General features: G+C 40.3%; 9 protein-coding genes across 13 annotated transcripts; 5 read left to right on the top strand and 4 right to left on the bottom strand.

Moving 5' to 3' along the window:
- Positions 1–2,441: 2,441 nt before the first annotated feature.
- Positions 2,442–21,936, bottom strand: abhd17b (abhydrolase domain containing 17B, depalmitoylase). Of its 3 annotated transcripts, none has more exons than XM_044026934.1 (4): positions 21,871–21,936; positions 17,172–17,648; positions 4,076–4,255; positions 2,442–2,927 (listed from the first exon to the last, which is right to left on the bottom strand). In XM_044026934.1, the coding sequence occupies exons 2-4, from the start codon at positions 17,636–17,638 to the stop codon at positions 2,708–2,710; spliced, it is 867 nt and encodes a 288-aa protein (XP_043882869.1). In that variant the 5' UTR covers positions 17,639–17,648; positions 21,871–21,936; the 3' UTR covers positions 2,442–2,707. The 3 variants fall into 3 exon arrangements, with proteins under 3 accessions (XP_043882869.1, XP_043882867.1, XP_043882868.1); XM_044026932.1 differs by lacking the exon at positions 21,871–21,936 and adding an exon at positions 20,412–20,901; XM_044026933.1 differs by lacking the exon at positions 21,871–21,936 and adding an exon at positions 20,407–20,901.
- Positions 21,937–26,270: 4,334 nt separating this feature from the next.
- Positions 26,271–30,198, bottom strand: LOC122769996. Its single transcript, XM_044026935.1, has 6 exons — positions 29,844–30,198; positions 28,870–29,012; positions 28,691–28,758; positions 27,644–27,772; positions 27,414–27,509; positions 26,271–26,569 (listed from the first exon to the last, which is right to left on the bottom strand). The coding sequence occupies exons 1-6, from the start codon at positions 29,955–29,957 to the stop codon at positions 26,481–26,483; spliced, it is 639 nt and encodes a 212-aa protein (XP_043882870.1). The 5' UTR covers positions 29,958–30,198; the 3' UTR covers positions 26,271–26,480.
- Positions 30,199–31,550: 1,352 nt separating this feature from the next.
- Positions 31,551–34,405, bottom strand: LOC122769997. Its single transcript, XM_044026937.1, has 6 exons — positions 32,571–34,405; positions 32,347–32,486; positions 32,197–32,261; positions 31,990–32,124; positions 31,810–31,908; positions 31,551–31,723 (listed from the first exon to the last, which is right to left on the bottom strand). Exons 1-6 carry the CDS (start codon positions 32,676–32,678, stop codon positions 31,665–31,667), a joined length of 606 nt encoding a protein of 201 aa, XP_043882872.1. The 5' UTR covers positions 32,679–34,405; the 3' UTR covers positions 31,551–31,664.
- Positions 34,406–34,614: 209 nt separating this feature from the next.
- LOC122769993 (single-stranded DNA-binding protein 2) lies at positions 34,615–102,481 on the bottom strand. 2 transcript variants are annotated; one of them, XM_044026931.1, is made up of 18 exons: positions 102,443–102,481; positions 100,827–100,993; positions 67,807–67,879; positions 64,400–64,461; positions 64,018–64,102; positions 42,480–42,569; positions 40,447–40,506; positions 40,294–40,360; positions 39,404–39,474; positions 39,236–39,303; positions 38,469–38,517; positions 38,353–38,388; positions 38,212–38,266; positions 38,039–38,109; positions 36,929–37,007; positions 36,774–36,802; positions 36,572–36,670; positions 34,615–35,642 (listed from the first exon to the last, which is right to left on the bottom strand). In XM_044026931.1, coding segments are annotated over exons 2-18 (1,026 nt in total). In that variant the 5' UTR covers positions 100,829–100,993; positions 102,443–102,481; the 3' UTR covers positions 34,615–35,612. The 2 variants fall into 2 exon arrangements, with proteins under 2 accessions (XP_043882866.1, XP_043882865.1); XM_044026930.1 differs by lacking the exons at positions 100,827–100,993; positions 102,443–102,481 and adding an exon at positions 96,872–96,993.
- Positions 102,482–110,584: 8,103 nt separating this feature from the next.
- LOC122769335 (arrestin domain-containing protein 3-like) lies at positions 110,585–117,069 on the top strand. 2 transcript variants are annotated; one of them, XR_006360422.1, is made up of 7 exons: positions 110,585–110,951; positions 111,037–111,106; positions 111,864–112,011; positions 112,594–112,696; positions 113,253–113,518; positions 114,505–115,519; positions 115,555–117,069. XR_006360422.1 is itself a non-coding variant. In XM_044025793.1 (6 exons), exons 1-6 carry the CDS (start codon positions 110,681–110,683, stop codon positions 114,604–114,606), a joined length of 960 nt encoding a protein of 319 aa, XP_043881728.1. In that variant the 5' UTR covers positions 110,585–110,680; the 3' UTR covers positions 114,607–117,069. The 2 variants fall into 2 exon arrangements, 1 of the variants encoding a protein (XP_043881728.1); XM_044025793.1 differs by having other exon boundaries at positions 114,505–117,069.
- Positions 117,070–118,160: 1,091 nt separating this feature from the next.
- On the top strand, positions 118,161–124,194 carry LOC122769334 (arrestin domain-containing protein 3-like). The gene is made up of 6 exons (XM_044025792.1): positions 118,161–118,680; positions 119,587–119,647; positions 120,037–120,187; positions 120,290–120,386; positions 122,046–122,302; positions 122,403–124,194. The coding sequence occupies exons 1-6, from the start codon at positions 118,425–118,427 to the stop codon at positions 122,658–122,660; spliced, it is 1,080 nt and encodes a 359-aa protein (XP_043881727.1). The 5' UTR covers positions 118,161–118,424; the 3' UTR covers positions 122,661–124,194.
- A 1,092-nt stretch (positions 124,195–125,286) lies between these two features.
- Positions 125,287–132,655, top strand: LOC122769333 (arrestin domain-containing protein 3-like). The gene is made up of 7 exons (XM_044025790.1): positions 125,287–125,641; positions 126,940–126,987; positions 127,818–127,878; positions 128,415–128,565; positions 128,994–129,090; positions 130,105–130,361; positions 131,522–132,655. The coding sequence occupies exons 1-7, from the start codon at positions 125,287–125,289 to the stop codon at positions 131,810–131,812; spliced, it is 1,260 nt and encodes a 419-aa protein (XP_043881725.1). The 3' UTR covers positions 131,813–132,655.
- Positions 132,656–133,552: 897 nt separating this feature from the next.
- On the top strand, positions 133,553–137,622 carry LOC122769071 (arrestin domain-containing protein 3-like). Its single transcript, XM_044025346.1, has 6 exons — positions 133,553–134,270; positions 134,351–134,411; positions 134,510–134,657; positions 134,785–134,878; positions 135,433–135,689; positions 136,871–137,622. The coding sequence occupies exons 1-6, from the start codon at positions 134,012–134,014 to the stop codon at positions 137,219–137,221; spliced, it is 1,170 nt and encodes a 389-aa protein (XP_043881281.1). The 5' UTR covers positions 133,553–134,011; the 3' UTR covers positions 137,222–137,622.
- A 104-nt stretch (positions 137,623–137,726) lies between these two features.
- LOC122769072 (arrestin domain-containing protein 3-like) lies at positions 137,727–141,043 on the top strand. Its single transcript, XM_044025348.1, has 6 exons — positions 137,727–138,669; positions 138,758–138,818; positions 138,888–139,059; positions 139,133–139,220; positions 139,307–139,563; positions 140,837–141,043. The coding sequence occupies exons 1-6, from the start codon at positions 138,300–138,302 to the stop codon at positions 140,954–140,956; spliced, it is 1,068 nt and encodes a 355-aa protein (XP_043881283.1). The 5' UTR covers positions 137,727–138,299; the 3' UTR covers positions 140,957–141,043.
- Positions 141,044–143,830: the final 2,787 nt, after the last annotated feature.

Consider the following 143,830-nt stretch of genomic DNA (forward strand, 5'->3'; position numbering starts at 1 on the left):
CGAGGGTTGTTTATTCAAAGAGACTGAACACACTGCAGGCAAAAAAATGCTATTCAATTATTTGATTGATTCGATTTTTGTCCAATATTTGAATATTCTTAACTCCTGAGAGCATGAGATCTAGTTACATGAATACAGGGTTCAGAAGATGCATTTAAAGACTGTGGGGAAATGTAATCACTTCTGAAGTAATCTACAGCGTGTTGAGCTCAGCGGAGCAGCTTCAAGATACTTTCAAGAAACCTCGTAAACACAATAAAGTCCAGGAAAGAAATCCATGCTGTTGCTGCCACCTTGTGATAATAAATGCTCCACAAATTAGAAAAGTCATTGAAGTGAAAAGATTTGTTTTTATAAAAGTAATCATTAAACATTTGTTTTGTATATTTTTAATATACTACAAATAGTGAAGGTAATTGCTCCGACTTTTTTTTGTTTTCGCCATTACTACATACTACCCATCCATTTAAGTGTATTAAAATTTTAAAATAAAAACATGTCTTTTTTGTGGCCTTGGAATACATCGTCTATATGTACTTTAGACGAGGGTTGTGCTTTACTAATGCGGCCGTCTTGTGCTGTCGTGTTTCTACAGCAGCCCAAACCCCACAAGTGGGAGAGCAAAGAGTGGAGCGCGACCGTAGTTTCCCAACACACTTAGGAAAGGATGGGGTTAAATCAGGGGTCCCATAAATGGAAAAAAAGTTGAACATTATACATAATATATATAGCAATAATGATATTTGTGGTGATATTTCATAGATTTTCAAAATAAAAGTGTTTGTTTAGCTATGGATCGATAAATTGTCTTCAATAAAAAATTTATTGATGATGCAAAATGAATCTCTACATTCAAAAAAATGGACAGAAACAAAATAACAATTATGTTAAGTGGAAGGCCGAACAAATGTGTTTGGGAACCAGCTTGAGTGTTGCACTGAATAACACCACGCCTGTAAGAAGAATCCAAGAAGAATACTGGCCGTGGAGATGCGTCTTTAAAAGTAGATCTGATAAGACCAGACATACAAACAGAGGGTTCTGGACTCTTGGAGACTCTTAACTGACTATATGTACAGTCACTTTCAAGTTTTCAATAAGCCAGACCGCCTATTTCCAGTAAGTTGTCAGCCAAAGATGTTTTACAGTCTGTGTCTGCAGAAGTTTCCAAGAGTGTTTAGCTATGAATTATCGAATTTTAGCGGCGGCTCTGCCGTCGTCCCTTGTCCCACAACAGGATGTGCTAACGACAACAACTAATAGACAGACGTAAACAAAGTTTCCCCTTAGCGATGACTGACCAGGCATTAAGGAGCTGTCTTATATTTTGGCAGAAGTTACACATAATCTGTGTCAAACACTGTTGAGACACAAGAGACACTGATCGTCACACGTCTCTTTTACCGCTTTAATGTAGCTTATTATTTATGTTTGAGGTGAAAATGAGAGAATAAAAGGTGGTTTCATTGTATCTGATCTACTGTATTCACTATATGGCAGAGTGTTGTGTCGTTGACTAGAGGTAGACTGATATTTGCCTTTTATTTAGTTTTTGTAAATCACTAAAACTTTATTTTGTCATCCACAGGTTTATTTTTGTTTTTTTTGATGATCTGTTTCATATACTGTACTTAATGTTTAGGTATACTGTACATGTAAAATGTAGATTGGAGAGACTGGTTACAAAAGTTAAGCAATTATTGGTATTATTTTCAGCTATGTTTTCATCAAATGGAAGAAAAAGGGACAAAAAAAATAAACAAAAATCAGGCCATATCGAATAACCCATAACTGTCATCATAGACTTCCTATGGTTTGAAGAGTATTGACGCACGTTTGCCTGTAGGGGGCAGGGCGGTCCGAGTATAAACAAGGCTGTAACTAGCTAACAAAAGGATCAGAGGCTGAAAAACAGCTGACAGAAGCTTTCGCAGGTGTTTTCGGGACATTAATTATACAACATACACTTCTGTGTGTCTATAAGTCACTTTATCAGACTAAACAATTTGGCAACACTGGCACAGCTAGGTAATAATATGTCTTGTACAGTTCTTCAGTGACAGCTGATACGTGCAAAAATCATGTATGCTATATAAAAAACAAAAAAAACAAAAACACCTCCCCCCGCCTTCAAAAAAAAAAAAGAAAAAAAAAGAGAGTGGTGACTGCACTGTCTAGAACCAGACCTGACCTCGATATTTCAGATGAGTTCACCTGGATTAGTAAGAGTGAGGTCCACCTCTGGTCACTGTTTCTCAAAATATGATCCGAGGTCTTCAGTAAAAACTGTGGACCTCAAAAAGGCAGCAAGAATATGACACACACACACACACACACAGTGCACGTACACATGGTGTATGTTGTCTGTGCACATGACTATTTCCTCTTCCACTCATGATGTGCAATTTTTTCAAACATGATAAGGAGAAATCTCTAAAAGCACAAAAAAAAACAGTCATGGGTAGTTGTGAGTTCACAGCTGCAGCTGGAGGAGTGGACGGTACCATCAGGACCTTGGGCCGGCCCAGCTGGAGCCTCCAGGAGGAGAAGTGTTTGACAAAGAGACGCTAGCCACCGTAAAAAAAAGTCAGTAATACACACACACAGACAACACCTCTACCTGCATCACTTCACGACAAAAAGACCACCCCTGAAACCAACATCCTTCTCTCCTTCTCCTTCCTCGTCTCCGTGTCTCGCTCCCCCTCTACAAGTTGACGAGCTCATGTGCAACAAACTGTTTGAGTCTCTCCAGGTACTGTCCGTAGAGCTCGACGTCGTTGTGTCCGGCCCCCTCCACCCAGAGCGGCTCCACCGGGCGCTGGCAGCGTTCGTACAGCGCCAGGCCGTGAGAGAAGTCGATGACCTCGTCCTCCGTACCGTGGATTACCAGCACAGGTGACGTCACCTTGGAAATCTTGTCGATGCTTTGAGGAGGAGAGAATTTAGAGAAGAAAGAGGGGGAAGTTAGGACTCTGCATTGACTTCCATTCATTTGGACAGCCGAAACAAACCAATTGTAACCATAACCAGGTAATGTCTAACTCTAACCTTAACCTTAACCTAGCCACAATTTAAATCTTAGCCCTTAATTAACCAGTTCCTCAAAAATGAAGTTCTGCCTAATTTGGATCCGGTTTGGGTCTCCATGAGGACTACTGGTCCTGACAAAGTCAGCGTTTGCGCCAGAAAAGCTCCTAAAAAAGGTAACAAATACAAACACAGAAAAAGTGAGACCTGTGTCAAGCCGTTATAACAATAACCACTTTATTCCTGTTTAAAACCCACAATAAATGATATTGACCCCCAGAGGGAGCAATTGAGACACATTTCTAACTCATTTAAATGCACAAAGTATAAAGGGAATTCAAAGATATTGATGACGACATGTGAAAAGACTTAACTATTTAATGCCAAATTGTGGAGTTTGACTGAAGAAATGTCCTAACTAATACTAATAATTGACATCATAAAGACAGGTGATTATGGGGTGGTTTAGGAGGCCTGTGTGACCAGATCTAATACAATGACAGGACCAGTTATGTCTGGACGACTATGTCAAAACTGAATTCTTTGATGTCAAGCGTACTTAACATCATGAGCTTAGGTTATCCTTCTTCATCTTTAGTTTAGATTTGTACATGAAAGTTTTTATGTTTAAACTAATATTTCACTGCCACTGGTCATTTTCGCCTAGATTTCAATGTTTCTTTTTGATCAGTGGGAATGAGTTTAATCAGCATTCTGTACACGTGGGGGGTTTTATTGGCTTCAACTGTGATTGACACCGATGGGAACACAAGACCGGGGGGTGAACACGCTACTAATTCCTGCGTCCTTTTGCAGAACAATGCAGTGACTGCATATGCTGTGTGTGTGAGTGCACAAAAGTGAAGATCCTGTGAAACAAAAGTACGATAAAAAGCTACAGTGAAAATCACACAATCCATTTGTTTGTTTTGTTGACAGCCCTTAATCATATACAGTGTGTGTTCGAGTACTGGCAAACATTGGCGGCAAATGGAGGATGTGTACTTTCCAGTGGACATCAACTGTAAATAAGAGTGTTACTCACTTTGGGAAGGCGTCAAAGCAGTAGGTCTTCTTGGTGTCGGGGAAGGCGACTCTCATGCCTGAGGTGAGTGGGGAGTGGAGGACGACGGCGGCGCTCTCGTAGCGAGACGCCAGGTCCACAGACGGCACGGTGCCAATGCTCTGGCCGTACACGATCACGCTCTCCGGCCGGATGCCGTATCTGTGGGGAGGACACACAGGTTTATTTATTTAGTGTACCGTTCCGGGAGCTGGAAAAATAGATCGACTGACAAAAAACAGAAATCTGCATTTGTCTGGTATTAAACATTCATTAAAAAGTTGGTGAATTGGTGAATTTGCATGCTGCAACTTAATATCCATCATCCCTCACTTCACAAGTGGGTTGTTGAACCTATGTAGCCTTCATTTAGCATCAAAACTTAAAAAAGATGTTTATTTGGTCCATTGTGGGCTACATGGTGGTCCAAAATAGCTCATCCAGCTCCTGATATAAACATAAAACTTCATTCTGGAGTAATGGAAAAACAAAAATTCATCATGTATACACCATTAATTTATCTCCAATTTCTGCCGCATGAAAGTAATGTCACTGACATTTTTACACACTGGACTACACATGGGCAACATAAGGCCCTGGGGCCACATGTGGCCCGTGAAGCAATTTTATCCGGGCCGCGACTTCCTCACATGTTTCCTCAAGTTGACGCTTGCCGATTTGATTTTGGTTCAAAATGTGATATAGTATGAAGTACATATGAAGATGTGTCAGTTAGCAAGTATTTATTTTTACAGCATTTTTTTTACATTTAAAATGTAAATGTTACACATGTCGTAGATAAATATGCATTTAATGATTATTATTTCTTTAGTTGTGGCCCCTTGCTTGCTTTATTTATGTCAGCGTGGCCATCAGGTAAATTCTGTATTTGTACATCAAACATAAAAGTACTCACACTGACTACTGTACTCGTCATCGTCTGTATTTGCTGCACACGCTGGTCCATGTGCAAACACGCACCTGTGTGCTAACGGAGAATGACTCACGCTCATCAGCTGAGACGTCACGCGGCAGTGACGACTCAGTCATTATGGACTCCTTCTGAAACAAGCACGCTAATGTGTGATACAGTGACTTTCTGCTGTTCTTTCACAAGCACAGACGAGCGCCACTGAGGTCTCGTGATTCAGAAGAGAGGAGGAAGAGAAGGAGGAAGGGAATTAAAGGAAAACCAGCTGAAATGGAGCAAAAAGAGATATAGGATTGAGGCCGAGGGAGAAGCGGAAAGAGAGCGAAAGAGGAGCAGGAAAAAAAATGGAAGAGAAGACATTCCACAGATGATTATAGAGAATGTGACGCACTACAGTGAACGAGTGAGCAGTCAGCTGACGAGCTGAAGCCTGGTCTGAACACACTGCATCACTGTCTCGGCCTGCCTGTGTGTGTGTGTGTGTGTGTGCACTGGTGGAGAGAGTAGTAGTAGCATAGTAAACAGCAACAACTGGCACGACAACGTCCCTGCTCTACTCTATTATTACAATGAAGACACCGAACATTACCGGCTTAACATTACAGCCTCTGCCACTGCGTGCCGAAAATACACGCTGATAAACAACACGTGAATATCAAAGTGTGGCACCGCCCAGCCCCGCAGTAACGGATTATTATGATTAGGAGCAGAAACGTGGACTGTGTTCACATTACCTGCTGCTTTGTTCAAGTCCAACTGGATTCTGATTTGATTAAGGCTACAATTAACCATTATTTTATGGGGACGCACAATATTATGGGTATATATTAGTCAATATTGGCTGTAAAGGTCCAGTGTGTAAAGCTTAGGCAATTTAAGTGTACAATCACCTGGTTATTAACCCATAATGAGCCCTTTATATTCATATCAGGAGCCAAGTGAAGTCTATGGAGGTGTCTATTTTGGACCACCATGATTTTACTAGGGACTAGGGCCAAGATATCACTAATGACTCAAAACAGTGGGCAGAAAAGGCTGCTAACGCCTTGATTTCTATGCTGGCACCCCCTATAGCTATTATTTATTATTGCCTACAATTAATTAAATGCATATCTAAATCTGCTGCGACATGAGTATGAAAACTATCATGTTAATTTCACTACAGAAGAGACTAAATGATCTAATCTACAGTTGGGCGTGGGTAAAAACGTAAATACAGTATATTGGCATACCGACAAAAGGTCCAATATTAAGGGTTGGGAATCGTCAGAGACACCACAAAACAATATTATCACGATACAATATCATGATATTGCGATATACTCCACGAAAAATATCGTAATTTTTTTCCCCCCACTCCTATTCAATATCATGCATCCCTATATTTATTTTCATCACTGACTCATCTGTTGATTGTTTTCTCAATAACTCAATTAGTTGTTTGATTTGACATAAAATGTTAAAAAAAAAATGTCAACCTTGAAATGATGATGTTCTCAAATGTCTTGTTTGATTAATTGATTGTGAAAATAATCATTAGTCGCAGCCCTACAGGAGCCCTACTGCCCTACTGGCTGCAGGAGTGTAGGCCAACTACAACAAAGGTTACGATACTTGAGTGCATCTTAAGTGCAGGCAAGTCCACTTCAGACAGGATGTGTACAAATAGACACAGTCTACATTGTAAACAGTCCTCAGGAGAAGACAGAATCTGGTAGCTGTTGTGTGTCATCTGGCCATAACGGAGTATAAATAGGGGTGATAATGCTACTAGTATGGCACGGGGGAAAAGTGTTTGCAGACTGTGCTGTTAATGGCATCATTAACTCCACAGGCTGGCTAACATTACAATAATGTAGCAAGTTTATGAGCTGCAAGGGTTTATCTATGGTACGACGTAACATAGCAGTCATGAGAGCAATCAAGGACAACAAAACGATACTCATGTTTTGTTTTGGGCGTTTTTTTCCTCTAAAATGGACTGTATTCAAAAAAGTCATTTACTTTTGTGAAGAAGAGGTTTATTGGGAACCAACACCTTCCAAACATCTGCAGACCTTTTGTGATTTCTTTGTCATATAGAGCAAAAACACCAGAAAATATTCACAGTTAAAATGCTGTAAAATCTAGTAAAAGTTTGTTTTACGAAGACAAAAAACCCCCGCTCAAAACGATGAATCTATAATTAAAATAGTTGATGATTAATTTAGAAATAGATTAATAATCGACAATACAATTTATTCAGCGTAATCTTCCTGATATTAAAATACAATAAACATTTAATCGCTGATAATGTAGACTCCAATTTAGTTTGTGGAACAGGACGGTAAGTATTAAATGAATGAACGCATTCATTTTTGTCTTTTAGTTTTTGAAAAAGTAGTCTAACATTGCTCAAAAAAGGAATAGTCTGAAGTTCAAGGTTTATTTTGGCATAATTCATCAAATAACCCAGAATATTAGCAACGATACCATTCATTTCCTTCTCTATGGAGAAAAAAGGGTGGATTGCTGTATGCACTTTGCACCCAAAACAGTGTACACACCTGAAAGAAGGGAAATAAATAAGTGTCAACTCTTTCTTTTTTCTGCACACTAATGTTTAATAAGGTGAAGTCAGGGATAAAGTGCTTGGTATACGGAGACTATTTGCATATTGAACTTAACTCCTGTTGCACTCCACCTGATCATTAGTCATAACTTCACCTTCTTCCTGAACAACACGGCTACATGCACTTTACGTTTTCATTTGATAACTGTCTTTTCACTTCACAGGTATCTGTGTTGATGCAAGCATTTCAGCTCCACATGAGCTGTAATCTGCGTCCAAACTAAAACCATCAGTGTAAACAGGAAGTTGATTTTCCTCTCTTCTGGAGTTTAGTTTCAGTAAGCAGTACAGTACTAACGAGAAACAACAATGGTGTGAAACAAAGTAAGAGCAAGAATTTCTGTGAAGAGTATGACAACAATTAGATGTGAAACTGAAAATGTGTGTTGATGGCACCTCATTCTCTTTCACGGATGATTGTCAAACTGTGGCGGATAGGAACCAATGCAGGTATTTGTGTCATTGTTTTCAAAGGTTTCTGTTCACAAACACAAGGGTAGTGTGGACAGCAGGAATTATGCGGTGTAAAGTAAAAAGAAGTGGTGTGGATTAGGAATAGACATTTCTAGCAAACAAGCTATTAGAATATTTGATGGTATTATTCATTGAATATTAGAATATTCTAAACAAGTTGAAGTAATGCAGGGTTCACAACATGAACGGGAGCAGCTAACAAGATGCATTCAAAGACCCTGGTAAATTTCACCACAGATGTCCAGCGTGTTGTAGAGAAAACTAGATGCACCATAACTTTGGTAGTCATGGGAGTAGAAAGAATTGTTGTGAATAATCTCATCCCTCGTGTGGATATAGTCTGAGGTGGAGTCATGAAGGTCAGGGTTGTCGGCTGTGTCGTTTCAACACACTTTGTTTACAGATACATTTTATCTTGTGTCGTCCTCAGTGCGGTTTGGTTTTATTACCGCTTGTTGCTGTTGTTAGCAATTATCTAAATGTGTCGATGCTTATCAAGTCTACGTCATTCACTACATCAGGCCACTTCGCCAATCCTTTGACACACACACACACACACCGACACACACACACACACACACAAACTGGCCACATGGATGTTACAGAGCTGTAAATCTTGAGTAACAGTCAGCTGAAACTATCTTGACAGATTAGTCATCAGGTAAAACAACATTGTGTGACAAACACAGCAAAGGCTGCACCAAGAGAACAACTTTACATGTGAATGTAATAAGTAGGGCTGGGTGATACAGGCTATAAATCATATCTCTAGTATATTTTTGGCTGACAATTTTTATATACCAGTATTTATCATGGCTTTCCTCTGTGTTCAAGTTGCTTGGCAATAGCCAATTAGCCACCTATTCTGTCTTTATCCGCACAAGAGGTTGCAGAGGTTTGCAGGAGTCGTCTGTTGACTTGCTAATTGTCGTTTATGTATTTCCTATAGAACGTGTATGTCTTGTGGGGGACACAGTCGGGGAAGGCTGTGCTACGGAGGACAATCACAGCGCAGATATCTGCAGCTGCGCGGTTGTTAAAAACAACACTGTGACGGGCTTTGACCCTGATACAACAGCCAACAATTTGCTCCATTGCATTTCAGCCTGAATGGACCTCAACGAGCCAAAGCCGCCATGCACCATGGTTACACCCCTCCCCCAAGCCTTCATCAATTTCGACTCCTGACACAAATCCAATCCATTATGCATCACATCCTCCCTCTTTCTCCCCATTCCGTCTCCCTCTTGGCTGTCCACCTCTTAACTCCCTGAAGACCAAAATGATTCTCATCCCGTACGTGAAGCAGGGACTAATAGATATTTTAAGTTATCCTAAACATATGGGCAGGCATGTTTTGACAGATCTGACTGCCATCTGTGATGCAGCAGGAGGATCCTCTACTGAAACGCTTCAGTGCACCTTTAATTCTCTTCTACCTCTGCCAAGGACAGAGGTTAAGTGTTTGGCCGTGTTTGTTTTTCTAATTTAGAGCAGCATATATATCATGAAATGTAATGGATGGATTTGGATGGAATTTTGTGGAGGTGTAGTTTATGGCCCAAGGACGACATTTTGGTATCTATTGATCTTATACATAATAAAATCCAGATCCTTAATCTGTATCAACTCAGTGCAAAGGTGTCTTTGACCTCTGATACACTAGGTGGCCAAATGCCCCCTTTCAGCTCGTCAGTGTTGGCCATTGGTGCCATTTCATGTCTTTCTACCATTAATTAACTTCAACACGTTTCATTTTTCAATCTGACAGAGCACACATTTGGTCTTCTCATCTGTTCAAAAACACACTGGTCTGGATTTCACTGTTTTTCTTGTTGGTGGTGTTTTTCTTCTTCTTTTGTGTATTAGATTCTTCTTTTATTTGTGGATCAAACCTCAGGGGTGGGAACTGTGCAGCGCACCCAGGCCAGTTTGAGTCCATGTCAAAGTATACAGTATATGCAATGGTAATGTGACTCCCAACAGCATAACTATAAATGGGTGTGTAAGTCATTGAGAGATTCGATTTACAATTTCAGTCAGACTAACATGTTTACATGCACTTTAAAAGTCTGGTTTTAGTTGGACTAACACAATAATTCAATTTTTTTTTCCTACCATCATGTAAACATACTGACCGTGGGAAACTCTGAGTGCCGTCTCTGGTTTTACTGAGAATTTACCTCGTCATTTACGTAGTCTTGATATGTACAGGTGTACAGGTATGTCCCTGATGGTCTGTGCTAAGCAGTCGTCAGGTGAGTGATCGCACTCCACCCATCTCATTTAAAACACACAGACACAGCAGCCTTTGTGTACCCACTACATCAGACCAATACCCTCTGACATTTTTAACTGAGGGAAAATAAACAGACACACACTGTACATGGCGAGTTGCCTCCCTCTGTGTACAGACTTCTACTCAAAATAAAGACAAAGACAAACTGTTATTTGGTTTGGACCAATCAGAGGACTAACCAGGAAGTGACAGTTTTTCCCTTTTCGTTTTTATTGGCAGCCGTGTGGGGAGGACCTTGCTCTCAAAGCTTATTGGAAAATTGGTTGCTAGGCTACAGCTCAATATTAGAGTGAGAGTAGCAGGATTGACTGTTGGCCTGCCTTCATTTCTGAGGGAAATAAAGAGAGGGAGGAGGCGGGCTAACTGCTTTCCTCAGTCACTCAAAATCAGGGAACTGTACCTTTTTCTCCTCCTTTTCTCCTCAGGTGAGTTGAGTAGAGAAATTCTCCTCCGAGTAATGCTTTGAACAATAATAGAGGCTGTGTGTGACGGCGTACACCTGCTGTCAAATAAATCAGCTGAATCATCTGACCCACTCCCTGCTCAGGTGAAGGAGTGTCTCCTTCAAGGCAGAACAAAGGAACCCGGGAAGGTGCATGTGTGGGTGGGTGTGTGTCTGCTGTTAACAAAGTGATTGGCAGACATGGTTGAGTTTTCTCATACGACAGTGGAGCAAAATGAAAGCAGCTGTCCGTCACAAGAGTGGCAACACTCGGGAGACGGTGAATATGCTGACTGCTGAACCATGAAAAAGAAACCGAATGATACAGAAAACCAAAAAATGAAGGAAGAAAGGATGCGTTCAAAATGTCAACTAACCAGAATGAAAGACACAGTACAACAGTGGGAGAGAAAGACAGCGATGTCCCATTCCCCACTGGTCAAAAAAACAGGTAACCCTAGATCAGTGTTACTGATGGGAGAATTAATTAGGTTAAGCATTTGTTTTACCACCAAGTGAAATATGCTAAAAATCGTGTCCAATTCGGTTCCAATTCACAAGGTCCCAATTGGATTCCATTTCCGATTCAAGTTCATTCTAAAGTTCATATCTAAAGATTAACTGGTGCATGAGTTAAAACACAAACCAACTACAGTGTGGCCTTACAGGTGATAACTCAAACCCTAAAAACCCAGTGGAGTTCAAATTATACAACCTTGAAGCCCACCAGACAGTTTAGAGTAATCACCAAGTCCAGCAGAGGTCACTGTGAGCTTAACAACGTTGGCGAGTTGTTTAGCGGTGACAATGAAGAACACAAACAAGGCCCAACCATTTAATCGTTCTTCCTCTACACATGACCACAATTTTCACAGGAGATTTGAGCGGAGGATACAGGAAATGGCATATATTAAAAAATTGACCCAAGGATTTTATAAATCGATATCGGAGCTTTTAAGTGAGGATCAATATGAGAAAATCTATTTTCTGAACCCGGCCAAAACACACAGGGCAGAAGAACAACTGGTGATGGGAATGGCATTAAATCCTATTTTTAGTGGTTGTACTCAGAGAGTGAGAGAGTGAGAGTGAGAGAGAGAGAGAGACCTTTTGATGTGATAAACACAGTCTAGTTGATTCATGTTCATGCTGGGTCAAACGGCTGGGTTGTCTTTCATAGGAGGCAGTCAATTATGAATCTGACACAAATGTTAAAACAGCACACAGCGGAGTCAAAAAGGCAGAAACTCTATGATATACACTAGGGCTGTTAGGAAAACAGGCAATAAGGCTGTCAAAGCAGTCAAATTAGATAACGTAGCTGAACGGTGAAATTTCTTAAGCTCCAAATGTATTGAGTTCTCAACACAAATGCTTTTATTTTGAAATTCTGTGAAATATCATCAGAACATAATTGTCATTGCTTTATGAGAAAATAATTTTAAGCTCATATTGCTTAAACAGATGCTAAACAGATGCCTTTTCCCCAAAAAACGTGGCACACAGGCCATTTGAGTTTGAGAAGCTTTGTTTATCTTTCAAATACAAAAGGAAATCACACAAATTCCAGTCAATATTTTGCATTTCTTCTCTTTTAAAAACACACACTGTCCTTTGTGACACAAAAACCGACTTCAGTGAGACAAATTAACACAGAGTGGCCCGTACTTTACTGAGATCTAACACCTTATTCCACACGGTCTGCATCTGTGCACACAGACAGCATAATTACTACTTTAAAGATGCATAACAAAGTGCAGCTGATTCAAAAAAACTAAACAAAAAAACCAAAGCCCAAGCTCAGCATTTACTGTATATGTGTTTAACTTGTCTTGACTGAGAGCCAGGGGGAAGTCAGTCAGGCTGTGTGACTGTTAACCACTGGACTACATCTTGAATATCTAGATTTCCTTGTTCCTGTTAACTTACAGGAACAAATGTACGTCCGATCGGATTTAATCGGGGGAACTTTCTTCCCCTGATTAACATGCGGTCATATGATATGGAGGGCCATGTGACGCAAGTGTTTGTAACTGGCTTTTTAAATGAAAACAACTCCAGTCTTCACACGTTGTGTAATAGGAAGACCGGTCGTACCAGGCAAATTCTCCTCCAACACTACACAAATGAGCTTCCATTGTAAGATTAACTTTTGCATTCATGTCAGAGAATTGACAGCCACATTCTGCTCCACACACAAATCACCAAATGTAATTATATAATGGGTTGTGTTTTTGCTCTGTTCATAATAGAATAGAATAGAATAGCTGTTCATGACTACATGTGGGAACAGTAGAGTCCATGGTGTATCAAGACAAACAAGTTAGCTGGAAAACAGGAATAAAGCTGTTAAGTTTGGTGCTACTGTATGTATAGTATAATAGTGTATAAGAGTATAATATTAAAGAGCTGACCAGAAAGCCTTTCTTATGCTCATGTTCTATTTCATATTCCCCTCACATTTAACATTTGTGCAACAGTCCTGTTATTAATGAAACACAACAAATTGAAAACACCAGTGTTTAGAGGGGTTTCAACATTAAAGTGAATTACTCCATTTGATTATTCCACGTTCACACATGCGTGTGTGCACACAGAGACAGACTGGCCACCAGAAAGGCTTGCTCTTCGTCACGGCATTGGCCAATTTCCTGTGTATAGAACCTTTAAATCAAAGGTTTCCTGTTTTACTTGCCAGCTTCCTTATTTCAAGGTCATTGGAAACAGAAAGCCAACTCTTTTGAATTCTGCTAAGTGGTGGATACTGTTGAATGTAAAAGAAAAACCAATAGTAAGTAGCTACAGTATTAAACCATAGTCAATACAAGACTAGTACTTGAATTTGGCAGCCGTAGCCAATGGTAATTAATGTAATTTAAGGCCTATGTACATAAACAGTGAATTATTCAGAGGCATATTTCGATGCACCTTCTCTATTCACCGTGATTAAAGGAATAAATTATACAGACAAGGAAAAACACACACAGAACAGAGGGAGCTTAAATGGTTCTTTCTTATTTTGAAATTGTAATCAGCTTTTGGTTGGGTTCTGTTATTTTTTTTTTAGCCATCTGTATATTATTAGTCATTTAAACTGAACGTCTGTAATCAAAACTGCAGAATATTGTGTGAAGAAAACCTCTTTATTTCTCACAGATCTGCAAAAAGATCATCATTTTAAACATGTTATCCCTACATATCGCATGATTCACTATGCACAGACTATAAAGATGTAGATCAAAATCTGCAACAGCATCTTAGCTGAGTCATGTTGTAGTCTGTTTGTTACTTCTTTAAGGGAGAAGAGTATTTGAAACTAGCACTCAGTAGATACTCGAGTTTGTGACATCCGTATCAGAAAAAGTGGTCATATCCCTAGTCCTATTCAGTAACAAATGCTAGTTACCAGTTAACCATCAGTACTTTGAAATGTCTGCATTGACCACAGAAGGAACAAACACCCATAGGAGCACACGAGAAGCTTAGTTTTGTCACGTTATGTTTGAGCTACTTTGCATTCTCTCTCTTTTCTACTACGCCTTTTTTTTTTTCTTTCTGGTCAGCCATTCTTCCTGTCCTCCCTTAGTCATCTGTTTGTCTTCCAGCAGGAAGTACACACAAGCAACCCACTGCCCTACTGAATTAACCTTTATTCCTCTCTCTCTTTCTCTCATCCACATAGGACAGATACACACTATACTCCGACTTTTCCTCCACATCCTGATCTTGATCAGCGCAGGTGTGTGTGTGTGTGTGTGTGTGTGTGTGTGTGTGTCAAAAGCACCTGCATGGAGTGCATGCTTATGGGGCTGCAAAGTGAATGTCACGTCTGCAGTTTTACTTAAGGACAAAAGAAGGAGATGACGAGAGGGTGGAAGACAATAAGCAGAGGTTCTTCAACCAGGAAGTGAGGGACACTGGGGTCACACAGCTGAACACTGACAACACTGAGGAAAGCCTTATCTGGAGGAAGAGACTTGGGATGAGAAATTGTGTTTACAAACGGTTTCCACCATAGTCTTAAATGTAAATTTATTTTTTATAACTAATGCACTATCGTGAAGTAAATAGCAGCCAATTTCTCTTAGCCAGCAGTTTGTAAGATAACTTTTAGGTCGCAAAATAATTCCGCTCAATATTTTCACTTGAGCTTTATTAAATCTTGATGACTTCATAATCTTGACATGAAAAAAATAAAAAAAGATTTCTTGAAAATGGCTAGTTTATCAATACAAAACAACAGCACGGTTATTTTCTCAATTAATTAATTAGTTGGTTTGGTCCATAAAATGTCAGAAATTTGAGGTGTGTTCACCCAAACCTCGAAACAATGATGTTCTAGTGTCTTATTTGGTCAATAAAACAAAATGATTAATTGTTGAATGATTTATTTGCTACATGGAGCAAAGAAACCATCAACATATTTAGATTAAAGAAGCTGAAGAATCTAAATGTTTGTTTTAATTATGAGAAAAAAACACTCAGAACTATTAATCGATTGATAAAATAGTTGGTGACTAATTTATAAATTCAGTGATTATCAATTAATCGTTACAGAATAATGGCAGTAAAAATAGTCATATTTTGGGCTTAGTCATGATGGTTTGTCACCTTTAAAAAGTGGTTCTCCGTCCAAAAAGTATGAGAAACATTGACTCTTGGCCATAGATACTAAAAAATATTGAGGATTTTGTATGAAATAGAATAATGCAGATACAGAACAAGCACGTTTAAGCAGATACTGATCAAAACACATTACAGACTGTGCCAATCAACAGACGCTCAATCAAGGCAGATCATCAGTGAATTGATAATCTGTGTATAAATAGACATGCAGCACAGCTCCCACTCACACCCACAAAGAAGTTAAATCATAGAAACCACACTCCCTATTATCGCCTACAAGAATATCATATCATGTCTCCACTCATGAGCTCCTGCTCCACTGTTCAGGAGACACTGTGACAAACATACCACGGATGCTTTTGTTTTAAGGAGATTAAGTCTGTTTCAGTTTCTCATTCCAGGTTCTGATCTTTGTATCTGTTCCCGTTTTGGCCGTGCCCTCTCTCTTGACAAAGTTTCTTCAGTTATTCCTCAGTGAGTTGGGCTGCGTGTTCTGCTGTCCACCATGTCTGAGTAAGACTGACTCAAGGCTGGCCCTCCTGCCCACAGAGTCCACCTACTGTACAGCCTCATGCACGAGGAGAGTGACAGCCAATCGATGACGACTCCCTTTTTAATTTTAAACAGCAAAAAATCTGCCTTGCTGTTGACACTGATTCAACATTTTGAAGTTGCAAAAACTGAGAAGATTAAAAACACTGCTGGCTCTGTTTTCATTTGAAATCTCGGGGACTACATTTCTGTAGAGACGAGCATGCACGAAACAACGATGCATGCTGCTACCTAATCTGTACCAGAAACACGATTTGTTCTACACATGTGCATACTTGTATATACTACCGATGACAGTTGAGGAATGGAAAATAAATAATATACAAATATGTATTATTTTAATAAGTAATTCATCTGTTGATTATTTTCTCGATTAATCCAATCATTGTTTGGTCTGTAAATGTCAGAAAATGTTGATGTTGGATAACCAAACCTGGAAATCATGATGTTCTCAAATGTCTTGCTTTGTCTGCTAACCATAATTATTCAGTTATTTAAGGAGCTGATTAATTAGTTAGAATAACAAATGAAGATAAAAACATGTATCCAGTTTATAAGAATAACTACTAAAACCAATATAACATTATTCAATTCAAAAACCACAGAAACTGCCATAAACTGTGTTCAGAGGAAGCAGAAAATGTTGGGTTTCTAGATCAGATCAGGTGATGACCACACACTGATCCACTTTCTCTTTCTGATTCGTTCTTACAAAGCTCCAAACAAAACACACAATTTTCAACTTTATTGTATTTTCTTAGTAATACTCTCTGAAACTAAGCAAACAAATGCTGAGGAGAGAATCAGCCTTAAATGCTCATGCCCAATAGCTACAATTACACACGGCACCTTTACCATCCAAGCACTGACACATTTTTTGCACTCAAGTTAAAACCATGCAGTGGTTTCAGCATCATCTACTTTATCACATGAGTTTATTTTAGTTCCAGGAATAAATGCGGTCAGTGCTCTGGTGCAGCGAAACCACATTTGTGAGGCTTATGTATTCACTCCTGTCCTGTTTAAAATAGCACACAGTGTCTGTGTGCTATTCAGCATTTATCACAACTTCCAGTCTTGTATACGTCCCCCCCCCCACAAATCTGTTCTTCATCCATCATCATCATCATCATCTCTCCTTACCTTGACCGAAGGGCCTGCCAGGCTGCGTCGACATCAGCGTATAGGTTCTTCTCCGAGGGTTTCCCGGAACTGGCGCCATAGCCCGAGTAGTCGTACGAGAAGACGTTGCAGTTGATCCGTGACCCCAGGCCAATGTAGAAGCTGCTCATCTGACCCAAGTCCACTGCGTTTCCGTGGGAGAACAGTAACGTGTAACGGGCACTGGGTGAGCAGCGGACAAACATGCAGGCAATGCGGTTCCCTCTTGAAGTGCGCGTCATAAAACACTCGATGGCCTCCTTCTCCCGGGCCGAGTACTGCCAGTCGGCTCGCTCCGAGAGGTGCAGCGTCCACCGGCTGCCGCTGTCATCGCACATGAGGCTGTAGGTGGGCTCTGGGGGCAGGAAGGCCAGCTTGGAGGCAATCTTACTCGGACATGGTGGACAGCAGAACAGGCAGCATAGCTCACTGAGCGATAAGTGATTCATCCTCAAAAAACTGCAACAGGAAAGGGAGAGTGGTTAAAACGGAAACAACATGAACAGAGCTAAGAATGAGAAACTAAAGAGTGGAACGGTTAAGTTTAGAACAGTCCAGTACGTATTTTTTGGCATTTCCATTAGGAAGACTACTAAAATAACTGGCCCCAACCGTTCCATTGTTTGGTACCCTTCCCTTCGGGTACCAGAGTTAAATGGTATGGTATGATCAGGGTACTGTCACCCATGAGTCAGATGATTGGGCAACAGAAAAACGTCACTCCATTGTGATTGGTGTAAATATTCCATGGAAGTCAAGGAAACACCCGCAGAGATTGATGTCTTGTTGAGATAAACAGCCATAAACCAAGCAGGAAAAAAGAGCTGCTGGATGTCCTCCAATTTTTCTGTTGAGTTGTTGTCTGTTGTGTCGCAAACGATACAACGTCACGCTATGTGGTCACCCCTCCCCACCCAAGGTAGTGTTCTCAATCGAAACACAACCTTGACCCAAGGCTTTACCATTTCGAACTGCACCAAACTGAACTGTACTCTGACGGAAACGCAACCAAAAACTGATTCAAAAAAAAAAGCATCTGTAGTGTCTTAAATGACTGAGAGACTAATTTGTCACTGCATCCCCTGCAGACTGATCACAAGGAAACCACAAGAACAAATTAGTGACAAACTGCTAATAAATGATGTTATCTGCAAGAATATTAACATTTGTCTTTGTTACATGGACAAATAAGGGGGGGTTCCAGAACTGGAAGCTAAAGACAGATTGATATTTTTCAATGCATGGCTCACCTCAGCGAGGTGTATATATAAAAAAGATATAGACCTCCTGACCCCAGGTTTGACTGTTTCTTGTCTGTCTCCTGGCTGCACAACCTCTCAGACAGGGTTGTTGACTTAAAAGGCTGTTTCACCCTGCAACTGGATGCCATCTATGGCAACCTCATAACCATTAACACCGCCTCAAGGGTCGGCAGGTGGTCAATTGATGACTGTCTATAGCCCTCGTCGGGCATGTGTACAGCAGTTGGAGTTGTTTTGTGGTGTTTAGTGTGTATGGAGACATTTCTTGAAATGATGCCACATTTACTGAAAACATCCAAGAACAAAAAATAAAAAGATTGTACAGGAAAAGTTCTGTTCTCGTCAGGTTTTGTATATCCCAGGGGTTTTTGAATTGCAGTCAGATGCTGTGGATGCTTTGTAGTTGGACTCCATTTTGGATCGAGAGAAACGGATCATAATGTCAGGTTGTGACCATTTACAGAGATCTATATTGCCAATGAAGGCGCCATGAAAAAGACATTAGCACCTTCCTGTTACGACTTTGCATGTATGCAAATATGAATATATCCTCAAATAAGTATGCATTGTTTTCTCCACTCTGACTGACTGACTAAACTTATGATTCTCAATGTCAAGTTTCATTCAGGTATTTAAACATGTTTTCAATTCATCTACCATCTTTGTGATGTAGTTAAATAAGGAAACTTGTTTGGCAGCAGTCAGACTTATAGTTTAATTAAAGTCACAAATCACACCTGGCACCTTGATGACTTTAATTCAACTTCACTACCTGTGTGATTCAAATAAACAACAAGCTGCACCAGAGACTATCGCGGGGGAAAACTGTGTAATATTATAATTCTGAGGATGCTGTGACCTCCCAAAAGGATCAGGCAGAACCAAAACTCACACTGGAGGCTCTTTGCTTCCTATATCCCCCAAAATAGTCCATAATCCCCCAGCAGGGCAGCCACTATGGAGCCCTGCAGCGATTTATTATAAAATGGTGGTGGAGGCAGCAGTTGTGTTTCCAATGATCCTAGTTAAGCTGTGTGAATGTGTGTTGCATTTATTTCCAGAGGTGCTGTAGACACATATCTGTGTGTAAAAAAAAGGGGATGTGCCAATTAACCTGTGTCACTATTAAGTGTGGAGGTGTGGCAGTGTTGCAACAAGTTATTATTTTTAGTATTGTTTTTTCAGCTTGTCCCTCTCTAGGGGTCGCCACAGCGGATGATCTGCATAATTGATTTGGCGGAGGTTTTTTAAGTCAGAAGCCTGATTGAATCTTCCCATTTATCTGGGCTTGGGGCTGGCACTCAAGAGTATACTGGATGTGGCCCTCCTGGCTCGGGGTCAATTAAGTGTGTCCAATTAACAATGAGGACTGGGTACCTTGCTCAAGGGTACTCAAACCGACAACCCTTTGGTCGCAAGTCAAGTTCTCTTCCCACTGCCTTGAATTACGTTCAGCATTAATTATTCAATTAGTTATTTGAGTCAGAAAATGTCACAAAATGTAAAAAAAATAAATGTCACTCAACAATTCCCAAAACTCAAACATGTCCTAAAATGTCTTGTTTTCTCTACAGGGCAAACATTTTACATCGTTTTTTCTTCTTCAAACAGACACCTTTGTGTCTATAATTTAAAAATATATCAGTCAATTTGAATAATCAATTAGTTGATTCTATGAAATGGCGAGGGATAAAGAGGGGTAAAAATATTCCTTTAAATTTCTAAAATGTCATATATCCCTCAAACAAAATACTTGTTTCTGCTTTAAAAAAAAATCAGACAAGCAAATGAACTAGTAACTGTTCACATTTAAGAAGCTGAAAACTAGAACAAAAAACAAAACTCAAACTGGTTAACTTACTATTAAAATATTTGGCGATTAATTTAGTCGACAATTAAAATTCGATTAATCGTCACAGCTATGTATAGTACTCTAATAATAAAATAATACTGACATTACCTGGACGGCGACTGGACGCTTGTTTTATGTTTATTCCTCTTGTTTTTACAGTGACAACGTCGACGTGGTCCAATAACAGGTTCCGGATTTTGCACCGACAACTAACTTGTGTTCTTCTCGACGCCAACAAAGACGGTCAAGTAGATCCTCAGTCAAATTTTCCCCCGATTGTTCGGTGTCTGTCTCGTTTCTTAGCGATGCTAGTGTGAGTGTTGATTTCCCTCTCGACACCGCAGCTGTGACTTAGCTGCTGTCGCTGCTGCTGCTGCTGCTCGTCCTCGGGTCCAGAACCTCAGCCTCCTCAACTGTCGTACCTGAATGTTTCCCGAATGAACGAGGACCGACTCAGTCAAAGTCTACACACCGTCGACAAGGGTGTTTTTTTTACTCAATACAAAGCCCCAAGTCCTGTCACTCGTTCGCGGTTGTTTCACCTACGAAACATCACCGCCTCAGTTTAGAAAATCACTCTTTCCTGCTGCTTGATGTCTCGGCTCGCACTGAGGGCGGGGCTTATCCTGTCCTTTCCTTTAGGGGTTGTGAGCAATAGTTGGCTGCCATCTTCTGGTGACAGTTTATTACTACAACTACAATATGTTCAAGCTCCAGGTTTTTTTTTAATGTTCAAATAAATAAAGGGTTCCCACGGTCATGACATTCTTGGAAAAGTTTTGAAATTAGGGATTGCCCTATCCGATATCAAACATATTTTCTTTTTAACAAAACTTAACTACGATAATTAATTTCAAGGAATATCTAAAAAACAATAAATGTTGGTTAGGGGTTAAATTCCTACGGTAGCCCCTTGAAAAATAAAAATATATATCAGTAAGTCATTATTATGAGAAAGAAGGTCATAAGTATGAGACAGTATTGAATAGATGATGAGATATTTTATCATAATTCTAACTTACTATCTGATAATTATCAGATGCTGTGTCATAATAATGATATCTTATTTCAAATTAATTATGACTTAGCATCTCATAATTGTGACAATATCATACAGGTGACATAATACCTCATAATTATGATATTGCTCAGTCATCATTTTTAAATAGCATGTCGTTATTATAACATAGCATCTCACAATTATGTGATACTATTTCATGCTAATGACTTAGCATCTCTACTATGACTTAGAATCATTGATTTAGAATCTCATAATTATGAGATGCTATTCAAAAATTATGACTTAGCATCTCATACAATTGACTTAGCATCTAGTAATTATGACGTAGAATCTTATGAAAATGACTTAGTGTCTCATAAAAATGACTTCAGCATCTAATAATTACAGTATGACTACGGTGCAGGGGGCGGGGCTATAGCTCCTGTCACACACACACACACACAGCAGGAGCATCATGCAGTCACAGTGGAGGAAGTTCAACTTTCAAAAGTCTGGTTTTGTTTCACCAAAAGTGACGGTGTTTTTGTTTGTGTTAGCTGTTGTTACCTGTTCCGCTTACAGACCGTGGTCGGGAATCACGGGGGAGAGACTTTTTCTTCCACGACAGAACCTGTAGTTGCTGCTTCGGGCTGAGTCTCTAACTTTTACAAAACGGGTGAAGAACATACGAACACTCGGCGTGTTCAGCGGGAGACTGCAGGGCATTTATTTCTTCCAACAGATAGAAAATAATTTCACATTAGCGCTGTATTTGTCTCGGCTAATGCTAAAACCTGCCCAGTCATCGCCTGCCGTTGCGAAAGTAACGCTCGCGCCATCTACGTTTAAAAAACAAGTGCGCGTCTACTCCACTTATTTTGGTATACGTCATCCTGGTGCGTTCAGGAGCTTAAGGAACATACAAATGACTAGCTGAGTTTGAGAACCATGGTGTTAAACAATAAGATAATAACTTCACATCCAGCAAAGCAAAACATATTCAATGTGTAATATAGATTTTTTTTTGGGAATTTTAATGTGTCAAATATTACATTTGATACATAAAAAAGCTGTTTAATAGGTTTTTGTTAGTTGTGTAAAATGTGTAAATCTAGCAAAAATGTAATATAAGATTCGGTCAAAATGTTACATGATACATGATGTTGATTAATACAAAGATCTCTTGTCTTGTTTTTGCCGCTCACTCAGTTTTCTCTCTGTCGTCCGGACACAGCTCTGAAACATAAGGAAACACAGAAAACCATCAAACAAGAAGAGAATGAAAGTGAACGTGAATGGAAATCTAGGCCCTATTCTATTTATTATAGGGATAGATACAATAACATGGACACTGCTAATAGTTGTCAGGTAGCAAAATTCCAAGATTTTTGCTCCTTTTACAAAAAAAGCCAACTGTCTGAGCTATTTATTACTTTTCTTAGTGGTAAATTAGGTAGTTAATAGATTAGTTTATTTATTATAGTTTTTTTGTTTGCATTACAGTTATGTTTTTGATAAAATTGCTTTCCTTAAAAGGTTTACTTTTTCATGAGTTTATTAGCAGTAGAGACAATGGATTTGTTTGTTTGCTTTATTGGATTAAACAAACCATCAAAAACCTCAATAACTCCAGCATAGACAATCAGCTTTCTCTTGCCTGAGTACACTCTACCTGCCTGGGGTGCAATAGTAGCTGTTTGATGTAGTTACTGTAAGTTTATTAAGATTCAATCTGTAAACTGTGACTCAAAATGAGGGCATTTAAAATAAAAAAATGCATATACATGCAAGTAATAGTGAAAATCTTGTATTTAGTTAGTTATGTGACAATGGTGGTACCTTATTTGTTTTCTAGCCAAGATTTTTAAGGCATGATTGTCAAATATCAAGCAGTTATTTGTGCATTATCCATTATGGAATTGCTCCAAACCAAATAGTTAAACTATAACTAATCAGCTAAGTACCAAGGTTATTGCAAAATACTACATATTTTTAAAGAAACACTAAAACTAATAAAAACTAACTAATTTTTAACAAAAATCCCAAACTATTATGACCTTATTGTGTACAACAACTCCACCCTGTGGGGGTTTGTGTAAGATACAGACTTCAGTGTTGTTAAGTGTTGAAGAAAACAGTTTTTAATAATGAGACCCTGACCTGTTTCACCGTCATAGCTGTGGAAACTCTCTGGGAAGTTCAGACATTCCAGTTGCTTCTTAAACATCTCCACATTTTGGGGATCTGTCTTTCCTGTCCTCGCTGTAGGAAGAAGAAGAAGAAGAAGAAGATGGGAGAATTGAACCTGGGGTATTTCTTCTAACAAACCTAGTGTGAATGTGTTGATGAGGATGAGATGAAACGTACTGAACTGCAGGATGTATCTGCCGGTGACGTCCCTGTTTTTAAAGGTGTCCGTCCACAGCAGACAGTCAGAGCACGTCTCCAGCATGTGTCCTTTGTGCTCTGACAGATTCTCTGTAAGACAACGGTGGCTTGTTGTTAAATGCTTTCTTTTTAGAATTTAGACTATCTCTGTAAGTGTTCTTCCTGCCTGTGGTTCACTTACTGCGAAATGTGGTAGCGAGTCCTGAAACTGTGCCATTGACCTCGTCCACGATGCACCGGTTACTGAAAAACAAAGACGGGGGAAAAACACTGTAGTTCAAAGTTGTTCTTAATGAAATAATAAGCCATTTTCATAAGGCCTGATATGATATTGTAAACACACGTCCATATTCATGTCAATAAAAGCATCATTAACACGTTTATTATGAATATTAATAGTGTTTTTGGTGGGTTTATGAAATGTTTTCAAGTCTAGTTCTATTATAAGTTGGGATGGGATGATACCACTTTTTTGTGTCAGATACCGATATCGATATTCCGATATCCAATCCAGTGATTTGCCTATAGAGGGGACCGATACCGATACTGACCGATACTGATTCCCATCCCTAATTATAAGCAATACAAATTAAATAGTTTATAAGGCTTTGTGTGTGGCTTATTAATTTACAGTTCATGACAAGGAGATGGTTTGTGATAGATATGTTTTTTTTCTCAATTATTTTTGTTTTGGTTTTTGGAGACTCACAAGCAGAAATCTCCCCATCGTAACGTCACAGTCTGACTGTCAGACGTAGGAGACACGTGGATCCAGGAGCTTCTCAGAGACTGCAGGGCTGTGTGGTACTGCTGCGGGTCACCAGCTCCCATCACGTACACCCATTTCCCAAACACCTAAACATTCAGAATGGATGTAAATCACAAATATCTTACAAATCAAAGCCTCAAGAAAGAATACGTCAGTAACAACGATGGCAAGTCGTGTGATCATTCTTCTCACGTTGAGATGGTATCTTCGAGTCATGAGGACATCATTTTACAGCAATAACATGTGATTTCCAACGTAATATCCAGGTAATGAGAATTATTCTTGGATTCCATCGCTGTAATACCATGGTTCTCAAACTGTGGCGCGTGTAGCAGCAGTGGTACGCAAGCTTCCTCTGCTGGTACTTGGAGGAAAATCAGAAATACTGTTCTACTAGAGCAAATGATCTTCGCAGCCCATGGCCCAAGTGGAAAGGGAAATTGTATTGTAATGTAACCGGAGGGTTGCCAGTTTGAGTCCCCACCAGGTCAAAAAAAGGGCTGGGTACCCCTGAGCAAGGCACCCAATCCCCATTGCTCCACAGGCTGCTTGCTGCTTCTAATTCTAGGAAGGTTTCTAGTAGAGGATGGGTTAAAAGCAGAGAAGGAATTTCCCTAAGAGGATTTATAAAGTACAAGATTATCTTATTGGGAATAAATCTGCATCCTGTGAAGATTCCGTGGCTGACTGTTGTTCGGTCTTTTTATTTACACCACTGTATTTTAAAGAGTTCAATATTTTCTCAGGTGGTATAAAAAAAGTTTGAGAACCTCTGCCTTAGGAAATGTCTGCTCTAGCTCTCATAGTCGTGGCCTAAGGTCAGAACCACGGCATTGGGTCGGTCAGAATTCACAATTCAAGTCACGAGACAAGTGGAATTCCATCCCACCCTCACAAACCTTTAAATTAGGTTTAGCTGCATTTAAAACATGAAAACTGTGGTTAAAATCAGGACAAAAATGTCCACATTGCACCTGGTGTTGTACAAAGTAAATTACAATTGATATTCTGCAAATAAAGAATGTCCACTTTAACCTCTGCTATTTTACTAATTTTACTTAGCTCCTAAACTTGTTATTGTATTTGTCCCCTACAAATGAAATAACCTTGCAAAGAACGTTAATGTTCTCTATGTTTTTCTCATGACACAAAAAACAAAAGACTCACCAGTGTGGGGTCGTCTGGTATGAAGGGTTTGATGAGGTCCTTGCAGTCGGGTGCAGATGCAGCGCTGAGGGACACGAGAGTCAACAGGAACACGGCGACATGAGCAGACATGGTTGGACGGACGGATGAGGACTGAGAGACAGCAGCAGCAGCAAACCTCTAACACTGATTCATCTTCCCTGTGGAGCTTGAGGTAAAAAAAAATGCATATATGCCCAAGATATGGAAGGAGGAGTGATGTTTCCACATGCACCGGTGAAGGTTTCTCTAATGACTATGCAGAGCCACACAGATTCCTTTTGTCCAGCCCTGAATGCTCCACTCCACAGTTCAGCTGCTGCTGCCCTGAATTAACCCGAGCGACGTGCCATGACTTCTCCTCCTGAACCCGAAGCAGCTTTTCATTAGTGGAACGAAGGTTGTTGCTCAGCGGGGTTTAAAAAAAAGAAAAAAAAGAAAAAAAAAGTTTGACATCTTCTTTCCCCTCCTCCTCCTAACACTGCTGTTACCTAGCAACGGCCTTTGTGGAAGGAAGGTGGACGTTTCTGGGAAACAGAGATGTAGTGTCTTAAAACTCAGTCGGATAAAGAAATGTTGGTGAAAAGCTGCCAGATCGTTGCAAATGATTCAGAGGGAAACTTTCTTCTTCTTTCTTTCTTTCTTTATTTACCACAGTGCAGGAAAACAGTGGAGGCATTAACGACAGGTCTATTACAAAAATATCACTCTATCAGACTCAACTAGAGCAACTCTAACCAAAACATGGACCTATAGCACATGAGGGCACAACAGGTGAAATCACACTATCTAGCACATGTTAAGCTTAAGAGCTTCTCTTGACTCTGTCTGTGCTTCACTTTGCAGCCGGCGGAGCGTCACTGTCGTCGTCCTCTGTTTTCTCCACGGGAGGCGAAGCGGTTTCCCTGTCGTCTGGACACAAATCTGAAATAATAATAATAAAAAACACCATATCTGCTATGATACAGATAATTATACTGTACATACTGTAAAATAGATGGAGCATTGAGGATGATAAACAATGTGGGATGCAAGAAATGTGTTATATTCAGACATAGAATGACCAAAATACTTAGCTTGGGTTAAAACAAGTTTTTTTGTAGATATATTTGAATTTCGTTTTGTTGTTGTTGTTGAATAACCCAGAAAAACAATGACCACAAAAAAAACTGATTTAAAATGTGAAAAAGCAACAACACACAACACTTAATTCACATTCTCTGAATTTAAATGATAACTTTACAAGGTTGTAATCAAAAATAAATAAATTATAATTCCCTTCTGCTTCATTTTAATTCATTTTGTATGGAAGAGGATTAAGGCCATGTATGAATTACTATTGTTTTTTATTTTTAAACAAAATAACAGCAGAATTCTGAGATAAAAGTCAATTTTCTCTTTTAAAAATTCTGAGAATTCAGGTTGTTTTATTCAGTAAATAAAATAAGTTGTGTACTTTTACTGCACTACATTTCCTCTAACTATCTTTGTTACGCGTTACTACCAAATAAAAGAGTTGGTATTATGGTCTGTATTTATATAGAGCTTCTCTAGTCTGGGGGAGCTGCTTTACACTACAGTTTTCACCCATTCACACGCTGCAACGTGGGGCTAAGTGTCTTTGCTCAAGGTCACATATAACAGGGATTTTATATCAGAAAATGACTTTTGATACTTAAGTACAGTAAAGGTCATAGACTTTAAGACTTTTACTTAAGTAATATTCTGGTAAAGATACTTGTACTTTTACTCCCTGGCGTTGACTGACCTGTGCCTAAAAAGCGATATTCAGGCAGGAAGTTCAGACACTCCGCCTGCTTCTTGAACGTCTCTAACTCAGATGGCTCCAGAGCGCCGGTCCGTGCTGCAAAAGAGGGAAAAAGAAATATAAAACAGGAAGAGTGAGATGGTGACGGGAAGGAACGGAGAGAAACAGTGTGTTTTATGTTTTATATTTGATGGAAATGAATGAATTATGAAAGTTAAAACGAGGCTTACTGAAGAGGAAGAAATACCGTCCCTTTGACTTGCCGTCCGGCAGCAGGGTGGTGTCTTCGGACAGGAGGCAGTCGGCGCACGTCTCGTAGTATTTCCCATCATGGTATGAAGTGTGACCATTGATGTTTACTGAGGAGAAAACAATCAATCAAAACAATCAATTAGTCTTTGGGGGCTATAGTGTGAATATTAACACTTTAACAGTTGGACACTTAGAGATTGGTAATAATTTCACATCAGGAAAGTAATATTACATTAACCCTTAAACACACCTGGACACATTTTTGTGTAAATTCTAGAATATTTTATTTTTTTCATGCATATTGTTTTTGATTTTTCTTAATATTTGTCTATACAACAATTAAATTAAAAAAATACTCACACTAACACACTTTACGTACAAAAATGTGCTCATTAAAACCCATTCAAATCACCCTTTATCAATGCATTGTGACAAACTTTTCAAAAATGCATTAATGATTGATATGTATGATGATGACTGATATAAAATAAATAATACTAACTTTGGTATTTGACAAAATATGACATTGCCAAAGATTTAATAAAATAATGCATATAAACAAATGTTTCTGCTAATCTTTCACATATACCAAGCTGCAATAATCAAACTACAAATAGTCAATAAATAATATTGCATATGGAAAATAATTTTTTTGTGTGTGTTTTTTTAGAGCATGAAATAAAGGTGCATTATGACAAAAACTTGACAATTTCAGGTAAAAAAAAAAAAATGTCATTAATATTTGATATGTATGGAAAGGACTGATTTAGATTTAAAACATAAAAAAAATTATAAAATTTTTATAAGCGGCAGAAGATGCAGCTCTTCTCATCGGCTTTTCACATCCGCGACAAAGAATCGGCTCTTAGAGCCAGCTCGTTCGTGACTGACACACCACTAGAGCCAAGTAGTGGAAAAAACGCAATTGTTCTCCTGTTGTTGTTTTGATTGAGAGACCTCTGGTGGCAGAAATGACATACTGCATGTTTAGCAGAAAAAAACACTGATGACTTCCAGATTCATACCAGTGGTGTGGCTGGTCATCCCAGTGATGGTGGCATTAGCTGAGCCCTGAAGACACTTATCAGTATCTCTGTAACGGGCAGATAGAAGGAAAAGTGTAAAATAAATAAATAAATAAATGCTGAATTACAATTGCACAATACACAGTGGTCACATGATCATCAATGCAGTGTGCTCTTACAGGCGGTCGGCCCAGTACATGCTAATGACTCCAGTGTCTGAGGACGCTGACAGTTCCACCCACGAGCTGTTCACTGATATTAAATCATTCTTCAGGCCGAGCTGGTCCCACGCACCGACGTGGAGCACCCACTTCCCGTAGATCTGCCACACACACACACAGACACACACACAGACATTTTACATTCATTTCATTACATTACATGTCGTTTAGCAGATGCTTTCATCCAAAGCGACTTATAATAAGTGCATTTAAACATTTCAAAAGGCAATCAAAGTAAACATTGGTGCATAAAGGCCTAAAGTGTGAAATCCGCCACTGAAAATGTGTGAACATCAAGCCCTAAGAAGCCAATACATGAGAAAACATCATAGGTCATATACTGTATAGTCCCGTGGATGCTGGAAAACGTTGGAAAACCATGTCACATATATCATATTATATTATATTATAGTATATCATATATTACATTATTTTATATTATATTATAGAAGAGTCATTTTATACACAAATCAGGAAAAAATTATTAAAAAAGGTTGTAAAAGATTCAAAATGGGTCCAATTATTTTACTCAAAATGGCAAACAGTCATTTAATGAATTGAAGATTTAAGAAAATTGGCAAGATTTAAGAATTTGAACACCTGATACTGATCGCTTTATTAGAACACTGTTCAACTTATCAGGAACACTGAAGTTACTCACTTTATTAGGAACACCACACTGACAAATAAACTGCAACCAGTTAAAAGTCCTCCAACTGAAAATAATGTTTTTTTTATATATTATTTTAATGTACATCGATTGGATGTGGTGTTTTATTTCTTTAACAAGTCATGATTGTCATTTTGCTGTATTGCTGTGCTGGAGAACAAGAGATTTTAAGCACAAACACCAAAGCAAACATTCAGCCCCACATCCACAGCGCACTGACACGTATGACAAACTCATCACAAACGATCCCGCCGATACTCACAGGGCTGTGACTGTCCAGCACCAGAGGCTTGACCAGCTCTTTACAGTCCGTGGATTCAGACGCGGCACAGAGGGAGGCGAGAGCCAGCAGAGCCGCGACCAGCTGTGCAGCCATTTCTGTCCAGACAGCAGCAGGAGAGACAGAGAGTAACACCAACGTCAGGGGTCCTGCCAAATAGAGGCTCCACAGAGTGAACCAGGGGAAGAAGAGTGGGCTGACACACACACACACACACACACACACACACAATTCAATTCTCACATCTTTCAGTCAGGTCTTGACTCTTGTGTTCCATTTATCCCTTTACGTAAGAGCCATCTGGCAGCGCGTGAAAAGCAGGACCTCTCCACCATTACATAATGTCCTCTCTGTCTCTCTGTCTCACACACACACACACACACATGCAGCTCCTTTGGACAGCCGAAACAATGTTACTTTAACTAAACTTTAACCACAACTAGTTCAAGTCAAACCCTAACCTTACCCTATAACCCGCGATTCAAATCTGTGGCCAAAACTTAACCAGTTCCTCTAAAATGTGGTTCTTCCTCATTAGGACCAGGTTTTTGGTCTCCATGAGGGCAGAAAAAGAACACATACACAGATACAAATACTTACTTACTATATTTAAGTACAAAATCCACGTATCTGTAGTTCACTTTGTTATTTATAATTGGTATACTTGGTATTATGGTCTGTATTTATATAGAGCTTTTCTAGTCTTGATGAGCTGCTTTACACTACAGTTTTCACATATTCACATGCTGCAACATGGGATTAGGTGTCTTTGCTCAAGGATTAGTAGACTAGCAGAGAAAAACGACGAAAAACGACGTTTGATACTTAAGTACAGTAAATGTCTTATAATCTAAGACTTTTACTTTACTTAAAAAAAAATGACTTCAAGTTCTACCAAAGTCACTTTCTGGTAAGATACTTGTACTTTCTTGTACTTTTGTAGAACATTTTCATTATCAGCATTTACAAAGTGTGTTTTTTTTTGTGTCGTCATGTGCTGTTGAGTCAAAGTTAGGATTCATGTTGTATCGCAATTGTGCAGAAGTCACAAAATTAGATCGTTTTTCTTCTACTTTTTTCATAAAAACGACCCAAGCGAACTCTGAATTATGACGTATTTCCAAATTTCACAAATTCAATCCGATTTAAAAAAGAAAATAGCCTCTGTATATACACCAGTTTTCACCTTTAACCAGTCTTGCATGAAATACTTAAAAGGGATACTTGAGTAAAAGTACAGGCGTGTTATACATTATACAATACTGGTCTACGACCCCCCCATGGTTCTCAAACTGTGGTTCGTGTATTACGTGATAACACAAACACATGGTTCGTGCGGTTCCTCTAAAGGGATTTTGGAGCTTTTTAATTCATATTGAGCAACAGAGACATACAGTACTATAATAATATATAATAGCATAATAATAAATCATGATGTTATTTTCTAAGCAAATGGGATTTTGGCTAAATGTGGAGTTTATGCACGAGGTCTCGTTTCAGGAAAATCACTACGGTGCAAAAAGGTTTGGAAAAGACTGTCGTTCACACACAAGAGACTCAATTTCATCGTCCATTTTCTTACTTTCTTTTGTCTGTTGTAGGCCAGTGTGTCTGTGTCAAGGTACATGACATTTACTGCAGGACGCAGATACAGAAACTTCATTTACACAGAATAAAAACACAAACGAATGAGACAGTATGAAACATGTCTATTCATTTCTATACATCATACAACATTCATTTTCATCAAATTCAGCCCGCCTACTGCAGCTTTAAAGTTGAGCGTTCACGTAACGGCAACTTCTACTGCTCTTGTGTCGTTTCTTTTGAGGCAGCCGCCTCCTTCTCATCGGGACACAGGTCTGAAACAGAGACGTGAGGCCACATTATTCTTTTATTACCAGTCAGTAGTGGTGACACGTGTGTTTATACAGCGCAGGAATCTCACCTTTGGTCTCTGCAAAGTAGAAATCCGGCAGGAGGTTGAGGCACGCCGCCTGTCTCTTGAAAAAAGCCAGATCGGATTCGGCCAAATCGCCACTCTTTGCTGCAGGGGGACAAGTTAATGTTGTCTCAGTTATTATTACTTTTATTATTATAATTTACACGGATACAAATGTGGACTCACTGAACAGGTAGAGGTGTCTGCCCTTTTTAATCTCCCCATTCTCCTTGGACTCTGTGTTCTCAATCCACAGCAGGCAGTCGGCACACGACTCCAGGAGCATCCCAACGTGGTCATGTGACGTGGAGTTGAAGTGAACTGCAGATCCAAGCGGAGGTTTCGTAAGACTGTTACAGCTCATACAGTATATCTATAATAATGTGTACTCACATGTCACTTTGGTGTTGTTTCCCTCATAAGAGAAATTTGCATGTCCATAAAGGCATTTCTCCTCACTTGCAAAAACACACATGGGAAATGGCGTAAAAATGACGTTATCCATGAATGCAGTGATAATGAAAAGTAAAAGTCAACATTTACTGTCTGTCTCCGAAGCGCATGGTCATATTAACGCTAGGCACGGTTGGGAAATCGATCCAGGAGCAGTGGAAAGATTTTAGATTCTTCAAATATTCCTCGGTGTCTGCTCCACCAACGTTGAAAATCCATTTGCCAGAGATCTGCATGTGCGAAATATTAAAAACCAAGGGAAACACAAGCAAAGGACTTTTAACGCTTTGTAACCATGCAAGTAAACAAAATACCTTGCTTCTGTCTTCCAAAGGTTTGACGAGCTCCTCGCAGCCTGGATCGGACGCAGCAGCCAGAGACGAGAGAGCAAGCAGAGCTAAACACAACCGCGGAGACATCATTTCACAATCGACGACAAAAACCACAGGACAAATGAAGAGCTGCCGGAATTCTGCTGTGAACACCTGCGGAGGGGTACGTATGATACGTTATAAAATGGTTTATGGGGGACTTTATGGACACTGGAAGGTGGGCAGGCTGGATTATTATTGGACACCTTTGTTTAAAGTGGCGTTGTGTGTTTAGCAGAGTCTGAGTGCATGTCTGCAGCGAGGACCGAGAGCAAATTACACAACAGGCGACCTTTAGCTCTACAATTACACGGTTTCAAACATGCCAGTTGTGTTGGGAAATTGCTCCCTGACACTAACATGCAAGACCGTAAGAGGAATGACTCAATGTGCGGTCTCAACGCATGTTTACGTTTCGTCACTGATCTACAGTTCGACATTGTTCGCTTTGATTCTTGCGTCGAACGGCGCGACACGTGCAGCATCGCTAACGTTGGGTAGGCTACGTTTCGCTGACGCTAACTTGGTGAAAAACAACAAATACTTACACGTTATTACTTCGCAGCCCTTTCTGGGCGTTCAGTCATTGCTGCACCTGTCTCGTTGGAGTTAACGAGCTAGCATTAGCTCTGGGGGGCAGATGGCACTTTGATTGAGGGAAGAGGATTTTAAGCGATACAGTATAAAAATGATGTCCCACCGTACCTTTAAATACATTTGTCATCTCATGTCCACAAAGCAAATATGAAGCTATAGCTAGAACCCTCTTAATACAGGCGTAATCACAGATAAGCCCTTAGACTCCCTGCACTTATACAATAGGTCCCTAAAAACACAAAGTTTAGAGACGTCTGCGCATCATGTGACCACTTCATGTCCACAGATACACAGTCATCACAAATGAGAGGCGGACACGCTGACTAAGGGAAGAGAAGCTTTATACCAGCATATTCAAAAACCATGAAATACTTCTCTGTATTTACAAAAACACAATAATAAAGAATTAAAAAAGAGGGAAATTAACACATCACAAATGGAGTTCCCATTATACTGCCACAAAATGGAAAACATGATCCAATTTACAAATGCATCTTCTGGTGTATGGCTTCAATCTAACAGGAAAATAGAAAAAAATAAAAAAAAATAAAATAAATCTCAGCTCAGTTGTGATGGTGCGTCATCGGTCCACCGCTTTTCTTATTTAAATAATAACAATAATATCAAATACACATACAAGACAGGGGAGCTACATTTGTGAGCTGTACACTTTGCAGTAAAGGACAGGGAAAAGGGGGAATATGGACCTTTGATACATGATGATGATCATGATGATGATGATGATGATGATAATACGTCCTGGGCAGTTTAAAAACAAACAAACGATTAAAAACAAGCTTATATTCAGCTTTCTGTACCAACCATTCTCTTGTAGATCACAGTTTATTCGGATGACGGTAACATTATTGGTGACCAAAGTGACTTGATAAGCTTGTGTCATGTAATAAATCTTTGATTTATTTATTTAGTTATGGATCCACGGGTGAAAGAAGCCGCAGCAAACAAAAGCAGCCCGTCTTAAACACTTATTCTTTTGCGCTCCATCCATTTTTGCTATGTCATTACAGTCTAAATTGCAAAAATGTGAAGCCATATAGGTTTTAAAAAGAAGAAAAAAGTTTGTTCTCTTTGCATAAAGGCAGATCTGATCTTCTTTAAAGGGAGGCTATGTAACTTTATTTTTTATCACGTGTTCTTAAAATCCCAGGGTTCCCACACCTTGTTTGACATCAAATTCAAGGACTTTCCAGGACCAATTCCCTCAAATTCAAGGACCGAATGTGCTCACACAGTTTAAGACAGGAGGGCGACTTGTAAGAGCGTCTTCTGGACAAAGTGATTTTTGGCCTAGTCTACGTACATAAAGCAATGCAGGGCGCACGGAACAGTAGGTGGCGTCGTAACCTAAATATCAACACATTTCAAGCTCTTTCAATGACCCATGTGTCTATTTATTTTTTAAACACTTTCACGGATTTAACGAGTGCGTCTACTCCGTGTCACTCAAGTCATCCTGAAAATCATCTTTATCATTATGCAACACAGCAGTAAGAGAAACTTATAACCTGACTCCACTTTGATCCACGAGGACAAATCACTCCGAAGGTGTTTTTTATGTTTTCAGCATCGTCATGGCGCCATATTCAAAAATATGTCGACACACTTACCATCATGTGTCCTATTATTGTTACTTGGGTCACAGATGTTCAAAAAAAGTCACATAGTCTCACTTTAAACGTGGAGCGCTGATTTTTACCTCAGTGAGCGAAGCCTTCCTGTCATCGTGTGATCATGTCGCGTGATCAATCACGTGTTTGTGATTGAGTTTCTGATGGAAAAGACTCATGAAATAAAAGAGATTTAGACCGCCACAAAAGATGACTTTTACAAACATCTGCACGAACATCAGTTAAATCAATCAAAAAGTGTCTTTATCTCTTTAAAGTCCTTTAAACTCGAGGATAAATAAGATACTGGCCTTCTGTTGTGGTGGGCGGGCGTCATGTGACAGAAACACTCGCCTGTGACTGGAGTGTGCGCTCTGTCACACACTCTATGCAAATATACAAAGAGTTCTCCTCCGGGGGTTTTTTGTTGTTTTTTTTTAAATTTGGTTCCTTTGTACAGTCTCATCGATGCAGAGGAAGAACTGACGGATTAAGCAAAGTCACCACTCAGGTCAGAGGAGCGAAGGGGTGAACGGGGGTGAACGTGAAAGGGTGGGCGAGGACACGTTGGTGGAGTTGTGGGGGCAGTAGAAGGACAGAGTGTGTGTGGGGTAACTGTCCTGACAGGTTAGGTGAGGTGGTGGTGGGGGAGGAAGAGTCACTGGCCTGGAGGACATCACCTCCCGTCTCTCTCTCTCTCCCTCTCTGCTTTTTATTGATCCACATCAGCTCGAGTGGGCGAGTGAGGCGCGTCCAGCCTTCACACACTCATCGTCATGTTTGGAGAATACTGCAGAGAACAGGGAGAAACAAGCGCTGTTGTATTTAAAACAGAGAGAGAGAGTGAGAGACACTAAAATCATTGATCAGGTCATTTCCACTAGAAACCCTCACATAGAGGATTATAATTGGACACTCTGAACTGACTGTTGGTGTAAATGGCAGGTGTAGCACACCTTTCACACATGTGGAGGATAAAGCGGTTAACAATGAAGCTCATGGTATACTTCCGCACACGCGTCACAGTACTTCCCGTAGCAAAATCCTCCTCAGATTACCCAGCAAAGGCGTCACCTGTGCTCCATGCATTTCCTTAGAAACACAAACATCTCACAGAGGCCTCGTATTCTACAATACTAAAATATTAGTATTGCTGTGACTGATACACTAGAACATACTAAACACTATAATTCTATAGGAAATGTCTGGTGTCATTCCTAAAGAGATGAAAATTATGTTGATTATTTTTTTTGCTTTTTCTTGGAATTCTGACTTTGAGCTGACTTTTTTAAGAAAAGTCAGAATTCTGAGAAAAAAGTCAGAATTACGAGGAAAAAAGTCACAATTGTGACTTTAATCTCAGAATTCAGAGATTAAAATCACGATTCTGAGAAAAAAGTCAGATTAAAGTCATAATTCCAAGAAAAAAGTCATAACTCTAAATTTAATCTCAGAATTCCGGGGGAAAAAGTCATAATTCCAAGAAAATAGTCATAATTCTAACTTTAATCTCAGAATCCCGAGGGACAAAGTCATAATTCCAAGAAAAAAAGTCATAATCTTGAGAAATGAATATGTAATATTATATGTCTAACGTTCATATTATTGCAACAGACAACCTTGTTACCTTGTACTTATAATCTGCAGTGTTTTAAATACATTTTCAACTTGAATTTTCACCACCACCTAAAACTTTCTCTCTAATAATTCCATACTTACACTTTCATTCTGAAACGGGTTCAGGAAGTTTCCTCCCATCTCTCCGTCCTCCCTGGGGGTTCCCGGCTGGTTACTCATACTTAGGTTTCCAGGAGAGTTCTTTACAAAAATAATTCAAAAGCAAGTATAGAAGTTTTTTTTATACTTAAACTAAAACAAAATATGTTAAAATATTCATTAATTAAAAGAGTTTCTCTGTTACCTTTGGGAGACTGTCCATATCACCTGACCCTGCGAGAGAAAAACCCAAATATGAAAACAACGAAAAATGATCCTGATCACATTTTAGGGAAGGCTACTTTTATTTTAGGAGAAAATAATAAAATCTGTGAGTCTGATTGAAAATGTTTCCTGTACCTAATGATCCATTCATGTGATGTGGCTCCATTCCAGCCATTCCACCTAACGGACCATCGCCACCTGCACCCATAGGGAACTAAAGCAATCATACGCAAAAAAAGAAAGGAGATATACTTTATCATCCAAACACCACAACAGTGAAAACAGTACTTTAAAGGTCCAGTGTGTAACATTCAGGCCGGAGTATCAAAATAAAAGCTTGTTTAGTTTTCAAGGGCCATGCTGTGCTGAGGCTGCCATCTTCATCCAGAGATACAAGAGATAAGCTTACTACAGTGGTCAGCAATTGGTGGCCCGTGGGCCAAAACTGGCCCTCCAGCCTCAGTATCATCAGCAGATGATTTAATGAATCTAATCTTAAAAATATGAATTTATTTAAATGGATTCTGTCGCTAGAATTGAGACAGTTAACCTAAACTAAATGTTTGGTTTGAAAGAAATAAAAATAAAAACACTGCTGTTGTCATGGAGACGCCGTAATACTTGTTAATAAAAACAATAGATATGAACAGTAAGAATACATGTCTTTTAGACTTATTTTAACCATAAAAGGACCAGAAAATGTCCTGTGAGTTAAGTGCTTTTGCCCATTTTTCCAGAAAAACTTTCAATATCTGGCAGTTATTTACAATTTACTGCCTGTTAAAATGCCACTTTAACAATTTAAGGTTTTAGTTGCAGGTATTACATGAACACCAGACTTTGACAAAGGCGCTGATTCTCTGGTTTCTCTCAGCTTTCAGAAACTGCTGGAATTTTTCTGGGAGCACAAACCACAAATGGTGTAATTACGGTAATGTAAAATGCGCTTGTGCAAACGTGTCGTCTGCGTTACGCTCGATGTTAAAGGGCTTTAAGGCCTTTTTGCCCGATGAAGACACAACGTTTTGGCCCAAATATTCAATGGCTTACAAATAAATTGGCCCTGCCCACATTTACTTGCTGATCCCTGGCTTACGACAAGGCCACCATAGTTTCCTGATGTGCTTGGGAAAGGGAAGGAACATTACTTATTGTTACACACTGGCCCTTTAAGAGCTAATTCCCCGCCCACATACTCATAATAACCACTGTGCGGATGTTCATACAGAGTGAAAAATGTCTCACATTTGGTCGGTTTCCATTGGGAGGGACTGTGTTTATCATAGTGTACATGTTGTCGCCGGAGTTGGTTGAATCTGACATGACAAAATGTAGGAGAAAAAAAATGGATGAAAAAGCAAAAACAATGAATATTAACACAACACACACACACACACACACACACACAGAGAACCTACCTGCTGGACTTGGCATTATTGGGGTCCCAGGTGGCCCTCCGCCTCCTGGAGGACCCTGGAATTACAATTTTTTTATTCGTAAACTAAAGAAGAACAGCTCGTGGAGTTTAAACAGTTTTAAGTCAGACACGCTGTACGTACCACATAACTTCCCGGAGATGCAGACGAGTAAGGGGTCTGAGAAAATACACAGATAGAGATCATTAAAGAAATTAAATTACGACTTTCTGTTCCGTGTCTTTCGTTCGAGCACTTACTGAATTGGAGTTTGGAGGATTCGGCCAAGGTCTGCCCCCACCAGGCCCCCTGTAAGCACAAAAATATACACACACACACACACACTTGAGTTTTGTGCTTTTGGCACACTACTTTGTTTCTCATTCATCTGCACAGAACTGGCAACAACAAAGTCTCCCGCTGCCAGAGAAAGTGCAATGGGAACAACAACAATGACAAAGCAGACACGAATAAAGACGACAAACGGAGGAAACTCAGTCCGAGCGCCATGTCCAAACTTTCACCGACCAACAACATGAAATGGACTCAGTATTTCTTTAGATTTCTTTCTTTCTTTCTCTTCCTTTTCCTTAAAACCCTTTAACACCGAGCGTATCGCAGACGACACGTTTGCCGAAGCGCACTCTGCGTTACCGCAATTACGCTGTGGTTTGTTATTACGGTATTTTCACCTGCGCTATCTTGGGAAGCCAGAGAATCAGCATGATTCAAATTTCAAATTGAACACACAAAATCTGGTTTTCATGTTCAACTGCAGTGTTTTTTCACAATAAAGCTTTTGTTTCTCCTTATTTTAAATTGTTAATACACTAAATTAACATGCAGTAAATTGAAAATAACTGCCTTACATTTCTGGCACTTTTATGGTTAAAATAAGCAAAGAAGTCCAGATGGACATTTGTGTATAGACATATACATATATATATGTACATACATATATATACATGCAAACAATATCTACACATATTGTTTGCATGTTCAAAAATCAACTACTACTACTACTCACATGTTCATGCCGGGCATCCCTGGACCAACCAAGGCGTTAAGTGGTGGTCTCATTCCACTTCCATAATTCTAAAACAAAACAAAAAAAAATAAAACAAAACACACCCTTAATTACATCGATAACATAATTTTTTTTGTTAACGTTCCCACAAATCATCTGGTTCCTCACCTGGGGCCCCAACGGTACCATGCCTCTGGGTGGAGTCATGCGCTGCATGGGTCCTCCCATGTTTGGATGTCCTGAAACAGTCAACATTAGACATTTAACAATAACAATAATAATAACACTAATAATAATAATAATAATAATAATGCATTGTACTTATATAGCGCTTTTAATGTCTAATGTTCACTATATTTATTATTTTCTCTCTTTACTGACAATTAGTCACCAACTGTAATGATAAAAGTCGAGGTGATCATCACCTTCATTGAAAAAAAGAAGCAAATCAGTAAATAAATAAAACAATGAAGGGAATATGCACAATATAAAGTAAAGTAAGGGGTACAAACAGGTACTTAAAATCTATTCCTATACAAAAGAAATAAATCAGAGTGAAGTGAATAAATATTTATTACAATTCTAAAATATTCAATATATTCAAGAATTTGGGCATATTTCACATTCAAAGAAAAATCACTGTTGATAAACTTAAACATAGAAAAGATTGTTGGGCGTACGTACTACATTAAAATGTACTTCCTTAAGTTAGTAATTATAAGTCTTTACCCAATTTATATTCTTCATTTTTTAACAAATAAAAATGTATAAATTGCCATTCAGTGCAAACACTGAAATGTTGGAAACACTGGATACACAATATTGCTATAACCTGCTCTACTAGGTCAGAAAAAAATAAAAACAACACATAATTTAAATGCCATTGGCTTTTGTTTTATTCCTTATAACTATAACTAGCAAGTTAAAACTTAATTATTTCAATTCTATGGCAAAACCTCTATCGGGACGTGGCACCACAGGGGTTCAAATGAAATAAACAGAAAGTCTTAATGTGCTGAAATATAATTTATGTCTTGTTTGTGTATACCAGTGTGTACCTTGCTGTCTTGACGGATCCATTCCACTGGGTAACATAGGCTGACCACCTGGGACTCCTCCAAGTCCCTACACAGGAATACAGCATCAACACACCTGCACCAATCTATCTGCAGTTCTTTTTTCATACCTGCAGGTGTCAGTGTGGCTCTTACCTGATTTGGTAATCGAAGTGGTGGTCTGGGTCCTCCAGGGTATCGAGGTGACATAAATGGCTGGAGTAAAAAAAGAACAACAACAAAAACAATAAAGATATGAATCTAGGGTTATAAATACTTTGCCACACAACATAAACAAAGTTCTTCATGTAAAGAGCAACACATTAACAATATATTCCATATATTATTTTTCTCTCCTTTAAAATTTAACATTTACTATATGGTGATAAGATTGGAGAGATAACACAGCCTGGAATAAGTAAATAAGAAAAATAAAAAAAAACAATAATTATCAGTAGTTTCAGTATAGACTCTTACTACTGGCCACTCAAAATACAACACTGCCACCTGTAGGCTTACCAAGAATAGTACATCTATGCCAAACAGAAGATATAATCTTGAAATGAATTATGTTTCACTGTGCAGAGGTCAATTAAATGGTCAGTACAAATTGGTTTATAATGGGTTTCAATTATGACACTTTTTGTACATAAGGTGGAGAATGTAACTATTTGTTTTAAACAGTGCAGTGTACATGTCAGAGGAAGACTAATATTTTAAAAATCACAAAAAAATACAAACCTTTGACAAATTCTATACCATACGCATGAACACAGACACAAATTAAATTGGAATTAATTGTATTGTCCTGCCACAACGAACACTTAAACTACATAATAAAACAACTTAAGTTGTTTATTCACTCATCCAAACAGGAAACCAGCCAGAACTTTGTGTCCTCTGCTGGGTTTTTGGACTCATTTTCTCCTTAAAAACAATCCCCACGATGGCAGTGACGTGACAACAACAACTAAAAACATGAACTGTGGGGAAATAGAAGCAGGGAATTGGAGAATGTTGCTCGTTAATAAGGACACTAGTTTGTTTGTTAATTGTGTAGAAATCAGTGTGTGTTAGTGTGTGTGCGAGAAGCTCTTTAGCAGCTGTGAGAGTGTGTGTTTTCCTTGTCCTTGTCACCAACAGCAGCAATGCTGTTGCTATGTTTGATGAAGAGAGTAGCGGTAAGTCTGCAGTTATAGCAAAGGCAATATTTCACTTCTGCCACTAGAGAGCAATGGTTTGCTTGTTTTCTTTAATAAAACCCCCTCGTCTGTTCTCCCAGCTGCACTGAAGAGCCATTAGAGGAACACAGATTTAGTATTTTAGGTCTACAACACAATGGTTGTAACATTATTATTATTGTTATTATTATTGATAATGATAAAAATAATAATAATTATTATCATTATCATTAATAATAATGGATAATCAGAACTCGGTATCACCCAAATTAAAACCCATAAATTTGTCCACCTTTAAATGTATTAAGCCATGTATGACCAACACCTCTGTGACCTCTGAACTTCTGTGTCTGAGAAACGTAAAAAAGTACCAAAGACTCACCGGTATCAAAGAAGAAAACAAAGCAATATCTCAAGAGTTACCTTAATTTGGATTTTATGGAAATTTTAATCAATTTACACTGTGAGAATAGGAAAAAAAAACAACAACTGCTGTTCATTTTTGCATATAAAACGTTTGTAATTAGACAGTGTGTGTGTGTGTGTGTGGACAGGGGTTTGGGTTGGGGGTTGGTTGGTTTCAAGGTCTGGACAAAGCCTTGTTTTTGTCTGATTTGCAGGATGGAGACAGAAAACGCTGCTTAGAGCCACTGTCTTTTTCTGAAAGTGGAGCTTAGAAAAAAACAAATGCTTATGAAGGTTATTGATCTGCATGTCAGACGAGAGCATCTGAGATTCACTAATAATGACAGTCGATCAATGGTACACCTGGCAGAGTCCTTCTGATGGAGAACAGAGATGTTCTGGGACAAAGCTGCACGCGCGTCCGTGTCTGTGGGAGATTTATTGCCTCCGTCAGAGTCTCTTCTGTCTGTTTTGATAAACACACAGTGGTGCACGTACACACGCGCCGATACACGCAGGATGTAAAGATACTACACAGTGACATGCACAGTTACACCTGAGTGAGGATGTATGGAACAGTCTGATGATTCGCTTTCTATATACCTGAAAGAATCCTGGAGGAACTGGACCCACTGGCATGCCTTCACCTGGAGGAAGGTTCCCAAGAACAGGACTGGGAGCTGCTGCAGCACTCTGAAGGAGGCAAACACACAAATACATCATACTCATAATTCAAACTGCTCAGTAAAACTTACTGTAATAAAGCACGTTTTTGTTGACTAGTTGCAAAAACAAACCAAAGACAATTACTGTGGATTGTTTTCCCGATGAGTCGTTTAGTCTCATAAAATGTCAGACAATGTTGAAAAATGTTGACCAGTGTTTTTCAAACCTCAAAATGATGACGATGTTTTTTCAAACGTCTTGTATTGTCCACAAGTAAAACTTAATCAGTCCTCATGCATTCTTTGTTTACATGAAGCAAAGAAACCAGGAAATATTCACTCTCAAGAAGAACTTAATTCATACCTTTTCATCGATTATAAATTAGTTGCTGATTAATTACATAATCTATCGATAAATTGTACACTTGTGTGTGACAGCTTTAGAATAAAAATCCTTTAGTGTTTGAATTAGTAAAGTTTAGGGTCCAAATAAATGGAAGTCAATGCAGTGTCCTCGAAAGAATAGATGGGAAAACGTGTGTGTGTGTGTACTCGCCACCCCTTCCAAGAGTAGACCTTGGTGTCGTTACACATTCACCAACAGGGGACCTTCATGCTAACGAGGGACATTTCTCAGGTCCGCTGTTGGTCTTACTTTAAATCATGGTAAAATGATGTCTGTTGAATTTGTTTTAAACTTTTGCCAAGAACATGGCCTGCATGTGTGTGTGACTGGTAAAGACCCCCGTCAGCAGTGCCCCTGCTGGCTGGAGCTGGGACTTCAATGCCCCGTTTCCCACGAGTATGTTTGCACTTGTGTATAACAGCTTTAGAATAAAAATCCTTTAGTCACGAACGGCTCTGTACACACAAATCTGATGCATAAACCAGAAGAAGGGGGACCTTTCATGCAGGAGCATTTTAAGTGTTTTCTTTAACAATGCAACGCTTTTTACTTCATTTAAAGATCTGTATACTTCCGTTACCACTAATGCACTAACAAAAACCTCTAATGAACTTGCCACCAATGAAACAACACAATAAAAAACAAACCATCCAAAAGTAATCCAAACTTTTCCCCCCATCTCTCTCTCTTTCAGTTTGTCCCTCAGTTGGATGTTTCCTGTCTGCAGATGCCCTGCCATGCTGGCACAGGTTTATTTTTGTACCTTGTGCTTCTTGTTGTGCTTGTCCCAGACGGGCGGCACTGGCACATTTCAACAGCACTGCCTCCGTCTGCTTCCTGTGCCATTGTACTCCTGAATAACCCAGAGTCTCCACCACCACCCGGCATCAGCCTCTTCCTCATTAAGAGTAAGAATAAGAAGAAAACATGCAGTGTGGGAGAGTGCATATCTATATGTATGATAATGTGTGAATAGTCTGTCTGCCTGTGTCTGTGAGCGTTTGTTTGTTTGTTTATTTATTTATTTATTTGTTGTTTCTCTGATCTCTCCTTGTGCTTTCTCTCCCACTCTGTAGGCATTGTGGGTGAAATGTGGGTGAAATTCACCCACAGTCTCTGAAGTTTCCGCCAGCTGACTTTTTAGGTCAGAAAGGAAACAAGGCTTAATCAGAGCCGAGATAGAAGCGTGCTGACACTCGTATGTCCTCCTCTGTTCCAGCCCAACACCCTCGCTATTATTGCCTTATCCTCCATTGTTTTCTTTTGTAATTTGGCATCACAGGGAACAGGATGCTTTTGCAGATTTTTGATTCCATACTCTGCTGCAAACAGAGTGTGTATTTGTCTCAGCAGATGAATGTGCAGATGGACACAGATGGATATTGTATCTCCATGGTTTAGTGGTGAGAGACGTGTTTGTGTGTGTGTGTGTGTGTGTTCACTTGTATTAGTTACCTCATCACTCATTACCAGTAGTCCTTGTGGCGACCAAGACCTGGTTCTAATGAGGCAAAATCAAATTTCTGAGGAAATAATTAAATTTAGGACTAGAATTGAAAGTGTGGTTAGTGTTAGGCAATGACTGGTTATGGTTAATGTTAGAGATAATACTTTGTGTAGACTGTCCAGATCAATGCAATGTCCCAAGAGGAATAGATGGGCAAAGCTGTGTGTGTGCGCGTGTGTTTTGTGGAAAGTATATCATAAAATATGATATTGTGACTTTATTTGATATAAATTTATAAAAGTGAAGCTTCCTGTGTTATTTTAAATCAGTAATTATTGTATACTGTATTACAAAATGTGAAAATATAAACATGTATGAGTTACATTTAAATACAACAGTGAAAAGCAGATACATTAAAATGCAGTCTTTGCTATGTGGTAACTTTATTGTTTCAAACTGTGATTTCTATTAGGAAAGGATAAGTTGTTCAGCCCTATCGTGTTTATATATTATATAGCGCTTTTTCTAGTCTTGATGACAACACAAAGCTGCTTCACACTACAGTTTTGCCATTGAGCCAAAGCATTTTCTAGCACACATCTTTCATACCCATTCACACAGCCATTTTGTTGACATATTTGACTAATTTCCAGAGATAAGTGTGTTATTTGATCATCAGGCAGCGGCTCTGAGATACATGTCTCATTCCCACAACAACAGAGGAAGTTGGGATTGAAGAAAATACATAAAACTGACAATAACAGTTGACGTCTAAATGACTGCCTTCAATGAAAATAAAAGCCCTACACTGTTTTTCACTGTGTTTCTGTCAATTTTAACACGTTTTATGAGTAAAAGATCTGAAAATATTACATAAAATTGAAAACTTACAACAGTTAATTGTTGTAAGTTTACTCTTTGACCAAGTGGAAAAAAATTGGGTGAAACAGCCCTTTAAGTGTTTTGCCCAAAGACATGTCGGCATGTAGACTAGTGGGGCCGGGAATGAAACCCACAACCTTCAAAGCTGTATGTACAACTTCATGCACAAATAAAGCGCGTTGTTTTTTCTTTTTTCTTTATCCTCCTTTCATTCTCTCAGAGAGAGAGAGAGAGGGAGAGGGAGGATGGTGAAAATAGGACAAAGCTGAGATAATGAGTGTGTGTGTGTGTGTGCAAGCCTGCATGGCAGTGAGTGTATGAGAAACTGAGAGAAGGGGAAAAAAAAAAATCCACCTGACATGCTGACGAAGCAGCATTTCCCAAACACAGCAACAACAGAATAAATAAATAAATAAATGAATGAATGAATAAAGTGCACAGAAAACCAGCACCATCCCTAAAATCTATGGTAAAACAAAAACACCACTTGGCAACAACACTGACTCCTCTGGTCCTCTCGCCGGTCCATCTCAATTATGATGAATCAGACGACACTAAATCACAATGAATCACATTGAGGTTTCACAAAAAAAACAAAAATCAGTCTTTTCTCTAGTTTGTTTTCAGCTGCAATCACATGATCCACTTGTATAACCTCCTTGTATAACTTATCTTAGACCTGATTAGTCATTATGTCAGTTATTTTGCTTGTCTAATGCTTTTTCTGAGGCCAGAGTGAGAATTTAAAGCCCCCTTGAGTCAAATTTGTGATTTGAAGTTTGAATTGACCTCATTTGGTTAATCTGTGAAAAGCATCTATACAAATCCGCCTAATTAGACAGAAATCATCTAAATTCAAGGAGTTGTTAGCACACAACTGAGAAAGACGAAAGACTTAAATACACATAAATTGCGGTATTTCTACAGATTAGAGAAGTTGGTGGTAAAACTATTTAATTGACATTTAATGTGAATTCCATTGATAAGCACTTAAGATAACCATCAATAGTGGTACATGAATCACACTGAAGTGCTTAAGACCTTTACTGTATCTTCCCTATTCAAACTTGGCCGCTGATAACGGTGTTTATACAGCAACACTGTTGAGCCTCATCTCAAACTTTTTATATAGCAAGTACCACCTGAGTAAATATAGAGCTCTCAAAGCAAAGGCCACAGGAGGCAGATTTATTCCAAATAAGATCATCTTTCTCGCATCTTCCTCCTTTTCCTCACGTCATGTTTACTTCACACACTGGTTTAGTGAAACGACAACCAGAGGAAGATCGGGTACCACTGGAGGTACACGTACCACTCCAGTGTTTACACTTCTCTAACAAGGCTGAGACCCACTGGTGACATTGCACATTAGCACACCGCTTCATAGAACGACTTGACAGTGACATTATTAACTGTTTACACAGTGTGGCGGCACAGCTAATATTCACTGTGCTTGACTAGACGTTCACTTTGAAAACAAACTGTAAAACAACACAGATTGTTTGTAATTTCCCAGCTGGTAAATAAAAGATGACTTGCTGTTGTTGTTGCTGTTATGCTGCATTACTTTTAATAAAAAAATACATAATTTAGAGCAGGAAATTAAACCATTTCCCAAGACTTCCACCCAGTCCGCTCCAAAATGACACGCTCTCTCATTATGAACCAGCTGTGTGTCTGATTCAGAGTTGTGCTCACTCTCAGTCGCTGCCGTCTTCACCAAAATCCCACAAACACTCAATTCCATCTTAACCCTCAGTGCTCACACGGCACGGATTTGTGCCGCAGGTGCACCCGTGGTCATTTGCCATCAAAGTTATGATTAATTTTATATCGCATTTTTAGTAGGGCTATAAAGTAACAATAACTGTGCAGAAGTCACAGAATAAAAACCATTTTTCTGAGCCAAGCGAACTTTGAACTGTGATGTATTTCCAAATTGCACAAATTAAATCCGATTTTCAACATTTTGAGTACTTTTTGCTCAGGTGTGTTTATATAATTGGTGAAAATTAATAAATTTTTTAGTATGTTTAAACACAGTAATGGAAAATCAGCCGGAATGCTGTGTTCTAAGGGGTAACTTTTAAACACTCTGAATCATTTGTAACTCAATAAAATGCCAGCACTTGTCGATGTAACGCCACTGATCACTGACCCTGTAAATATGTCACAATAAAAAGAGGAAAAAAACCCATAATATTGGAAACAGAACAGAAAAGCAAGTGATTTTTACTTTGAAATGGGTACAGGACATGCATAACCCTAAGAGTAGGGATGCAACGATTACGATTATTCAATTACTAAATTAATAGTCAACAATTTTGATAATCCATAAATTGGTTGAAGTGTTTTTTACATTATTAAAACTTTGTTTAGCTCATTGTTGTATGGCCTATGGAAGTAAAAAAGAAAAACAAGCTGATCAGTCCCATAATCGGGAAGAGAGAGAAAAAGATAGAGACCCCAAGGGGCAGCAATTACATACTGTGCATTTAAAGGCATCGTTGGATTGTTTGAAGGATTTGCTCTTTGTGGCTTGATGTAAACCATCATACCTCATCATAAACAGTAGCTGCCTGTGGTGTTGTAACCAAAACCCGAGGCAGTCGAAGAGCCAAGCGTGTCCTCAGATGAACACCTGCACATCTGCTGGCAAATTCACTGGCCACATAAATAATTCAAAGCAACTCTCCCCAGGAGAACGCTACAGTACACCAGATATACACAACAAGACATACAGTACAACACGCCTTAACATCACCGACACTGTGCATCCAAGTGCACGTCTGCTCTCCATGAAGACAGAACAGCGGGAAATGAGATCATCAACTCAAATTAACAGCATGCATTATTACAATTTTTTTATCTACTCGGGTTACATAATAAGGAATCCCGTTTACGCCGCTTGCAAAGTGAAAATATTTAATAGTTACTTACTAATGTTTACTTTTCAAGTGGCATAAATGGGCTTACATGGGCTAACAAGCTAATTCTGCAGATTAATTCTCAGATAACAAAAAAAAAACCTCTAAGCGGGAACATCATTTACAAAAACAACATCATTTGCTACCGAAGAAGAGCTGAAACTAGCGGCTGAGACCAACATTTGGGCTCATTTCCCTGTAGACCACCATTAAAACAGACATCTTGTCTCTAGTGGCTATTCAATATATTATTTTTTTACCCTGGTTGGTTTCAGGAGAAACCTGGAAAACTATGTACATATTTTGTATATGGACTATGGTCTATTATATGGTCTATGGTTAAAAACTCTTTTGAAGGCGGGAACCGAATAAGTTTGACCATTATTTGTCCATCATGCTGGGGAAAAAAAACTAAAGACAAACAATAGCAAAAAAGGTCTCTTAGGGTAACGTTTAATTCAATTGTGTGTATATATAGATGTGGTATGTACAGTGGTATAAACAGATTATAAATATAGTTATATGTACGTATTAACAGCACCTATTTAAGGTTGACTTTGCTCCTGAGTTAAAGTCAAAGAAACTAGTTAATTGTGGGGTTTTTTTTATGTGAAGAAAACGACAAACACTGGTTGAACACACAAGCATTCCAAAGAGCGCATGCACAATTTATCGATACATATTAAAACCTGTGAGCGTTGAAAAGCGTCGTCTCATTAGAGAAAACACTTTCATGTAAAGTGTTTAAAAAATGCTGTAGGGAGCACAGAAACTGCTGAAGCGGCAGTGGACTTTTTTTTTCCTTTCTGAAATGTTGTGCAATTTCACCGCTGTTTACTACTTTGCATCCTAATCAGACTTTCTACACGTTGCATTCTCACTACACTAATCCCATCAGACTAAAGGGCTCAGTAATACTTAATGAGATAAGTCACTAACTCTCTTATCCCTATATGTTTGCTGATTGTGTTCTTCACTAATGCGTGTGCCTAATGCATGCAGATGTACACTGTGTGCATGTAGAGAGAGGGAGAGAGAGATAGAGGGATAGATAGCGATAGATAGATAGAAATAAAGAGGGAGAGAGATAGAGAGAAGGTGGGGAGTAATTTTCATTCAATACTTCAGAGACTGAGACATTCAGAGATGCGTGAGTGGAATCTCAAAAGGCTGTCTGTGTCCATCTCCTCCCTCTCTCAGTCCGTCTCTCCCTCTCTTTCTCTCCATCTCTCTCAACCTCGGTTTCCACCACCTCCTCCTCCTCCTTCACTTCACTTCTCACACAAATCAACTTTGTCTTGTTTTTCAGTGAACTGATCTCACTTTTTGTCAGACTTTTTATCCTTAAATAAACACCTTGAATAAAAACACCTGCTTTACTTTACAGCACTCTCATAAGTTTGCACAAGCACTTTAATTTGGTTTGAGTGTTTTATTTAATAATTAAAAAAAAGCTTTCTGGTTTTTCAGCTTATTAATTGTGAAGATGTTATAACAAAGAAATCCTGAAAACTGATTCATTCTGGTTTGTGGACAAAACAATTTCATAATTTTCAGGATTTCTTACATTTTATGGACCAAACGAGGACTCGACAAAGTAATCGTCAGATTGACCCACGATGAGAATAATCCTTAATTTCAGCCCTACTCTCAACAATTCATGTATTTCATTGTTATCTCTATGAGCCAGGTTTTTTTTTTTTTTTCAAGTTGAACTTGAATTTGAACAAAAGCATGGCCAATACTGTCAGTTATTTCCCATGAATCCAACATGAACAACATCCTGCTGCAGTAAAAGAAAAAAAAACCTCACTTTCAAACCAAAATACAAAGCACTGCTTTTTAAAAGATTCTTCTTTGGTAAAGTATGAGTGGGCTTGGCATTGAGTTCCAATGTTCAGAAAATGCTCTTTTGGTTCCTTCCTAGTCATTAATGGAACGTACAAAGACCCATGTAGAATAACACCAGAACTTATTTAATAGAACTAAGAAGCTTACCATTATTTTTGTTTCCAACTAAGGTGGAACTATGACCACTGACTGGTTTTAACATATTTTCTTTGGGGGGGGGGAAAAGGCAACGAACGCTGTAGAGCGGAAAGAAAAGAATTACAGCTTGAGCTGCAAGTTTGAAAACCTGTCATTTCAACACTGAGTCTGAGGGTCACATGCTGAACAACAGGATCTACAAATGACACACCACACAGGAAGGAACCTCCTCCTCCTCCTCCTCCCTCTCCCTCTGTCTTTCCAACTCCCTCCATCCTCTCTCAAATGCCATTAGTCCACTTCCTGAACAATGAGTGCACTCACTGACATAATGCATCTCTCCGGCACCTTGGCCTCTAACTGTGGCATCACAACCACAGACACGATATATACACACACACAAGACCCTAAAACAAAACCCAAATGTCAGACAATGAGGACTAAAACAAACAAAACATGAGCATTAAAAGTATGAATGTGGAAAACACAAGAAGGGAATTGATTTCTGCATCCACGTCTGTCTGTGCACGGGTTTTGTAGTTTGTCAGTAACTCCCAAAAGAGTCGTCTCCATCTGTACACGAACTCGGAAGTGGTGTTTAGAAGTAAACAGTAAGAAGTAAGAAAGAAAGAAAGAAAGAAAACAGACAGGGGGAAGCATGTTTGAGCAGCACAGAGATGACCATTTATTATTCACAGTCTCCCGTGGTGAGCAGAGCGAGAGAGAGAGAGAGAGAGAGAGAGAGATCAACATGCACCACTGTCCAATCCCGGGCCAAAACTCACTTTTCAATTTCAAGGCAGACAGGACTTTAAAATCTCCCATCTTCACCAAAACACACGCTGCAGCAAAACACAGCGAGGAGTGTGAGGAAAAAACGTTCTCTGTGTGTGTTTCACTCCGTCCACACACTCCACATCTCTGCTGTCGAGCAACAAAACACGTCATTATCAGTAGAACCGTGTGTTTATCTGTTAACTGTGGCAAATACAGTGTGGTGTGTCTTTTATCTGAGAGTATAGCAGCTAATATAGATATATGTATATATATATATACATATATATATATATATATATGCCAAACCTTTCAAATGCAACATGAAGTCCAGCTGTAATAACCATGTGCATTATGTTTAAAGTAGAGCTGCAGCTAACGATTATATTCATATATATTCATTCATTCATTATTCGAGCAATCGTTTGGTCTGAAAAATACTGATCAGTGTTTGTCAAACCTGGACATGATGATGTCCTCAAATGTCTTGTTTTGTCCACAAATGAAAAAGATTCGGTTTTTAATGATTTCTATATTGTATGAAGCAAAGAAAACAGAAACTATTCACATTTGAGAAGCAAAAACGATCAGAAATCTGGTTTTAATCATGAAAATCCCCCCAAAATAGTTGGCAATTCATTTAGTAATCGATTGATAATAATAATCGATTATTCCAGTAGTTGTTTCAGCCCTCGTTGAAAGATCTGCAAGTTCAGAAAATGAGAATTATTGATCTTAGTCTTGTGTGTTCACGTGGACCTCAAAGGATTTTCTGATTTCAAAGTTAAAGTATGCAAAGACTTCTTATTTTGTGGTGTTTTATGGCAGCGGACTCTTCGTTGACTGAAGAGCTACAAAGATGGAGAAACTACGGATGTTTCCACAAAACACGGGCCACAAACTTCTCGTGCCGAGAGGTGGCAGGAATTTAAGATCAATTCTGTGTGCTATAAATGATCATGTGCCAACACTTCAGTAGCCAATCAATTCAATAAATACTAATGCTCGTTTCAAGTTAGTGCGTTTGGCGCACACGGGAGGGGAGAGAGAGAAGAGAGTGATAAATCAGAGAAAAGTACTTCTTTATGCTAAAACATAATACATTAATTAAAAGTAATTGTAGCCTAAGATGTTCATTTTAAATGTGCGTGTAAAGTGCTCTATTTTATGTTACAATATACTTATTGATAAAACACGGAGGCTTAAATATAACCACACTGACTGAGACATTATGACGTTATTTCTCTGCCTATTATTGAACACTGCTTTCCTACAGTCCAAATAATAATAATAATTCTTCCGTCTCGACTGGAGTTCATTGTCCACCGCCCAAGGATTTCCACATAATTCACACAAGGACACAAACTGTGCAACAACGTCCTCTATAATTACACTTTCACAGTGCGAGGGTCAAATATTGTTTGTTCCCCCAACATCAAGCAGCGTCTGACCAACGGCCTTGACGTTAACTACAGTTATGAACATGTACAATATGTAAAAGAATAAGAGGAACGAATGGATTAACTGTGAATCTTTCCCGTCTTCATCGCTATGAGCATCCACACTACAGCGTTCCTTATTCCACCTGTAATCACCAGCAGGTAAAGTGGCAGCATCACACTAATCTTCTCGGCCTCACTGCGTGATTACAGGTGGGGGTGAAATCAGCCGCACGGGAGGTGACGCTGGGCGGCGGCCGTGGCAGCTGTGTTTCCTTTATCACCGATGTCATTATCGACCCTTGTAGGAGCCGTGTGACATGTGAGGCGGAGCCGCGAGCTGATGCTCCGTCAGATACACACACACACACACACACGCACAGCTGAACATGATAGAGCAACACTTTTCCCGCCACTATCTCACATGGTGCAATGACGCTGGGAGAGATAAGTGAGATGGACTGAACACGGAGCAGAGGAACGGGGGAGGGAGGGGAGGGAAAGACACAGAGCATGATTGCGACCCGGTCCCACATTTTTAAACCCGCCCAGAAGTGAGTTGCTAGGGGTAGCGGTTAAAGTCTACCTCTGTGGAATGGAACGTCCCTTCAGGAATGTGCGTGTCATCACAAAAAGCCTGCTCCACACTAGAGATTTTAAATACCTGGGACCCCACAGACGCCACAGGCGTTTTAATCAGACCACTTCAGGGAGGGGATTCCAAGGGATTTGGATCTCACAGAAACATGCAGGGATTTAACGTGGCTACAGCGGAATGTCACATCATCAGTTAGATCTCGGGGCGGGCTTCACTTTCTCAAATCAGAAGGCCTCCAAGATTGTGGGAAGGGCCAGATCGGAACCGAAATCTGGCCAATTAGCGTAGCTTTATAGCTATAGCAACATTAGTTTACATCCATACTCAAAAAATCTGCTCTGGATACACCTGTTGTTCATCTTTTCCCAGCCTTTTGGAACTCTAAAAACAGTTGCAGCTGACTTCAGTTCCATTTAAAAACTCTGGTCCATGGGTGAGAAGCTTCATAGTGACGAGTTGAGTACAGGGAAGTATTTGGTGCGTACAAACGTATATTTGTACGATTCTCAAAGGCAGAACTCTACGTTTAACGATAACAGAAGCTCCAGATGCCAGATGCCACACACTGCAACCCAGTGGAAGTTGTAGGGGCAAGAGACTGAGCATAAAAAACACAGATAGAAATGAAGGCAATAATATCTGATGGTACTTCTGATCTTGCAGAGTATATTTTAAAACACACACACACAGACATAACTCATCAATCCAATCCAAGCCGACACGAGGAGCTCGTGAGAAGTCGCTCTCATCTGTCTCGTCTCGAGTGCAGACACAAGAGACAGTAAGAGATAAGAGCTGTGGGCGTCTACAACAGCAAAAGACATACAGAGAGAGGTTAGTTGGGGTCAAAGAGATAACGTGCAAGTGTGATTGTGTCAGCATTCTCACCACGTTGCCCTCCCGCTCCCCCCCATCCCCTCCCTCCCTCCACTTCTACAGTCAATCTCTGGATCATTCGCTGTAATCCCTTTCACACATGACCTGTGGGGTTGCTGCTGTGTAAACGCACAACAGCAGTTCCACAATTGTCCTCCCGGCTGAGTCAGGAGAGAGAGGACATTCAGGTACACACTTTAACCGGGAGAGAGAGGAAATAGGAAATGAAAGGAGGCAGCGTTAATCAAAATCTACTCCAGCTGCTAAAAGAAATGGAAAAAATATGCTGGACTCATTGTCGTGGAGTGTCCCAGATGCCACATCTCTGTTCTTCAGTTGTGTTACACGACATGTCCGCTCATCGTTCCCAACATTTGGAATCGGTCACGACTAAATCGGCTGAATTTGTGTCGTCTGATGCGCGGCTTTAACGTCCTCTCTTTTCCTGACAGACCACAATACATGGGTCAGAACTTTGCCAATCTATCGTCGTCTCCTTCCTCAGTCAGGATTGATGATAATCCCAGGGTTTATTTGTTTTTATTTATCCTTTATTTAGCCAGGAAGCTCCCATTTAAATACAATATCTCTTCTTCCAGGGAGTCCCCGGGTCAAGATAGCAGCACAAATAGTACAAATAGTTACAGTGGATGACAAAACAAATACAGAAACACAACTCACAACGGAATATAAAAGCTAAAGGGAAGTAGTTAAAGAGAGACATAATAAAATAAAGAGCAGTATACAGGCCATACCAACAAGATCCTTAAACCGAGCCCCTCAAAAAAGGCTCCGTTTCTTTCGTGACGCTCCATAAAAAGCCTTAGAAGGTGTTTAAAGAAGGCAGTTTCTCGAGTGAAAGTATGTTTTGAAGCTCATTTTTCAGTTCATATGATAAGAGGCTAGATATATACATGCGTAAACTACCTAACAAGGCCTTGATTGTAAAGAGCAGCATATACGTTTTCCCTCCTCTGGTTGAGGTTGCAATGTCGCCAGTTGCAGTTGCCTCACCCCCGAAACACACTGGCTGCGGAATGGTTGCGTTGCGCTCCGATCCGCACAGCGTCGCTAAAGTGTCTCACGTCCGCCTGCTCCCGCATGCCTGGACAGCTGGAATTGCAGGACTAGTTTTTGCAGGACACTTTTCTCTGGGGTTCTCCAGTGTCCTCCCATAGTCCAAAGACATACAAATATGGGGATTAGGCAAATCTGGACACTCTAAACCCTGTCTAGGGTTGGACGATGTCCCCTAAATTGGCAGTCGATGTTTACATCGTGATGGATGATGATTTCGTTGTTGGGGAGAATTCACCATCTACCAACCAAGCTGGCAGACCCCTAACCCTAATAAGAAGACCTCCGATGACCGCTAGCTCCTTTAGCTCGGAAAAGCTCGTTGCTGCACTTTATTCACAGTACTGCAGAGTGATACACGGCCTCTCTTATCATTGTGCGGCTCTCACAACAAGAGGAATAACTCGAAATATGCAGGGTGACAAGAGATATACACCTGCGGCTCGCTAATATAAACGGCACACATCGCTTCATGCTCCACCTTCGCACCTCTCTGACGTCAACGCTCGGCTCTACTCGCCTCAGCCTCCCATCCCTGCCGCTCTCCGCTGTAGATCAGTTAAAAAGACTGAACAATCCTAAAAAAACGTGGGTTCATCGCCAACAATTACCAGGAAAATGTCTGAAATCTCAATAGATTAGGATTAGACCTTCTGCAACTGCTTAAATCATCTTCCCGATGCCTCGATCGGCTGAATAAATCTTCGCATGAACAAGCAGCCGCACATGTGTCACTAATAAAGTGGCACAGTTATTGTTTTCATAATCACGACAAAAGACATCAAGTCTCCTCTGGTCCTGCGTCTCTGTCAGAGCGTGTTCTCACTCTCACATCCTCTTATCTTCCCTCTGCCCTTGGTTAACCTTTCCCTTCAACACCCTTGTCTTTGCATGCCCGCTGCGTAACGAGAAGGCGTGCGTACATATGTTAACAGCACATGAACACATGGCCTCGGCATGTCCAGACATGCTTGCGACATGACTCAGCACAACAGGCCCGCTGGAACATCGATTCCTCAGGGAGCAGACGGCTAAGTGCAACAGGCCGGCGGATAATGAAGGAAAACAATAAGAGGCATGAAGAGGAATGCGAAGGGGACAAAAAAAAAAAACAGGAGGAATTGTGGGATGGTGATGAAGCAGAGGAAAGAAACAGGACTGTAGTGTTGAGTCCGACTTTTGTGCCCAACGCTGACACGACAACCACCTTCATCTCTACTAAACTGTTCTTTTTCTCCCTTCAGTCCACCTTCAGTCAGCTGGCAATTCATCGCCATGGCAATGATGTTACAGTGAGTCACCTCCACATCTCCCTCCTCCTCCTCCTCAACACGGCTGGGAAGGAACATGGAATAGTTTGTGTGCGCGTGTGTGTGTGTGAGTGTGAGAGAGAGAGAGAGAGAGAGAGAGAGAGACATTGCCAGGGAAGAAGAAGACAGAGAAAAGAGAGCTCTCTGTTTCCCTGGAAACAGACTGGGGGTCTCCCCAACCCCCATTGGTTCTCTACTGGTTGGAATCAGCTTGTTACCCACAACGCTTGTAGCCAGCAGAGTCTCTGTTTCTAGGTTGTCTCTGTCCTATGTGCTCTGTCTCTTTATGCTGCACACACACACACACACACACAGTTACAGGTTCATATTTCACGGTTGATGATTATCCACTATCAAATTTTCCCAAACATTGTAAAATATATACCATTTTATATATATATATATATATATATATATATATATATATATATATATATATATAAATATAAATATATATATATATATATACATATACATATATATATATATATATATATATATATATAAATATATATATACATATGTATATATATATATATACAATGTATATAATCAATACAGATTGCTTTCCAAATAGATTGAAGTCATTTATTTATTGACAGCTATGTTTCAGGCACGGATCGTTCATTTCAAATAACTTTGCTTTTCTATTAGAGAAACTATGTGTCATGAGTTCACATTAAGTCAACTCATGACACACGTTTGCACAAGCCAAACTTTACATCACCGCAATGACGCGACGGTTTCTGAAAGCTGAGAAGTTGCACGTCAAAGAACCAACATGTGGTTATTACGGTAATTTCAATAGCGGCTGTTGCAGGACGACGGCGAATTAGAGTTAAAAAATATTGAGATAAAAACGCAACCAAATGTTATTTTAAATATGTCTTACACTGCTCAAATTTCAAATTTAATACGCAAAAACTACAGTGTTTTTTTAGTTTTTCTATTTTGAACCGTTAATACACCACTTTAACATGCAGTAAATTGTGAATACCTTCCAGATATTGAAGTTATTCTGGAAAAATGAGCCAAAGCACTTAACTCACAGGACATTTGCTGGGTCAAAGTTGGTTAAAGTAAGAGGTGACGTTACCTTTCAAAGGTTCAGTGCTGCTAATTGTTTGCACTGCATTTTTCTCACCACAGAAGTGACAGAATTTCTTACTTAACATTATTCTTCAACACATTTATCTAACTTTTAAAGTAGATTGTGTGCGATGAGATTTATTTGTGATTTCGGGTACAATTTGGAAAAAAAGGTTTCAGTGACATTAAGGTTTTTCTTCTGTTTAACGCTGTAGTTTATTATAGACAATTATTGTATTCTGATCCTTCAACTTGGGGAAATAAAACCACGTTTAGTTGCAGCTGTACGGTCGCAGTAGAAGACTACGACTGGAAACTCAAAGTGGCTTGTTTGCCTGTACGTTGTGATCATTTTGTGTACAAAGTGGCCTCAAAACAGAAAAAGCAAATTGCGAAAGAGTCCAGGGAGCATTAACGCCATCAGCGAATTTCACGCTAATCTGCCTTTTATATTTGCCGAGTACAAGAAGAAAGCTAAGTGAGAAAAGGCCGAGCCATCATTGCCGTCATTGGCACTGGTGCAAGGAAATTAAAGTGGAATAATTAAAAATTGAAAGATTACAGTATTTTCTTTCCATGCAGCACTTGAACAACAAGTAACCCTGGCTCACCCTAACCATAACCTAGAAAACAGAACGGTTGGGGCTGGTTATTTAGGTACTACTCCTAAAGTCACATGTTTCTGACGTCAGCTTCTCAGTATTGTAATCCCGAAACTGATGTTGAATAACTGCCACATATTGAAGGGGAACGTTATCTTGGGAAAAAGGAGCAGAAGCACTCACTTAAAATCCAGGTTCCCTGATTGTCATGATGGTCACGAGAGGGTCAAAGACAGGATGAGACAGTGTCAACAGGATGACTAAATCAGTTTTACTTATTTACAAATGTGTGTGTTTGTGTGCTTTTGGCCGTACAAAGGGAAGAGAATGGGCTGTTTGTTTTTTGTCGTTAAACAGAGTCAATGCCAGAGAGTGCATGTAAGATCTGATCTGGCAGCTTGAAAATGGCATTGTTTTTTTGTTTTTTTTGCTCCTGGCGCTGCCTCTTCATCCCCTCTTCATCCCTCTAACTGCCGCGTGCCTGCTGTCTCCCACAGAGAGGACACACAACGACACCAGGTTCCCCGTGTTTTCATTCCTGCTGCTGTTCTGTCGCGTGTTTCATGTTTGCTGCTCAGCCTCCAGTTCACCCATCTGTCCCAACCTCTCTCTTTTCTGCCGGTTTGAACTAAATCAGCTTTTTGTGAAACAGCTGGTTTCACAGGGGTTTTGGTATCCGTGGTAACCAAACTCAAGAGGGTGAGATACATTATTATGGATGTGACAGAGTGACAGAGAAATAATACACATGAGCCCACTTTTCCACTGCAGGAACTTTTCTCAGAACCTTGAAATTACTGGGGAAAAACTTTCTCTCAACCCCAAACTTTCACCCAAAAAAGTAACTTCTCACAACGAGGGACTTTTCAGATTACCAGGAACTCTAGAAGGGCGGGGCTTAAACTTGACCTTTAAAAGACGATATCAGTCATTTCAAAAATATGGAGCAAAAGGAAATTACTGGGAATTATTGGAAATGTTGGTGTAAAAAGGGGCTAGTGTATTATTACTGCAAAACAACACAACTTTGTACATGTGTCCCTCTTTTTAAAAAGTTTTTTTTATGAAAGAGTCGTCCATACTTTTTTAAAAAAGGGCAATATCACATTTGTTTTTGTTTTTATTTCCATTTTCTTCACCTTTTCCCCTCTTTCTATAGGATTCCCTTCGTTATATACAGTCCTGTGGTGATGTGGATTACCTACATTTTAAACTAAACTAAACTTTGTCCACACTAAATGAGTAGTTGATTAAAACAATTTGCAGATTTTAGTTCCGTCATAGCAAAGTTAACATTTAAAAACGTGTTTATCCTCTTCTTCTTCTTAAATATCTTAAATATAACTTCTCACGTTTTTGTACTTTTTATGAAATAATCATGACATTAATAGATGAATCATATTTCATTCTACGTTTTCAACACAAGGTGAACTTATGAACATTAATATTAATATTATGAGAACTTTTCTGTCTCCTCAGTATGAGTGTGTATCAACAACAGTTGCTCTAACATCTCTGAGACGCCATGAACGTGTCACGGTGAGACAACGGTAACTGTACATGTTCAGGCAAGATGACTGAGTCACAACAGTCTTTTTGAGTTTTTTGACCAACAGTTGAAAAGCACGTTCTTATCTCGAGGCTGCACAGCACAACCACGACTGTTGCACGCTGATGATCTCCTGCTCTCAGGAGTCAGGTGTTAGTTCTCAAACAAAACCGTCTCTACCAGAACTTTTATAAAGAATTCACTGAGACAGAAACACACACAATCGGGCGCCAATGAACTCCACACAGTTTATGCGGAGGAGACGTTAGTATTTCAATTAAATGGAGCGGTTTTCAGTACAGCAAACACTTTTTTCAAGGGTCTAAATGTCACGGTGCAGTCGAGTAAATGCTGCTAATGTTGTTTCCACGCGTCACGAGCACTTTCATGCCGTCTTGGTTTCTCTGTTGCTCTGCTTTAATTTGCTCGTGTTTGTGAAAGATCGCAGGAATTAACGAGGGCAAAAATAAGTACGCAGTTTCAAAAATCAACCACAGTGTAGTCAGTATTACGGAAGATTATTAGGGCCATGCATGAAAGAAAAAAACATTGAAAGAAAGAAAAAAAATAATAAAACAGCATGAATTCTGAGTCAGAATTATGAGGAAAAAAGTCTGAATTATGAGATTAAAGTCAGAATTATGGAGAAAAATGTCACAATTATGAGGAAAAAAGTCAGAATTATGAGGAAAAATGTCACAATTATGAGGAAAAAAGTCAGAATTATGAGGAAAAAAGTCGGAAATTAAGAGGAAAAAGTCATAATTATGAGAAAAAGGACTTTAATCTCAGAATTATGAGAAAAAGAGAAAGAGAAAAAAGTCATAATTATGAGAAAAAGTCATAATTGTGAGATTAAAGTCATAATTATGAGGAAAAAGTCAGAATTATGAGATTCAAGTCAGAATGATTAGAAAAAAGTCGAATTATGATCTTAAAGCCAAAAATGACTTTAATATCAAAATTATGAGACAAATCAGAATTCTGAGGAAAAAAAGTAAGAATTTTGAGATTATAGTCAGAAATTACTTTAATCTCATCTTTTTTTCTTTTTTTTTTTTTACATGTGGCCCTAATTACTAAAGGAAAAGAACAATATGTGAGGGACAGATTCAGATGGATGTCTGAAGAACTTAGAAAGTTTCAAACCAAAGTCGCTGTCAGCAAACATCTGGCACGTCTCGCCTGGTCTGATATCTACGTACTTTAAAGACGGCAAAGCAACAGCAACTTCTGACTTCTGTCTCCAAACAGAGGCCATTTCCAGGTCAAGCACGAGCGTTTAAAAATAACTTGATTTTACGACTTCATGGCCTCTCGCAAATGGAGGCTGCTCGTTCGGTATCGAGAACGCAATTTACAAAGCACTTAACAGAACTGTAAACGGTCTTTCTGATGCCTGAAAAGCTTTGTCTGACGACGGAAATCAATAGCACTGCATCCCACTTTGTTCATCAGTCGTTTCTTCCCTTTCCACTTTAACATTAGATTACTGTAATAATGTCCTTGAAGACCACCCTCACACGCTACACTGTAAAAAAAAGTCTCTTTAAATCAGAAACTATCTACTGGAGATAAGTCACATGATCCCATCAATGGAAAAGGAGGGGTAAACAAAGTTGACGTGAGTGAGCTTCTACTTATCCCCTATGTTAATTAGGACATCAGTGATTCATTAGCTCTCTGGATATAATAATAATAAGCATTAAAATCTCTGATTAAAATCTCCGTCAAATCTCAAAGTCATGAGGCTCAAAGTGAGACACCAGCCTCAAACCAGGTCCACCACAGTTGCCCCCTCGTTTGGTTTTTAATTGAGTGGCAGACATGTGGGTACTATAGAACCTCTGATTGGATCCTGAGACGCAGCACAGCGTTGCAACAGCTGATTGAAAATGACCTTGTTCTAATTACAATTGGTCTAATTAGAATTCTCTGATTACATCCCCGCAGTAGATGCAAGAATACGATGTTGAGGATATTATACTCCCAGCGATGTCTCAGGTTGATTTGACTCGGATCCGATGAGAGGAAACAAGGTAGCTGCTGTCGTCATCTAAAAAAAATGGACAAAGTCTTCCGGGTTTAAAAAAGTGAAGCCCAGGACGTAGGATGGAAGTAGCAGTGGGCCATTATGGGGGGACATGAAATGTGATTGACATGAAGTCTACGGGAAAAATGAGCCGACTTCTCTTTTCCTGAGGAGTTAATGGTCTCAATGATGAGTTTGTCATCTTCAAAAGAACATGATGTCAATTTTGTTAATTAAGTTCCCATTTACAGAAGTCTACCTCTTTTAAATACTGTTACTTCTAAAACTTTAATTTTAATATCAGATACTTAAGTACAGTAAATGTTATATACTTTAAGACTTTTACGTAATATTTCTAAGTAATATTGTAAAAAAAAATAGTGACTTCAACTTCTACCAAAGTCATTTTCGGGTGAGATTCTTTTACTTTTACTCAAGTATTCCTTTTAGGTACTTCATACAAGACTGGGTAAATGGCAAAAAGAATCATTTAATCTGATTGCCTATAGATTGTAATGAAAAAAAAAGGATGTAAAACACTCGATAACGCACATTGTTATCGCCTCTGTACATATGGTTAAGATGTGCTTCAGACTAATAATGAGAGAAAAGTGTTGAGCTGTTTGTCTTTCTCTTTTGAGTCGTCCTTCCGTCCATCCATCTCCAAGCTCTCCTTGTTTTTTTTCCTCCCTCTTTCTACTCTTTCTGCGTGTGTGTGTGTGTGTGTGTCTCTCTCTCTCTCGTCTGAGGTCGTGCTGCCCTCCAGCTCCCGTCCTCAGAGTCGGGGATGACATCATCCCATAACTGCCTCACTCTCAGAGCGCCCATTCATCACCGCCATCATCATCATCATCATCATAGACGGCATCAGCAGCATCACCTGCGTACGCACACCCAGACGGACACACACACACACACACACACACACCTACTGCAAAAACATAAAAGAGAAGAGAGACGAGAGCCCCCACCAAGCTCTGCAGCAGTGAGAGCCTGGAGCAAAGAGTGAGGAACCGCAGAGAAGGGGAGAGAAAGAGAGACCAGAGGAGGGGAGGATCCTGCTGGGGTAGGCAGAAACCCCTGACCTGTGCACTTCCAACAATACATCTCAATAAACCACAGTACAGACAAATGTGATGAGTCAGACTTCAGGCTACAGAGGGAAAACAACAATATAACAAGAAGGAGAGAGTGAGGAACACACCACAACTACCCTCATACCACCACCACCTCCACTCATCGCAACTTCCTGTGCAGAGAAGAGCCACACTTCCTTCTCTCTTAGTCACCAGTTCATCGAAAAACTCCGGCCACTGTTCATTCCTGTAACTGGAGCTGAAGCATGAGAAGTGGAGTCACGCTGACAAGGAGACGACGTGTTCAGACACTTCAACAGTTTTACAGGAGTAGATCCACAGATCACCGGGTGTTACAGTCCTTTTTATGTGTTCGGCCAATCAGCGCACACTTATACAAGCTTGCTTTTCCATTAGTGACCTGCTCTGACGAGGTTCCAAGTGAGCTGAGAAGAGTCACAACTGTAGATCAGTTAAATAAGACTTAAAGATCCTGTGTTAATCTCCAACATTTAGCAAAGGAAATGTCTAAAATCTCAATATTTAACAGAGGAGTCTGGTGTATTTAGAGACCGCACTGCTGAAAGCCGGCGATTTCATTTCAGTGACTGTGTCAGACAGAGGAAGCACTGAATGAATCTATCGAATTCACTGATTCTAATGATTCAGCGACACCTACAACAACTGCTTTACAAGTCACTAGTTTGTGTGTTTGTGTTGCGTATAAAGCGACATTAAGACAGTTTATGGAGTAATGGAACACAAACCATATAGAGTCGAGCCAGGGAGATACAGCCGTACTATATAGTGGGAAAGCACCGTTATTTAAAAAGTGCTTCCTTGCAGCAGGAGATACATACAATGATCCTTATAACAAGAGTTAGAACTATGATTGTTCCCACTTTCAAATATTATCACAGTACCATAATATTTGTAAGTGAGTAGTGTTGTCTTTATAAGCAGCTAAATAAACCTTTCATCTCTTAAATCTTGACCAAACAATGTTACTTTTATTGTTTTATGGTTTTAAATGTGTGGCATGGTCATTGTTCGCCCATGATCACAGATCATCAGACAGGTTCTGTCAAGCAATACTATCAGACCTGACAGAGGGAGTGCTTGTGTGTATACACCAGCAGTGCAGGGTTTATCCGGTCAAACTGCCGATGATGTCCATGATTCACTGTTTTGTGGGCGCTTGTTTTTGTGTGTTTTTCAGTCACACTCCACCCTGTCGTCGCCCCTCGTCCTTCGTGACACAAAAACAAATCAACCGTTGTCCGACACGAGCTCATGTGGAGCTGATAGACTCAATCCTTAATCATTTGACAACGACTCGAATGTGGAAACAGACGTTTGTTTATATTTAAACTATAATCAGAGAATGTTGACAGAAGACTCACGTAGTCATGGAAGGCCTTGGCCTCGCTGGAGTGTTCACATGTGTCTCTTCTCTCTGGAGCGGCACAGTACAGGTCCCAGAAAACACTGCAACACACACACACACATTCAGAGAGAGAGTCAGGGGAATTACGAGGAGAAACACTGTCGTAATCCAGCATCCAAGGCAATAAGAATGATTATATTATCAATATTGCAATAGATGACTTTAGGTGTTACAATTTGTAAACAGCAACGGCGAGGAGCCGCGTTCGGGAGCAATGACGGCGGATGATAATAAAGGAAGACGGGAGGAGAAGGAGCAAGAATGATAATTAATTCAATAATGTCAGCGGTGAAAAAACAGCAGGAAGAGGAGTCATTACGCGAGGCAATTAGACTCACCACCACCACGAGTGCAGGAACCCCGGAGGTTCTCCGAGTGTGATGTTCTTCTCCCATCGGATCTGCAGAGGAGGAAGAGAGTGAGAGCGTGAGAGGCTTTCGACACGTTTCAAGCATTAAAAACATATCCGACATCTAAAATGATATGCTTTACGAGGGTGCGAGGGGATTCCTATAACAACCGCCATTATGTAATTATTATATTATGACTCTCACCCCATGGATTCATACTGTAAGTGGATAAGTGAGCTGATGGTGTGTGGAGTGGAAAGCTCGTCTATTCACGAGAACGTGGACATGTGTGTGTTTCCTTTTCTGACATAAACACTGACCTTGTCAGGACCAGAAGTCATCATGAGACCAAAACCTGGTCCTTACGAGGCAGAACCTCATCTCTGAGGAACTGGCCAAGTTTAGGACTATGATTGGAATTGTGGTTAGTGTTAGGCACTAACTGGCTGTGGTTAAAGTGAAGGATAATACTTTGTTTAGAAGTCCTTGTTGTTTATAGGTTATTATGCTATTATTTTACTGGTTCGATCAAATTGTGCTGGATGTGGCCCCTGAACTAAAATGAGTTTGACACCCATGGTTTAGGGTGTCCAAATGAATGGAAATGAATGAGGCAAGTTACCTGAAACGAGTGAAATTTCAAAATAAAAGAGGAAACCACAAGACAACAACGAAACACAACCAGTTTTCTTGGTCATGACAAGCCTGATAATCAAATCAGAAGCCAGGAACAGAAATCTGGCCATCTCGTCTAGTGTGGGGCAGGCTAAAGACTTTATTTTAATACGATTTAAAAGGGAAAAAAAAAAAAATCAACAGTAGCAGAAACAACGATCCAATGTTGAATTTCAGCATTAAATGTGTGTTTTAACCATCTGACGAGCGACTTGGGTGAAGCATTCTGGCGCCTTAACACCTTGGCCAAGGTCGGTGACTAACACGAGCGCTGACGTCACCCACAGCAGGGACAAATTTATGTTTGCACACAATGTCACAGCCTGAACAGCAGCTGTGTGCAGCAGCCAGACGACGTCCTATCAGACGACGTCTGGGTGTTTAGTCTGCCTCCGCTCTCCATAAACAGACTCGCATCACTCTTTTTTAAATCGTTCTCGGGTTTCGAGTCATCTCACGTTCGCGTTTATCTTTAATTCCCCACCTCGCTGAAATATCTCACGTGGGTAAGAAGAGCAAAGACCACTGTGCCACCTGCTCGGCTGGCAGCGCCAACAGCAGGCACAAAAAACAACAGGAAACGGTGAATCACTGCACTTACAATCAGACCGTCCTGACCTCAGCTGCACATCAGACACAGTGACTTTAGAATGGAATGCCGTGCTTTGAAGTTTTCTTGAAGGGGGTGGGGTTGAGAATCAGGAACTGCTGTCTCTTTGTTTATCCAGCATACTTTTCTTCAGCGGTTCTTGTAAAGCCGTTGCTTAACTTGAAACATTATAGGCAGGAGGCAGTTTCCATATACACCGTGACAGAGATTGATGTGCGCTCACATAATTGCTCCAATGGTACAAAGGCTGCAGCGCAGGCATCTCATCCCTAAACTTCTCCGTCCTGAGAGAGTTCATCTCAGGACACTTTTCTTCTTCTTTTTCTTTTTACCCCCCCCCTTGCAATTCATCTGGGAAAATAGCACTGACTGTGCCCGCACATCCTGTCTTCCTGTGGTCTGCCAGGTTCATTCATTCACCTTCATCTAAACTAAAGTGACATCTCTTTTGTGTGATTGCTGGCAGATGTACAGCAGAAGTCTGTAACCTTTGGTGATTTTAGTTGTTGATGATGTAACATTATTTGTTTGCTGCTTCGTTCATCTGAAACACTATCAGACCAGCATTTGTTGAGCATTCAACTGCTGAATGACTGGGTTTTACACTAGGTTTTCCTTGTTTCCCGTTTTATTTTGAAGTGTTTTTTGTTCCTGTAGTGTCAGGCAGCTTCGAGTGGTATAAATACAGACCATTTACCACTGAATGTTTACATCATTATTCTCATTTGTATTCCAAAACACATATTTACAGTGATGACTGTGTGATATTTGTGCAGATCTGTGAGAAACAAAGATGTTCTCTTCAGTCTGTAGTCAATAATTCATCTAAAATGATGATATTTTGACACACATTATTGGCTTTAACAAACATTTATACATACAATTGCCCTATTTGACATACAGTAGAATAATCCCTTCCTGCTGCCCCGGGTACCCAGTGTGTTTTCATTATGATTTGTGTGAGCCTTCACCGTCCATGATTTGGTGTTTATATTGTGTTATATTTGTGCGTGTGATGCGTGACTCATCTTTCTGGGCTCTTGTTTCCTGAGGATACACTGTAAACAGATGTGGATGATAAAAAAAAAAAAAACCAGGAGGATAACAGGCCTTTTTAACACCATGTTTCCAGAAAGAGCCGAGTTATCGTCGAGTGCTCTGCCCGGCGTGAGCGCGTGTGTACGTCTTGTACACAAGCAGCTCTGTTTATACTTGTTGCACTCTTAGCTAATGTGTTCCCACACTTGAACATGACACCGCCTATCCTTTTCATCTCTCACATCTGCGGAAGAGAGAGCAAGTGATAGGACAAAGAGGGAAGAGAAGCTAAGGTGTGTGTGTGTGTGTGTGCACAAATACACACTAAGTTAGAGAATTGGTGCCAGCTGATGATGTAACCTTTTCCATCCCCCTCTCTTTGTTCTCCTCTTCTGGCCCGTGTACAACACGCCTCTAGCCACTGTCTTCCACACTGTAATTTACTGTCATTGAAGGCGAAGCACTGGAATCAGCTCACCTCACGTTCACCCCGTCACCTTTTTACCTCGGCAGAATTAGACTGAAGCTCGCAGGAAAAGAACGCAGGAGAATTAAAAACCGAGACAAGACGACGGAAGACTTCTGAGCAGAGACAGACGTCACCTTCCGGACATTGCATTCAAGGACTTTTCAAGGGCCAATTTCCCTCGTATTCAAGGACAGAATTTGCTGACACAGCGTGGGATGGGAGGGCAGCTTGTAAGAGACGCTTCCTCCATGTTGGTGTCCACTTTTATTGATTTGCAGCACGCTATGCATCTGGACACGTGATTGTCCTTTTTGGGATCTTGGACAACGTCAGTCTTTTGTAATTTGAGAGAGAGACAGTGTCCACATGAAGTAATGCAGGGCGGGAAACAGTAGGTGGCGTTGTAACAAACAAGGGAGACATTTACCCAAATATCAACTTCACTTCTTCCTTGCACAGAATTCAATTTCAATGACCCGTGTCTAATTCATTCATTAACTGCTGGACAGTGGACACAGTGCATGAGATTAAAAAACTGCAAAAGGTCCTGCACTCACAAACAAACAAACAAACAAACAAACAAACAAACAAACAAAGACTTACCTCTGACAGAAAGGTCTGTGCTGACTTCTGTGCTCCTACATGCAGCAGGTACTCGTACACATACAGAGCTAACCTGCACAGAAACAAAGACAATCAGTCAGTGATACATGTTACAAACTGCACACTCTCCAATTATCTCCAGGATTTCACAGGTTTTAACTATAAATTTCACTTCACAGCCGTCAACTGTGTTAATTCGCAGAATAATACAATTTCCTTTTGGTGTTTTATGCAATTTTTTCTTTTTTCGTGTGTGATTTAGACAACTAAATGTGTTATTCATGCAAGAAAATATTGCTAGAGCACAGTGGTATATGGCAACTGTGAATGTGCAGTAAAAAAAACTGTGATTTATTATAAAACAATACTAGGACAGCATATATATATATATATATCGTAGTAAATAATATAAAGTGACAAAGAAACACTTTGAGGGATCAGCTCTATGTAGGACAAATGTATACATGCTGATTTCATAAGCAGACAAAAATGAAGCGTTTGAAATTCCCTGTTCTGTTTCCACTGTTAGAGTAAGACAGAACAGCTTTGCGATACAATTACTCTCCCAAATCCACACTTAAGATAAATCCATACCTAAAAGGGAGTTTAAAAAGAGTCCTTAAATAGACGACAGAAGAAGGAGGACGACTACGTATAGATATGATTCTCTGAGCAGCTCCAGGACAAGTGAGAGAGATTCAGCGTCGGTTTGAAATCCTACATTGAAAAATGATTACGCTATAATGCTGCTTTTTCTAAATATTTATCCTTTTATTTAACCTCTTCCATAAAAAAAGTAATTTGTCTAAGTTCTCAAAGTTTAAAAGATCAATTTCACACAAATATCTAAATACTCCTTCATTAGACACATACTGTATCACTGACACCAATGAAATTTCCTAGTTAAATAATAATATTGCACCATCATCAGCATTATTTTCATAATTTGTAACCAGAATGAATTTAAGTGAACTTTTTTTTTTATTTAATCGCACCGATTTGTGTGAACAAAACGACTCTGTCTTAAAAAAAAATCTGTCTTAAAATAAATCCCCCCTCGCGTGAAGACCAATCATCACAGGAGCATCCTTAGTGGGGACGACTGTGAAACACCACATAGTCCTGCTCTAGATGGACTCTCTCCCACGATGGCTTTGCTCACAGTGCAAATTAATTACAGACTTGATTAGTTAATCAATTCCTCCCCCAGTGTGTCTGTGCTCGTACCAACAGAAACTTGAGAGGGTTGGTGGGATTTACTGGTCTATAAGTACAAGATAGACACTGATCCACGCAAGATCGATCGTAGATCGCACAGACTCTGAGTGGCAGAGAGAGACGTCCGCTGTAACAACGCGCAATCGCTTGCCACTTTTTTAAGGTACCCCTGCTCCGCTGCTTGTTAACGCAATAAATATCTCAGCAGCCATATCATACGGCAGCAAATTAGACAGGTGGTACGGTGAAGATGCAAGGAGTAGAGGTAGAGAATGGGGATGTGGACCCTAACCCTCGAGCAGCAAAAGTGAAAGGGAAGGTCTACAAGACGGTAGTGAGACCTGCTATGAGGGAAAAACCATACAACACAGTGGCGCTGTCTACAAGACAGGACGCAGACCTGAAGAGGTTTTCAATAAAGTTAGACTTCTGAGATTAAAGTCAGAGTTCTGATTTTTTTAATCTCAGAATTCTGAGATTAAAGAAAAAGTCCGAATTGGAAAGAAAGTCAGAATTCTGAGAAAAAAGATTTTAATCTCAGAATTCTGACCATTAGCGTAGAAGAGTTCCATATTTTATACTGTAGTTTATTTTCCTACATTAATGAGTTGAGCATTTTGTATTTTATCTTAAAACACAGGCGTATTTTTGTCTGGTTATGGAAAACTTAAGATGACGCAGGACACAGCAGCTCATGGTTTGACCCGAAGCCTGATTGATTTGTCTGAGTGTGTGTGTGTTTGTCGATGAATGCGTATTGTCAGGCGTGAAAGATGGTCACATCGGGACAGCAGCTGTCCTCAAACCCCACCGCCCCCTCCCTGAAAGATGCTCCCAGCCTGCTGCAGCCGATCCAGACTTCTCTTACAAGGTAAAAATAAACTCCCCAGACAGCCCTGTCTGCCTGTCTGAAGATGATGGACTGCACACCTTTCTGCACACAGGTACACCGCCGCGCCACCCACACCACCGCTGCCTCCTCAGTCACTCTCTCGCTCCCTCTGCACTGCTTTCTTCTCATGCTCTTTTTGGTAAAAGGCCATGTTTGTTTAATAATGAGAGGATTAAGGGAAGCACTTCCTCTCTATCGGTCCGTCCTTCCCTCCATCCCTGTCTCTGTCTCAGCGTGTGTGTGTCGCCCGTGGCCTGGAGGTAATGTTTAACCAAAGAGATGGAGACAGACAGTTTCACAGGGACAACGTTAACGGAACAATGAGAGACTTGACAAAACTCTTGACACCTCGGCGACTGAACATGAATAAAAGATGCGCTCTCTCTTTTTTTCTTTTCTGTAACCAGGCTCGGTACAACTGAACAGTTCTTTGAAACAAACTTGTTGATTCGCCGCGTTCTGCGCCATTTTCCCTCGCAACCTGTTTAAATCTGTTCAAATCCCCGGTGAATCCTTAAAGTCGGCCATAACACGGCTCTCGGAGCGCTCGTCGCGTCTGCACATTTGCATATTTCTCAGTGAAAACTGGCTGCGACGCGCTGGTTGCAGTCATTAAACTGGTTTGCTTGTTTAATTTGAGTTTCAGTATCACCACACTTAGTGTTTCACTTTGAATACGGAAGTGCAAATGAAGCAGAGGTCCCTTATGTCGTTTTACTGCCTGGCTTGGTGTCAATAACGCACCTATAATCAATGCAATGCATAGTGCTTGTTACATTTATATCAATAATTGTCAAGCACAGGCTACTACAAGGTGGTGGAAGGAAGGGCCCCCAAATCAAATTGAGCTTAGGGCCCTATAAAAGCTTGCATATTCAGTGATAGAGTAGCATATGGCGTGGAATTGCCACCTCCATCACCTAGTAGTAACACACAGTAATAGTGACCATGGCTGTGAAGCCTTGATGCCGTCTCTCCATATGATGACGGCGACGCCATTATCGGGCACGAGTCTTATACAATGTGAAATGTCAAGAGGCTTCATGATTGTTTCCCAGGGAACAAATTAGAAAGTAGAAGCTGGTCCTAAGCGCGCACTGGCTTGTGTCCAGTCACCTACGCATTAGCACACAAACACGTTAACACGATTTCGTCATAAAGCTATGGCTCGGACTTGCGTTTGAGAACATGGCCGCGTAGCGTGACGTCGTACTGGTGTGACAACAAGGAACACAACACAACACAACAGACAACAGGAGGACATCCAGCAGCTCTTTTTGTGGCTGTTTGTCTCAACAAGAGAGAACAGACTGCGGGTGTTTGACTCGACTTCTGCGAGATATTTACCCCCCGATCGCAAGGGAGTGAAGATTGGATACCCCATTGGAAGGGTACCAAAGAATGGGTACTTATTCCTAATAGAAATGCAAAAAAAAAAAAATGAACCGCACCAACCTGTTCCACACGGTGCAACAAAGCTGATTAGGTCAGCAGCAGGGAGTCAGGTGATTCAATGAGAGGAAGAAAAAAAGGTATCAGAGGCATGAAAATGACGGATGCATTTATCACCGCTCTCGACCTTCAACACAACAGTCTCAGTGTACTGATGATCCACAACTGCACGCACACATATCAGACTAAAACCATCAACACAACAACAGCAGTATTAAGATTGCAAATACAGGCACTGTGTCTACATTCAGCGTCTGTTGGTCTTTAACTCGGCACTGCCATGTTTCCTCAAAGATGAGAGGCAGGCAAAAAAAACAAACAAACACGTCAACCCTTCACGTCGCTCTCTCATTGTTCAGTGACTTGTTCAGCCGAGCTCCGCTGCTGATAATAACAAAAAAAGCAACCCCACTACTTTGGAAAGCAACACACTGATAGAGTCAAAAAAAATACTGAGTGAAGATAAGAGTTTGAGGATTAGAGGATTCATGGTTTAAAAAAAAATCCTCTCAGTTTGACACACTAAAGGGAAACATCATAAAGACTCTCTCTCTCTCTCGTCATTAAATAAACTGCCACTTGGATAATATCTGCATAACGCTTTGAGGTAAAAGTGCCTTAAGTGAAGCAGCCACTTCACTTATATTATAGTTCGTACTCATTAAAGCTGTATGGTATTTGTCCTTGCTATCAGACAGAAAGAGACACCAGAACTTCTCTAGCAATTTATGTTGTAAATAAGAACCACTTTACATTAACCATGACTGTGACCAGAAGAGATCGGGTGCCTCCCACTTTGCTTCCTCTCTCTGTGTCGAGGTTAAAAGTGGAGAGAGGAACGTTAACATCAGCGTTTGACCCCTTTTGTACTTCAAAATTCAAGTGTTTTTGTCCTCTGCAAGTCCCATTTAATTAAAGGCATGTTAGGTGCTGGCCCCGATTCCCGTCTGCACACGAGCGGAGAGTCAGCGAGCCTGAACGCTCAGACACAGAGTTTAGCTTAATGGATCAGACGACACGAATTCCGGCTGATTACACATTTCCAGTGTCGGATTCCAACTGTGGACGTAGTGTGACATAATTGAGGAACAGAGATTTGGTGTCTGGGACGCTCCGTGACACCCCAACGAGAAGTCTAGCATGTTAATATTTGTTCTGTTTTCCTGCGCAATCTCCTACCAAGTGCTCCTGGACGCTGACCAATAGGACAACAGAGTGCTCTGACACACAGACATAAACATGGTGATGCTGCTGCTGCTGCTGTTTGGGTGGAATAACGACGCAGAAGAACGTTTCGTTGAGCTTTGGCAACAGAACCTCTGCCTCTTTGACGTCTCCTCAAGGGACGGCCGCTCATTGAAATACAACAAGGATTGGATTGTTGGAAGGATATAGAAGTTATAAACAAGATTTTATACAACAAAATGTGTTATTTTCATGTAGAAAATCAAGGTCCATGAAGGTACCATAAATAGTTCCTTCCCCCTGAAAAGAGTATGTATGAGAATATACTAGAAAAACACTAATAAAGTAAAAGGAATATTATTTTAGAATGTTTCCCTGCTCCATCACGCCTGATTGATTTCATCACTTTACCATAATTAGTTTCTGAGATATTACCTTAGATGCAGGAGAAGACAGAGTCACATGACTGTAGTTTTTGCATTTTGGAATCGCTTCGGAACAGTTTTGGATGTCCGCGGAAGTTACCAAATATAGTAATGACCGGTAAACACCGAACATAATCCGCAACAGTTTGTTTCTGAAAGCTGAGAAGTCAAATCCGACGTGCGGTTATTACAGTAATTGCACCCACGCTGGTGCAGGAAGCTGGTGGATCAGCGTCTTTGTCACCAGAGAAGAGAGAGAGTTTGAAAAACGACTGTGTACATAGTTTCCATTTTTTGGCCTGTTTTTGGACACTGAGACAAAGACTCAAACAAACGTTACTTTAACTATGATGTATACTGTTTAACTTTCAAGTTAAACACGCAAAATCTGGTGTTAAAGGGTTGAAAAAAAACAAAAAGGTTGGCGAGAAAGTAGAGAAACAAGGCGACTACCTTCTGTGTCGCCTCGACACTGAGGCCCGCGGGGGAGGAGTGAAGCCTGGAGCTCAAACGCATCCTCAGCTTAAAAGTAAAGACGTGGACCTGTTTTAACAAGCGTCAGCATTTATAGTAGAGCCCAGTAGATCACTTCTAATCAATTTACCGCCACGGCGCTCAAAGTCTGGCAGAGCTTCAAATCACAACAGATGACGGCTTCGCTGATTGGATTTGAACGTGATAGATTAGCTCCAGATTATTTCACCCTTGTTAAAGATGAAATGGGAAAAAGTGATTCCACTTGTGATCTGAATCGGCACATTAACTGACATTATTTACATGTGCACAAGTTGACTGTACACATTTTGTCCTCATAATAAAACACTATTGAGAAATCTAGAGAAATTCATAATTCAGACCCATAAATGGATCACAAACAAAATCTGATTATTTCCTTCTTGGGGCAAGAATCTGCTCACTGACAAATAAATCAAACCAAGAAGAGACACCATTTCCGTCTCATTCCCATTTCCTTCTCTCAGCGTATGATGCCATAAATTTGACTTCTTTGCCCAGATTTTTAGGAGAGAACGATGAAGAGGGATTAGAGAGGCAGAAGAGAAGGCAGCTGATTTGGATGGAACTGATGGGTGCAAAAGTGGAGGAGCCTCGAGAGATCTGTAAACTTTATTTTATTCAAGTTTTAAGGATTTCTCAGTAAATGGCGTCTCACTTAGCCAAGCACCCTGCTGTGACCTCCATCTGAAAATTAACACAAAACTCCATCACAAAACCAGGCAGAACACCATTAGAGAAAAAGAAGCAAAAAAGGATTGAGCACTTGGTTTTTATTGATGCCAAATCAGAGGAGTTCTGGGCATCTTAACCTTACGGTCACTTGGAGGAAGTACCTTATATGTTTACCTTACCAACACTTTACATCTTAACATGATATAATTCCATAAAATCCTCTTTCACATTAAATGAGTGTATGCAGCCAGACTGCCGGCCACTGATTGGTCAGAGAGTGTCATCACTGGAAGAGTCATGAGCGTGATGCCGAAATCCCGAAAACATACATTAATCTCCAACATTCTCCAACAGATAGATAGATAGATAGATAGATAGATAGATAGATAGATAGATAGATAGATAGATAGATAGATAGTTGAGATCATTAGTGTCAAACTAGCGATTTGCAAATAACATTTGCAAATAACATTACCAGATACCATATACACTGGTTTCCACCAAAAAATTCATAGTGGTTTAGGGGTCTAATTACACTTCAATGCTAATGGCGGGAAAATGAATGCATGTCGTAGCGTTGCAACAACAGAAATGGTGCATCTCTGGCAAAAATTGAGCTCACAAAGAAAAAAATGGTTTTACATCTACACTGAGGATAGATTGATCCATTTTGGTCAGAGGGACTGAGGTTTGAGCGCGTCTTTGTTATTCACACAACCAGCAGACATGGTCATGAACATTAGCCTCTATTTTAAGTCTGATAAAAGCTACTTCTTTTGGCTCTATTTCACTCTCCATTATCTCACGAGGCAAACGTCTGGCTCTTTATCAGGTCTGTACTCAATGGCTTTCACCAGCTAGTTGCTAATAAATGATAAATGTTAAATGGTTTTTGATGATTAAGTGGAATTTATGTGTCAGGGCTACCCGAGTTGTCTAAGGGAAATGAAATATGTGCATTCAGTTCTTTTTGATTACACTTCAGCGTCTCATATGAATGAGGAGACTGAGTACAGTTTGAGTCGGCTGCATTTATTTCTACGCTGAAACAATTGTTTTGTTTTGATTGAATCTGGCAAAGTGATTTGTGAGGTGTGAGGCTGACAAATGAAGTGGGGAGAGAAAAAAAAACAAGAAAAAACATAGAGCCAGAGCAAAGAACCATACTCATTTACAGCAACAAGGAGCAGACCTGGGGAAAATTACAGGAAGACAGAAAGAAAATAAAGAAGGAGTGACAGCAGCGAAGCAGGGAGAGATGAAAGGTTCTGGTGAAGGTAAGAGAGACAGAGAGAGAGAGGGGATTAGAGAAAAGATGGGTATACGATGGAGGTGACGAGTCTCAAGATGAATACTGCTGGCGAGATCTGTAAACTTTCATATTCTAATGTTGGGGGGCTTTCACTGAATGGTGTCTCGTTTAGCCAAGCACCCTGCTGTGACCTCCTTCTGAAAATGAACACAACCAAAACAGTCAGGCAGACTGAGACGCCATTCCAGACATTCTTTAAGATAAAAAAAAAATCAAAGATCAAGCACACTGTGCTGGAAACAGAGCATATGTACAGTATCAGGACAGACTTATATATACTTTAATAAATGAATTTCAATGAGTTCTGTGCAGGCTAGGTCATAACAAAGGAGAAGTACAGTAGTTCTAGCACAGCTCGAACTACTTGGGGTTTAAGTTTTTGGTACCTGCTCTGGCTCCAGGTTCCAAGCGAGCTGAGCCGATACTTAATTGGTCAGAGAGGAGTCGTTACTGGAAGAGTCATGAGCGCGACGTCCGACACAAGAACCAAAGTGAACAATGCCGAACTGTAATTTGTTAAAATGTCATTTAGCAGGGAAATGTTTAAAATCTCAATGTTTAACAGAGGAGTCTGCGCTCCACTTATGCAGGAAGTACTGAACTAATTGTTTTTCGATTAAAGGAATACTTCACCAATTTGCATTTAGCTTTGTATTAATAGAATAGGGGTAGTATATTTGAAAAATTGGGCTTCTCAACCTCAGTTTCCCCTGAGTCGAGAAATATCTTCATTCTTTTCTGTGTTACATGCAAGGTTCAAATTTGAAATTTGACAGAGAGTTATTCTGTAAAACTCACAGGACATTTTCTGGCCCTTTTATGGTTAAAATAAGCAAAAAAAAAAAGTCCAGACGGACATTGTGAGGCTGAGGTGTTAAAGGGTTAAAAAGTGTTTGACAAAAACCTAATTCAACAGAGTCAGATATAAGTCTAAACGAAATCCTCAGCATCAGAATACTCGGCCTCTGTGCGCGTTTAAACGTAGTGAGTGTCTTCTTATATCTGCGGAGCACAGACCCAACGTCTTTGTCCCAGAGGGACGATCGTCAGCGTTATCATAATCATCCTCGGTTCCACGGCAGAGCTGAACCCCTCTCATCTCTGACTCCGCTCCGCCATCAAACGGAGGCCACCTGTGGATGAAGGAGAGCGCTGACAGCTCGGGGCGAAATCTGACGAGAATAGAGAGGGACCGCGACCATAAAAGGCGCGAGCGCGATGATCAAACCGCTGCTCCCGCTGAGGACAGCCCCCGTGTGTGACAGCCGAACACTTTCCCTGATTAATCAAGCCTCGCACAGCGGGGTTTTATGTGCCATTAAGAGCCTCGCTAAATGACTTCACTTCATTCATTAAAGTGGAGCATCCTCTGCGGGTACAGCTACTCTGCTCAGTCAGACAGACAGACAGACAGACGGACAAGTAAAAGCTGGGAGAGTTGATGGTGGCGGGGCAGCAACAGGGGTGGCGAGGGCACTGAGGCAAGATAAACAATGACAAATATAGACCCATTACAATGCTAAATTATTCATTTTATACACAGGGCTTCAGGAAAACAACACAGGGAGACAAAAAAAAAAGAAAAGGGGATCAACAGCCCAAACAACCGTGAGGATTATGGAGCCTTTATTCCTTGGAGAGCATCTTTCGAAATTTTTTTATAAACACACTCGGAAAGGGACATCAACGTGTTCATGGTCAAATGAATTTCTATGGAAAATGAGGTTCCAGAGGACTAATCCCTGATGCTTTTTCATTAGGCCAAAAAGTATAGTTTTAATGAATCTGTGCCGGAGAGCAGCAGCAGCAGCTAGGAGAGAGTGGATTAATTATGCCAAAGCCAAGTTAGCTGCCTGCAGTGGCTGCTTTGTTTTGAGTTATTGTTTTAACCCTTTCACACAGTCACACACACTGGAATGGCCACAGTGGAACTAACAATTATTTTCTCGATTAATCGATTACTTGTTCGGTCCATGAAATGTCGGAAAATGTAAACCGGTGTTTGTCAAAAACCTGGAAATGATGTCTTATCATTCAGTTTTGGTGATTTTCTTTGTTATACGGAGCAAAGAAACCAGAAATTATTCACATTTAAGAAGCTGAAAAAATCAGCACACTTATTGAATCACTGATAAAAAACGTTTTAGTAATCATGCACACCGTTTGAAAGAGGCGATAGATATAGTGAGATATAGTTGTGTACACACTAGTGAGGAGTGGATTTATTGAATTAATTGTGTCCAGTGTTGTAATGTAACAAAGTACAAAAATACTGTTACTATACACATATTCACATATATATAATATTTACTTATTTAGTTTTCAAGCAACTTTTGCCATGTTTTCCCCTCTGTAGTCTTCTTTTTTGTGTATTAGTTTCTTTTATTTCAAGTCAAAGATGAGCAGGTGGGCACTGGGGATCATGTAAATCATACATAATTTGACTCCCAACCGAGTGAGTCTGATTTTAAAACATTTGTACAATTTTTAAGTCCAGTTTTAGTTAACTAACATCATGTAAACATCCTGTAAACAACATAGTACTGAGGGAAGAAAGATCAGTCATTTACCAGTCAACACAAAAAGATGCAACAAGAGATCAGCAGCAATAACAGAGGAAGAGAGAGAGAGAGAGAGAGAGAGCAAGAAGAGGAGAGAGAGTAAATGATTAATGAAAGGAGCTGGGAAGCTCAGTGAGGGGAGGTTAGGACAGAGCAGAAGACGAGTGATGCTGCAGCCCACTGTGGACGTCTCTGCTGCTGCTGCTGCTGCTGTCACACAACCTCAAAAACCCAATCCGATTAATGTTATTATGTTGTTGTGACGCGTACTCAAGGTAACAAACCAATTCATTTTCATTCATTTGTTGCCTTTAACAAATCAAGTCATCGACAACATGCGTGCTTCTCATCACCGTAACTCCAAGACCGTTTGCGATCAGTGCCGTAATTCCTAAACGGTTAAATAACCGCCAGATACCGAAAGTGAAAGTTATCTTGGGAAAAAGAGGCCGAAGAACTCACTCATTGAACATTTTAGAAAAATGAAAATAAATCCACGCGGCCTTGTTTTTCTCATTTGATATGACGTACGTTTGTCTCTATTCGATCATGATTACTCATTACTGCTTCCTGCATGTTCTGCCACTGACGCGCTCCCCGTAAAGGGCAAACACACAAGGGAAACCACACAACAGGAAGATGATCCCACTCTATTGATTTGACTCACAGATTTCACAGATCAAGATTAGACAATTACTCTCTGTTAAATGTCGGGTGAAAACAAAGTTTCGTGTCGTCATTTATCCAAGCGGGCGCGATTATGAGAAACTTTATTGTATTCAGGGGCTGCAACAGTTATTATCGATTATCCAACCGATTATTCGGTTTTAGAGTTACGTTTTTAACAATCCAAACAAGCTCTCGGATTTTTCCTCCTCTTAAATGTGAGAAAAGAAAATCATTCAAACTGAGTCGCAAAAATAAGACGTTTGAGAACATCATCGTTTCGAGGATTTTGAAACACCGAATCAACATTTTACGGAGCCAAACACTCGTGAGTTGCAGCTCTGATTCTATTAAGTATTTCATATTATCCCGTGGAGAGAGAAAAAACAACAACCAAGCACGGAGATTACGCTGTGCCTAAAATGTGATAAGACTGAACAAAAGGCTTCTATTAGACTTCAACTTCTTTGCCGTATCTCAGTCAAATACATGGGTTCAATTAATCCCAAACTGGCAGTGAGCTGTGGCTCTATCGCCGGCTGCTCGCTGATGCACTTCTAATTGGTATTTTTGCTGATGGTCACAAGTTAAATCCATATTCTCCATTACCCTTCCACGGCAACCCCTGGGGTTTGTCTAATGGCTCCTGTTAAAGGCAAAGCACTTGAACAGAGATATTTGTATAAAGTAGATTCTCTCTGGCGCAGGGCTGGCCTCTGTGTAGACTTCAGCTCGAAGGTCCAAATAGTAGATGCAGAGACGGAGAAAGAGCAGAGAGAAGTTGATCATAATTCTGTAAACAGCCTGAGGAGAGATACACATATATATGTTCAAATACAGCGTGTTTTTCTGCTCCAATCCAAAGTTTTGCCTCCACTGAGAACGTCGAACGCGCTGCCTTGCTGAGCAAAATGTGTATTCATTACACTTCAACACACAGTGAGTGAGTCTTTGTCTGGGAAACAGGCCTAAATGTTACAACACCAGCTTGGCAAAATCACAGTGTAGTGTTGTGTAGCGTACACTGGCTGACTTCAGTGTCAGTATGTGTGTTTGTGAGGGAGCCAAGGTTATAATAGCTTTGGATTTTTCATTAGTTTTAGTTTTTACGTAGTTATAAAATAAATGAGTGAGTTACAGTTAGTTTTTAGAGCAAGTGTGCTGTTTTTTTAGGGACCGAGCACGAATGGCAGGGGCCAAAACGGCAGCGGATTTGTGCGAGGAACCTATTGTTATTATTCAGATCATTATTATTATTATTATTATTATTATTATTATAATAATTATAATAATAATGATAATTGTAATAATAATAATAATAATAATTAATAATAAAATACATATTAATGCAATTTGTTTTTCCATTGTGTCTAAGTCGCACATAGTTGTTCCAATTTTAACCAAACTTGGTACACTTGTTGTTCTCATGATTCCAAACAAATTTCCAATGTACATCCATTAGCTTCGCCCACCCATAAGTCACCCATAACACGAAAAATGGCTAGTCGACACATTTGAACAAACTCGTCCTAGCACGTTTGAACTAGCCGCGTCAAACTCTGTCCATACGTTGTAGTTATTATTATTCTGTGTCATTGCATGAAAACACTTGAAACTTTGCATGGAGGTCCTGTCTGGGCGAAAAATGCAATATTGGCATAAAGTGGCTCGGACCCGTGCTACGCACCAATGCTCTGTAGTGCTAACCCCCTAAGGCAATTTGGCGTAAATGCTTAGTTTTAGTTTTTGTAATATGGAGTATTTGCAAGTACGTATCATAATAAGTATTGTGTTATGAAAAAACCCAGCAAATTATCCCAAATATAGCATCAAATATAGCATGTGTATAATCCTGCTGAGATTGGGTATAGTTTATATGCAGTTTGGTAAAAATATAGCCAACAGACTAAAGACACAGATGAACATAACAGCATAATTAATAATAATGAATAACCCTCATGAGACACATCATATTGTTTGTGAGTCAGGAGTCGAGTCTCAGGGAGCTCAATCTGAGGAAAAACATGAGCAAATACCCAATAAAAGACTAGAGATTTGATTCACTCAGATGAACCAACTCAACCCACTTAACAAATGTTATGTTTAACTTGCGTAACGTCTGTCCAACATTGTAAACAAAAATTATTATTATGAATGAAGGAGAAAAATTAACACACTTCATATGTATGAAACTAATTTGCAAAAGATGAAAACGAAGCACATTTGCGCTACAATTTTAGTCCGTTTCAGTGAGTTCTCTGTCTTAACTCTAGTTTTTATTTCTATTCCAGTTAACAAAAATGTTTTTTTAAATTTTAGTTCTCGTTGACTATTATGCATTTATTTATTTTACCTTTATTTAACCGGGTAAGTCAGTTGAGAACCAATTCTCGTTCGTTTACAATGACGACCTGGGCAACAGGCAGCAACAACAACAGTTCACAACAGTCACGTGTTGAATAATGGTTCAATAAATATACTATATATTACTGTAACAACCTTGGTGTGAGCAGCACAATGAAAATGATGCAGGTGGCTGATAAACACCGAGTCACGTGTCTTAATGGTACTCAAGGATAATGATGTTGACATAGCGTGTTACTGTACTCTCTGTTCTGAAATACGCTGATAAAAAAAAGAGAAAGAAAGAATTTGGAGGAAACGCTTCTCATAATTGTCACAGAATAAAAAAGGTTAAACTGTAGCTCGCACTCTCTCTCTCTCTCTCCCTCGCTGCTGCTGCTGCTGCATTCCTCCTGCAGGGGAGAGGCGAGAGAGACGACATTTCATGAGTCCAAAAGAATGAAGCTCATATCCTGACAGAGAGGGAGAGTCTTACATTCTTTGGCTCCCTTTCAGAGTGAACCGCGTGTTTACCTTTCATTAACTAGAGATCCCACAATCCCCTCCTCCTCAGCCTCAGGACGGTGAATAAGCGAGGGTGAAAATAAAACAGCTACTTTAAAAGATTCAAAGAACAAAGATTACGGGACTAGAGTTATTGGAGAGGCCCAGTGTTAAGTGTTAACCTCTGCTTAGCTACATTCTTATTTTTTGAAAAGGTACTTGTTAGTTATTCTCTGTGACCGTCATGGCAAATTTTATTTTTCAGCTTCTTAAATGTGAATATTTTCTGGTTTCTTTGCACATTTTGAGAAAATCATCATTTCCAGGACACTGATCAACATTTTATGGACAAATTAACTCAATTAATTGAGAACACAATCGCCAGATTAATGAATGGTGAAAATAATTGTTAGTTGCATTTGACATGAAGTCAAGAGAAAAGCCGATATCTGTATATACTCCATTCATCACTGACTAATCAATCATTTACAGTTGCTAACAATGTTGCCACAGAGTGATCCATACGGTATTCTGACCATTATTGACAAAGGGAAAAATACAATATTCCAGAGAAACAAAACACAACTCCAACTCTGCACACACACACAAGCCTCAGTTCGATGACTGATAACCGCCCCGGCTTATCGAGACGCTGCGTGACCACAAGTCAAACTGTAGCTGCAGACCTCCACCCTTTGACTTTCACAGCACACGCTGTGTTTCCCTGATCACAGACAACACCCAAAACTGCTGATTATCACAGTCGTGGGCCACGGACAGAGAAAGAGTCAAATGGTGAAAGAGAGCTAAATAATACACATTACAACAGGGTTTAACAGGTAGATATTGGACAAAGCGGTGTTTGTTTAAGTGTATAAAATAATAGGACTGGGTACAATATAAACAAATAATAATAATGGTATTATATGTATGCTGAGCTCCCAATATAAAGGGGTCGGGCTCCCATGAAAGTAGTCAAATTGTACAACTGGGGCAGTCGTTAAAATAGAACTAAAAACCAAGGGCATGCGCTTGTCCCCACCAGCGAGCAGATTTTTACGAGCATCAATGAATGCATCACAGCGTTCTCTCTGGCCTGCACGACTTAACACACATATTATTGTTATTATTATTATTATTATTAGTATTATTATTTTATTATTTCAATCCCAAAAATGCAGTTTTCAATGTGAAGAGTATCATTTACATAAATGAGATAAACAGACCGACAGAAACACGTTTTACAACAAAACTACAACAAATATCACCCGTGACTGACAGTGACAATGACGGCACTTTGTTTGTTGCAATCTATCTGATATAATTTGTGCTGCTCTTTGTGTTTCACTCAGTTATTAGAGACCCTCACAGAGATAAGATTTTAATTCGAGCCCTGGTGATGCATCATGGTCTCAAACTGCCTCTGAAATCAATGTTCCCCCTAAACCCAGTCTTGTATAAAGTACCTTATGAAAGGGATACTTGAGTAAAAGTACAAGTATGTTACCAGAAAATGACTTTGGTATTACTTTTAAGTAAAAGTCTATGACATTTACGGTACTCAAGTATCAAAAGTAATTTACTGATATAAAATGTACTTCAGTTTTAGAAGTAAAAGTATAAAAAAAAAAGTGAAGAGTTAGGATTGAGCCAAGGTGTCTCAGTGGTAGGGCGAGTTGTCCTTCAACTGGAAGGATGTGGGTTCAATTCTGGGCTCTGCTAGTCTATATGTGTCCTTGAGCAGGACACTTAACCCCATGTTGCAGCTTGTGAATGGGTAAAAAGTGTAGTGTAAATCAAGACTGGAAAAGCTCTATATAAAATACAGACCATAATACCAACTCCTTCTTCTTCTGATTTTAATTGGTAGTAACGAGTCACAAAGCTAGTTAGAGGAAATGTGTTGGAGGACAAGTAAAAGTTGTTAGAAATACAAATAACAAAGTGAAGTCCCTGCTTGTGAAATTGTGGATTAGTTGCAATCTGAAGTCTCACCACTAGATGTCACTCGTCCTCACACACTAGACCTGGACGATATTTTGACTTAAGATGGAAGGATTGTTTTTTGTAATTTCCTTTACAGAATGTCCTGTCGTCATTGCAGCAAACAATATTTAGGTTATATTGTATCTCCATGTAAACCATGTAATATGTTTTAAAATGAGGAATTGTTGTTCATACTTTTCACTGGCTGCATTTTCATTACATTTCAGATTTTTGATGACTTCAAGGTCTGTGCCTGTTATGAGAATGTTTTTCATTGAGATCAGGAAATTTGAAAGTTCCACCTGGTTTGGTTTCTTGTACCAGATTATGTCAAATTGTTTGCCGTGTCTGGACAAAAGAATCTGGAGGAGAGTTATTGATTTTTTTTTACAAGGTCCTGCAGATTTAATAGAAGTTTTTTTTTTTTCATTCATTTATTAAAGAAAATCCACGACGTGAGGTGGGTAACGTTCTCGAATGAGGGGCTAAGTTGGTATGAAATGACCCGACTGTGAGTGAGTGTTATGGAGGACGACACTGTGCTTGTTTGCTGGTGGCAGGATACACCCCCCACCCCCACTCCCCCACTTACATCTTTAAAACAGCAAATAAGTGCAACTGCTATTAAGAGCAGAACAGACAATACAATGAAAGGGAAGCAACAGACACAATCAGACAAAGTGGAGCAGTTCTTGTTCTTGTTGTCAGCAGGGCAAACACTGTACTGTCTCACAGAGCAGACAACAATACCCAGCGCTAAGATAACAGGAAATGCCAGCTTATCAGAAAGAGGGAGGAACAGCGAGATGGTGAGAGAGCATGATGCTCATTTTTCTCCTCTCCTCTTTTTTTTTTTTTCTCTAACCAGAAACTATAACGTCATCGTGAACTTTCCATTAACGTGTAAGTTTCAGTGAGCAGTGTACATGTAAAATGGATTAAATAAAATAAAACAACGGCAGAGGCAAATCCATCACTTTCTTAATTTGAGTTCCATTTCATTGGCTCTGATTTGTTTAGATTGAGTCAACTCTCGCGGGGAGTTTGTTTAATTTCACAGCCGAGAGAACACCAATGATTTTTAGGAGTGTTTTCCTTGTTCAACTTTCTCTACAAGCTATTACAGTAAATCTTGGATGCAACACAGCCATAAAGCACAGAATATTAAACTGCTGTTTACACCCAGAACTTGGAGTTTGATGACACTTGGGGATCATATGAAGGTAATTAATGTGGTCTTTATTTTACCAGTTTCCCAGAAAGATGAGAGTGGCCAAAAATATAAACTTCATCTTGCCAGCATGTCCTTTTCACTCACTCAGAACCACATTTATTTGGATGTTTGTTTGAATATGAGGGAACTTCAAAAACTCACATGAGTTGAGTTGTACTTCTCTGCATTCAACCTGTCCTCTACTAGAAACTTTCCTAGAATTAGGAGCAGTGTGCAGCCACTGAGCAGCGCCCGGGGAGCAACGGGGGCTGGGTACCTTGCTCAGGGGTACCACAACCCTCCGATACAAGCCAAGTTCCCTTTCCACTTGGGCCATGAGCTGCCATTAAGTTGTTTTACTGTAAACACAAGTGAGCTGAACCTGAATCCTCCTCCTGAGCAGACGATCACAACACACCAAAGCATCTGAAAGCGGCGTTTGGGAATATTTCACGTTTGGCACCATTGATAGCCAAGTGACGCACAAATCTGCTGACTCAATCTATATGGATAAGTCTTTCCTGTCCATTACACCACCAGAGACTGTAATGTTGGTCCCTCTTTTGCAGCTTAAACGGCTTCCACACTTCTTCTTGGAAGACTTTCCTCAAAATTTTGAAGTGTTTCTATGTGAATTTGTGGTCCATTCTTTCTGTGGAGCATTTATGAGGTTAGACAAGAAAGGCCTGGCTCACAATCTCTGTTCCAGTTCATCCCAAAGGTGCTCGACGGGGGTTGAGGTCAGGGCTCTGTGCGTGGTACAAGCGGGAAGTTCCTCCCACACCAAACTCAAGTCAAACTCATGTCTTTACAGTTGGAAGCATAGCATTGTCTAAAATAAAAATGAAATGTAATGAAAATAGAGCTGCAACAAATGATTATTTTCATAATCGATTAATCGTTTAGTCCATAAAATATCAGAAAACCTTAAAAAATGTTGATTGGTGTTCTTTAAACCTGGAAATGATGATGTTCTCAAATGTCTTGTTTTGTCCACAAACCAACATGATCAACGTTTGATGATTTCTTTGTTATCCAGAGCAAAGAAATGAAGAAAATACTTACATTAAAGAAGCTTAAACAATCAGAAATCTTGTTGTAATCATAAAAAAAGCTTCAAACCGATTAATCGATTATCAAAATAGTTGTCGATTATTATTGTTTGAGCTCTAAAATGAAATGAAGATTGTCCGTCATTGTAGATAAGGGGTCTAGAGCCCAAAGCCTGATTAAAACACCTGAATTCACTTTAGTCCATAAAGTGTATTTACATATTGGTAAAGTGTCCCTTTTCAAATGAATACATGGTTTTCAGTAGCATGATGAGTATTTTACTTCATGACAGTGTTTCCCTGCGTCTTTCAAGACGTCGCCAGAGCTTTTCCACCATTTTGCATCCGACATGAACACACACTGACACAGGAGCTGGAAACTAACAGTCGTCTCTCGACACGCCATCATTGTTCAGCTGCTCACACAATAGCACATTCCACAATCAGCAGCAAGTCCAATAAAAACCAGAGGAGGAGGAGATGACTAAGACAACTGCACTGCTCTAATCTTAGAGAATTACAATTCCTTTCTGCTGGGCTCTAATAAGCATGTATTCTTTTAAATAACAAAGCTTTTGGGATGAGATTGAAAAAAAAAAAAAACAACTAAACAAAACAAAACAAAACACAGATACAGATAAAGGCAATCTAGTGCAATTTGGGAAATAATGTGAGACTATTAAGGCCTGCACAGCAGACCCAGACTAAGTATAAATACAAGACCAACCATTTAAAGAAATTAAGTTGTTTTGCCCCTGAGTGAAAGATGAACACACACGTTACTTGTGTTTGTGAATATTTTCCGGTTTCTTTGCTCCATATTAACAAAGAAATCATGAAAACTGAATCATTTTGGTTTGTGGACAAAACAGGACATTTGAGAACGTCATCATTTGCAGGTTTTTCCAGATTTTCTTTCATTTTTATGGACACAACATCAACAGATTTAAAAATAATCATTAGTTGCAGACCTAGCGCACAAGAGAGGTGAAGAAGAGAGTGCAGGCAGGGGTGGAGAGGGTGGAGACAAGTGTCTAGGGTCTACAAGACGATAGTGAGACCTGCTATGATGTATGGCTTGGAGACAGTCAACCAGGATGGACAGGATTAGAGATGAACATATTCAATGGACACAGTTAGGAGATAAAGTAAGACAGTGAAGGTTGAGATGGTTTGGTGAAGAGGAAAGACTCTCTGTTGGAAGCATAGCATTGTCTAAAATAAAAATGAAATGTAATGAAAATAGAGCTGCAACAAACGATTATTTTCATAATCGATTAATCGTTTAGTCCATAAAATATCAGAAAACCTTAAAAAATATTGATCGGTGTTCTTTAAACCTGGAAATGATGATGTTCTCAAATGTCTTGTTTTGTCCACAAACCAACATGATCAACGTTTGATGATTTCTTTGTTATCCAGAGCAAAGAAATGAAGAAAATATTCTATAGATAGATAGTGATTATATTGGACAAAGGATGTTGAGGAAGAGAAAGACCACAGAGAAGGTTCATGGATGTTGTGAAGGAGGACATGAGGACAGTCGGTGGAACAGAAGAGGACACCAAGGGGAAAGGACAAGATGGAGGCAGATGATCTGCTGTGGCGACGAAGCCAGAAGAAGAAGAAGAAGAGTAATTGTACAAAAACTGTCTCACTACCGTCCTGCTCTGCACCTGCTGGTTGAAGAACGGTTTATTGTAGACCTTGAAAAGTCAAGAACTCTTAAGTCAGCACTTTAAATCCTAAAATGAGGGGGAAATGTGAGACAGCATTGTGCACTTTATAAGGATCAGTGGGCGAGACAGCCCGCATGTGGGACATTTACTGTATGCAGAATCAAAGCCACGAAAAAAAGACGATGACCTGACTTCACAAAACAGACGGGGGACAATTGAAAGTGAGCCATAAAAGAATGGACGCTTATGCAGAGAGAGAAATGTGTTTGTGTGCACAGTTGACAGAGAGAGGGATACAGAGAGAAAGTGTCTGAAGCAGTTCCTAAGCCTGGCCGTCACGCATGCTTAACCTTGCGCTAGCGCCTGTGCGATGCAGCTTGCATATCAATGATGGAGTCGTATCAGCAGCAGAGAGCGAGGGAGCAAGAGAGAGGGAGAGGGAGAGAGAGAGAGAGAGGCCTCCAACCAACCTCCACTATACTTGGCAGGCAGAGGAAGCACAGCAGCATCTGCAGTTACACTATATGACACTCACAACAGCAGTGCAAGTTACACTGGTGAACACAAAAAAAAAGTGAGAGTGACACAGAAAACACTTGGATTGGGAGGACTGGAGTAAAGATGACAAATGACACAGGTGATATCCTGTGCACTCCTCTTGCTGTATCTACAGGTCGAGTTTAGCAAAGACTTTGGCGGATAAATGAAGAAGAGATGAAGATTTGTGAAACAAAGCGTAGATGCTCGAGTGACTGTCTGACTGCAGCCTTGACCGACGCGTCACTTTCTTGGCAGGTTTGAGAGAAGATGTGAAGCCAAAAAATAGAAATAACACAACAGCACGAGAGTAGCAAAGAAGAACATCAATGTTTCAATAACACCTACAGTCATTTTCTGTCGGGGATGAGCCAACAACCATACGCAGAATGGGTGGAGATCAGTGCTTCTCAGACTTATCACCAACCTTAAAGTACAGTGGTGTGAATAAGCCGAGCAAAGTCGGGATACAAGACTTTTCACAGGAGGCAGACACCGGTGTAGTATAGTGTATAGTGAAATTCAATTTAGACAAGAGCAAGAGATAAAGTGACTCAGTCCAAATTCTTCAGCTCCACTCTGATCACATCCCCGGGTATGTAAAGACGAAGAGTATTTCTGAACCGCCAGAGGAAGCTCACGCACCATTCGTGGTACAAGCACCACAGTTTGAGACCCTAAATAAACACAGACAATGTCCACCACTGTCAAGCATAAAAATGTCATAGATGAAATGGCATCAATGTGTTATCAGCAAATTTTCCACGTCTGATACCAATACCAATATCACAAACTCGAGTATCAACCGATACATCAGTCCGACGGTGCATTGGATTTTTTTAAGCTATTAAAGAAAGACATAATTCTCCAATTGTTTAACAGATATTCTTCACCCAAAAAGAAGAAATAAACAGCCCACACCATGGCTCAGTTAAAACATTTTTCACCTGTCCGATATCTGATCCAGTGATTTTGGACCGATACCGATACTGAGCGTCGTACAGACGCATCCCTATTTAAAAGAGGTAAAAGCATAGGTTTTAAATGAACCATCCCTATTTTAAATCACACTCCTACAGGATCTACAACAGAGGCCTCACACTTGCAGGCCAATCGATTTTGTTATTTCCTTTACCACAGAGTCTGTTTTTGTTATTTTAACTGAAAGCTATGTCAAAACAAGCCCTTTTTTCCACGAGTAGAACATTTATGTGACACACTGTTGTGAATAACGCAATATCATGACGGAATATTGCGCAATAATCCGTCATGATATCCTGATCAGACTCCACGCTCATTGGCCCGCAGGTCGTTCCAGTTTGAGAACCCTGAGGTGTTCTCCTACGATGACATTTTGGTTTTGTAACAACCCTAATAAAAGAGGATGCTAAATTTGCCTGCTACAGACAAAAATGTTGGGGAAAATCACTCCTCAACTGCAGCAGCAGGACAGCGAGTGTTGTTTCCACCAACAGCATTTACTTTTGGCTGGAGCTCTCAGGTTACAGGAAATGCTTTGAGGGAGAGCATCCCTACCGTGCTGCGGTTTGGAGAAAAAGCTGTGTGCATATTTGGCGTCACCGGGGGCAACGGAGAACTTCCTGACGACGAGAAAGAAAAAAAAAAAGAACACCAAAAGTGCTATGCCACTAACAATGTGAACAAAGCCCCGACAGCGTCGGCTTTGCAGTTTCCAGTCACGGTCAGCAAAAGCTTACTATAAAATGTGCTCATGTCTCGAGCACAGCCGCGCGAATCCTCTCACCACTCACCAAACGTCTGTGTCTCGGTGTCAAAAATATGAAACCTGAACAACTGTAATGAGGAGGGGAGGGGAGAGGAGAGGAGAGGGAGAGACGAGAGGAGAGTGTGTTGGTGTGTTTCTAATTAAAACAGAAGCATTCAGGGACATACAGGGGAGGGGAGAGGAGAGGAGACGAGACGAGAGGAGAGTGTGTTGGTGTGTTTCTAATTAAAACAGAAGCATTCAGGGACATACATTGAATCCTACGGGACCAGCATTGGGTGATAAACTCACTCATGCGTACCCTCCATCTTTAAAAGGGACTGATAAAAGTCTTTTGGGATGCTACTCCCTCTCCTCCTCCTCCTCCTCCTCCTCCTCCCTTCCTTCCCCAAATGCTATCTGATGCCAACAGAGGCCTTTTGTCATATCGATCCTTCCCAAGGACCCCAAGGCATTCAGCGAGGATGCCTTCTTTTCTGCAGGGGACCCTGTCTCTTGATTGACACGTCTCACCCTTTTTCTATTTTTTTTTTTCCCCCGCGTCGATCACGGAAACCTCCGTCTGCCTTTTGCCTCACGCAGCTCACTGAGACGACGCTGCTGCTGCTGCTGCTGCTGCTGCTGGTGCTTTGATACCAATTCAGTGGCACGTTACATCTCGAGCAGCAGGGATAAGAGAGCGACTCGGAGGGACGCCAGCAGATAAAAGGCGGGAGGGCTTTAAACAGCGTCTGTGTGTTAGCAGGTTAAAAAGTCTGGTGTCATCATGTCTTTTTTTGAAGGCAGCTGCAGCATCAGAGCCCTTTGTCTTCTCTGGTTGCCTTGTAATTGTAGACTGATGCTAATCTGAACAGTTGTGGAGGAATAAATACACATGACAGCACAGGTTTTTGGAGTGGATATCTTATTGAGCCGATTGTCGGTGACAGACTATAAACAGAGAGCAGCGACAGGTCACCGGGCTTCTCTCAGTCGTTCACGAATGTCCCAGGAGAGCGCTGGAGAGGCTATTAGCTAGTATAATGATGGATGTTGGAGTTTACATTCACACACGGGCAACATGATGGACAGATGGAGGTTAAATGTTGAGGAGTAAAACATATGGGGGGGTGTGTGTGCTGTAAGTGGACAGATCAGATGGTCTGACAGACTTCGCCATGCAGCGTGCGCTCTCTGATGAGCCAAAAGCAGCAAACAGCACATACACGCACACAGAATCATTTGCTTTTACGGCGTACACGATCAAATTAAACACACAGGAGCAGCTTGAGGTGGAGGGGGGTTTCTCACTGAGTGACCCACAGACGGAGATGTGCAGAGGTCAGACACACGCCATTGTAGAGCATTCAACCGTGAAGTCCTGCTGGAAATCACCTGACCTCCTCCCGGACACAAAAACGCTTTCTTTCTTTCCCTTTTCTTTTCTTTTACCTATCTATCTATCTATCTATCTATCTATCTATCTATCTATCTATCTATCTATCTATCCGTTCACACAGGCCGGAGAATAACGGACGACACATTCAACTCCTCAACTGCACAACTCACGTCGAGACTTCGACTTATGTTTGCCACGTTCACGTTAGAAGCTCATTATCCGCGCTCAGCCTCGCGATCTGCGCCCGCAAAAGTTGACCAGCAACACATGTTTATCCTCTGGCTACACACAAACTAATCAATCACATTCATCAGTCTGAAAAAGACATAAAATTCCCCAAGACACTGTGAGTATACTGTGTGTGTGTGTGTGTGAGAGAGAGTGATACGGCTCTTTTTTTAAATGGCAGTTTCTCTGTAATGTGACTCACTGTCAGAGCCAGAGTGGCAGCCTGGATTGCCTCTGTCGGATAAATACTCCCAGCATGCAACGCTCTGCCTCCGTCTGCACAATGCTGCATTGGCAGCCTTCTGGCAAGATCCTGGATGTGTGTCTAGGTTACCGCACTACACTACGTGCTTCAAACCTGCAACACATCTGTGGCTGCCACCTGAACTGAACGACGGCAAAGACGCTTAATGGCAGTGGAGTTTATTCATTAACGCGAAGAGGAGTTCAAAAACGGAACAGATGCTGGGCTTCCAAGGCAAAAAACAAGACAGCTGACAACAATAATAATAAAAAAAAGTAATATGAGAGAAATGGTGGACAGGGACATTGTGCAGTTGTGTGTAGATTTCAGTTTGTTCCATCTGGAATGTGTGCGATGTTCCGTAATGACACTCCACTCGTGCTGGACCGCAGTCCGGATGTGGAATGTGTTTCCTAACTGCCAGCTACAGAAACCTACACTCGTCGAACAACTGCAGTACACAGTCAGTGGTCGTGTTGTGTCGCTCCAAATCAAAATCAAGTGCAGCGAACACAGGTACAGCCAAGAGGGGAGGGAGGGAGAGACACAGGGATTGTTCACTACAGGCACATACAGTATGTACAAGAACTGTGACTGTAACACACTGGCACGCACACACAAAGCTGGGGCTTAACAAATTTGGGGAAAAAAATATGGATGTCAGGAAAACGTCTCAGGTGGGACAACGCTAGGTCAATATTCCCACTATTCCCACTCAGTATCACTTGGTGCGTTCCGGATGTAGTTGGAGTTTCCCCACTGTGATCTACATTTCCTCAAGTTCTCTTTCAAAGTAAATAAAAATAAGTTCCCCCCCTCCAACTTCCCATGGTCAACTCGTCACTCCCAGTTCCGACCTCCGACTTCCAAAGTAAAATGGAACTAGAGCTGCAACTAACAATTATTGTCTCGATTCATCAGGTAATCGTTTGGTCCATTAAAAAACGTTAAATAACGTTGATCAGTGTTCGTCAAACCGGGAAATGATGATGTTCTCAAATGTCTTGTTTGGTCCACAAACCAAAAATGATTTCTTTGTTATCTGGAGCAAAGAAACAAAGAAAACGTTCTCATTCAAGAAGCTGAAACAATCAGAAATCTTGTTTTAAACCGATGAATCCGTGATCAAAATAGTTGACTAATAATCAATTAATCAAGTGATTGTTTCTAGATGGAACCCAGCATAACTTGGCAAACGTTATATATATGCGAAACAAAAGGTTTGTTCATTTTATGATTTAAATACATCTGGTTCTTACTCTGGTCTCTGCTGAGACACTTCAGTACGTATGTGTTATAAAATGTCAGTCAATATTTTGCTTACCACATAGCAACATGTACTGTAAAAGATATAAAACCTGGATTAATGGACCTGGACGAAGTCATTTCCATATTTTTTATCTTAATGCCATATGTTTTAATACACTGGGGTACAGCACCAGAAACAAATCAATAAATGGAAATCACAAAGACCATGAGTGTCCACACAGTCAATTATCAGAGAGAAAACGAGGCATTTTTTATTTTTTCCTTCATGTCTAATCTCAGGCAGATTATGCTGACAGTATTAACGACGTACAGTAATAACACTGCATCTGTAGCACGGACAGACAATCAGGAGCTTATCACACACACAGAGAGAGAGTGTGATCCGCTGCATAGAAATGTACGTCTACATTTACATGGGCCAGACGCCTAGGCCCTCTCTGTCTGTGGGGGTCCATTGTGAGGTCAATACTACAAGACTGTAAACTAATGATCCAGCAAAGTCCCTCAGCCGTGCTCTCCCTCCTCCTCCTTCTCCTCCTCCTCCTCCTTTTGCTTCAATCTGCTGTTGCCCTCCGTCTCTCCCACCCTCTGATCCCCCGCTGGGCCGCAGAAATGAGAAACAACTGAAGCTTTCGGCAGCACCGGGCCCGCTCTGTTTCCCCGATACACACACACACACACACACACACACACACACACGGCAGATAAACAAGGCGGCTTGTTAAGAGACAAATGAAACTATGGCCTTGCTTGATTTGTTTATGCCTTTCACCGTTTGTTCTGATCTGGTGTTTTCATGACACCGGTGCGGTGCGGTCCGTACAACGTAACGTCTCTCTTTGCCTCTTTTACCGCGTCGAACACAGAAAACAAAACGATCTGTAACCACATGGAAGTTTGAATTAAATACGGTGTAAAATGATATGAGTACAAGTCTAATCAGCACACACTCACAGTTTAGACAACAACCACTGGCTGTTAAATGTGTAAGTGTAGATGTATGCTTGGTTAAAATGTTGGCGTACCACTGATGGTACACATACCACACCTTGAGAACCATGGCTCTTAACAGATGAATTGGGTTGACAGCAGGATAAACCATCTTTTCTCCCACACCAAAGCCCATAGATAAAATCACCTATTTTACACCACGACACACATCACTACATTCAAATATGTAATTATTTTGACTTTGGTGATCGACATCCTTTGTTCGGATTAACCCGGGTGAGGCGAACTTTCCAAATGCGGTAGCAGTAGACCAGAAACTGTGGTGTATGCAGAAGCTAAAAACACGGATTTTCTCTATGGACTTTGGTGCAGGAGAAACCAAATTCTAGTTCTAAAGACAGTAGGTAGTCTACGTATTGACCATGTTGACACTCTGAAGTCCACTGAGCTGCTCTGCAAACTGCAAGAGGTTGTAAATAACTATTGACTTTGTTTCACACTCCGCAAAAAAAGCTTATCATTTAAATTCTTTTACACACAAACACAAGCTTACATGTGCTCACACCGAGCATCTTCCACTCCTCAAGGTAGCTTTCCATCTCTGCCTCTGTCAGTGCGATAAGGCAGCAACAGAGCCACACTCCTCAGTCCTATCCTTTCCATATCGATTGGGAATAAAGAATGGGACTCAAGGGACGGAGCTGAACACTCAATCACGCTGTTGACAAACATGAATGAACTGGATTCAGAGGGCACGATATATGACCAGCAGCGAGCAGCCTCGGGGGCAGGTGATTAATCTAGTCTAGTATGAGCATACGTACTTCTTGAGATGCTTCACCTTAAAGGGCTCACAAACTCGAGGCATAAAAAACATACGACATGCAAACTTTAAAACTAAATCGTCACCTGTGATTCCCTGCGCTCACCATCTGAATTTAAAAAGTTTGGAAAGTGTAAGAGTACAAGTGCACACTTTATGGACTGCAGGAAATGGAGTGGATTGAAGGTTGCAAGAACTAGAATAAATCAAAGTAAACGTGAATTTTGTAATACAGTAACAGGTTTTTCTGTTTCAAAAGAACAGACACTGCAGCAGATATGCATATTTACTCTCTTATCTTGAACACCAGACTGAGATGCAATTGTTATAAGCGAGCAGCTGCACCTTTCACACATCCATACTACACCATTTCTGCTCTGGATATGCTGGGCCATCCACACTAACCCATGGTTTTCAAGCCGCCGAAACTGAGAAGTTTGAAAGCTGCTGGCTCCGTGTTCATTAGAAAACTCCAGTGTCGCCTTTTGGGGGTCTCCGATTCTGTTATTATATCTGTATAAAAAATCTGTATTACCTGTATTATTATTACCTTTATTATTAAAAATATTGTTAACCGGCCGTGAGTAGTAGTAAAGAATAAGGTTTCTTTTCACACACGTCAATCATTCACTCATAACATGTTTTATCTGTCGTGCCACTGTCAAATAAAAACATATTATATGAATTATTATTATGCACAATATCTATAAACATGGCATTTGACAGTTTTTTTCAAACATGTGCAGCATCTCTTGGAAACAGCTGGTTGCACATGTTTAAAATAACCCTTAAGGTGTTAAAAATAGACAGAATAGTTATATTATGCACACATTTGCTCCTGTCACGACTTATGTCGTGAATTAGGTTTGTCACCTTTAGGTTTGTCACCTTTAAAATAAGAAGTGGCGCTGCACAGCACCTTCAATACTGGAGCAAAGGAGGGAAGTTTTCAAACTGAATTTGTCCAAGGGTTCTCAAAGTGTGGTACGTGTACGACCTGCGGTACGTGAGCTTCCTCTGCTGGTACGTGGAGGTAAATCAGAAATACTTTTCTATGTGTTTCGAGTGGAGCTGAGGACAAATAACAGAAAATAATGATAAATTAAATAATAACAATCACTCCATCTTAGTCTAGTCTGGCCGAGTGTGTGAGAAAGTTAAAAATATGTGTGACCTTTGACCCATTTTGACTGATACATTATGTGTTTACATGTTTTATATTGTCAGCACTCTAATTTTGTAAAGGTTTGCCTTTTGATTAAGATTTGTGTCCCTAAGTCCCCCAACTTTTACTTAGACCTGTACTTTTACTTGTACTTTACTTGAATGTTGAATATTTCAATAATAATAAGGATAAAACTTAATTTTCATTGTTCCCCATCAACCTCAACCAACACCGCCTGGTTCAAACTCTGTCGTGTGGGAATAAAAATCGCACCCAGCACAACCTTGACATGCATTTTCCACCTCCAGCATCTTAGAATACAGTGGAACTGCGACTTCATTGTCAAGGAAACCCACATCGCGACTGTTACGGCTCGCTTGGCCAAACGTGGAGGAGACTGTAAGGCGAGAGAGAGAGGGAGGGAGAGAGGGGGAGAGAGAGAGAGAGAGAGTCTCATCTGCTGTGACGGTGACTGCACTCAGCGGAGCGGCAGAGAGACGAGACAGGAAAAACAACGCCGTGACACCTGAAAACACGCAACTAACTGCGGACACTTTGTGTCCACTGCCAACCACAACAGACGGGGAGACAGACCCGCATTCAGCGTGACTGTGAAAAAAAACTGCTGTTTCCGTATAGGAACAATGTATCACACGCACACGCACGCGCGCGCGCGCAAACCTCCTCATAAATGTTCCAAAAGTGTTCAAAACGAAGCAGTTTTAATGAAAGAGAAAAACAAGCAGAGAGGCGCGGTGAAGCAGAAGAAACAACCGCGCTACTTTGTCTGAAAACGGCTCAACAAGCCGCCGTCAAAATGTCTCTTTCCTCGGATAAATGAAGCAATCAACTTTCCAAAAGCCTCGCAGGGCGGAGAGAGCTCCACTCCTCCGCCGCCGCTGCTGCTGCTTCCACTGCCGCTGCTGCCGCTGCTGCCCTCCCCTCCCGCAGCTCCGTGTGTGACTGCCACCCACCGAAGTGGGCCGCTCACCCACTTCCCCTCAGCGCCGCAGCGGTTTCCTCCCCCCATAAATAAAACTTACTTACTTTTCTCTGGCTTGGCTGTCGGACGGCACGTTGCTACTCTTGCCTTTGGCGTACATGCTTGCAGAGAGCTCCGATTGTCACGCACCTGTCAACCCATCACAACCTCCCTGGGCACAGCCCCGTCACCATGGTGACACAAGCAGCGTCGGCTCCCATTGGATGCCCCGCTGCTCGGGACCGCCCGCTTGCCATGGCAACCGCCAGTGAGTGACAGCAGCGCGGCCACGCCCCCCTTCGAACGGTAGCACCACCCCCGTCTCTCGCTCTCTTTCCCTGTTCCACTCTGTCCTGCCAGTCTGAAATATGCCTGTCAGTGTCTCTCATCCCCTCATTCGCTCACTCACTCACTCACTCACACACACACGTTTGCGCAGCATTCATAGTGAGGACACTCATAGACATAATACATTCCCCTTACCCTTAACCATAACTAAATGCCTAACCTCAAAACCCTAAAACCAGGTCTTATCCCTGAAAAAGACCCTTTGAGGAGTGACAGAGGACCAGCCACAATGTCTTCCTTTCGCCAAAATGTCCTCACTCCCCTTGATTTTTTGGTCCTCAATAAGATACCCATACAAGAACACACACACAAACTTGTTTTAATGTATTTGCCCCTTACCCTTAACCCTAACCTTTACAACTAAGTGCTTAACCTTGAACTTAACCCTAACCTAATCCCAATCCTAACCCTAAAACCAAGTCTTATCCCTGAAAAAGCCCCTTTAAGGGGTGACAGAGGACCAGCCACAATGTCCTCACTTCCCCAATATGTCCTCGCTCCCCTAGGTTTTTTGGTCCTCAATAAGATACCCATACAGGAACACACACACAAACTTGTTTTTATGTCTTTGCCCCTTACCCTTAAGTGCCTAACCCTTACCTTACCCCTAACCTTATCCTAACCCAAACCCTCAGACCAGGTCTTATCCAAATGTCCTCATAAAGACAGGTTTGTACGGGGGGTTTTTTTTGGACCTCACAAAGACATAAATACAACATAGTATGGTTTGCAAGACTTCAGAGGACATTACATTTACTTCCATTCTTTTCTTGGAGACTTAGTCTAACCTTAACCATAACTACTACTGACCGAACCCTAACCTCATCCTAACCGTACAACATCCTTAAAATGTCCTTAAAATGTAATCATTCAAGTTACAAGGAGTTTTTTTTGTCTCCAATACGGAAGTGTGTAAACAGATTTATGTCCCAACAATGCCAAATCCTAACCTTATTCTAACCACAATTTACATGTTGTTTTAAAACTTAAACATACAATAACTCAGAAATGAGGTCCGGCCTCATTGGAACTGGACTTTGGCCCCTCATGAGGAAAACAAGATGATGTTTATACCAGAAAAAGGTCCTACGAGAGGTTACAAAACAAAAACACACACACACACCCTCCCTCTGTTCTCCTCTCGCCACGTGCAAAGGGGGTTGAAACCGTCCAACTGGGATTTTAAACAACTGACTTTGGCTGTTCCTTTTACAGACAATCAACAACCCTCTACCGATGCACACTGTTCAAACACGAGCACGCTTGCATTTGCATGCGTGTTTTGATTGGTGTTAAGATATCCAGGCGTGTGTGTGTGTGTGTGTGTGTGTGTGTGTGTGTGGAGCCAGAGCGTGCAGGGATCAGACGAGCAGCGCCGTGGAGGTGGACGGCCTGTAAACAACACCCACCCTCATCATGACCACTGTTAGGGTCCTTCCTCTTCCACACATGCTTGAAGAACTGCAATTGGTGTTGTATATATGTCTATAGATATATGTATATATATATATATATATATATATATACATACACCTAAAAGGGGAATCTTAAGTACAAATATCTTACCAGAAAATGACTTCGGCAGAAGTTCAAGTCACTTTTTTTTATGATATTACTTAAGTAAACGTCTTAAAATTCATGTCATTTACTGTACTTAACTTACGTGCATGGTGGCTCAGTGATAGGGCAAGTTGTCTTTCAGCTGAAAAGTTGTGGGTTCCATTCCTGGCCACTTAACCCCATGTGAAAGTGTCTGTGTTGTTCTAAATTACAGTATAACCTGATGTAGACAAATGTTAACATGTATTTCTTTTTCAACTCTACACTGTGCAACAAAAATAAATCAGACTTTGCAATGAGGGGTAGAAAGGAGCCGTGCACACACTGTGTGAATGTTAAGTACATTTACAGTAAAGCTAGAGGTCACGGTGACTGTATGAGACACATTGTCTTCTCCTTGCTGCCGGGTAGAAGTGCTACGTCACGATGCTGCTGCTGCTGCTGCTGTCTGTCTGTCTGTCTGTCTTTCTGCCTGTCTGTCCAATCTGGCAGCGAACAGAGCGGAGGGTTCACTTCACTCATGATGTACTTATGGCAAATCCACTGAGAGACAGACGACAGCGTGACACCACACACAAAAAGACACTACACTGGAACAGTGACACAGCAGTATGACAAGATACTGTATGTATATACGTGTGTGTGTGCGTTTGTTTTAATGTTCATATCCCAGTGGAAAGTTGAATTTAAATACACAGTAAACACATGTCCCATTGACTGTAGGATTAGGATTAGTTAAATTGAGTTTAAGGGTAGCTGTGATAGTTATTTTATGGCAACAAACAAGGGTGTATGTGTACATATCTATCTTTGTGAAGACATTTTGACCTTGTAAGGACATTTTGGCAGGTTCTAAGGCTATAAGGGGCTTTTTGAGTTTTTTTTTTTACAGTGAGTCTTGAGTTTAGGTCAAGGTTAAGTCACAGGTTAGGATTAGGCATTTAGTCGTGATGGTAAACGGACATTTCCGGTGGTCCTCACGTCTTTACAGTTATTTTGGGGGAATAAGACCTGGTTTAAAGGTTAGAATTGGGTTTACGTTACGGTAATAGTCAGGGTTAGTTAGGCATTTACTTGTCGTGGTTAAGGTTAGGTTAAGGGGCTCAGGAATGCATTATGACGGTCCTTACTTTAAATGCTGTACAAGAATGTGTGTGAATGTTAGTGTGTGTGTGTGTGTGTGTGTGTGTTTAGCACAGGGGCAGCAGTGTTTATACTTATGCAATGCTCCCGCGTTGTGACCCAGTTGGAAAGGATGCTGGCTGTCTCGTTCTTTCTCTCCCTCTCCTCTGTCCCCATTCTCTCTCTCTCTCTCTCTCTCTCTCTCCCTCTCAAGCCAAATCCACCCCACCCTTCCCCCCGGAGAGAGGCGGAAGTTCTATTTGAGACAAGCAGAACTTTTTGGTTTTGGGATGAGTCCCTTGAGGTCGATCACCATGACAACCACTCGCAGGCGATAACCATGTGTTCCAGAGCAGAGGATGGAAGAGAAGGAGCGGGAGACAAAGGACAAGGAGGAGATTGTGTGTGCGTGTGTGAGAGAGAGAGGGAGATAGCATGAGAGAGAACTGTAAAGGTTAACAGGTCAGGTTGTTTAAAACAAAAACAACAGTCAAATTACACAGAGATTAGTTCAGGTGTCATCATATTCATCATATGTGTGGATTCTATTATCTATCATCACATTTATTGTGAACCAAATGAAAGTGAAGAGCTGATCGGAGGGAGAGTAAATAACAAGACACTGACACTGACACTGTCATTATTGTGGTTGTTCGTCACACTAGAGGATGATGGGCCAATCTGACCCGTCCGACCATCATGAGGTTCACCCGATCTGAGGCTGGTTTGACCAGATCCTCATTTGGACGATAAAGTGGCAGATGATGGATAGATAAATGGATGGACGGAGGGACAGAAAGACCTTCTCTAGCTGCCAGCTGAAGTCAACCGACTAACACTGAGTAGCGACGGTGGACACACTTTTATTCAATAAAGTAGACTTAAAGTAGACTTACTCAGGTGGAGTAGCTCAAACTGCACTTCAGTGCTTGAGTGCTTGCAGTAACTTACGTTCAGCCACCTATTGTCTCATAAAAGCGCCACACTTACATCTGTCATCACGCCATTTGTCCGTTGAATTGTGTTTTCCTCACTCTTTCTTTTCCTCTCTGTGTCGATCGGTCCACCCACCACCACGTCCTTTCTTCTCAGTTCTACTGAGCCATCTGTCTGAGGTCATCTATTGCAGGCTGTCTACATCCAGTGGGCTCGCAGCACTGTAACAGTTTACAACATGCAATCAGACAATGTACATAGTCCAACACTGTCTCTCTCTCTCTCACTCTCACACACACACACGTTTGCCAGTCGCATACGATTACATAAAATATGTATATGAGACACACACACATACACACAAATGACACAGAGCTGCCCCTCTCCAGTTTTACAACAACTGCTTTGGCATTTTGGCAACCCGCCTTTGTTTACAGAGCCTGTTGATGGGCTTTGTAATCGTATATTTCCACCGAGAGTGTCTGTTAGCAACGGCGCTAATTAGCAAACGATTAAGCTCCCACACAAAAGGGGTTCTTGAGATTAATTGGCAGGGTAGTTCACAAAAGCTCGTGGCTCAGTAAATAATTTAGCACGGACAATGGTAACACCTCGTCACACTGTGCTTTTTTTGTTTTCAGATGACTAATTGTTGGTGTCGAGACGAAGGGTAAGTCATTGTTCCGCATTGATTCCTTTAAGTGGACAGCAGAGAAGTAATGTATTCACTTTTTGATATTCAGCAAAAAACAAACTGTTTAGGTTGAAATGCTTTGTTGTTTGTGGGGTTTACAACACATCTGTAACATCAGTATCCTGCACCTCCTCATTCGTACCAGCCCATTAGCCATGTCAGTTTCACTTTTCTTGAAGAAAAAAAAAACACTTAAACACTGAGCAGTCCTGTATCTTAAGGGGAAACTTGAGTATCTTAGCAGGAAATGACTTTGGTAGAAGTTGAAGTCACTTTTTTATAATATTGCTTAAATAAAAGTCTTAAGGTATATGGCATTTACTGTACTTAAGTATTAACAGTTTGAAGAGTTAGGATTGCGCCATCTACCATCTACAGTACCTCACCTCCCTCTTGTCTTTCTCTCCCACCTTTCCCCTGTCCCCCATTTTTTCCTTTCACCCCAACCTGTCTAGGCAGATAGCTGAACATGTTTAAGTCTGGTTCTGTCAAAGATTTCTTCTTCTGTTAAAAGGGAGGGTTTATTTCTCTCCACTAATGCCTCTAATGCTTGCTCATTGTGTGAACTGTTGTTTTTCTCTGCTCTCGATGATGTTGTCTATGTACAGTGCCTTGAGATAGTCTATGTTGTGATTCGGCGCTATACAAATAAAACAAATTGAATTGAATTGGTAGCTCAGTGATACGGCGAGTTGTGGGTTCAATTCCTGGCTTGAACAAGACACTTATCCCCATGTCGAAGCGTGTGAATGGGTGAATGGGTGAAAACTGTTGGTTAAAGCAGCTCATCAAGACCAAGAAAAGCTCTATATAAATACAGACCATTACCAACTCTTCTTCTTCTGATTTTATTTGGTAGTAACAAAGATAGTTAGAGGAAATATAGTGGCGTAAAAGTTGTAAAGTACAGATGTGTGAGTGTTGTACTTAAGTGCAGTCACAAAGTGTTATCGAGTGCAAGAGAGATGCAATATACCTTTTTTGACCGTGTCTCCTCTGGTCCAGGGGGAATCTTAGAAAGTGCCTTATCCACACAAGCATTCCTCCTCTCTGCTGATGAAGAAGGTACAGTATGTCAGCTGTGAGTTTTGTTAACAGCGTAAAAAGTTACATATCCCACGCTGCAAATTGTGAAAAGAAAAAAACCTGCACAATTTGCCTACATCAGCACAGCATAAACAGACCCAGACCCATATGTATACATATATATATATTTATATATATATATATGTATATGGATATATACATATATACATGTACATAAAACCGTTTTGTTGTATATATTAATTAGGATTAACAGTTTGACAGTTTATTTCGTAGGAATCAACACTGATTTACCACAGCTACAAGCTCGGGCAGGCATAAACTTGGCATTTCAGGGAAAAGAGAGAAAAAGATTTGCTTTCAGCAGCTGATGCAAGAGGAAAGCAAGAGATGAGAACATCCTAATAAGCATGTCTGGAAATATTCAGTGTCTGGCTGATTTAAAGGGCATCTAAAGTGAAGTGGTCTTGAAAAGCCGGGCCCTGCTGTGCTCAGTCTTCTGTTCTGATGCCAGTCGACTCAAAGTTGTTTGCAAAACAGCCTGTCGGTTCTCTGCAGAGAGTCAACCATCTGATGCGTTTGACTTGACCGGCACAGATGCAAAGCTGCGTAATGTATGTATGTCTGTGGTCGCCTATGTGATTATCAAATGCTAGATTACTGCTCACTGTGCGTTAAGTAAAAAAAAAAAAAATGATGTAAAAAATGTGGCTCCAATTTGATCATGTTTGTTCCTAATTTTGGCAGAGAGATGGAAAAAAAAAAGGAAGCGATTGAAGAAATGAAACATCTGCACGAGAGAAAAACACTGTATTTGTTGGACCATTTTGCAGAATATGATGCTGATTTCACACCGCAATTAGACAGCTGTTAAATGGTTCATTACAACGAGGGTTAGACTCTGACATTTTTACTCGACAGATGCTCAGAGATTGCACAGTTGATATTACTTTGCTTTAAATGCAGCGATGGTCACTCTATACATTAAAAAGAGATGATGTTAACGGGGCATGTTGCAGATATATCAGATAACTAACTGTAATTGTTGCCAAATTGACTCAAGCACTCACACTTTGTCTTCATGACTGGAGCATATCTAAGCAGCCACCATCGTTACGTATTGTAGAATTCATTCCTTTGCGTAATTACATTGGTGAGATGAAACAGCATTTCATTCTGGGACTTTTCAGGGGGGGGAAAAAGTGCAGTTGAGCAGAGGGGTGGAAACCTCCATCACAATTATATGTATGCACAGCCCTTTTCTGAATTCTGAGCAGGTTTTCCATTGCTGAAATTCCTGATGATCTGAGCTGGGTTGTGCGTGCACTGGGTGCTGATGTGACTGACGGAGCACTTCAGCAGCAGAGGACATTTTGGGCTGAGGACTCTGGGTAATAGGGCTCTGTGTGTGTCCTTGTATGTGTATCATTGTGAGGACCAAAAAAATCATAAGGAGTGAGGATATTTTGGCTGGTCCTCACATTTTAAAAGGGCTGTTTGGGGGGTTTTAGGGTTAGAACTGGATTAAGGTTATGGTTTGGGTAATAGGCAGGTTTTAGTATGATGGTTAGGGTAAGAGGCTAGGGGGATCCATTGATCTATGAGGGTCCTCACTGTAAATACTCCACAAACAAAACTTCTCCAAAACGACTTTGTCAAAAATTACCTCAATGCATGACACACACAAACACACACCCTCATATAGACATAATGCATACCCTAACTGCAACCTAAACCCAACTCTAACCCGTAAAACCAGATCGTAAAAAGCCCTTTAAAGATGTGAGGACCAGACAAAAATGTCCTTAAAATGTAGTGATTTACATTTCGAGTCCCACAAATAACATTCCATTTATTCGACAACAACAAAAGTTACATTCTGAAGCTTTAAATGTAGTAAAATAAATAACAATATTACAATATTACCCATAATTCTCTCTCCCCATCAGGAAAGTCAGGACAGAGGCTGTACACCGACTAGGACGTAGAGGCTTTAACCTGGGTTAAAGTGTCCTCAATATACCTCTTAGCCTTATCCCATCTCTAAGCCGAGATGATGGATGGTCCTGCATCAAGGTCAGGACACAGGTCTTGCGCCCATATTAACTACCCTCTTCCACTGATAGACTGTCAGACCCTTTGCGCCTGGAAGCCTCCCCTCGGCCCTGATGTAAACAACTGCGGCAACAGTGGCTGTGTGATGAGCGAGGGGAGGGATGCTAAACATACATCACGTGGACAAAATATACACACTGTCGGCAGTTTCCCTGCAAAACGAGCATTTTCATGTTTTTATCACAACCTATCGTTTGTGGTGTTTTAGTGCATCGTAATGTGATCGAGCTGCATTCCTCTCAAACAGGAGATGAGAATGAGTCGAGTCAGGACTACAGTGATTCCAGGGCTGGTGTGGAGACAAAAAGGTGGCCTACTATTGTATTAAATTTGACCAATGAGTGTAGCTGTGAAGGTTATCAGTCAATTAGGTTATAGTCGTCTTCGGTAGTTAACTTGCTTGAGTTAAGTTGAAGACGTTTCACCTCTCATCTAAGAGGTTTCTTCAGTTCTGTATATGAGTGGTGGAAGAACTCCGGTATTAAGGCCACGTCCACACAGACAGTTCTGTTTTCAAAAGATACCGCTTCAGGTCCCCTAAAACGCCGTTTTCGTGTGGACGGCCCCTTAGCCTGGATATCTGTCGAGAGCGTCAATATATAAAACGATGCAGGTCGTTCACTGCTGACTCTGACAACTCAGGTTGTTATAGTTTCAACTGAGTCATGGTGTGACAGGGGGGGTTGTTAGGGTCAACTGAGTGACACCGTCTATTATTGCGTGAGTGTTGGGGTTCACCTGTGAGCACTGATCCTTTTCTGGAGAGCAAGCTCAGGTTTTTGAACAAATGTGACAACGCCGCTGTCCATTTCTGTGCAGAGCTCTAGTAATTGTCTTCTTTGAGACTACAGTTCCTGACTTGGATAAGTCATTCACTGGTGTCTTGGCAGTTGTTCCGGGGTCTTTAGACACATCTCTCACCAGTTGTCTTTCCAGAGTCTTTGAAATCTTTCGCTCCCTACATCTGCCAGGCTTGTTCTGTTATTGTGATGCTTCTCACTCCAGTTCTTGACACTTGGAAAGCGCTGTGATAACTTTGTATACCCTTCTCTATGCCTTGTGAGCATCTGTGTGTAAATTGGGAGATAACCCTCAGTTTAAACTTGATTTTAAAAGTTTAGTGGTTTGTGCTATGGCATAAAACTAGGATGTTTGGAAACGCTGTGTTAAAAAAACACGTTGCACTTGGGAAACCTATAGAAGAATGACATTTTCATAGGGGGGCTAATAATTTCGTCCTCAACTGTATGCTTTACATGGACAAAAGACATCAAGCTTGGTCTGACTTTGCCTGCACAGAGCACCTGTGTCTTCATGCTCCACTGCCAAATTTAAAAGACAGACTGTTGCTCTGTTCCTCACCGAGGTCTCTGGAAGGTGAACGGTAATTGCTGAGGGAGGATTTAGCCCGATGATGGAACAAAGCACCTGTTTTGTTTTACTGACTCTTAAACCCCGAGACGAAGCACGACTTCAGACGTGAACTTTGCACGACTTTTGCAGCTCGGTATGTATGGTAAGATTCCGGTCTGTCCCAGACGAAAGACGCACATTCGTGGCAATTTGTTTGACTGAGTCTCCTCAATAATCAGTTTCAGGTTGAGTTTGGCTCCGCGTGGTTTACAAAGGGTTTTGTCTTTGTTCATATCTTTCTTCCTATCACTGTAATTTCTGCTGGTTTCCTCGTGTGTCCTCCTCCGTTTTGACATCCAGGTAGATCGATCTAACCTCTGTACCTCGCGAAGAGATTGGTCTGATTGGATCTGTAGTGGTTAGCACTCGACCCGCAAGACGACCCCGGGTTCGGTTCGAGCCCTGGTTGGAACAAGGGCCTTTCTGCATGGAGTTTGCATGTTCTCCCCGTGTGTGGGGTTTTTTCCTGGTTCTCCAGCTTCCTCCCACAATCCAAAAACATGCAATATTGGGATTTGGTAAATTAGACACTCTAAACTGACCATAGGTGAGAGTGAATGGCTGTTTGTCTCTATATGTTGCCCTGCGATGGACTGGCGAACTGTCCAAGGTTTACCCCGCCTATCGCCCTCTGTCGTCTGAGATTGGCACAGCACCCTCCTGTGGAGGATAAAGTGTTCTTTATTCATTTACAAAAGTGTCAGTAGATTTTCGTCACAGTTTTTATCATATCGATTTTATTTTTATTCGCGTAACGTCTCGTGTTTGCTGGTAAAAAATGGTCGTTGGCGCACATTTTAGGTTTCGTCTACGACATTAACCCTGAGTCTGTGGGAGTCTACGTTACGAGACTGTGTTGCTGACTCATGAGCTGTAGTATCGGCCCTGTGGCAATGACATCATGGTGGGAGTGTTCGCTTTTAAAGTCTGACCACAGAGTGGGCGAACTGTGACAGACTACTAAAACAGGATTCTTTCACTCTGACCTCATTGTGCGGTAAACTCCAAACAGATCTCTCACCCACTGCTTGAATTGTGTTCGTTGGGCTATAACAGGTACGGGATTGTTGCTGAATTAAAACAGACAACTGCAGAGTTCTCAAGCCTTCACTGTGTGTTCACGATGTGATTTAGGAAGACAAACTGAGAGTACGTGTATTATAACGGGCTACATCATAAAGAGAATAGTAGAAATTTGACTGAACACAATCTTGTCCTGTTGTTGATCAGACAGACAGACAGACAGACAGACAGACAGAATCTCAGTTCTTTCAACAGCCCTCCACAGTCTTGTCAGCCCTGACCAGCATTGTTTGTGGAGAAGAAAGCTATCAGAGGATCTACACAAGATTAGAGTTGCCAACTGTTCCCTCTGCAGCTTCCTGTTTTGCCGCAGGAATTCTTTTGGCTGGAGAAAAGAAAGGTACAGTACTGCACAAATCTGACACAGTTAACCCCCTCCTCTCAACGCTCAACAAAAGATATGTAGTGGGGTTTTTTTTTTGGCCTTTCTTTTTAATCATGTATATTCATGTTAATCCAGAATGCCTATAATAAAACATTTATACATAAATCACCAACGAATCAAACCAACAAGCCCTCAAGATGGCAAAACAGAGGGTGCCATAAGTCTTTAAGTCTTCCAATGACAAACATTTCTGTAATTTGATGAAAAGCATCTTGAAATTAAGAGGTTATTCATTTTTCCAAAAGAGAAGAATAAAAAAAAATATTTGTAAAATGTGATACGACAATTGGAAACCTCTATTTAGGCAATTTTCCCACTGCATATTGTCAGGCATGTTTTATTCGCACCATATTGTTACACATTGTGGAGACATGCATGATTTTTTTGTTATATTTCATGTGTTGAATGACAATAAAGAATCTCAAATCTTATTGCCAGATTAAACTCCCTCTGAGTTGTTCTACGAAACAAGTCGCAGCGCAGACATCGAGACACCGCCAGGTACAGTACATTAACTGTGTGAACTCTTCTCTTCCATCATCTGTCTCTATGATTTCACTTTGTTCATCCCTCCAGTGCCACCTCCTCCTCCTCTACTTTCCTACCATCTAAATTGCAAATGGCAGCAGTGCAGACTGCCAGAGGAGCTCCTCAATGTCATTAGAGCTGACCCTGTGGATTAACTATAGCAGAGAGGCGGTGTGTGTGTAGAAACTACGGATCAATAACACCAGCTAATCCTCTGGGTTCTTTCACTTCACTTTGGATTTGGGGCTGACTTACTGTCCACTGTCTACTCCTTTCTCACACATGGATGGTATGTTCATAATGTGGTGAAATAGTCAGCATATAAACAGTCGCAAAGAAATGGAGTCATGATTTAAGGAATTCAATTGTGCTGGGAAAACATTATTATTTTTTTATATGAAAAATGAATAGGTGTACACAGAGGGTGACAGGAAACATGTTGCACATCATCAGCAAACAGTTGAGGGCTGTTATATACCGTTTGTACTGTATATTTGGGATAGAGTCAAACAAGTTTAAGCTGGAGAGAAGAAACGGGCCCAGAATATGATAGAATATGATAAATAACTTATGCGTGTTGACTCGGCGCGGCATGGCGTGGCACCTGGTACACCTGCTTTGGTGTATACTGAATAAACGTTAAATTTGAATGGAAGTCCCAGGATTATTTTCCCACTTTTTCAACATGATGTCATTTTTGTGAAATAACATAGTTCCCACATAGAGGAAAACAGACAATAAAGTACAACACATGAGTGTGATTGATGACTGGCATCGTCCAATAGGGGCCTGGTTGCAGGTGATACATCTGAACATCTGGTTCAAGTTCAAATTCTTATGGGCGACGTCATGACTGGTGCTTGAATATCTCTGAGATAACGAGATGGATGAGTGATGGAATTTTTTGGCATAAAACTAACTTTTTCAGGACCTGTAGCCCTTATGGAGACCAGATCCTGATCCGAATGAGGCAGAACCTCATTTCTGAGGAACTGATTAGGTTTAGGACAAAGTATGGAATTGTGGTTACTGTAGGTTAAGGATAGGGTTGGGAATTCAATGGTTATGGTTAAGGTTAGGGATAACTCTTGCTGGTTCATTAAGAAGTCATGTGGGTGGATGGGGAAGTGGTTTAATGGACGCCCTCCATAAAATCTGGAAATAAATAATCATTTGAATGGCGGCAGGTCAGGACAGGACTAATGAAACGATATGTAGTGATGTGATGTTAACTTGGACCATGGAGTTTTTAATTCTGTCAGTTTTAATGAGGCATTATTGGCCTTTTATGGCAGCATAATGCGTCATGAACCTGTCAAAGAGCGTTCAAACCACTTGTGCAGCTTTATTGCAGGAGCAGTTCAGTTGTGTGACAGACATTGATGATTATGTGACATATGGGTTTATAACATCAATTATTTCATGATGTCTGCAAAAACACACGTATGGTTTGTGTATTCTGCACAATGCACTGTGAGCGTCATAATTAAGTATTTAGTGCCATCTAGTGGTTGGACAATTACATGGTTAAAATGCATAGATTGAAAACTGAAATTGTTGAATTTTTCTGCCTTCATTGTGACAAAAAATGTCCTGCAATCAACAAAAATGTTCACTTTCACACAAATTTATATTGCAAATAATAACTATAATTTGACATCTTAATCAAGAAATAATAATGTGTTTTACTATATTTCTTTTCCTGTTTTGTAAAACAGTGAATTTGAAAATGCAAGGATAACATTATTATCTTAACAAAGTGCACGATTATCCATCATGATAGTTGACAATTTATGAATTAGAATTAACACATTTACATTGAGTGCAAATACTGAAATGTTATGTGTATATATGTACACATTGTAAACAAAATAATTTGTTAATTGTAAATAAATTGTGAAATTTTACTCTTTTACTACATCTTTGTTACTCGTTAAATAAAATAAGTTAAAAATCAAATCCTCACTGTTTAAAAATATTTTACCTCTAAAAATTTAAGTAAATTTTCCATCCCTCCATCCATTTTCTACCGCTTAAGTACAGTAAATGTCATACACTTTAAGACTATTAAAGACTTCATAAATATTATAAAAAGTGACTTCAACTTCTACCAAATTCATTTTCTGGTAAGATACTTTTGGTAAGGTACTTTTACTCAAGTATCCCTTTAAGGTACTTTATACAGCATTTGATTTAGGGAAAACATTGGTTTCAGAGGCAGTTTTTTAATCTTATCCTTTTGAGGTTGTTTTTTAAAAAAAAATCTTTTATCAAAATTAGATAAAACTGAAATAACTCATAATTTAAACGCCATGGCTTTGTTTTATTCCTTGTAAACACATCCTGAAATCCATTTTACATATTATACAAATCATACAGCAATTTAAAACCTAATTACAAAACTGACAACTAATAATAAGTATTATTATTATTTAATGTCTCTCTTCAGAATTCCAGGACATGTGGCCACGCCCCCTGGCTGCAGCAAAGGGGTCAGCACAATGGCTGCTCCTCCCGCATATTGTGCACATGCGCAGACTGTTCCAACTGTTGTTTTGTTTGGTAAAAAGCGCGACTGTCCACACACGCGAGGCTCAGATTTGTACTTTTTTTGCTTTATTAAAACGTCCACGCTCCTTCGCAACGATGTTCAGCTCGACCTTCAAGAATTTCAACATCAACTTCAACGCCCTGAACGCGGAGAACACTGTCACCAGCGGGGACGTCATCACGGGACACGTCTCCTTCGATCTCGCGAAGCCCACGAAGATCAGCTTGATCACCATGACTGCGACAGGCAAGGCACACGTCCACTGGTCCACCGGGGGAGGCGGGCGGAAGAGGAGGAGCAGGAGACACTTCACTGCCAAACTGGAGTTCTTCAATCTGAAGAGCGCCATCGTGCAAGGAAACGCTGGTATGTGTGTGTGCGCACACACTGAAGATAGTGATTGATTAATTAACAATCATTGTTCACTAAAGTCTTGTCTTTCCCCTCACAGCTGTTGGTGGGGACATGAAACTTCAGCCTGGCAAACATATGTACCCATTTACATGTCAGCTACCTCATGGGTGTGTATTATCACCTCTTTATTTCTTACTTTCTTACTTTCTTGGTGTGCACAATGACCCGGCTACGGTGGCCTGGAAGTGCAAACCATTCCAAATCATGGAAAACACTCTTACAAACGGGAAGATACACTTTCTTCTTCTTCTTTTCCATCAGTACCTGCTCTGGCTCCAGGTTTCAAGCGAGCTGAGTCGATATTAAAAACGTGACGTCGACAGACTGCCGGCCGCTGATTGGTCAGGGAGTGTCGTCAATGGAAGAGTCACGACCGCGACGTCCGACGCGAGAATCCAACCGAACAATGCCGAACTGTAGATCAGTTATAAAGACTTAAAAATCCCTAACATTTAGCAAAGGAAATAAATGGTTTAAAATTGCAATATTTAAGGAGCCTGGTGTAACTGATTCTAATGATTAGGTTACACCGAAAACAACTGCTTCACAACTGCATCACTAGTTTGTGTGTGTGTCTAAAATACAGTAATGGGAACTGCCCCACCCTCCATCCAGACTACAGTTTAAAAAGCCATGGCTCTATGGTCATATTCAGAAAAAGAGATCATTGTTTCTGATACTGTGAAAGACACTTCAGATAACTGACGTCATTTCTCGGTCTCTGTTGTTGGCATGAGATTCCTCTGAGCTTGACTGATCTTTTGTTTCTTCCCTCTTTTGGATGGAAGAGTAAAGACTGCAACAACAACAGCTCATCTCATCTTGTCTTCGTCTGTTTTTTCCGATTGCTTTCCATCAATGCAGAGACTTTCCGTCGTCTTTCACGGGGATCCATGGAAATATATCGTATAGCCTGACGGTGAGCATCAGCAGACCCTGGCATTTCACCAAGGACTTTGAGACAAAGCTGAACTTTGTACACCACTATAATGCCAACCAGCCGGACCTGAGGGTAAGTAATTATTCGGCCTTCTTTAAATTAGCAACTTACATTCATAGGCACAATCTAAACATCTCCACACTCCAGAAACTCTCATCTTTGGTCATCTCACTTGATAATCAAAATCTCCACAACACTAATACTACTCGTACTACCTGTTTTTTAAGTGGAGAAGAGTTTATTTCAGTTATCCATCCATCCATCCTCTACCATTTTATCCTCCACATGAGTCAAGGTCAATTTAGAGTGTCCAATTTGCCTCATCCTCAAATCTGCATGTTTTTGGACCAGAGAACTTGGAGAAAACCCAACTAAACTCTGTGCAGAAGTCCTGACTGCATCGCAAAACCTGGGTCTTCTTGCATTAAAGGCAAGAGTGGTAACAACTACAGCAACTGTGTGGCCCATTATAACAATTATATATAATAAATATAACAGTAAACCATTAAAAAAATGATTGGAACTGGTACTTGAGGTCTACGGTCGATGTTGAAATAATGTCTATTGGTGCATGTGTTGGTATGCATTTATTTGTCTTGGTATTCCACCACACCTCCATCACTAATGTTTGTTTGTTTTTTTATTCATTTAAAGGCTCCTCTCTCAGGCACCAATCAAATGACACTGTGCAGCCTGTGGTGTGCCTCGCCTCGCCTCGCCATGACGGTCACCATAGAGAAGAAAGCCTTTGTTCCTGGTACTGTATCATCCAGCCATCCATTAGACCATCCATCCAGCCATCCTACTGTGTCAAAGATAATTGAAGGCACTTAGAGAGAGCAAATTACTGCCATGGCTGCTCCGTTTCCCCACAACATGAATCCAGAAGATCACCACAAAAAATCCTGACCATTTCCTTCTTCACTCACAACCTACATCCTCAGATAACTTCATCAAAAACCATTCTTAACATTTTCAGTTATGCTGCTCACAAACACGGGCAGAAACACAACTTACCAGATGGAAACACTCAGAGAGCGCAAACCTTCTCCAAAGCTGTGCTTCTCAAACCCGGAAATGATGATGTTTTCAAAATGATTCACTTTTAAAGATTTCTTTGTAACATGGAACAAAGAAACCAGAAAATATTCACATTAAGAAGCTGAAAATTCAGCACTTGTACAAATACATGTGCCTAGTATCAGACAGATAACTGATACTGTTATACATATATATGTATATAAATATATACTGTATATGTCAGTACACTCCCAGTAATAGCCACATCCATACACTGTCTGTTCCTCCTTCAGGTGAAACTGTGAAAATATCGTGCAACTTCAGCAGTGAATCATCTCGAACAGCTACTCCAAAGGTGAAGCTCATTCAGAAGCACGATTACTACACCGACAACAAGCTCCACAGAAGGATGTACGCCAAGACCTTGGCGTCAGTTACGGATCAGCCCATCGATGCCAGGACCCGCTATGTGCAGACTGACATCATGCTCACTATTCCCTCGTCCGCAGTGCTCACCATCTCCAACTGCAGCATCCTTGTTTTGAGTTACTGGATTGAGGTTGGTACCGTTGCTTATCCTTCTCACTCTTCTTCTTCTTGCTGATGAATAGCTGTTTTTTGGGACTTTTGCAGGCTTGGATTATATTTTTAACACATCAGGGAGGACTTAGTAGGAAGAATTTACGCTGACAGACTGTATTTGAAAATGAAAGTCAGGTTTCCCACGTGTCCTTGAAATCTTGAGAGTTTGAAAAAATATATTAAAGGCCCTTCATAATCACCTGAAATAGACATGGGTCATTGAAAGTGCTTGAATTTTGTGCAAGAAAGAAGTAAAAAAAATTGGCAAAGTGGCTCTTATAAGTTGCCCTCCCATCTTAAACTGTCTCGGCACATTCGGTCCTTGAATTTGAGGGAATTGGTACTGGAAGGTCCTTGAAGAACCCTCAAATTTGATGTCAACCAAGGTGTGGGAACCCTGGAATGTAGTATTCTGGTTTGAAAGTTGAAGCCTGGGGATGTAGAGCGGCAGGAGCAGTTATTCATGGAGGGTCAGTTTGAAGTCTGCCAGAAAATGAGCCGACATCGCACTTCATTTATAACCTCAGTAAATACTTTTGCAAAGGAGTTAAGTCACTAGTCAGTCACCAGTTGCAGGTCTTCTTCAAAAACAAATGATGTAAGGTTTTTAGATTATGTTTTTTAAAGAAAAAATTGACTTTAAAGAGCGGCACATAGTGGGACAGATTAGCCACTGATAGCATGGTAGCAAAGATGTGGAGTTTTTACTTGGGTGTATTTCGTTTGTCAGGTACCTTGGTCTACTTCTAGTCTCTGGTGTCACTCTCTAGTAAGATCTCATTTGTTAATTCCTAAAGAGAGGTTTTTTCCTCATTTGCATAACCTCTTTTTACCTTACCTATTAGCTGACTGACTCAACACGTGAGAACAATATTTGTGTTTTGCTGGAAGATTGCTTTAAGGTGCGCACACAATTGAACAAATGTGGGTGATTGTTTGATTGTCTCCTTGTGTGTCCTGCAGGTGAGCCTCAGTGTTTGCTGTGCCAGGGACCTCATAGTCATGTTTCCCATCATTCTGTGCGACACTCCTGTTTACACTGAAGAACCCCCCGTTTATTCGTGAGTACATTTACAAAAAACGTCTGGAGTTGCTTCAGATGTAAACGAGGAAATGCCGACATACTGTGCTCTCTCACTTATGGCCTTTTTAATTCAGTTTTTCCTCAGGGTTTTTTGTATCAGATTTCCCATATCAGGGATAACTTTTGCCAAAAAAATTTTTTACAGACTTTGTCCTAAAAAATATACGGTTTTCTTTCATGTATGCATTTCTTGTTCTTCCCACAAGTGTACTATTTTTGTTTTGCATGTCTGTGCATCCTACATTTCCCCCATGTATTCAATGGGTTTTACCAACTTTTTATGCACTGATTGTTATGAGTTGACCAGTAGCGGCTTGGGAGATATTTTTGCGGGGGGCACAGTGCGTGAAAAGGCATTTTTCAGATGCAGTTTAACGATGTACCAACTGTTACGTCACACTAAATTTCCCCTTCTCCCTTTCTCTAAGCGACTTCTGTGTCTAAAGCAACTTAAAAAAAGAAGTTATTTCGAGTGCTGAAAATCTGCGACCTACAGTATAAGCTTGTACAGTATCTCTTATGCCCAAAGATAAAGGAAGTACAACACTTAGCAACTTTACATGTGCCCTAGCGCCCCCTACTGATGAGCCGCCACTGCAGTCAACAGTTACAGTGCATCACACGCATCGTCACACTGCCATATTCCGTATATTATTGTTGATGTTAAAAGGTCACTCGTAGCCTAAAAGCAAACATATGTTACAGTTTGAATGTTATTAGTACTTAATCAAGAGCATTTATTGATGTGAAAAGTGATGTAGTATGTACTAGGATTGATTTTATCTTGCCACAAGGGGGAGCTTTGCATCTCTGTAATCAATGACCTTATGATGTAATGTGTTCTGCGATGCAAAAACACAAGAAAATACCTTTTTTTTCTTACTATATTTTAAGGTGAAAAGATTTCTTCCTTTCCCTTTTTTTTAAAGAGTTTAACACGTCATGAATCTGAATTATCTTGGTCCTCCTAACATGGACTTTACATACCATCCTAGAATATAGAATATACTGTTGTTAGTGTGTGTTACATCTCAACTGTTCTCACACACTTTGTGTGTAAATTGTGTTAAGAGAAGTTATTTACTAATATTTCTCTCTGTCTGACTACATAAAAAAAGGTTGTGGCACAGTAATGTCACATGGTTGGCTTTTATACCATCTCATTTTGCTCCTTTCAAAGGCCGCAACTAACGATTGTTTTCATAATCGATTAATCGGTCGATTGTAGGTAGAACAACCTCGTTTAAGACCGTGTTTCCCAACCTGAAGTACCAAAGACTCAAAGAAAACGAGGCAATATCTCAAGAGTTACCTTGGTTTTTGATATTATGGGAGTTTTTTATCCATAGGAACAAAAACCTACAACTGCTGTATATTTTTTTTGCATACAAACGTTTGAATTTAAACGTTTGAATTGTAATTCTGTAACTTATTTTTTTTCTTTTTAACCATCCATGGACTTAAAAATCAATTCTTTATGGTGAAAGAGCATGAAATTGTTTTCATGCTCCCATGTATTTGTATGTAGCAGCTTCTTGTAACAAGGTGCAGTTAAGTTTGTGTGTAGAATGCAGTATTATTATTTTCAGAGTTTTATTAGCCGTGGGTGGGAACTGTGGCACATGTAGGAAAACACCCGGCGTCACCTTGAGTTTGACTGATAAATCCATAACAGTTCAATGTCAGTCATACTAAACATGTTTACATATATTTTTAAAGACTGAGAAACACATTAACGGCATGTAGTTGTATTGATTAACATTATATACTCAAGGGTTTATCACACGTTTTCCTAATATATTAATTTAGTCCTCACTAACACCTTGACAGCCACTGTAGCCGGGGAGCTTGTGTGTAACCTCAGTGCCTTTTATATTCATGTTGCCTACTGAAGTGGGTGTTATTATTATTATTATTATTATTATTAATAATGAGGATACAACAATAATAATAGTAATAATAAGGTTATATGGTAGTTTTGGGGTTATTTTCTCAACTGGATTTTTGCTGTGCTCTCTTACCAAAAATGCCAATTCAGTGTCGGATGCTAGTCATTACGCTTCTTTACACCCTGTTAACTGGAACATAATGACTCCCAATGTACCAAAATCTTGGTAAATAGACAGCTTAAATGTAAAATCTGCCATTCCCATGTTGTGTTCTCTCATCATCAAGTAGAATAAGACTAGTAAAACCCCTGCATGGTGTTTATTTTAGCCTCAGCAGCAGAGAGTCTGTCACAGCTGAAGGTGATTTGACGGAAACAATTTGTAACCTGTGACTGGAACGCTGGTTTACCCAAGAGTGAACTTGTCCAGACTCTCCAGCAAGAGTGAAGGCCTTTCTGTCATTGATGAATGTCAGTGATTTTACAATTCTATCCACCCGCACAGTTTTACGAGAATGTCATTTTTAGAAGAATAAAAGAAAATGGTATAATGGTATATGGTTTTTGTGTGTGTGTATGTGTTTTTAATGTATTATTTATTTGTCAAGGTGTGTTGAGCTGCTGTAAAACACACCTCGACTATGTACTGACAGCTCTGTTGCAAATGAACAGTAACCATGAACATTTATCGTCTCACTCTAACCTTAACCATAACCCCAATTCAAATATTAGCCCTTAAACTAAGGGCCAGGTTTTGGTGTCCATGAGGACAACTAGTCCTGACAAGGTTAGTGTTTATGACAGGAACACACACACACACACATACACGCTAGAGCTGAAACTTGATTGATCGGTTTGAAGCTTTTTTTCATTATAATACAATTTTTCGGATTGTTTCAGCTTCTCAAATGTGAATATTTTCTAGTTTCTTTGCTCCAGATAACAAAGAAATCATTAAAAACAAAAATTTTGGTTTGTGGACAAAATAAGACATTCGAGAACATCATAATTTCCAGGTTTGACAAACACTGATCAACATTTTGTAACGTTTTCTGACATGTTATGGACCAAACGATTACTCGATGAATCAGGAAAATAATCGACAGATTAATCCAGTATGAAAATAATCCTTCGTTGCAGCTCTAATACACGCCACACCTCAGACCCTTCAGTAAGTGCTATACAAGCGTCTCACGACAACACACATTTTCACAGTCGTTATTTGTCTAAATTCTGAGAAATTCCAAAATATCCAAAAGGTATACAATTGTAAAATATAGGTCATCAAGGAAACACCTAGGATAGAGCTGTAAAGGCAGGAAACACATACTTGTGTCAAATCAGTCGGATAATTAATAAGTAATAATGGCTGTTTATGCTCTCACTTCACATTTCTATACATATGGAATGTAGTATGCTTTAATATAAAGAAATATGACTAACAGATGGTTTAATCCTACATACATTTCATTAAAAAATATGTATAACTTGGCATTAAAGTGCTCATAAGGGTACATTGATGGTGCACTTATCATGTGCACTTTATAGAGACATTAATAACAAAAACGCCTTGAACTTTAGCCCTCATGATCACTGTGTAACGTGTTGGACACACCTATGTAATGAGAGTAGTGGCACACACACTTACCAAAAACAGAAACACTGTTGTTTAAACACTGTGTTTACTCACGTGACCATGTGTGCTATACTCAATTAACCCTCAGTTTTTGTTCCACACAGTCATGAATTATTGTTTTCATCATCTGCCTGTCTGAAACAAACCAAGCGAGATTTACTTGGAAGTCTTGGTGGTTTAATTATTAACCAAGTTTATCTAAACGCAAGAGCTTTACGTGTCTCTCGTAAAGCTCTTGCTTTGAGTAGCCACTACACACAGCAAACACCACCATCATGGCTGGTAATGTGAAGACTTTTACAGTGGGATATAATCCCATCAACGAAGAGGACTTTTTCATGAGCGGCGACCGCCTCACGGGTCAAGTCACCTTAGAGATGGAGAGCGACGGCAAAATACAGTCAATCAGTGTGAAGATGAAGGGAAAAGCAGAAGTGAAGTGGACCGAAAACCATGGGAAAACTTCTGTGACATACCATAAAAAAGAAAAGTACTTCAGCATCAAGCAGTTCATCATTCCAGAGAGCCACGGTAAGTGCAACACTCATCTCATTCACAGAGGTTAACGATTATTTCCAAAATCCATCAATCTGTCCATTATTTTTTCGAATAATCGAGTAATCGTTTGGTCCATAAAATGTCTTTGTCAAACCCGGAAATGATTCAGCTTTTAATGATTTCTTTGTTATCTGGAGCAAAGAAATTGAGAAAATATTCATATTTAAGACACTAAAACGATCAGAAATCTTGTTTTAGTCATGAAAAAAGCTCCAAACCGATTAATTGAGTATTTGTTTCAGCTCTAATTATCTGGGAGTGTAAGTTATGGCTATTTTGTTTTTGGTAGTGATAGAATATTTAATAAACATCACATCTGAATATCCTCTTATATACATTTATATGCAAACTTTAATTCTTTAACTGTAAATTACTGTGTTAATATAGCGAAGGTTAAATGAGATATATAAAATAAAGGAATGAAATATGCTTTATCGGTTTTAATTTAAGAATTTCAGTTCAAGAAAATGTATGATAAATAGGTTATGACTGCGTATACATGTGTAGTGTCCTTTAAAGCAGCTTTGAGTGGTCTTAAAGATTAGAAAAGTGTTATATAAATACAGACTGTTTTATTTTGTTCATCTGCATAAAGAGAACATTCATAAGAAGCTTGATCTTCAACCTTCCACTTCTGCTATTTCACAGCAATGGCAGGAAAATCACACGTGTAATTAATCGAAGAACAATTGCTTTGAGTTCTATTGAGCTTCCTCGGTTTTGCAGTAAATGTTGGTTCTCTGTTTGCTTTTCCTGCTAAAAATGTGTCAAAACGGCTGCAGTGCAAACCGTCCATTAACAAAATGACTGACTTTTGATTTGCAAACCTTACATATAATAATATCACTGTGCTTTATTTATTTATTTATTGTTTTTCAGGCAATAATGCGGTTGTGCACGGCTGGCATGTCTATCCATTCACCTTTCAGATTCCAGCACAGTAAGTTATTGTGTATATAACAGGTATATAGTGTACATTGTTCACTTTGCTTCTGAACTATCTTTCAACACATGACTGTGGTTATTCCAGCTGGGCTCCATGTCATATTTGAAAGGTTAAGCTTCTCAAAAAAGTGCGTAACTGTCCATCAACGTAAAATAAAAATGTATGAATTAAATTGAACAAATTGAGTACAAATACTTAAATGTTAGGCTTGTTTGCTGACCTGCTGACGCTCGATATTTACTGTATATGACCTGCTGTACTAGGTCAGATAAAAGAAAAATAACACATAATTTAAACGCCGTAGCTTTTGCTTTGATTTATATTTAATGACCTTTTCACGGCTGGTGTACAGCACTTAACGTCACTCGTCTGGGCTGTTGCAGAGAGCTGCCGTCCTCTTTTAAAGCCTCACATGGGAAGATCGTGTATTCGCTGGAGGCAAACCTGAGCAGGCCCATGAGAATGGACAGCAAAGCTAAGGCTCACTTCACTGTCTTCCACAGAGGAAACTCAATCAGTGACCCGGCACTAAGGGTAAACAACGTCCCACAAGTCAAACACAAGCCCTATAATCCATGTCCAATGTGTTTAAGTGTAGAAGAAACACTAAAAATGTTTGTAATTTTTCTCTGTCAGACTCCACAGCACAATATCATTGATAAGAAACTGAAGCTCTTTGCATCAGGAGCGGTGGGAATGGATGTGAATATTCCACAAACTGGCTTCAAACAAGGTACTTAATCAGATCATCACTATCTTATCAGTGGGACACAGTAAAAACTAGTTGGATCATGTGTAACGAAAGGTCCCTGAGACTTTAATATGGTCATAAGATACATGTCTATACATATTCATACAAAAAGCACATTTTCTTTGTGTTATTCAGTGTGAGAACAGAGTTCCCCTTTTACATGCACTAGTGGTTTTGTTGCATCATAGTGTTTGGCCATCCCATCCTGGCCAACATTTGGTGAGTTTGTCGGGCTTGCACCAAAGTTTCTTGAGGATTTTATTTTGGAATTTCTGACATGAGAGGAAGTGGCCAAAATGATGTTAAATACTACATTTTTGATTTTTTTTTTCCATCATGTCTAAGTCATACTCATAGTTTTTTTGATTTTAACAAAACTTGGTGCACTCGTTGCTTTCATCATTCCAAACAAATTTCTTATGTACTTCCATTAGCTATGCCCACCCAAAAGTCCGCCATTTTGGAAAAATAAAAATGGCTAGTCGAACTTGCACGTTTGAGCTAGCAGCGTCAAACTCGGTCCATATGCTTTAGTTAAAGTTTAAAAAGTTATCAAAGGATTTTCTCTATGTCAAAAGGTGTGGCTTCAGTGTTCTGACAAATTTGACATTAAAATGGCAGGAAAACTACTTTAAAATTCCACTTTTTGGAGAGGTTAGGGAACTGCTGCGCCCTTTCATGACCGTGAGTCCTATGAGTGGTCCTAGTTTATACTTGTAATCAAAGAGGGAGTGAGCAGTTCAGCAAAAAAACAACATATCTTACTAGTCCTTTAACTAGTCCTTAATTTTAAATAGGGTTTACGTGTGCTCTTTTTTAATGTAATGTAGAAAATCAGAGGTTTATTGTCATTGTGTCATTATGTCACAACAGAATTCAGACACTATAAACAGTAATAGAATCAGACAGGAAGGTGATAAATAAGAATAAATATAAGTCCTTCCTGTTTTCAGCTGTGGCAGAGGATACACTGATATGGGAATTGATCCTAAGAGTGTCTTTGTAACATATATGCAGCAACATGTGTCTTAACTTTCCGCTTCCCCCCCGCGTTTGTGTTCATTGTTCTACTCTGTGCCTCCTATCACTAGGGCCTCACACTCTCTTGACTAGAGGGTTGTTGGGCAGAAAAAGTCATAAAAAAGTGTCATAAATACCGCAGCTGTGACTCCCTTCTCTGAAAGGTCTGCACAAGCTGCCTACATTCAATTCAATTAAATTCTATTCTATTCTGTTATTATTAGAGCACCAAATCACAACATACATTATCACAAGGCACTGTACATAGTCAGGCACAATATTATAGAGAGAAGAGAATTTCATTCTTGTGAGTTAGTGGAGTGGGTGTGCACTGAGGTGGCTGTAGAAGCACAGCAGCACAAAATAGTGGCCGAATAAACGCTTTTTACCCTCCCTGCAGGTTGCAGGATCCAGATACAGTGCCATGTATGTTGTGATTTGGCACTATTAAAATAAAATTGATTTGAAATTGAAGTGAATTTATTGTAAAGCTAAGAAAATCAAACAATATTTTTTATATAGTTGTACATATCAGCATACTTATGGTATAGTGAGGTGAAAGTCCTACACTAATTGGAGTATTGTTTATAGAGAGGTTAAATGCTTTCCTCTGTTTTCCAGGTGAAGGCATCACAGTTGTGGCCTTCATTCAGAACAAATCCTCTCGTGACATTAACCCCAAGTACTGCGTGTATCAGAAGAAGAGCTACTTTGCGATGGGAAAGAGGAGGGTCGAAACCAAGGACATCCTGAAAGAGGTGGGCGAAGCCATTCCACGTTCTACCAGTCAGTCGGTCACCAGGATCATCACGATCCCTCCCACCACACAAGTGTCTATCTTGAACTGCAGCATCCTCAAAGTAGAGTACAGACTCAGGGTGTGTTTTCTATCTCTTTGCCAAAATATGTTCCATAATGTGCACATTTTTGGAGCAGTACAGCTTGTGACACTGGCTTTTTTTTTTTGCTTTACTACAGGTGTATCTGGATGTTAAGTACGCTTCGGACCCTGAGATTAAGTTCCCCATAATCATCGTGCCTTCTTTAGCAGGGGGTGAACAGCCACAACCACCGGAATATTCTCCCTATGGATTTAATGCATTTGGAAACCCAGGCATGCCAGGAGGAAGTGACTTCCTACTAAACCCACCAGCCATGAACCCTTATGCCCCACCTCCAGCCTATGGCTCTTATGCGTTGTATCCCACCTTGAATGGCTATGATAAGAAATACTAAGATAGTCACATTAAGGTGAAGGTTATGTCTTTGGCCACGTTTTGTCAGACTGTCAATGCTGGATTTGGATGGAATTTGTACGTTATGATGCATTTACGAAATGATTAGATTTTACTGGTGAGGTTGTGCGGTTATTAAAATTATATTTGTACATATTAAAGTAAGAAATTCCAATCACACACTCTATTGGATAATCACAACCCATTTTTGGTCCACCTAAATTCATCTATTTATTAACAACACCTCAGTGACCACTACTGCATAAGTAAGTTAGTCTTGTGAGGTCAGTTAGCAGCGATACCTGATCGTTTTCCTGTTGTCAGCATCTGTACAACAAAATATCATGTCTGAGAAATGTAAAAGTACCAAAGTCTCACTGGTTTTAAAAAGAAAACAAGGCAATATCTCATAATTATTTTGCATAATTATTTATGGATATGGATTTCAAAGTTGAAAGTGGTTAATCTTGTGAAATAATGGAGTGTATCGAGACTGTGGGAAACTGAGTGGACTCAGCAGAGCAGAGGTCACACTGTCAACATCCTTGTGTCTGGAGAGTTCCGCCATCAGGGTGCACGTGATGTTAATTTCGTCATTTGCCCATGTTTTTGTTGTGCATGCTTAATGTTGCGCTACACTTTCCAGTCTTCTTGCCAGTTCTTGCTGATTTCTCAAGAGTATGAATGAAGGATTGCTCAGTTAAAAACAGTACAGTATGGGGCTGTTATTGGGTTGTCTTAATCAGTACCAATTGATTACTGATTACTTGAAGGCTGTTTGTCCAGTCTCAGCATTTCTGGGCAACTGTTGAATCATCCATCAGCTTCTGTATCACAGACAGGATGAAGTCCATATCTTATTTCACTTGTGTTTATGGTTTTGTGCTTGAGCTGAAATACCTCACACATGGTCGACACAGTCTTTTCTTGCTTCTTTAAACACATCTTCTGTCTCCTTTGTGATGCCGGTATGGAGTTGGCTGAAAAAAAGACAACAAATTGTGGCATCATGAAACAAAGGCAACACTGTGGATCCATAAACTCTCATTCATAATTGTTAGGAAATATTCCATTGTTATATTTTCCTGGCTTTAGATTGTCGCTCTAATGTGGTCAGTGATCTTGGGTCGAGGCAGTTATGTAATTTTACTCGTGTGGAAAAGAGAGATAACCAAGCGATGATAACCCTTCAGTCACATGGTGTGTGACGTTTCTTTCCGCTGGAGAATTGAGCCTGAATGAGTCATGCTTGTCACAAGGTTTCAATTACGGCCAGAAGGATGTGTCTTTTACTACTAATGGGAGCAGTTTTTTTCACAATGTGTGAGTGGGTTAGCTATTGTTTTGATTTAGATTTTTGTTTTATTTTATATATTTATTTTTTTTGTCAGAGAAGTTCCTGTACTCAAGTGCCATCTCCTAAGCCAGGTGCACTTGCACCTTATGGTGGACTGCTGTAATGATGGTGGATCCCCACTTTCTGAACTTTACATTAAAATATTGTTTTATTACTAATAAAGAAATTACTGTGACAAAACATGTTTGACTAGAGTCTTCAAGCTACTGTTTTGAGACCAAGAAAATTAGGAAAATTCAGCTCACTCTTCATTATTGACATCTGTAAGGGCCTGGGGCTGGATCTGGCCCACAATCCAGTTTTATCTGGCCTGCGACATCCTCTCACAGGTGGCCTCAACGTGTACTCTTGCTCAGCTCTAATTGTGATATTACCAGTTGTGATGACACAATCAGAGCAACAGTTTCACACCCTCACATTAATAGCATTAAACGAGTGAAACACAGCCAGGCTTTTATTTTGAAATAGTCTTAGGAGAGGAAATTAGTATTAGTTAGGTTATGTCACAGCATTACTCGCCAGTTAAATATTGAGATTTTAGACCTTTCCTTGCTAAATGTTGGAGATTTAACTGATCTCCAACTGATTCTGCATTGTTCAGTTTGATTCCTGTGTCGTATGTCACACTCATGACTCTTCCAGTGACGACACTCTCTGACCAATCAGTGGCCAGCAGTCTGTTGATGTCACATTTTTAGCTTGGAACCTTTCTAGTACATACCAGGTACTACAAAAGTACCAGGGACTATCACTCATGGAAAAAAACAAACAAAAAAACAAACAAACAATACAGAGTCGAGCTGTGCCGAGCCAAGTTGTGCTGTATCATGGAAAAAGCACCATTATAGGGCACTGCATCACTTTTCTCAATAGAAACAATACATTTATTTAAAAATGCACAAGGGTACTTTATTGAATCAAAGCTACTGTGCGTAGACATTTATTAGTAACTTACTTTAATGGTGAAGTTGCATGACACAGCTGAACACCCCTCACCATTCCAAGTGTGTTGGAGACTCTACTTTGTCAATCTATTTGGGGCTAATTAAAAACATGGTGGTCCAAAATGGCTGCCACCAAAAAGCTAACTAACCAAAAAGCTCCTTAAAATACACGTAAAGGGCTAATTTAAAGAGAAATGTAGCCGTTATACATCAATGTTGTTGTGTTGCTGCCAACATATGCTCGGAGAAAGTAAAATTAAAACAAACATACCTTTAAAATTGAAGCAGGATCGAGGGGAGTCGAATTTCAGGATTAGGACACACCCATGGAAGATGTTGGAGCTCGGAGCTGCTGCTGCCTGTTTCTCGTTTGGACCGAAGGAGAACTTACACGACGTGCAGACACAGACCAGCACGCGATGTCCAGTACCGTGAAAAGCCTCAAAGTTACCTATGATCCTCCTAATGAGAGCGACACGTTCAGGGTGGGCGACTGGGTCACTGGTCGCGTCACGCTGGAAGTGGCTAAAGAATGCCACATTAGTAGTTTACGGGTGAAATTTAAGGGAAAAGCCCGTGTACTGTGGACCGAGAGGTACGGCCAAACCACGGTTGTTTACCAAGACAAGGACAAGTACTTCAGTTTGAAAAATTACTTCATTCGAGAGGAGAAAAGCGAAGGTAAGTGAGCTTTGTTGTTTGTTGTGCACCGCAGGGAAGTTAGTTTGAGGTTCGGGTTAGGGACCGTCAACAAACTCCCACCAACTCCAAACTCCTACAAAACACAACAGACCTCTTTTTTATGAGTTAGTAATGTTTTTTGGGGTGTGGTTCTTATATTTTACTACTTAAGATTACTCAATGAATTGTCAACTACTTTAATAGTCAGTTTGAGTGTTATTGTTTTTGATAATAAAACAAATAAAATTTGATAAAAAAGCTTTCTGATTTTACTGGTTTCTTTGCTCCATATAACAAAGAAATCATTATGGACCAATCAATTATGAAAATAATCGTTAGTTGAAGCCCTAATGGATGGGTATAAATATTGCAAAAAAAACATATTGGTAGACACATTAAATAAGGCTGTGTGATTAATTGCAGAATAATCAAAAACACAATATGACCGAGCTCAGTATTCAAGGTGACAAGGTCACAAGTCACTGCAGTGAAGATTGTGATAATTACACACAGTATTATGATAAAAAATATTTTTGTTGTTGAAACACACACACACAAAGCAGTATTTTAATGTATTTGCATCTTGAAAATGATGCTTAAGATCCAAATGTGAGTTATAATGTGTCCTAATTAATTACCATATTGTACAGCTGTAATATTAAACAGTGTACTGAACTAAAGTACTGAAATGACAAGGATTGTGTGTTATTTTCTTATGAGATAAGTTTGGCGTCAGTGGTTCGCAAGAAATGCATTTAACTCCCATTCAATTGGTAATTAATTCATTGATGGTCCCTAAACCAAACTACATTGATCCAGAGTAAATGTGGAATATAAACCGTAAAACTTACCATTTCTTTTTTTTTCTTCTCCACTTAAAACAAGATTGTAAGAGTCTAAATTTCACATGGAATTTCATTGTTTTAAATCAGCTGATAAAAAAATGCTTCGACATCATTCTGTGGCCATGGTTCAATATGTATTGATTTGTTGTTTATGTACTTTTATGGTAAAACACTTAAAAGTACATAAAGACAAAATTGATATTAAGTTTCAGCTTTGTCAAATATTCTTTAAAAAAATAAAGAATTCTAAAAACCACAATGAACCAGTTTCTTCAACTTTCACTCAGGAGTAAAACACAGTCTTTGACGATGAACATTTTTATCAACAGAATGTTATACCTTTTGTCAGTATTCTAAGTAAAGAGAGCCCTCTTAACATGAACGAGATCATGAAATAATCCACAGTAAATCACCATTTCTTTAAAAAAGACAATATTACATTATTTTTTTCAGATTCTGATGAAGAAGGAGTGATTCTGTCGAACCAGAATGGAGAAACATGTAAGTAATTCACAGACACGTCTCGGCCTTTGCTGCAGCTGCTCAGTTATTTATTTTAAATGCCTTTAAGTGTATTTACGACTAGTGATCTGAGGAGCCAGTTTCTTGTTTGTTTTTATACCTACTCCACTGTTCACATCTGTCTGTATGACTGTACACCTGGCATTATTTAAAATGCGTCTTGCAAATCCGTTCTTCTCATGTGACCAGGCATGATTGGCCCAGACGTGCACCCCCTGCCCCCTTTATTCAAACACACACACACACGGACTGTTTGTGAGAACGAAACGTTGTCTTTGATGAGTCTCGATTAACATTAAAGTGTAACTAAACCCCTGAACAACCCGTTTTTCAGGTGTAAAACAGTGTATATGGTATTTAATGATCCAGGTGCAAATCTTCTAAGTTGTGTGTTGTTAAAGTGTGGAATGTGTACCACCGGTGGTACGCGGGCTTCCTCTGGGGGAAAATCGGAACATACTGTTCTATTGAGTGGAGCTGAAGAATTGCCCGGAGGGTGTAGAAAATGACATGAGTGACAATAATAACAATAATAAAGGCACCTGATCTCTCACTCCATCTTAATCTAATGTCACTACACCAGTGTGTGAAGTATATGTGAGGATGAGAGAGTAAATTCTCTTGTTGGGAATAAATCTGCCTCCTGTGAAACGTCTGTAGCTCAGTATTTTCACCACTGTTGGTGATAATGGCGTTACTTCAAGAGCTCAATACTTTCTCAAGTGGTACTTGGTGTATAAAAAGTCTGAGAAGGCCTGTACTGTATGTCTTTATTCATTTCCTGTTGCCTTTTTTTTTGGTTTTTGCAGACAGCAGTGTTGTCGCCCCTGGCTGCCATTCTTACCCATTCACCTTCCAGTTCCCTCTACAGTATGTACTGTATTCTTTCTGAATGCTTTTATGAAGGAGCCCTTTAATTCGGTGTGTCCCAAACATTGTAAAGATGATAATCTTTTGCAACCGAGCTCACAGTATACTGTAAATCCTGACAAGAGCAAATGTGTCCACACTATAATGTATTTCTAACTGCCATTTCTGCAACACCTCATATTAATTTATATCTGTTAACCACCGATTAATGCAATGTTCACTTATGCAATTCATATTAACGTAAATCTTTAAAGTTAAAGGCTGGAAAATAAACCTCTTACTTAATCCACCTGTGGGTCTCTGAGAATGACTCTATAGAAGTATCATCTAATACTGTTTGTTTGATTGTTTTGATTTGTTCTTGTCAATGTTTGCAAATATGACCCCATTAGCTAGTTATCACTTTACAAATAGATATGTCATCTGTGCAACTTCTTAGGAAATTAAAAGGTAACTGAAATACAAAATAAAATCTGTCATTGACAATTAGTTTCCCCGGCCTCTTTGTTCGTCGGCTTCTTGTGCTTGCGTTTCAGGAACATGCCGTCCTCCTTCAAGGGGTCTGTTGGTAAAATTGTGTATCTGTTGGAAGCCAAGCTGAGCAGATCGATGAGGATTCCCACCAAAGATACGGCCAAGCTCAAATTTGTAACAAACGAAGATTGCACCGGTGATTCCGAGCTGAGGGTATGTGTGTGTGTGTGTGTGTGTTGCGTTACAGCTTCATTCCTGACATTCCAGGGGGAGCGCAGACGACAGGTCAAGACAAAATGTCAGCATGTTGTGACCTTTTGCGTTTTTCTGGATTGAGTTGCTGGGCATCCGTGTCGTTGTGTTCATGTGAAGCATTGTCTCTCTTATTTCTTTATGTGAAAGCAACATCAAACCACATTCACAAACACAACAGGAAGTTGTTATCAACATCCTCAATCCCTCTCACTCTCACCTTTCTATGTGTTCCTGTAGACGTAGATGTTTTAGGTCCAGAAATGTGAGCTCAGAGGCTTTTGTGTTTTGCAGTAATTATTTGAAAACCACACTTGTTAAACTTGCTCAGGCATGTATCGGACGTGGACGTGTTCAATTCAAATGTTTGGGGCGTTTGTTCCTTTCAGATACCACAGCACGAGTCAAAGGACAAGAAGATGAAGTTATTCAATTCAGGAACTGTAGCCATGGATGTCGATATTGAAAAAACAGGCTTCTTCCAAGGTGAGAACGTTAATAATTTTTATTTATAGCAACACAGTGACCGTTTATATTCATAGTCAGCAATTTTGGACAACTATGTTTTTACAATATGTACATAGGTTCTCCAACATACTTGGAAGGGATGGGTGAGGTGAGGGATATTCAACATGCAACTTCAGTAATAAATGTTGCTTAAGTGTATACATTGTGCCTTTTTAAAAGTGCTGATTCAGCGCTGTGAAGGGTTGTAAAAGACCGACTAGAACACCTCAAGAATAGCCTTAAAAAGTCCTTTAATTGGCTAAGAACACTATTCATTTTAGAAAGGAATTGAGGCTGGGAGATAGTCCTGAAATTGGAGAAAACTCGTGGATTCAGAAGAGTGTTTCCTTTCTAGGTATCACACTGGAGGCCAGACTGCAGCTTGTCCTTTTTCCCATTTGTGTTCCGCTCTCTTGCACTTTATTTAGCCATGGCTCAGGTTGAGGTTTGGAGCGCCTGGTGTCTGGGATGTTCAGGCAGGTGGAGTGAAACAGAGCTTTAATCTTCAACTCACAAAAACAACCTAGTCCGAACGGTGATATTGGCAGACATGTGCTGCTATGTAGGGCTGTAGAGTCCCAGTCGACTCGTCAATTTATGAGTCGATACGTTCTGGCTCGACTCAAATTCTGATTGGTCGACTTTTTGCCGTGTTAATTTCATACAGTCTATGGTTAATTTGGGGGTGTTTTTAGAACACCCCTGTTTCACAGGTAACAGTGTGTCTTCAGAGAACACCCCCCTTCCTTGTTTTCACTATTTTGGATTAGTCCAACCCACAAGAGACAGATAGAACAAAGATCATTTTAGGCTACAGTCAGTGCTCCTCTAACATCCATGTCAAAGACATCAGCAGTGTAGCAGCATTTTACAAAAATAGATGGTGGGAAAAACTTCAAATGCAAAGTTTGCCAGCAACAAAATATCATACACACCCCCCAGTCGATTACTGCCCTACTGCTATGTTATGGTGATTTTGGGTCTCTTTTTCAGGAGAAGGATTAAAAGTTGTCGCTCACATCCAGAACAATTCCACTCGTCCAATCAAGCCCAAGTTCTGTTTGTACAAAAAGAACAGCTACTTTGCGGGGGGCAAGAGAAGACTCAACACTGACGACTTCTTGAAAGAGGTGGGAGATCCCATCCCCCCTTCTTCCAAGGAAACGGTAACAAGGATCATCACCATTCCTCATGATGTGGAGCCCTCCATCCACAACTGCAGAATCATCAAAGCAGAGCACAGGCTCAGGGTAAGTAAGAAGCAGGAGACAGGCAACACAGATGTGTGTTTTTATACCATAGACGGTGCTCACAATTGAGTCAAAACATCACATTTTTAACACGTGGCAGTGCAATAGAAAGGAAACTTGATTTGTCCTGCTTCTTGAAAACATAACAAAGCACGATTTCCTCCTTTTCTGAATGATGTGATCACAAGCAGCCAGCGTTAGTAAAGGTCTGAACACACGCCGTGTATGTGTTCTGAATGTGTTCTCAGAAAAAACACATTTGAAGGTGGTTTGAGGGAGCAGTCATGAAGATCAATTTGTCCTCGGGAAGCATTAAAGACTTCCTCCATAGCTGACGTCCTCCCTAACTGCTGTGTTTTTGCAAATATCAATAGCTACCGCAATAATCTCAAGATCACGGTATAATCATCTACGGTCTGTTATCTCATGATCGTTAATTGATAATGTGTGACAACAAGATCATTTATTGGCTTCCCATTCAGTCGTTACTGGTTGGGCAGTGAGCGATGTCGAAATAGAAAGGATGGAGAACAAGAAATCGGAATTTTACAAAAAGCTGAGCTAAAAAAGCTGTGTTTGGAAAAAGGAACTGATAAGAGTGTGCACAGTCCCCGTCACTTGTGGTGTACCCCAGGGCTCCGCTTTAGGCCCCATGCTATTTTCCTTGTACATGCTGCCCTTTGGGATCAATATTTCAATATTTATTTTCTGCTGCTTAAACGTGGGGGCGGGGGGGGAATATGGATTCTCTGCAGCCCTAACTTCAATGCGTTAATGACAGAACGTGGATGGCGCTAAATGTCCTTAACCTACACGCGAACAAAACGGAAGTCATAGTGTTTGTTCACCCTGATCCGAGTTAAAAGCCTTGGCGTCCCTTTTGACAGTGCTTTTAAATTTGATAAACAGATCTCAGCGGCTATTTTGCTATTTGTAATTGTTTTTATGTTTTATACGACGTTGCTATACCTTTAACTCTGTAGAGCACTTTTGTCAACTCTGATAGTATTTAAATGTGCTCTAGAGGTTGACTTGACGGGTAGCTATGATCCAAATAATTGCATCCAGACTTATCCAACAACTTCCCTTCATTACAACAAAGGGCTGTCCTGTTGTGTATAAATCCCAGCGACATATAACACCAGCCATGTTTTCCACAGGTCTATCTTGACGTCAAATATGCTTCGGACCCCGAGATCAAATTTCCCGTCGTAATCCTTGCGGCACCCGAGGTTCCTGCTGTGGCACCTCCAGCTGCCGCTGCCTTTGCACCTGGATTTGCACCTGGATTCCAGACTGTTTCCTATGGAACTCCAGGTCCAGCAGCCTGGGGCTTTGCACCACCTCAGCTGCCACCACCAGCAGCAGCACCTATACCATGTGAACCCCCTCCTCCCTACGGAGCACATGGGATGTACCCTCCATTGACAGATTTTGGTAATAAATATTAGTGACTTAGTGATTAGTGATTCATGCATAGTTTTGAAGCATCTGATAATGACTCATCTGTCGTTAACACTGCTTTTTTGTGACTTTCTGCTAAAGTGGAACCAAGGATTTCTCACAAAAACACTTATTCACCTAAATTAAGTACACGGTTAAAACAGAAATGTTCTGTTTTGGTACGTTACTATGGTCACTAACATTTTTCATTTTATACGCCAGGTTCTTTGTGCTGTGGTTAATGTTGTTTTTGTCTATTCTCCATTACATTTCTCTGGGAAATAACTAGAAATCTCTGAAACCCTTTCAGATTTTTTAGCATAACTTTTATAATTGTTGTTTTTCAGTATTTTGTTTTAAATATTTTGATTCTAGTACTCTAGTTTTTTTTTATGGCTCGTGAATGATAGTTTTTTCCTCTTAGTGGAGAAGCACTTAATCCCTTTTTAGAATAATGATGTATTCCTGATTCCAATTCGGAAACAGACTATTATCTGGTTCCTGAGCACTGATAATCCAGAGTTAGTGCAGCATATAAAGGAGCCATGACACAAAAATAAAGTAGTGAAGCTCCTCTCAAATTCTGGCATGAATTGGAGAAATCTGTCATTTGACCTAAGCATGTGACACATTTTAGAAAGTGAATTCCGAGTTCTGACTCATAATAGTTCTCAGTCATTACACAACCACTTTGTTTCCGTGACCTCGATGGAAATCTACGCACGAGCGGAAATACCTGTTTTTACGTGACGTCATTCTTCTCAGCTGTTACCGTGTAAATCAGCGGACCAAAAACCTTCTTAAATATAACACTGCGTTATGATTAAAATGCTGATTATGATCGAACCACATTTTGTCTTCCGTTGCTGGCTGTTTATTCATGGGGTAAAATCGCACTGATACAGAAGCACAAGCATTAGGTTTGAGTTTGGTGGGAAGAACCAGGTTTTGTTTTGCTTTTTTGGAAACTTGTCCAGAGACTCGTTAAGTTAGTCAATGTGGGTCATTCACCCACCTGGACCCACTTTGAGGTTGTTGGTTTCACCTGAGTCGAGGTGTGAATGAGGCTCCTTGGGGTCACTTGAGTGTGTGAGTTCACTATGGTTTCATCTGTGTGTAACTGTTGATCCTTTCAAGGATCCTACGCAACTTTCACAATCGTTACCAATTTTGAAAAGACTTGGAGTTCACACTAATTTACGGAAGCCTTTTGTATTCACCTAAAATAATTTTTAAAAAGGCTCTGTTTTCATGAGATTCTGTTTAACAAGATGTTTTGTGGGTGGGGGGTGTCAGTTTTTCTGAGTGAATGAGATAGTGGAGAAGCTTCCTGTTTTGATTGCTGAATTGAAAGCAAAGATGTCCTTGTTGTTCAGTTTAATCCAGTTTTACTTTGCTTTGGGTTTGAGACATTGGGAGATTCTCCTGTCTTTAAGTAATACTGGTGGAATTGTTATTAGTTTGTCGACTTTTGTGGAAAAAAATCTCGCAAAAACAGACCCCGAGATTTCTTTTTTTTTAAAAAAACCCGAATAAAAAAAACCTCATAAAAACAGACAAGGGAAAAAAAAAACTCATAAATACAGACCGGGAAGAAAAAATAAATGTTTTAAAATTATTTAAAACCTGAATAAAAAAAAGTCATAAGAACAGACAAGAAAAAAAAACCCTCGAAAAACAGACCTTGAAAAAAATATTGTAAAAACAGACCACGAAAAAAAAATATCGTAAAAACAGACCTGAAAAAAAATAAAATAACGTAAAAGCAGACCCCAGAAAAAAAAATCTTGTAAAAACAGGAACTTATGTCAAGACCTCACACTTCAGATAAACTGATCATTACCTTCAAATACAAGTGTGGACATGAGCAACATAAATGAGCTGTCAGGACATGTTCATTCTTACATGATAATATACTTTTTCTATTGACCTACTGTCAATTTTAATGATGCATTGATAAGAAACGTAAGAGATATTGTTCAAAATAAAAAAGCAAACATTGAACGGATACTGCACTAGTTGCGTAATATATTCTTGGATTGCCAGGCTGCATACTTCTCATCACCAAGTGTGGTTGTGTGTGCCAGAACAATCAGGAAAATCAGGTTCTATGGCATTTGTTTGCTTTAAATGTGACCGTCCCACATCTTACAAGGCTGAAGTTGCAGACTTGAACTTTCCACTGCGTGTATCTCAGGAGGAGGACGATGACCATCCAAGACTTGTCGATTGAGTATGACGCCGTCAACAGCAAGAACACGTTCACCAATGGAGACACCATCAACGGAAGAGTGGTTCTGCAGGTTTCCAAAGAAACCAAAATCCAGTCACTCGTTTTTGTGGGGAAAGGAAAAGCTCGAGTCGTCTGGCACGAACATCACGGGCAAAATCAACACCGTGTTTTCTGGGCGGATGAGAGATATTACGAGGTGAAACATCACATGATAAGAGAAGCGAGACAAGATGGTAAAGTATTCCCACAAGAATTGATCATGGACTGTTGCTAATGCAGTAATTTATGGACATGTTACATTGTTTTTCTCCAGGTACTGAAGTGATCACTAAAGGAAGACATGTGTTTCCCTTTTCCTTCAAGATCCCCGACGGGTGCCTATTATTATTTTCCTGATCGATATTTAACTATATATTCTATTATTTTTTATTATTTTTCTTTTTCTTAATGTTTTTGTAACTTCACTTCACAGAAATATGCCTTCAAGTTTCAAATCCAGCATCGGTAAAGTGGTGCATAAACTGAGGGCCGAGCTCAGGCAGTCGATGAAACTGACAAAGAAGTCCCAAGTCCACTTCACGTTCATCTCCAAAGCAGACATGAATATGCCGGGACTCATGGTAAGAAATACTTGATCTTAAAATAAAATAAAATTCCATGTGTTTTGTCCATGCAGAAGTAAATGTAATCTATATATATATATATATGTATATATATAGATTATTTAATCTATACTCCATCTTTCAGGAGCCGCAGTCTGGCTGCAAGGATAAGTCTCTCCTTTTTGGATCTGGGAACGTTTCAGTAGATGTTCACACCAAGCGGATGGGATACAAGCAAGGTAAGGTGATGATGTAACAGTGAATTCTCAGGGGGTTAAGATGTAGGCAACTGTACGGAAGAGTATTAGTGCCACATGTAAAAAAATAAAATAAGACAGCATGAATTCTGAGATTAAAGTCAGAATTCTGAGAAAATTTTAATCTCAGAATTTGAGGGGTTTTTTTTAACCCCATAATTCTGAATTGTTTCTCTGCCTTTAGGGAGTAACCACACAAAAATGGGCAGAAACTTGAAAACTAAAAGTCCATATTGTACATATGTAAAATAGTTCAAATGGTTCATTTATGTCATTTTAGAGTTCCTATTGTGTCATAAATGTGAAAAATCCAAATCCTAAACTGTGATTGCACAGTCAAAACAACCAGCAATATTGAATAACTGCCAGATACAGAAAGTTGAAGTTATCTTGGAAAAAGGGGGCCGAAGGGCGTACTCATTGAACTGTTTTGACAATTCTATAACCATAAAATCAAAAATAAATCCAGGTATGGATTGTGACAGATGGTAAAATATCTGACTCTTTTGGAAATCCTGTCCCTGTTCCCTTCACAGGCGCGCCTTTAAAAGTCACCGTGGAGATCGTGAACCACTCGAGTCGCGAGGTGAAGCCCAAGTTCGTGCTGTACGAGAAGAAGAGTTACTTTGCCCAGGGTCGCAGGAGAGTTCACACTAACGATATCCTTAAGGACAAGGTAGACGCTGTCGCCTCCTCAGGCAGAGAGACGGTCACCAAGGTGATGGCCATCCCGAAGGAGCTGCCTCCCTCCATCATCAACTGCTCCATCATCAGGCTAGAGTACAGGCTGAAGGTAAAGTTCATGCGTTGTGGTCTTGGTAGAAGTCCTTTATTATATTAGTGATCCATTTTTCTGTTGTGTTGGAAGCTTTAACCCGGATTTTACTGTGTTCCTTTTCCTCATTTTCACTTACTGGAGCACTTGTTTTAACGTAACACTGAAACAGTCGATTCTGATTAGATTTAAACTTATCTGTGGTGTATGACGCTCTTCTAGTGTTAAAATACCACTGAACGAGTTCAATTTAACACCAACCTGGAGTTTATTTAGTCCTTAATGGAGGCATTGTTCATGGAATTAATATAAAAATGTCCAGGGCGTAGTTTTTGTACGGCGGTGAACTTTATACAACATGGTGCTGTGAGTCAGGGTGTGGAAAAGTGCTTTAACAGTAAAAAGTAGTGGTATGAGAGTGGCATGAGACAAGATTAGGACTATGATTAAAAAACAAACACATCAGAACACTTTATTAATCAAGAAACCTGTCGAAACAAGAAAATATAACCACTATTAGAGGAAGTATCTGCCAGTGCAGCAAGAAACCTGTGTTCCTGCTGTGGATTTCAAATTCTCCTGACTATCTTACTTCCTGATTTCCCTTTGACTCATAGTGACACTCGGTGATGAAAACGTGGTACTGCAAGGAAAACACAGTCACAGTAACACAGAACGCTTATGAAATAACCAGTGTGTATGTGTATCACATACCTGTTCTTAACGTTGTTATTTATATTTCTAACAACTTCTACTTTTACTCCACTACATTTCCTCTAACTGTCTTTGTTACTCGTTACTACCTAATAAAATCACAAGAAGAGTTGTTATTATGGTCTGTATTTACAGTATATAGAGCTTTTCTAGTCATTACACTACCCTTTTACTGCGAAAACTTAAGTACATTTTATATCAAAAAATGACTTTTGATACTCAAGTACACTAAATGTCATATACTTTAAGACTTCTACTTATTAGAATATTATAAAAAAAAGGTGACTACAACTACCAAAGTAATTTTCAAGTCACAGAATTGTACTTTTACTCAAGTATCCCTTTAAGGTCCTTTATGCAAGACTGGAAATAACTTAGGGCTTATAGCTTATGAATAGTCAACTTAATCCAAAAGAGGTAGAAGTAGAACAAGTATGTGAAACTATTTTTATTTTTATTTTAATTCCATTTAATTTTTTTTACAGATCTACCTGGACATCAAATGTGCCAAAGACCCTACGATCAAACTCCCCATAATTGTTCTACCTGATTTTTCTCAGGAAAAACACAAGACGGCCCCTGATGGATTTGGCTCTGAAACATTTGGGAACTCAAATCCACCGGCCTGGAGTTCCGTACCCCAACCCCTGTATCCCCAACCTCTGAATCCCCTGAATCCTTTGAACCCCCAACCCCTGAATCCTCTGAATCCCCAACCCCTGTATCCCCAACCCCTGAATCCTCCAAATCCCCAACCTCAGGATCCCCCGCCCTCCTATGCCTACGCGATGTACTCCTCCATTCCTCAGTCTAAACAATATGGCACTAAAATGTAAATAGCTGCCTTCAATGTCTAATGTGTAACATTTAGAAATAGATTAGTGTCTGTAAAATGAAAAAAGAAGACATTTAAAATAAGCCTCTTATATGTCCCTGAGGCAAGGGTCTTACTTTTCTTGTGCCAACCCATTTCTACAGCAGCCTGGATGGACAAACATCCGCCAGAGCACATGCATGTAAGTTTGTTGCTGCTTTAGCGTTTGTAAAAAGTGATGGTTCGCTGGGAGACTTGTCACGTGACCTACAGGTGAGCAAATGTGTGTATTACTGTGACGATACATTACAGGCACTACAATACAGGGTGTAAATGATTGTGTAGGTATTTTAAGACGGTAGTCTTGATGTAAACCGTAATAATGTAAATATAAATGAGACAATAAAATGTAACGTAATACTGTATTCTATTCATTTTTTTGAACAAATAAATACATAAAGTAGAAAATTCCAGTTTATTACTTTATGTTAAGTTTACAATGTATCATTAGAACCACAGGATATTTCACATTATACATGTATACAACAGTCTCTGTTCCTTTGTTTGCAGCTAATTTAAGACACTGTAACTCGGATCAGATTACACCGTATTTTATGTCTTCCAAGCCAGTCGCCATGTCAGATTATTAATCTCACTGGCACAGATTGTTGCCGTGACTCTGCACAAATTGTATGAACCAACATTTTGGTTTATTAACTTTGTCGTGGTCGTCCCTTGAGGTGGCAGGGAACGCTCCTATGAACGTTATTTTAGATTAGTGGTACGGTTACACTATAATCCAGTTTCTCTGAATCACATTATGATGTTGTATGAGTTTCTGTATCTACTCTGTGTAGAAATACACTGTGTATTCTACAATAAGACTGTAAACTAACACGTTAAGCGCGTATTATCCACGGTTTACTGTCTTGTGTTGAGCCGTGCCGGACACCATTTCACTCACTTCATTTAATCCTATCGCTTGGGCGCTTCCAGGCCACTGGCTAGAGTTACCTGCGTGAAAGTGACACCTTTGGCTCGTGATCATGTGACCTTGTGTGACACAGATACAGGGTTTCCGCAGGGTGCCGGTCCTCGTTATGTCAGCTGTGGATCGTTCAAAACCAGCCTCCAGGAAACTGGCAGCAGTTATTCTGCACGTCTTTGACTTAGGAGTATTGAACATGACCGTGAAGCATCTCTTGGTGGAGTACAGCCGAGTGAACGAACGAGGCACCTTCTCTCCCGGGGACGCGCTCTCTGGACGGGTGACGGTGGTGACCAGCAAGGAGACCAAAGTGCAGCGTTTTCTGGTCCGAGCCAAAGGAAAAGCAGAGGTGACGTGGTACGAAGACGGCGGACGAGGAGGAGGAGGAGGAGGAGGAGGACGGGACACTGTGGTTCACAGCAACAAGAAGAGATACTTTTACTTTGAACACATTATTCTGCAGGATAAAAACAAAGGAGATGGTCGGTGTGGTCTTGCTTTTCTAAAACTGCTGTGTCATCTATTGTAAACTAATGTTGACATGCTGCTTCTTTGTTTTTCTCCTGTAAGGCTCAGAACTCATTAGCGCCGGAAGAAATGTGTATCCATTCACCTTTGTGATCCCCAATAAGTGAGTGTGTCCTAATCTCATTCACATACACACCTGGTGCCAAAAATAATTGCCCTTATCTCTTCACAGGGACATGCCGTCGTCTTATCAGGGCAAATGGGGAAAGATTACTTATAGTTTGCGAGCACAGCTGACTCAGTCCATCTGGCTCGTCCACAAAACCAAGATTGAGTTCCCGTTTCTGACCAAGACCGAATTCCCCTTTGCCTCCAAATCTGAAATGATAATCATTGGTCTTAAGGTAAGGGAAAGATTCTCTGCAACAAAAAAAAAAATCCTTGTGTTGAGTTACACTACTGACTTTTTTGCTGTAGGAGGAGCAAAGTGCGACCAGGATCTCATTTTTCGGCTCTGGAAAAGTGACCATGAACGCTTCCTCTGAGAAAATGGGAGTGAAGCAAGGTGAAGCAACCACCCTGACCTGAGATCTGCTCAGCAGCAGCCGTACCTCACACGTGACTCTGTTCTTTCTCTGAAATGTAAAACAGGTGAGGCCATGGCGGTCTCCGTCGAGGTACTCAACCACTCGGCGCGCACCGTGACGCCCGCGTTCTACCTCTGTGAGAAGCAGACGTTTGTCACGCCGTCGAAGAGGACGGCGCACACGTGCGACGTCCTCTTCGGGACGGGAGACCCCGTACCGGCTGAGAGCAGTCGCACGATAACCAAAGTCCTGAGTGTCCCTGCGGAGACGCCTCCCACCTTCTTCAACTGCTGCATGATGAAACTGGAGTACAGACTCAAGGTGCCAGTACACAATAACAGGATTATTATTATTATTATGGCGCCGAATAAAGTCTGGCCACTCTTTTCTGACTTCTGGCATCAACAAAACACTTTAGCCCTCTTTAGCTGCTCGCTGGCTATCTTCTCTCTTTTGGACCACTCTCTGTAAACTCTAGAGGTGGTTCATCAATTTCTAAATCCTTATGTTTCCCCCCTGGACTGCTCCGTCCATCAAAGGATTGTCGTCTGGCGGTGCCAGCGCCCCAGACAAGGCAATCCAGACTCTTTTCAGACCTACCGAGCGCTACCAGATCAGGGGCGTGTGTGTCCCTGTCTCTCTTCATGAAGCTCCTTCTCTCCTTACCTTACCTCCTCCCCTATCTCCTTCTGTACTTGGATCCACCTCGGCACTGAGTCCACTGTTCTTATCTAGTGGAGTTCTTTCCAAGACTACTTCTATGTAGCTTTAAGCGTCTGCTAAATGCTTAAATGTAAATGTAAATGAGTCAAACCACGTCACATTCAATCACTTAATCACAGAGTACTTAATAGTTGTCACCCGGGGGGGTCTCTCAATCAAGACAATAACAAGCGTGGGATCAGGGAAAGTGTTGTCTTGTTGTCTTGTTCTCCTGGCTAATGCTGATGAATATTAAATGACTATAATAGGATAAAAAAACAAGAGACAAAACACTGGCACCAAAAAGTTCCCTTTGCCTTGAAGTTTACCCACACGCAACTCAACAAAGTGTTTCGTATCATATCTTTAAAAACACAACTCTACGTGCCTGAATGCATCGAGTTGCTGGGATTTAATTAGCTGTTTAGATATTTGGTGTGCCTAATAAAGTGGCCAGTGAATGGATTATATGCTGACAGTTGATGGAAAGACAGAAACTGCTTTTATAGATAATCATTTATTGGCGAAGAATTGACTTGATGGATATATATATATATATATATGTGTGTATATACATGTATATATATGTATATATGTATGTGTGTATATATATATATATATATATATATATATATATATATATATATATATATATATATATATATATATATACACACATACATAGCTAGACATTTTGTGAAAACAGTGCCACATAGTGGCTGTACATCAGAAAGGGAGGAAAGAGATGTAAGAGGAGGAGGAGAGGGAGTGGTTAGAGAAGAGTCCATGTTTGACTTGGGTCAAACAGAGAGTTTCCAGAGAGTATAGTTTGTATTTCCTTCTTTTTTAAGACGAAAACCATATTAAAAGTTGTGTTTTCTTTAAATTACAGGTCACTCTCGATGTCCCACAGGCGGAGATCAGACTCCCTCTGGTCGTTCTGCTCGGTTCACCAAAGCCACGTCAGCAAAAACCAAAGAGATCCATCTGGTTCAGGAAGCTTCCCGGTTAAAGGGGGACGCGACGTGGGATCAAGAGAGGCTGGTGTATGCAGTGATGACTGGACTCATGGCAACACAGAATAAAATAAGATGTAGTAGATGTGTGGTGGAATGGTTGTTTGTTCTCATGATGACCACTAGATGGAGACACGCCACTAAACTGAGCATCAGTAACAGCTGATTCGATTTGAATTAGAGTTTAACAGTGAACGAAAAACACATGGAGGTCCTGCATTTAAAGTGTTACCTACCTAAAGGAACAGTATGTAAAATTCATACTCTGCTCAGTAGCCTTCAGTTAGCATCAAAACTCAAAAGATACTTAAATACTGCTTGTGATTCGGCTCGCGGTCACCGGGGTTCCAGCAGTGCTGTTGTTAAATACACCAGACTCCTCTGTTACATTGAGATTATTTTGCTAAATATTGGAGATTAACGCTTGTTTTCAGGGATTTTTAAGTCTTTTTAGCTAATCTACAGTTCACCATTGTTCGGTTGGATTCTTGCCTCGGACGTCGTGCTCATGACTCTCCCGGCGACGACGCTCTCTGACCAATCGCTGGCCGGCAGCCTGTCGACGTCACTCCAGGTACTATCGCGAATGTTGCCACAGTTTGAGAACCATGGCAGCAGACGATGGGTGAGTGAGATGAAGCCTTTTGTATGTACTTGGGAAAAGTGTTTTGCTGCCATCTTAGACCAGAATCACCTGACGCAGAGAGAGAGAGATGTGAGCGGAGGAGTCCTTTGTTTGTTTATAGTCTGCAGTCTCACCACTAGATGTCACTAATTCTTACGCACTGGACCTAAGATAATAAAAAATAAATAAAAGTACATGCTCATGTGTGTTTACAAAGTTTTTTTACTTATATATTATCTTTCAAAGGCAAAAGAAAAGTCAACTAGTACAAACTGGCGTGTTTTTTTATGCGTCTACTTAGGGTGCAAATCGCCAAAATGGATGCCAAAATTCGACTTCCTGTTGAGTCATGGTTACAGTTGAATTTTTTGTTCGTCTTGGTCTGTAACATCTTCCCACCAAGTTTCGGGAAATTTGGTGGAACCCAATTTTGCCTCTGTTTTGACCTTAGGGGGGCGCTATAGAGCCCTTGAGCGTCAATATCACATTTCCACCAGACCTGACCTCCATGCCAAGAGTTTCAAGAGCTTTTGGGCCCATTAACCCCCTCAAAAATGACCGGAAAGCCATGTATATAATACTACTACTACTACTACTACTACTAATAATAATAATAAGGATAAGAATAGGTTCCTTGCACAAATTTGTGCCAGGAGTAAAATGATTTGGGTGAAATGAGAAATTCTCCTCCATGAGATGTAACGTGACGTAAACACACATGAACAAAGCGATTCATCATCCCCTCACAGCTGTTCACAAACTGCAGCAGAGGGACAACAACATCAGATGCGAGGGTTCTCACCGGCTCGCCCTCGTCCCATGGATTCATTTTGCAACAGAGGAGCGAATTGAACAAAGGCACATTCATGACGCTCACCGTACATGTGTTGCCCAACCGGTGGTTCATAAGTGAAACCAGGCCCATGTTCTGGACAGAGACTCGGATATGTTGCGCTGCCCCAGGAGGGGGAAACATGTAGAGAGCAAAACATTTCATGGTCGGGATCCATCCTGGAAACATTAGATCTGGCTATTGTGACACCACATACAACACACCCACGTACCCGGAGACAGAGAGACAGAGAGAGAGAGAGACTGTTTGGTTCTGATTCAGCGCAAATGGGGCCTGACGATTTCACATCCATCCAGCAAAACAAGAGAAGAAAACCACTGATGTTCTCTCGACATTAATAATAATACAAACACACAACAGAGACCATGGTGTGGTGTCAACTGCGCTGCTCTTGTGGGGGGGGAAAAAAAAAGAATATTAAAGTCATATTTCAAAACAGCACTTGTCATCGCTTGAGTCGATTGCATTTTTATATTATTCCAATCGCTAATTTATGTCGTAGTAGATAACTGTAATAAAAGATGACGCGCTGCCAAAACAACTCAGCGCGTGTAATTGTTGTGGGATCAAATCGACCGGTTTTGAAATCTGCTTTTGTGATTTTGCACAGAAAACTAATAATAATAATGGATATAATGTGAGCTGTGACAAAAGCTTGATGTTTTTCCTTTAGATTCACTGCAATCTAGGACTTCATCAGTTCATCCCCCTCCTTTGATGCAAAGACGATGCTCTTCTTGGGGGTTAAAACATATTTGGAGACAACTGAGCAGCCGATTGAAAAGCTAAGCTAAACCCATACTTAAGTATTACATGAGTTAACAGTGTAATACATGGTGGGGAAACGTCAGGTTTCCAGTTGAGGAAGACAAAAGAAAAGTATGATCGTGAACGTGGTGTTTCAGGTCTCAGACACCCTCACCTTGGCGACCCAGCCATGGTGATTCAGACCCAGGCTTGATCCACAACCACCTAGAAGCTTCAGTGATGTTCCTGGTGTGGCTTTCCTCTCCGGCAACCCTCTTCTGCCAAGGAGCCTTGCAGAGATTGCCATGGAAACCCCCTGCAGTCCACCTCGATTGGCTCACGGCAGGGCGCCTCCAACCGTTGACTCTGCAGGCCTCTACCAGCTCGAGATATCTGGCCCTCTTACGTTCATGGGCCTCCTCTATCCGGTCTTCCCAGTCTTTCCAACAATGAAATGAGTAGTAGAAGGAAATGCAAAGATTTAGAGGCCAAACACGAAAACACAGCGAAAGAGCTAATGGCATTCCAAGAGAGGAATGATTTTCTCGCAACACCAAGCCAAACAAAATCAGACGCTCCTTTTCCACAGAGGAGTGGTGTGTGTGTGGCCACGCCTCTTCTGGAAGCGGCTAATTGTGCAGATTT

This window comes from Solea senegalensis, linkage group LG5 (assembly GCF_019176455.1).
Source record: "Solea senegalensis isolate Sse05_10M linkage group LG5, IFAPA_SoseM_1, whole genome shotgun sequence".
Taxonomy (NCBI): Eukaryota; Metazoa; Chordata; class Actinopteri; order Pleuronectiformes; family Soleidae; genus Solea; species Solea senegalensis.

Bases quoted from the DNA above. Each gene is read 5' to 3' on its own strand.
- LOC122769993 (XM_044026930.1), bottom strand. From the start codon at position 96,927: ATGTACGCCAAAGGCAAGAGTAGCAACGTGCCGTCCGACAGCCAAGCC. The intron at 39,475-40,293 runs GTACACACTGGT...TGACTGTTTCAG, and splicing joins GGATCCGTCAAGACAGCAAG to GACATCCAAACATGGGAGGA. The intron at 38,518-39,235 runs GTGAGTAGTAGT...TTGTGCTTACAG, and splicing joins GGGATGCCCGGCATGAACAT to GGGGCCTGGTGGGGGCAGAC.
- LOC122769333 (XM_044025790.1), top strand. From the start codon at position 125,287: ATGGAAGATGTTGGAGCTCGGAGCTGCTGCTGCCTGTTTCTCGTTTGG. The intron at 127,879-128,414 runs GTATGTACTGTA...CTTGCGTTTCAG, and splicing joins ACCTTCCAGTTCCCTCTACA to GAACATGCCGTCCTCCTTCA. The intron at 129,091-130,104 runs GTGAGAACGTTA...TCTCTTTTTCAG, and splicing joins AAAAACAGGCTTCTTCCAAG to GAGAAGGATTAAAAGTTGTC.
- LOC122769334 (XM_044025792.1), top strand. From the start codon at position 118,425: ATGGCTGGTAATGTGAAGACTTTTACAGTGGGATATAATCCCATCAAC. The intron at 120,188-120,289 runs GTAAACAACGTC...TTTCTCTGTCAG, and splicing joins TCAGTGACCCGGCACTAAGG to ACTCCACAGCACAATATCAT. The intron at 120,387-122,045 runs GTACTTAATCAG...TCTGTTTTCCAG, and splicing joins ACAAACTGGCTTCAAACAAG to GTGAAGGCATCACAGTTGTG.
- LOC122769335 (XM_044025793.1), top strand. From the start codon at position 110,681: ATGTTCAGCTCGACCTTCAAGAATTTCAACATCAACTTCAACGCCCTG. The intron at 112,012-112,593 runs GTAAGTAATTAT...ATTCATTTAAAG, and splicing joins CCAACCAGCCGGACCTGAGG to GCTCCTCTCTCAGGCACCAA. The intron at 112,697-113,252 runs GTACTGTATCAT...TTCCTCCTTCAG, and splicing joins GAAGAAAGCCTTTGTTCCTG to GTGAAACTGTGAAAATATCG.
- LOC122769071 (XM_044025346.1), top strand. From the start codon at position 134,012: ATGACCATCCAAGACTTGTCGATTGAGTATGACGCCGTCAACAGCAAG. The intron at 134,412-134,509 runs GTGCCTATTATT...TTCACTTCACAG, and splicing joins TCCTTCAAGATCCCCGACGG to AAATATGCCTTCAAGTTTCA. The intron at 134,658-134,784 runs GTAAGAAATACT...TCCATCTTTCAG, and splicing joins TGAATATGCCGGGACTCATG to GAGCCGCAGTCTGGCTGCAA.
- LOC122769997 (XM_044026937.1), bottom strand. From the start codon at position 32,678: ATGATGTCTCCGCGGTTGTGTTTAGCTCTGCTTGCTCTCTCGTCTCTG. The intron at 32,262-32,346 runs GTAAATGTTGAC...TGTTTTTGCAAG, and splicing joins ATGCGCTTCGGAGACAGACA to TGAGGAGAAATGCCTTTATG. The intron at 31,724-31,809 runs GTGAGATTCCTG...TCTCTGTTTCAG, and splicing joins CTACTTTGCAGAGACCAAAG to ACCTGTGTCCCGATGAGAAG.
- abhd17b (XM_044026934.1), bottom strand. From the start codon at position 17,638: ATGAATCACTTATCGCTCAGTGAGCTATGCTGCCTGTTCTGCTGTCCA. The intron at 4,256-17,171 runs GTAAGGAGAGAT...TCCTCCCCACAG, and splicing joins TGGCAGGCCCTTCGGTCAAG to ATACGGCATCCGGCCGGAGA. The intron at 2,928-4,075 runs GTGAGTAACACT...TCCTCCTCAAAG, and splicing joins TGCTTTGACGCCTTCCCAAA to CATCGACAAGATTTCCAAGG.
- LOC122769072 (XM_044025348.1), top strand. From the start codon at position 138,300: ATGTCAGCTGTGGATCGTTCAAAACCAGCCTCCAGGAAACTGGCAGCA. The intron at 138,670-138,757 runs GTCGGTGTGGTC...TTCTCCTGTAAG, and splicing joins GGATAAAAACAAAGGAGATG to GCTCAGAACTCATTAGCGCC. The intron at 138,819-138,887 runs GTGAGTGTGTCC...ATCTCTTCACAG, and splicing joins ACCTTTGTGATCCCCAATAA to GGACATGCCGTCGTCTTATC.
- LOC122769996 (XM_044026935.1), bottom strand. From the start codon at position 29,957: ATGGCTGCACAGCTGGTCGCGGCTCTGCTGGCTCTCGCCTCCCTCTGT. The intron at 27,773-28,690 runs GTATGAATCTGG...TTTTCTCCTCAG, and splicing joins GATGACCAGCCACACCACTG to TAAACATCAATGGTCACACT. The intron at 27,510-27,643 runs GTAAGCCTCGTT...CCTCTTTTGCAG, and splicing joins ACGGTATTTCTTCCTCTTCA to CACGGACCGGCGCTCTGGAG.